This window comes from Schistocerca cancellata, chromosome 6 (assembly GCF_023864275.1).
Source record: "Schistocerca cancellata isolate TAMUIC-IGC-003103 chromosome 6, iqSchCanc2.1, whole genome shotgun sequence".
NCBI lineage: Eukaryota > Metazoa > Arthropoda > Insecta > Orthoptera > Acrididae > Schistocerca > Schistocerca cancellata.
Window position 1 is genome coordinate 334,301,111 of NC_064631.1, and position 117,115 is coordinate 334,418,225.

At 41.4% G+C, this 117,115-nt stretch overlaps 1 protein-coding gene across 2 annotated transcripts; it reads right to left on the minus strand.

The window, feature by feature from the left end:
* Nucleotides 1–62,296: 62,296 nt before the first annotated feature.
* On the minus strand, nucleotides 62,297–113,990 carry LOC126191033 (microtubule-associated protein RP/EB family member 1). 2 transcript variants are annotated; one of them, XM_049931739.1, is made up of 7 exons: nucleotides 113,849–113,990; nucleotides 112,811–112,974; nucleotides 112,600–112,706; nucleotides 79,360–79,609; nucleotides 72,678–72,778; nucleotides 69,070–69,222; nucleotides 62,297–63,189 (listed from the first exon to the last, which is right to left on the minus strand). In XM_049931739.1, exons 2-7 carry the CDS (start codon nucleotides 112,968–112,970, stop codon nucleotides 63,121–63,123), a joined length of 840 nt encoding a protein of 279 aa, XP_049787696.1. In that variant the 5' UTR covers nucleotides 112,971–112,974; nucleotides 113,849–113,990; the 3' UTR covers nucleotides 62,297–63,120. The 2 variants fall into 2 exon arrangements, with proteins under 2 accessions (XP_049787696.1, XP_049787695.1); XM_049931738.1 differs by lacking the exon at nucleotides 79,360–79,609 and adding an exon at nucleotides 86,947–87,214.
* Between the last annotated feature and the right edge of the window lie 3,125 nt (nucleotides 113,991–117,115).

The window sequence follows — 117,115 nt, forward strand, 5'->3', positions numbered from 1 at the left end:
CCTGTATTCTGTTCTTGTCAAATTATACTGTTATAGAGTTTAGTACTCATCTTGACAGAGCAGATAACCAAGCGTTGCAGCAAATCACTGATATCGAGGTCATATTCCTTCTTGTGGAGGTAGCCGTAAGTGGTCTTGTCATTATACGCAGTCTTACTTGTTTTATGGGGGCTATGATTCCCCATTGTATATTCACTGTGATGAATTGGGTTGTTATATCGTGTCAAGACTGAAGCATTAGGTAATATATCATAATATGTGAATTGGCAGCATGCTCTGCTCTAGTCTCAATGTAAAAATGATTTGGCAGGGTGCTCCACTCTAGTCATCAAGGATCTTGAATCGATCATAGTTAGGTTTTATTTTTGCCGAAAGTAGTCTTTGAACTTAATTTGTTCACCAGTTTTCCATACGAACCTGTTTGCAGTGGTATTCATGATGGCAATGGAAAAAAAATTATACCCGTTGGAACTTCCTGCTCGGTTGTTCCAAAAGTGCCATTGCTGGCCTTTGTGATGATGTTTGGTTTGAGGGGCGCTCAACGGCGTGGTTATCAGCGCCCGTACAATTTTCCCAATCTTTGCACAGTCCAATTTCGCCACTTTCCTGGATGATGATGAAATGATGAGGACAACACAAACACCCAGTCATCTCGAGGCAGGTGAAAATCTCTGACCCCGCCGGGAATCGAACCCGGGACTCCGCGCTCGGGAAGCGAGAACGCCACCGCGAGACCACGAGAGGCGGACTGCTGGCCTTTGTGACTGGTCCTCGGGTTTCGTTGATAGTGTCAACAGCAGCCAATGCGGTCTTCATGGATAGCTAGGTCTTATTTTTGCCTAGCCGACCAACATATAGTTAAGTCTGATTCAGACCTAAACTATTGAAGGATACAATATAATATGAATATTTCTAATAATTTTTTACTTACTACTGAATATTTTATATCCTTCGTGAAAAATGATGTGGATGATACGATACGGGTGTGATGATATGATGAAAAATTTCTGTTTATAATGATATGATACATAATATGATATGATATATAATTTCTATTTGTGATGATATGATGAATAATTTCTGCTTATAATGATATGACACATAATTTCTGTTTGTGATGATATGATGAATAATTTCTGCTTATAATGATATGATACCTAATATGATAGGATACATAATTTCTATTTATGATGATATGATACATAGTTTTCTACTTATTATGGAATAATTTATACCTTTTGCGAAATGTGATATGAATGGGGAGGGTTTTTTATAAATTTTGAAAGGGGTGGGTAGTGTAGGTACACAAGGTTAACACTACACACACATCACACCTTTCACACTACCCTCGCAGACAAGTGTGACTGATTCTTCACCATTTGCCGTTCCATAGGAGTTGCTAAAATCTTTCTTCAGGGACTTAAAAGGTGAAAGTGAAAATGTCCGTTCTGCAGGAGACATTTAATATCATACCTCCTCTGGCTTCTCACTCAAGTACTGGCGAACAGGGGATCCTGGTGAAAGGGGGTTGGAAGGGTTTCCTGTCTTTGGGGCTATCTTCTTTCTCTTTTTCGATCTCAGCAACCATTTCTACTTTTTCCTTTCTTACCTCTCTTTTGAATACCAATCTATCTTTCCCTCTGTCCATATGCATACACTTCTATCGCTGAAGTCCTTCTCGATTTTCATGGTTTTCTATAACCTTCAACTTATTTTACATAAGCTGGCTGAAGAATCAGGCTACACGAATACCTATATGCATACACACAGTGAAACACAAAGACACAAATAGAAAGAGTTCAGTTTAAGGTAATGTAAGAACCATCATGTGTTGGAGGGGGAAAATTGTGCACATAGTGATAGGTATACACAACGGAGAAGGAGAACATGTTACAGCGTATATTTAAATGGACAGAATTGGTGTCAGTCTAACAACTGTTCTGATGGATTGTAGGATAATGGAAATGTGTTTGGATCTGAGGTTAGTCCAATGACTTTATGAGAGTGGGACAATGGAGGACTCAAAAAAGGGTTAAAGGAAATATTGTGAAGTGAGTGTGAGGGGTAAAGTAGGATATTAATATTTTTCCAGGTAGTTTTGAATCATAGTGTACATAAATATGTATACTAGGGCAATGGACTATGAAGCCTACTCAGGAAGGATAAGGAGGGCGCACCCAGAACTGATTGGATGGAAAAGGGCTGGTAGGCAGACCCAAGGAAGGCTGACCTATACTGTGCGGGCAGGGGAACCAAGAAGGGGATTGACCTGTACCATAGTATATTAGGAATTTGTTTAAAGGGGCATACCTCCCAGAACAAAAGAATGTAGTGCATTCATAGTGCACACCATTGGGTAAGGTATAGGTACTGTGCCTAAAGGTAAAGGGCAGTATCGTGACAAAAGTCACACATCTTGTAGAGATTATGCTGATAAGTTTGAACTCTCATTCCTACTCGCATTGTTATGTTTGTGTGAAGTTACATGTGTTGAGAAGAACACATTTATTTGCCCAGAGTTCCTCCAGATTGTAATAAGTAATGAATAAATCCATACTTACAGAAAGTAGTATGTGAAGTAAGAGCAAATAACAGCATACACTTGGGTAATGCACACTTGGAATTTACAATTAGAAAGGGAACAGAAAGATCCTTGTCCTTACAAAGTTTAAATTAATCAAACGGTCCATGATGTATTAAGTACACAATTGTTAAAAGGAAAACTGTTGGAATCATAATGTTATAGAAATACAATATTGATGTACATCGTGTGTACGGGACAGACGTGTATCGGATGGATGATCAGCACAAGCAGGTAGTCACCAAGCCCACCTAAGAAGTTACACATCCTGCCCTCTGTGAGATATAAAACATTAATGGTGTGAACATTTGAAGGTTGTTGAAAGAAAAGAAGAGACTTTTATTCATTCATTCTCTCATTTACTGCCGTAAAGTCAGGACAGTTGGCTTGGTAAACTTGGAGAGATTTATAGACTGTATGTATAGAAAGATGATTGTATTAGCTTCTGTTGGACTGGAAGGTGTTGAGCTTATGGGAAATGTTTAGTGTATGAAAACTGTTATGTGTTACGAAATATAGTGAGATTGAATTCAAAGTATTCTTGAGTGTACCGAGTTATTTAAAAGTATAGAAAATTACTCCAGAGTACCATCTGTTCTTCTGAGAAGAAGTTGGGCAGAATATTGCAGCCGATTAACCAGAAAGAAGATCGGCAAAGTAACTCCAAGTAAGTTCGAGAGCCAAGGGGGAGTGTGAGTCTTGCACACCAGTACCACACTGCTAACCTTAATCACCGGAAACCGCCAGAACTCTGTTGTATAAGGTTAACTTAACTACTGGGGATAGTGCATTTCTCAGGGGAAGGAAATTTCTTACTCGCAACAAAAAAAAGAATGCCAAGTTTATATGGGCCATTACCTGCCACAGTGCATTTCTATGACTGAAACAGTAACTTAAAACTGCTCTGTGCTTAGGGACTTGTGCGATGGCCAAGTGTGTCATGCTTGTGATATTAGTGTTGTACGTCTGCATCAGCACTGTGTTACCTCACAAAGATGCACTGAACAACCAACGGCATTTACCCCTCAAACATTAATGGCAGCACAACACAATTACACTAAAATATAGAAGGAGGTCTTGGTGATCTTTTATAATGTAAAAAATTTCATTTCTATTTTTATGAAACCATGTTTCACTATTAACAGTATGTAAGCTGGCAATATGCATTTCTAGCTCCTGTTCAGAGCTCCCCTAGAAAATGGCTCAACGCCTATAACAATGGGCTTTGTTCCTTGGTAATTATAACTACATCTGTTATCACAGTGCCACAAAATATGCAAATATGGATGTGTACCCCTCCTTCCCCTGGGATCCAACATAGTTTTCAATCACCATGAAGCCATATGTCTTGCAATTATTAATAATTTTGTGTCACATCCCAGATGAGGTCCTGCTGACTTCATGCAAAGTAGCTTTAGTCATAATGCTCCTCTCAGTATGTTATCTTAAATGCAACAGGCGTGAGTGGCTAGAGCACTTACTGAAAGAAACAATTTCAACTGACAGAATATTCTTCTTATTATGACGCTAGCTACATGCCACAGATGGTGTGTCATACTAGCGACAGAGGGACCAGAACACAAGTCATAATTTCACCCACACTTTGGTCCTGAATCCTTCAGATACTCCATTCTTTACGCTGGGGGGTGACTGGAATGTAGGCACTGGCCTGTAGGCATCAGTGTGAAAATATGTCTACTGATCCTATAGCTTTACTACTGCCTAACCACACCTCTATCCAAAGTGATTGTTTTCAAGCATCCAACAAGAAAATTACACAGTCTTCACTGTCAAGTGTTTCGCAATGCTCTGCATTATTTTCGACACTTGTCCATATTTCATTAGTTTAGACAGTTTAGTTAGTGCTAGTTTGTAATATGTCGATTAGGCAGAGTGACAAGGGCCTGAAGGGAAGGGGAAACACATACCAGCTAGACACACAGAGTAGATGCTTGGTGTCTGAGCTGACACAATTGTCTGGAGGTTGGAGCCAGATGCTGAGAAAGACAACGTAGTGAATCATCTGCTCCCCCATCCTCTGCCAGCTTCTATTGTGGGAACTACAGGGACCAACTGTACAAGGATCCAACAACACCATATCTCGGACTGCATCAAAAGCAGACATTTGTAGAAATAAGGACACTTTTTGAAGATGAAACGATACAAGTACTGGACTTGAGATATTTGCAAGTATCAGAGAAAATGCAACTTGCCTCAACAAAAGAATACCTTCTGAGAAAAACTTTCTTGGACAGCATGTGTGGTGCTTTTACCACAGAAAATGAGGACAGTATGTAACAGTTACAAAAGCTGTTGGAAAATAATTTGCTTGGCAAGGTGAAGAATCGGAGCTGGCCAATTGAATGCACACCCCTTCCCATAGAAATCTTTGCAGATCACTAAGAGAGAGATAGTTCTAGTGAGACACTTCCATGCTAAATTTTGGAGTAGAGACTTTAATGCTAGCCTTGATTAAACACACGTGTCAGCATCATTGCTGCTGCATCCTGAACCAAAATCACAATCACAACAACATTAGCAAGTACAAGCCACACAAGCGCCACTGCCTGAGACTTTTGCCTGTGGGCACCTGCTGCTTTCTGTTATGCATGGGCTGATAATGATACACACTTAAGAATGCTGTCACAATCAGCCTGCCAATTCTTTTTCTCTCTGAGCTCTAGAAACTCTGGTAACTAGTCTGAAAGGCTTTTATCAGTATAGTGGGAATCATTATCAATCAAAATACATTTCTGGGAAATAATTGTTTTGCGGCAAAGTCTATCTACATTCCTGCAGGCTGATATATAATAATCCATCATTCCTTTATTATTCTGCAAATGCTGTGTGCAAGTGGAATTATTTATGATAAATAAATGTAATCACAAAGAAATTAAAGCACCACATAACTGGCACTCAGTGCAGTGAATCCACAAAATCCACCACCAGAAGCTATTAAAAAAATTACCTGTTACACTAATTTTTGAAGTCTTATTTTGCTAGAAACAACTGTTTATTTATGTATTTTGTGTTCTGTGAATCTATATTGTAAACAGATCACAGGATATGGAAAGAGTCAATTTTACAAGCAGGCTGTGGTTAAAACTATGGGATTAAGTAAATACAACTAATCCGTTTTATACTTAAATATTTACATGTTAGACAGAGTCATTCACAAAAATATACAATGTTTAAAATAACTTACAGTGATAAGTACACACACACACACACACACACACACACACACACACACACACACACACAAAAGGACCTGAGGATGAATCTCAATGTTACAAGTATGTGGGTATTATACATTACGATTCAAGAATTCTTCTGTAGTATAGAACTAGCATCTTTCCCCAGCTTCAAGCAGATAACGTTAAGTAAGTACAGCTGGACAACTTGCCTGGCATAGCAGTTATTTTGTTTATAGGCCACTGCTTACAGTTCTGGTTCAAATTCCTAGGACAATGTTAGGTAATTGAATATCATCACTTTTGTAGAATTTAAACAATTTAAGCAGCACATGCCATGGAAGTTCTCAGAAGGCATGAATGTTATCTGTTGCATATTTAACTGGTGTGTGAAATGACAGCTCGTGGCAAAGGTGGGAACTGCAGTCCGCCTGACTGCAGTGCCATTTTGGCACAGGCTGTGGGCACCTGCTGGCCAGACAATTGCAGCACCTGACCACAGTGCAGTTCAGTATGAACTAAGGCTACTTGCCAGCACCCTGACTCCAGTGCCAGTCTGGCATTTGCTACATTTTTCTGTGTGTCCTCACCTACATTTTCCTTCACACATCTTAAACACTGACTTTATACCAAAAAATATGTTGTCACCAGCTTCATATCTGATACATCCTGCATCGCAGGTCATTTAGAAGTTAGCAGCAACTGATCCAGCCACCCGGTATTGGTAACTTCTGCTGATCTCTTGCTGCGTTCAGGCAGCATTATACCTTTATCCTGTGTCCTAAACTTTTCTCATGCATCGCTGTATCTGTAGGTGAAGATCGTAATACCCTCAATAGATAATTCCTTGTGCCACGGTAGTGTTAAAGTAACCATAATATTCTGAATTAATAGCATCTATATGTCTATAAGGTCACATGATGCATAAAGCAAAAGTGCAGAAAACAGTTACTTGCGTAGATATAAGTCTGTTTGCTGTTGTTATATAAGCCTAAGTATCTTTTTTAGTATTCACCCTTGCTATCTATTGGTCAAGCAAGGTGTCCCCCCCCCCCCTCCCCAATGAACCATGGACCTTGCCATTGGTGGGGAGGCTTGCATGCCTCAACGATACAAGTAGCCATACCGTAGGTGAAACCACAATGGAGGGGTATCTGTTGAGAGGCCAGACAAATGTGTGGTTCCTGAAGAGGGGAGCAGCCTTTTCAGTAGTTGCAGGGGCAACAGTCTGGATGATTGACTGATCTGGCCCTGTAACACTAACCAAAATGGCCTTGCTGTTTTGGTACTGTGAACAGCTGAAATCAAGGGGAAACTACAGCCGTAATTTTTCCCGAGGGCATGCAGCTTTACTGTATGATTAAATGATGATGGCGTCCTCTTGGGGAAAATATTCCGGAGGTAAAATAGTCCTAACTAACCAAAACGGCCTTGCTGTTTTGGTATTGTGAACGGCTGAAATCAAAGGGAAACTACAGCCGTAATTTTTCCCGAGGGCATGTCGCTTTACTGTATGATTAAATGACAATGGCGTCCTCTTGGGTAAAATATTCCAGAGGTAAAATAGTCCCCCATTCGGATCTCCAGGTGGGGACTACTCAAGAGGATATCATTATCAGGAGAAAGAAAACTGGTGTCTACGGATCGGAGCATGGAATGTCAGATCCCTTAATCGGGCAGGTAGGTTAGAAAATTTAAAAATGGAAATGGATAGGTTAAGTTAGATATAGTGGGAATTAGTGAAGTTCGATGGCAGGAGGAACAAGACTTTTGGTCAAGTGAATACAGGGTTATAAATACAAAATCAAATAGGGGTAATGCAGGCGTAGGTTTAATAATGAATTAAAAAATAGGAGTGCAGGTAAGCTACTACAAACAGCATAGTGAACGCATTATTGTGGCCAAGATAGACATGAAGCCCATGCCTACTACAGTAGTACAAGTTTATATGCCAACTAGCTCTGCAGATGATGAAGAAATTGATGAAATGTATGACCAGACAAAAGAAATTGTTCAGGTAGTGAAGGGAGATGAAAATTTAATAGTCATGGGTGACTGGAATTTGACAGTAGGAAAAGGAAGAGAAGGAAACGTAGTAGGTGAATATGGATTGGAGCTAAGAAATGAAAGAGGAAGCTGCCTGGTAGAATTTTGCACAGAGAATAACTTAATCATAGCTAACACTTGGTTCAAGAATCATGAAAGAAGGTTGTATACATGGAAGAACCCTGGAGATACTAAAAGGTTTCAGATAGATTATATAATGGTAAGACAGAGATTTAGGAACCAGATTTTAAATTGAAAGACATTTCCAGGGGCAGATGTGGACTCTGACCACAATCTATTGGTTATGAACTATAGATTAAAACTGAAGAAACTGCAAAAAGGTGGGAATTTAAGGAGATGGGACCTGGATAAACTGACTAAACCAGAGGTTGTACAGAATTTCATGGAGAGCATAAGGGAACAATTGACAGGAATGGGGGAAAGAAATACAGTAGAAGAAGAATGGGTAGCTTTGAGGAATGAAATAGTGAAGGCAGCAGAAGATCAAGTAGGTAAAAAGACGAGGGCTAGTAGAAATCCTTGGGTAACAGAAGAGATACTGAATTTAATTGATGAAAGGAGAAAATACAAAAATGCAGCAAGTGAAGCAGGCAAAAAGGAATACAAATGTCTCAAAAAAGAGATCGACAGGAAGTGCAAAATGGCTAAGCAGGGATGGCTAGAGGACAAATGTAAGGATGTAGAGGCTTATCTCACTAGGGGTAAGATAGATCCTGCCTACAGGAAAATCAAAGAGACCTTTGGAGAAAAGAGAACCACTTGCAAGAATATCAAGGGCTCAGATGGAAACCCAGTTCTAAGCAAAGAAGGGAAAGCAGAAGGGTGGAAGGAGTATATAGAGGGTCTATACGAGGGCAATGTTCTTGAGGACATTATTATGGAAATGGAGGAGTAAGTAGATGAAGATGAAATGGGAGATATGATACTGTGTGAAGAGTTTGACAGAGCACTGAAAGATCTGAGTCGAAACAAGGCCCCGGGAGTAGACAACATTCCATTAGAACTACTGACAGCCTTGGGAGAGCCAGTCCTGACAAAACTCTACCATCTGGTGAGCAAGATGTATGAGACAGGTGAAATACCCTCAGACTTCAAGAAGAATATAATAATTCCAATCCCAAAGAAAGCAGATGTGAAAATTACTGAACTATCAGTTTAATAAGTCACGGTTACAAAATACTAACGCGATTTCTTTACAGACGAATGGAAAAACTAGTAGAAGCTGACCTCGGGGAAGATCAGTTTGGATTCTGTAGAAATATTGGAACATGTGAGGCAATACTGACCCTACGACTTACCTTGGAAGCTAGATTAAGGAAAGGCAAACCTACGTTTCTAGCATTTGTACACTTAGAGAAAGCTTTTGACAATGTTGACTGGAGTACTCTCTTTCAGATTCTGAAGGTGGCAGGGGTAAAATACAGAGAGCGAAAGGCTATTTACAATTTGTACAGAAACCAAATGGCAGTTATAAGAGTTGAGTGGCATGAAAGGGAAGCAGTGGTTGGGAAGGGAGTGAGACAGGGTTATAGCCTCTCCCCGATGTTATTCAATCTGTATATTAAGCAAGCAGTGAAGGAAACAAAAGAAAAATTCTGAGTAGGTATTAAAATCCATGGAGAAGAAATAAAAACCTTGAGGTTCACCGATGACACTGTAATTCTGTCAGAGACAACAAAGGACTTGGAAGAGCAGTTGAACGGAATGGACAGTGCCTTGAAAAGAGGGTATAAGATGGACATCAACAAAAGCAAAACAAGGATAATGGAATGTAGTCAAATTAAGTCGGGTGATGCTGAGGGAATTAGATTAGGAAATGATACACTTAAAGTAGTAAAGGAGTTTTGCTATTTGGGGAGCAAAATAACTGATGATGGTCGAAGTAGAGAGGATACAAAATGTAGACTGGCAATGGTAAGGAAAGTGTTTCTGAAGAAGAGAAATTTGTTAACATCGAGTATAGATTTAAGTGTCAGGAAGTCGTTTCTGATAGTATTTGTATGGAGTGTAGCCATGTATGGAAGTGAAACATGGACGATAAATAGTTTAGACAAGAAGAGAACAGAAGCTTTCGAAATGTGGTGCTACAAAAGAATGCTGAAGATTAGATGGGTAGATCACATAACTAATGAGGAGGTATTGAATAGAATTGGGGAGAAGAGGAGTTTGTGGCACAACTTGACTAGAAGAATGGATCGGTTGGTAGGACATGTTCTGAGGCATCAAGGGATCACCAATTTAGTACTGAAGGGCAGCATGGAGGGTAAAAACCGTAGAGGAAGACCAAGAGATGAATACACTAAGCAGATTCAGAAGGATGTAGGCTGCAACAGGTACTGGGAGATGAAGAGGCTTGCACAGGATAGAGTAGCATGGAGCTACATCAGACCAGTCTTAGGACTGAAGACCAGAACAACAACAACAACAACATCTATTGGTCATCCAGTTTTACTCCATTTTTTCTACAGCCGTAGTAGCTGTTCAAAACTGAACAAAACTCATTTTACTGAATTTATGGTAAAGCAGTAAACAGTTCATAATATTCACAAAAACCTTATTTAATGACAACTAAAGTTTGTCTGTTGAATTATCAATAAGTAAAGTAGTATCATCATTAAGAATAGTAAATTTACAATATTCTGTACAAAGAGATATACTGAAGAGCCAAACAAACTGGCACACCTGCCTAATATTGTGTTGGGCCCCCACGAGTACGCAGAAGTGCCATAACATGACATGGCATGGACTCAACTGATGTCTGAAGTAGTGCTGGAGGGAATTGAGACCATGGATCCTGCAGGGCTGTCCATAAATCCGTAAGAGTATGAGGGAGTGGAGATCTCTTCTGAAGAGCACATTGCAAGGCATCCCACATATGCTCAATAATGTTCATGTTTGGGGAGTTTGGTGGCCATCAGAAGTGTTTAAACTCAGAAGAGTGTATCTGGAGCCAATCTGTAGCAATTCTGGATGTGTGGGGTGTTGCATTGTCCTGCTGGAATTCCCCAAGCCCGTCGGAATGCGCAATGGATATGAATGGATGCAGATGATGAGACAGGATGCTTACATACATGTCATCTCATATCATTCCAACTGCACATGCCCCACACCATTACAGAGCCTCTACCAGCTTGAACAGTCCCCTGCTGACATGCAGGGTCCATGGATTCATGAGGCTGTCTCCATACCCACACACACCCATCCGCTTGATACAATTCATGGACTCAACTAATGTCTGAAGTAGTTCTGGAGGGAACTGACACCATGGATCCTGCAGGGCTGTCCATAAATCCGTAAGAGTATGAGGGGGTAGAGATCTCTTCTGAACAGCATATTGCAAGGCATCCCACACATGCTCAATAATGTTCATGTCTGGGGAGTTTGGTGGCCAGAAGAAGTGTTTAAACTCAGAAGAGTGTATCTGGAGCCACACTGTAGAAATTCTGGAAGTGTGAGGTGTTGCATTGTCCTTCTGGAACTCCCCAAGTGCTGACTATAACACCACATTCAAACTCACTTAAATCTTGATAACGTGCCATTGTAGCAGCAGTAACCAATCTAACAACTATGCACAAAGGACATGAATGGATGCAGGTGATCAGACAGGATGCTTACCTACATGTCATCTCATACCATTCCAACTGCACTTGCCCCACACCATTACAGAGCCTCTACCAGCTTGAATAGTCCCCTGCTGACACGCAGGGTCCATGGATTCATGAGGCTGTCTCCATACCCTTACATGTCCATCCACTTGATACAATTCGAAGCATGACTCTTCTGACCAGATAACATGTTTCCAGTCATCAACAGTCCATTGCGGGTGTTGACGGGCTCAGGTGAGGTGTAAAGCTTTGCGTTGTGGAGTCATCAAGGGTACACAAGTGAGCCTTCAGCTCCAAAAGCCCATACTGATGATGTTTCATTGAATGCTTCACATGCTGACACTTGTTGATGGCCCAGCAATGAAACCTGCAGCAGTTTGTGGAAGGGTTGCATTTCTGTCATGTTGAACTATTCTCCTCATTTGTCACTGGTCCCGTTCTTGCAGGATCTTTTTCCAGCTGCAGCAATGTTGGAGATTTGACGTTTTATGGAGTCCTGATATTCACAGTACACTCGTGAAATGGTCACATGGGAAAATCCCAACTTCATCGCTACCTTGGAGGTGCTGGTTCCATTGCTCTTGCGCTGACTATAGCACCACGTTCAAACTCACTTAAATCTTGATAACCTGCCATTGTAGCAGCAATAACTAATCTAACAACTATGCCAGACATGTGTTGTCTCTTATAGGTGTTGCCGACCGCAGCGCCACAATCCTCCTTTTTACATATCTCTGGTTTTCAATAAGCATGCCTGCACCAGTTTCTTTGGCACTTCAGTGTAGAAAGCTAATAAAGAGTAGGGAACCCAGAAACCAGTCAACAAGTGACTGTACCCCATTCTGATGATACTGAGTCTCCTTCTGCACATCCAACTTTCTGCTTTCTGTTAGAGACAAGCCACTTCCCTGCTGCACCACTTATTCCTAGGTACTTGTATTTCTTTAAAATTATTTTGTGACTGACACATACAAAAGCTTATGTTAGGTCAGAAAATATTCCAGCTGCGCTAATTTTTATATTGATTGGAATCCAATACATTGACAGCAAAAGCAAATATAGCATCATCCTTGGAAGCTTTCATGCCCAGTATTTGCATTTTTGAGGATAATTGTTTTGTGAGAATTAGGCCTTGGTCCAAGGCACATTTCTGTGCCTAGCAGTTTGTTTTCCAGTGCTGGAGACATCATCAGAGGCCATAACAAGAGAAAGCAGTTACAGTTTCAAACAAGTTTAGCAAATGGGACTGTTTATATATTTCCAGGAACAGTCATTTTGTATTGTTATCAGACTGTGCCAGCATGTGTTGTGGAGCTTTGTTTAGTTCTGAGCCACACAACTTGTCTAATTTCAATCCTTCTTTTTTCCATTAGAGTTGTTTTCATGTTTTTTAATTTCCATGGGCTCTCTATGTGACCTAGCATAGTAACGATTTGGTTTTGATAAAACCAATGTATGGAAAAGATAGATGTCTTCTTACCATAAAGATGACATGTTAAGATGCAGACAGGCACAATGAAGGACACTTACATGTTAGTTTGGCATTCCAGTTCAAGCTGCTGGAGATGGCAGTCATCTGCATGAGGTGTGCTTGCTTATGTGAATGAATGTAAGTGTGTTCCCACTTTTGACAAAGGCTTTGGCCAAAAGCTAATGTGTAAGTGTCTTCTGCAACTATCTACAACTTAACATGTCATCTTTATGGTAAGTAGGAATCCATCTTTTCCTTATATTGTTGAGATTCCTACCTGGAGTTTCCATTGTTTGATCTTGATAAAACCATTGTATCAGTAGCAAAACATGCACTGGGACTTTTGTATCCTGCCTGGAAGGCGGCGTATGGGTAGGAGCAGGAAAAGATAATTCATGTAGGTACTACAGTGTGAATTTAAATCACCTTTACTCCAGCAAAAAGAATACATAACTTTGCAATGAGGTGTGAAGTGTCCCAGCTGTCTGCTCTTCATCAAATGGGCTGAGTCTACAGTGGTGCTCATAGAGCTGAACAGCGCCTGCTAGAGGGCGCTGTCATTGTTGTCTGTCGTAGTGCCAACTTAACTGGCAACTATGCCGTGGCATCCTAACTATCGATACCAGATCCCTCCCCCCTGAAATGATGCACCATCATTGAGTATGGCATTCGACGGTGGGTGGAGGGACCCAGGGGCGGCACAGCTGAGGGGGCGGACAGTGGAACTGCCGGGCCGCACTGTCCATCCACGACCTCGAATTGCTCCCGAGGGGGTGAGGAAAATACCCCATGGAAAACCTGCCCAGGTCGCGCAACGTCACTGGGTATGCTCGGAGGAGGAGGCAGAACAATGACCTCCATGGGTAGCGGCTGCGTGATGGCAGCCTCAGTGTCCATCGGTTCTGGCACTGCTGAGGAACGCAGCAGAGGTGGCAACGGTGGCCGGAGGTGGGGCCATGGTGGCAGCGAGAGACTCCCGTCTGGTACACGTGACCAGACCGGCAGCGGCGACGACTGCAGGCGCACCTGTGGAGATGTGAGCGGTGGAAGCGCCATCAATGGAGTTGTGGGCTGAGGCAGTGGAAGCCGCGAAGCCTCCAATTCTGCCGGAAAACAGGCAGCGGCAGAAAACCGAGGACGGCACGTTCCGGTGTTGCTTGACAGTGCCGGAGGGGCCAGAAATGACAAATAAGGCGCGGCCAAGCTGGCGAAGAATGCGCCCCTGTTCCAAGCACTGCCTGCCAGAGAAAACGTGATAGAACACCAAATCATGTGGCGCCAAGCAAGAACGAGGCGAAGCAGCAGGAGCGCATGGCGGTGGTTGCAAAAGCTACAGAAGCAACCGATGGGCGTGGCCATTTAGCAATTCTGCTGGGGAATGCGTGTCTCGCGGCTGAGAGCGATAGGAAGCAAGGAAAGTCCAGAACGCGCTCGCGAGAGTGCGTGGCATGCAACTTGCTCATCTGCAACTTAAACGTACGCATAAAGCGTTCAGCCTCGCCGTTTGACTGGGGGTGGAAGGGGGCGGAGGTCAGATGGCGAATGCCATTAGCAGCACAGAATGCTTCAAACTCGGAGCACACGAATTGGGGGCCATTGTCAGAGACAATAACTTCAGGAAAGCCCTCAATACAAAAAATAGATGTCAAAGCCCTAACAGTACTGGCAGATGTAGTAGAAGACATAGGTACAACAAAAGGGATGTTGCTGTATGCATCAATAACTATCAACCAGAGGGTGTCTCAGATAGGACCCACAAAATCAATATGAACGCGCTGCCAAGGTGCAGTAGGAGTCGGCCATGCAAAGCAGCACTGGTGGGGAGCAGATTGACGCTCCCCGCAAGAGCGACAGTTAGTAAGTAAATTCACAATTTGTTTATCAATGCTGACACAAGTGCAGTGACGACGTGCTAATTGCTTCGTCCGCACTGTACCTCAATGACCAGCAGGCAGCAATCAGAGGATTTCCGACTGCAATGAATGACGTACAACCACATGAGACTGATCATTGTCAATTCGTAACAAGATAACACCATGGTGTACAGACAAGTTGTGATGTTGCGCAAAGTAACGCCGAACAAGTGGATCACAAATCTGCGTAGGAGATGGAGGCCATTGAGTATGAAGATACGGCAAAAGAATCTGCAAAGAAGTGTCGGCGGCTGTCGTGGATGCAATGCGAAGAAAATCTACCAAAAACCATCAGCTAATTCCTTATCTAGTGAATCAATAAACATGCGGGACAATTCGGAAGAATCAAACACTTAGTCAGGACCGATAGGTAGGTGAGACAAAGCATCAGCATTGCCACGCTGGGCCGTAGGCTAAAAAAAAATTTCGTAATTGTGGTTAGACAAAAACAAAGACCAACATTGCAACTTTTGTGCTGTATGGGATGGAACTGTCTTTGACGGCTTATGGTCAGTGACCAAATAGAACTTGCAAATGTACAAAAAAATCATGAAACTTAGTCACTCCATAGACAATAGCTAAAGCTTCTTTCTTGATTTGAGAATAGTTTTGCTGGGCATAATTGAGCAACTTAGATGCAAAAGCGATCAGGTGATCGACAGAATTAATGCGATGCAAGAGAACCGCTCCGATGCCATGAGAAGAGGCATCAACACCCAAAACAACTGGCTTGGAGGGAACGAAAAGAATCAAACAGCAATCACTCAACAAAGCAGATTTGAGCTTGTAGAAAGCAGCGTCACATTCCACAGACCAAACAAAAGGAACGTTCTTACGCCGAAGGCGATGCAAAGGCACAGCAATCTGCACTGCATTTGGAATAAACCTAACATAATATGTAATTTTGTCCAACACTGACTTATGTTCTTTCAAGCTCCTGGGTGCTGGCAAGTCTCTAATCGCGATGAGATGTGACGGCGAGGAGTGGATACCCTGTCTGTTAATCATATGTCATAAATACTGAATCTCAGTTTGAAAAAATTTGCACTTGTCTCCTTTACTCTTTAGTCCTGCCTGCAAAAGTACAGTAAATAAGGCACACAAATTCTGCAAATGTTCGTCAGGGGTGAGACCTGATACAACTATATCGTCCAGATAGTTGGAACAACCAGGGACAGTGGCACACAACTGCTGCAAATAAGACTGAAAAATAGCAGGAGCTGAAGCACAACTGAACGGAAGGTGGCGAAACTTGAACAAGCCAAGGTGGGTGTTGATCACAAAATAGCGCTGCAACTGTTCATCAAGCAGAATCTGAAAATATGTGCCTCGCAAGTCAATCGTGGAAAAGAATTTTCCCACACCAAGCTTATCAAAAATGACTTTAGGACTCAATAAGGGAAAAGTAGCTACCACTGTCTGGGGATTTACTGTAGACTTAAAGTCAGTACAAATATGTAGACGACCATTGGGTTTCTTCACACACACTATAGGCAAAGCCCATAGTGAAGCTGAAACAGGTTCAATGACACCACTGTCTTGCAAATGCGTAAGTTCACAAGCTACGGCATCGCGCAGAGCATGCGTTACTGGGTGTGCACGCCGGAAAATAGGCATGGAATTGTCTTTAACTACAACATGCGCTGCAAAGTCTGTGGTGCAACCAAGTCCATCAGAAAACAGTTCTGCAAAATCATCACATAGTGCAGCAACACTGTCTGCATGGTCACTAGTGTTGATGCAAAGTACATTGTCCTGAATTGCGAGGCCAAAAAGTTCAAATGTGTCCATGCCAAAAATGTTCGTAGCATCACTAGAGCAGAGCACATGGAAAGACACTGTACAGGTCGTTGCACCATACGTGGCTTGCAAACTACACACGCTGAGCACTGAGATTTATTGTCCAGTAAATGCAGTCAGTGTGGAATGTGAACGACGAAGTGGGGGCGAACCAAACAAGGCATATGTAGATTTGTTCAGTAAGGAGACTGACGTACCAGTGTCCAGCTGCAAGCGAACAGAACATCCACAAATGTTCAAAGTCACAATCAGTTTCCTCGCATAGTGCTGAATGTGAGAGGAAGTGTGTGGCAAAACTTGGCTCGCACAATGAGCTGTTGAAGCACGTGAAGCAGAACGCTCTGAATAAATGGCATTAACATCCATAGGCTGATGTGAAGCATGATCATGGCAGTTGCCATTGCGATGACGCCCACGTGAGTCACGCGAACGGGAGAGAAGTTGGGAATCAGAATTTCTCTTACTGCACACAGCTTGCACATGTCCTTCCTTATTACAAAAATAACACTGTGCTTGACGGGATGGGCAACTGTCCTGTGGGTGGGCACAAAAACAGTTCAGACATGATTTCAGTTTCTGAGAGGGTGCCTGGTTTCAACCATGTTTATGTGCCTGCAAGCGGCGGGGCATGGCTGGCGCCAGGAGGGAGGGCACGTGTTGTGCCGCGCTAACCGTACACACACCTGGAATCATGTCGAACGCGGAAGTAGCTATGTCTAATGTATCTTGTCTGTCTAGCAAGTATACTACTTCCTGCAGAGATGGGTTTTTAAATCTGAGGATATGTTCGCGGATGGGTTGATCTGCCACATTCTGCACAATAGCGTCTCTAATCATTATATCTGCATATGAGCGTCCACATGAGCAATTAAAGTCAAAATCAGAAGTTACTCCCTGAAGGTCCACTAACCAAGATTTATTCGACTCAGTAGGGCCACACCAGAGGTGAAAGAATTTGTTGCATGCAGCTACCACATTTACACTGTCACGGAAATGGGAGTTCAAAGCATCAATCACTTCGTCATACATTTTAGTTCCTGGGCGGGTGGTGGGAAACAACTTGACGAGCACACGATACAACACAACACCCGCATTGGCAATGAAAAAGGCCAGTCGCTCTGTTCCTGGTATGTTGTATTTTGCGAAGTGTGCCTCAAGCTGGGCGATGTATTCTGGCCAGCATTCGATGTCAGGACTGAAGGCACGAAATGGCGGTGCCGTCGGTGACGGCGTCGGTACAGGCAGTGGCGTCAGAGTAGCTGCAGTTTGTAGTGTGACCAGTCCATTTATGGCAGCAAGCAGCTGCGTCATTTGCTGAGCCTGAAAACGTACAAGATCAGACAGCGAAGCCTGGTCCTGTGTCGAAGCCATGGGTTATACAAATGAAAGTCTTATACTGAGGATAGCACGAAAAGAACACAGAACCGAGCAAAAAAGGAAATGATAGGGGAAACCTTGTCACCACTTTTTGTATCCCACCTGGAAGCGGCACGTGAGTAGGAGCAGGAGAAGATAATACACATCGGTACTACAGTGTGAATTTAAATCATCTTTACTCTAGCAAAAAGAATACATAACTTTTCAATGAGGTGCAAAGTGTCCCAGCCGTCTGCTCTTCATCAAATGGGCTGAGTCTACAGTGATGCTCATAGAGCTGAAAGCGCCTGCTAGAGGGCGCTGTCATCATTGTCTGTCGTAGTGCCAGCTTAACTGGCAGCTATGCCATGGCGTCCTAGCTATCGATACCACAGGGACCATGCACTGGGACCCTCCAAATTCATTTCTCTGAAACCACCAATAAATCCTTCAGGCTCTTCTTAAACTGAGCTTTATTAGAAGTTTAAACTTTTGTGGCTGCTGGCAAGTTATTTAAAATGTTTGTTTCTGAATAATGGACACCTTTCTGAACCTAAGTCATTGACTTTAAATCTCTGTGAAGATTGTTCTTATTTCTAGTACTGATTCCATGAACTGAGTTGTTGTTTTGAAAAATAGATATATTATTTATGACAAGTTTTATTAAGGAATAAATGTAGCAGAAAGCAATGGTTAGTGTCTCTAGTGCCTTGAACAGGTCTCTGCAGGACATTCTTGAGATCTCAGCACAACTAATTCACATTACACATTTTTGGATTTTGGCTTTACTTGCTGAGTTACCCCAAAAAATGATCCCTTATAGCATAATACAATGAAAATAAGCCAAGTATGCTAGCTTTTCTTAATTTTTGTATCACCTACTTCTGACAACATCAGCACTACAGACAAAGATTTGTTTAGGCACCAGTTCTGTGGTGTGCTCCTCCCTGTTGAATTTATTATCAAGCTGTAATCCCAAGAACTGAGCACTCTCAACTTATTCTGGCAGCTTGTCACCATATTTTAGGCATGTACTGAAGGGGAAGTTCTTACAAGTTCTGAAAAACGTGTAGTGTGTCTGTGTGTTTTTGATTCTTTTCCCAAAGTTTAGTGACAAAGAACTAGTTAGGAACCATTAATTAATGGCCATGAAAATGTCATTAATAGACTTTTTGAAATAATACTTGATTTGCTATTTATTGCAATGTTCATATCATCTGCAAACAAAACAGACTTGGTATGTGGTAATGTTACTTATTAATGGTAATAATAATAATTTCATGCAGCTCAATGGCCAAGAACAGGTCTTTCAATTGGATGCTACTTTATCAGTTTGCATGTCCCTAATCTACTCCAGTATCCAACCAGGGAAATGGGAACTACAGTTTAACATGGAATCTGAACCATGAATTGTTCCTGGCAAAACTTTGCATATCACTGAGAGGTTAAGGCTGGATTAAAGGCAGCCTGGAAATTTGTGTGGTCTGGGTCTGGCCAGGATTCGACGCTGCGATCTTTTGGTTTTCAGGTGAAGTGTCCGAATAATGGTTTTCTAGAACTTGATGACAAATGACAAGTAGGAAAGTAATATGTCTGGAGAGGACCATAATCAGCCTAAAGTTTGAACAGTACAATTTCTAAGTCCAGATAAAGCATAGTTAGGTTGGCTGTGCATAATTATGAACACAACAGGCAATGAAAAGGCAAATACCAAGTCCTGGCACCTGTCTCCTGAGAGGCCAAGGTTGGTGAGCAGTGGTTTGTTGCAGACTGGCTAGCTGCTAGTACAGGCAATAGTGTCCAGGATGGTGTCAATGAACCGGCAGAAACCAAATCTGTGAGCCAGAGTTCTCAGACACCAGGCAGAGAGTCAGTGTTGACCAGCTGGCAAGTTATCTTGGATCAGCAACTGGAAGTTGATCCTGGTACAACTGCTGGTACTGATTGGAGGGCTGGTTCAGTGGCAGGCCGAAACTTCCATGCCATGGCCAACAGCACCCTTAATACTGTGTTGGTGGAGGAATATGGCATGGCCTGGTTGCAGGCAAGTGACACTGTTGATGCAAGTCCTGTCCTGATTTCCGTGCCTCTTGTTTGTGAAGTGGACACTGCCTGTTGGTGAAATGGGTAGTGGCTGCCAGAGTTACCCTTGAACGTGTACTGGTGTTGCTGTTGTTATCTGGGACTATTGTGTTTGGTTCTCAAAAACAAACCTCCAGCAGGCCTGTTTTTCAGCAACCCACTGGAACAGCCTCTTATATTGGTGGACTATGTGTCTGGGTACAGAATTCCTCCCCCTGCCATAGGGAAAAGATGGGGGACCATTACCATCTTGACAGCTTGGAGTTCTCTTGAGCAAATGGCATCATTTGTAGGTGATGGCTCAGGACCCCCATCATCAACAGCCAGTGGGATGGGAGCTGCAGTTGCGAATGCTGGCAGTGTACCAACCAGCATTTGCCAACTGGTGAATATGGAGCTGCTGTGGTAGGAGCTGAATCTGCTAGGAACCTGGAGGGGGCACTTCTAAAACTGAAATACTGGTAGAATGGCTAGTGAGGAGCCAGAAGGTGTGGGACCAGAACTGCAGACCTGGCATTCATGTGGGAGCTTACAGCCAGTAAGTTGTCTGAGCCCGCATCCTGTCTAGCTGAATAATTGTGCAGTGTCACTGAGTGATCTCAAGATGATGTGCATTTTGAGTGATGAGTTTGGCCATGGCCCTGCATTAATTTGCATAAGAAATTGTATACTGATGCACTGAAATCAACAGTTATGGTGTGCTTGGCCGTTCATTGTGTGAATGTGAAACAATTTACGTGAGCAGCGGCAACATGTCTGTGGAAAGTAAGGTACTCTACCAATTTAGTCTTAAGTTGAACATGTGAAAAGCCACAACGTTTGACCTCAGGGTCCAAATGCACCAGTAGGCAGTAAACTCTGACACCTAAGGAAGCTAATAAGAAGGCTCGTTGACGGGAATCACTTGAGAGTCCATGTCCGATGAAATGCTGGTCTAAGCTGTCAATGTAGTCGACATAAGGCTCTGCAGTCTCATCAAAAGTGGAAAATGGCATTGACGCTGCCCAGAGCCCTTCGACCCTGAAGGTGTATCAAGGAAGACGGTTAGGTAACTCCGGTGATGTGATGACGCTAGCCGGCTTGTTCAGCATGAGTTCTCGTGTATGGTGTTTGCGTTCCAATAAAAGGAAAACTTGTGTTTGGTGTTGACCGTGAACCTATTGCAAGGAGAATGGAATGTTAGAACATCAGACATGATGATACGAAGACTGGTGGAAAAATCATCTGACGAACATAGTTTACTCTGGTGATCATTAGAATTTGTGTGTTTCTGTACAGCAATCCTCATTGACATTGACTGAAATGAAAGTCTCATCTCTATTGACTGGAACACCCTTACCTAAGATCACTCAGGCTCCAAGTCGACATGAAACAAGAATCACATTATTCTGAGTAATGATTTCTGGAACTTGATGCAAATGACATGTAGGGAAGTAATTTATTTGGAGTGGACCACAATTTGTGTTGAGTTTGAACAGTACAATTTCTAAGTCCAGATGAACCACAGATGGGATGGTTGTCTGTAATTAGAATCAGAAAAGGCAATGAAAAAGTCAATACAAACTTCTGACACCTGAGTCCTGTGAGGCTGAGGTCAGTGAGTGGTGGCTCATTGCAGACAAACTGGGTGATTGTGGAGATGATATGCCCAGGATTGTGTCAGTGAACAAACAGAGGCCGAGTCTGGTTGCTGAAGTCCTCAGAGGCATGGACAATGAGGTGAAACCTCGTTAATCAGCTAGCTGCTTGTCGGGATGGCGAAGGCGAAGTTGCCTTCAACCGCAACTGGAACTTGGTCCTAGTTCAGTGGCCTGAACTGAACTGTGGGGACTGACTCAGTGGTAAGGACCAAACTGCATGGTCATGGCCTAAATACTGTGTCTGTGGAGGAATATAACATGATCTGCTTGCAGTCACATGATGTTGCAAAACGCAACTAGTGCCATTGTTGCTGCACATTCTAATGTTGATATGGACACCACCTGTTGGCATAGTGGGTGACATAGGTCACAGTGATGGCTGCCAGAGTTGTCTATGAACACATGCTGGTGTTCCTGTTGTCATCCAGGATTGTTGTGTTTGGTTCTCAGAAACACAGCGCCAATAGGCCCATCTTCAGCAACCTGCTGGACCCTGCAACAGTCCACTTACCTGTTGTTTGATGTTGCACTCAGTTTTGACAAAACTTGAAATCTTGTATCTTACAGTACTAAAAAATATCCTGGAACCTGATGCTATTAGAAATAGTGACAAATGATGCAAATGATTGACAAGAAACGAATTTTAAAATAAATTCATCCCACTTTATTTGCATTATACTGTAAATGATAGCCAGTTTCAGTTTTACAATTCATAATTTATAAAAGTAAAGGGATATGCATCTCTTCCTTTGCAATTATACACAAAAGAAGAGTCACGCAATCATTAAACACTGTAACAGCATTGGTCAAAGTTCATGATGGTATAATGTACACTGACAGACACGTGAATGTGACAGCGCACACAAAATATGTAGTAATATGATCACATAATTAACAACACTGTCCTGTAAATATTAGTGGTGGAATATTAGCACTTTGAAGTTACATATTTATTATTTCATGTGAGATGTTCAGAATCAAAAATATTTCTTGGTCACAGACATTCTAGATTAAACAACATATTTGTTGCAACTATGCACTTGATAGATATGTTCCCAGTAGAACAGTCTTTATTGGGAGGGAACGTCCATGGTACACAGATACAGTAAAGAAACTTTTAAAGAAACAGAGATCACTGCATAATAGGTGTAAAACAAAGCATAGGGCTATAGACAGAGAAATGCTGAATGAAATGCATTTGGCTGTCACAAGAGCCATACATGACACTTTCAATGAGTACCATAGCAGAATATTGTCAAATTGTCTTCCACAGAACCCAAAGAAATTCTGGTCATATGTAAAGACTGTTAGTGGCACCAAAGTTAGTGTTCAGTCCCTAGCGAATGAGACAGGAATTGAAACTGAGGGTAGCAAAACAAAAGCCGAAAAGCTTAACTCCATTTTCAAATGTTCCTTTATGAAGGAAAACCCAGGAGGATACCCCAATTTAATACTGTACCACTGATGAATGAAATAAGTATTAGTGTCAGTAGTGTCGAGAAACAGCTGAAATCATTAAAACTGAACAAAGCTCCAGGCCCCAATGGAATCCCTGTCAGATTCTATAATGATTTTGTGGCTAAGTTAGTTCCTCTTCCAACTATAACTCTGGCAAAGTGTTATGGGGCTACAAAAGAGATTGCTCGCAAATCATTCATCTGAACCATCCTAGAATAGTGTTCACATGTGTGAGACCTGTATCAAACAGGCTGAAAGGGGATATTGAATGCATACAGAGAAGGGCAGCATGAATGGTCACAGGTTTGTTTAATCCATGGGAGAGTGTCACAGAGATACTGAAGGAACTGAAGTGGCAGACTCTTGAAGACAGATGTAAACTATCCCGAGAAAGTCTATTAGCAAACTTTCAGGAACCAGATTTTAATGATGACTCTACAAATATGTATTACAATCCCCTGTGTGTCACTCACATAGGGATCGTGAGCATAAGATTAGAATAATTACTGCATGCACAAAGGCATTCAAATAATCATAGTTCCTGTGCTCCATACATGAGTGGGACAGGAAAAAGCCCTGATAACTGGTACATTGGGATGTGACCTCTGCCATGCACCTCACAGTGATTTACAGAGTATAGATGTAGATGTAGATGTAGAATGCTGGTGACAGACTTTCATGAACCAACATCAAGATGTTCTGTGCATGCTGGCTGGTCACTGACTTTAAGTTACATAGATGTTTAGAATTTACTTCCCAATTACAACTTTCACTTTATCCAACATGTAGATGTTAGCTGAGCACTTGCCAGACACAGACTCTAATGTGATCTGATATTGAGATGTTAGCATTGTACTGATCAGTTACAGACTGCTGATTTTAGAGTAAGGTGGCTGTTTAAAGACAAGCGACGTGAGTTCTGAAACTACTTGATGCTCTGAAATTCCAGTATGTTAGACTTAACTATGTCACATGGACTTTTAATATTTTACTATTGTTAGGTTTATGAAAAATTTTTCTGGTTAAAAATTCACAAAAGTACATGAAACATTATTATTGTTATTACTACTACTACTGCAACTACTACTACTACTACCACTTGTTCTACTGAAAGCCCCTATGTACAAGTATGGCATTTCTCTTAAACTAAATATTTTATTATAAAAAATATTTGAAATCTTAATTATTGACTGAATTAGTTAGTGAGAGGTGTTGTTAGATTAAGAAAAAATACATCAACAAAATTACACTGAAGGGCCAAAGAAATAGGCACACCTGTCTTAATATCATGTGGGGCCCCCGTGAGCATGCAGAAGTGCCACAACATGATGTGGCATGGACTCAACTAATGTCTGAAGTAGTGCTAGAGGGAAATGGCACCATAAATCCTGCAGGGCCGTCCATAAATCTGTAAGAGTATGAGGGAGTGGAGATCTCTTCTGAACAGCAAGTCCGTTGGAATGCACAATGGAGATGAATGGATGCAGGTGATCATACAGGATGCTTACATATGTGTCACCTGTCAGAGTCATATCTAGATGTATCAGGGGTTCTATATCACTCCAAGCCCACACCATTACAGAGCCTCCACCAGCTTAACCTGTCCCCTGCTGACATGCAGGGTCCATGGATTCATCAGGTTGTCTCCATATCTGTACACATCCATCTGCTCAATACAATTTGAAATGAGACTTGTCTGACCAGGCAACATGTTTCCAGTCATCACCAGTCCAATGTAGGTGTTGACGGGCCCAGGCGAGGCATAAAGCTTTGTGCCATGCAGTAATCAAGGGTACATGAGTGGGCCTTCAGCTGTGAAAGCCCATATCAATTATGTTTTGTTGAATGGTTCACATGCTGACACTTGTTGATGCCCCAGCATTGAAATTTGCTGCAATTTGTGGAAGGGTTGCACTTCTGTCATGTTGAACGATTCACTTCATTTGTCAATGGCCTCCTTCTTGCAAGATCTTTTTCCGGCCGCAGCAATGTCGGAGATTTGATGTTTTACCAGATTCCTGCTATTCACAGTATACTCATGAAATGGTCAAATGGGATAATCTCCCTTCATCACTAGCTTGGAGGAGCTGTGTCCCATTGTTCATGTGCGAATACAAAACCACGTTCAAACTCACTTAAATTTTGATAACCCGTCATTGTAGTAACAGTAACTGACCTAACAACTGTGTCAGAGACTTGTCTTACATAGGTGTTGCCAACCGCAGGACCATATTCTGCCTGTTTACATATCTCTGTATTTGAATACGCATACCTAGACCAGTTTCTTCGGTGCTTCAGTTTATATTTTCAGTCTTGCAGCCACCAAAGCAAAACAAACGACTGAAATTTTGAAAAACTGGTCTTTTAATGCCAGTTATTTTGTAAGTTAATTACTTTCAGATAATTCCAAATATGTTCTCAAAATGATAGTAGTGTCTGCTTTTGAATGAATTGTAACAATACCTCATATGCTGTTGGTTTGCTCAAAATGTTTTACAGTTACATGCGGATGTTGTAACTTCATTTATCTCTAACTTTTAGTTACACTGGCTTCTAATAAAACCAATTGCATTATTGTAATCAGGAATATAAATATAAATAACTGAGGTGTAAGTGTAACTGAGATTTTGCATAATCAACAATTTTACCTATTCCTGTGTGCGTTGAATATTACACGTGCCACTGCGTACATATAGAATGAAATATTGAAAAATTTTAGTTATTCTTGGAAGCAGAAAACATAACAAAAAGATTAAATTCCACCTTGTTACATCCCAACTGGCCTGTTGCATCTGTGGATCATGTGTCTGAATACAGCATCAGGCACACGCTTTACCTCTTGTGACTTGCCGATCATTCAAAGCGCCGCCGCGCAATTACGTGCGTTCTCTACGTGCTGTGCTGTCTGCCAGCCGTGCAGCAGCTGCACCACCTAAGTGGCCAGCTGAGCAGCGGCCGCTAGACTGGGACTCAGTGCTCATTCGAATGCTAACGTGGACACATGTCTTGCTTGTCAACTTACTCTGTGACTTATATGTGTTGTGTCATTCTGAAATACATGTGTTAAACTTACATGTGTTAAACTTGACATTATAACAATTGGCGACGAGGATGGGATTTTTGCTTTTCACTGTTGATCCACAGAGTTCCATGGCTACTGTCGACCAACTATTGCAAAATCTCCTTGAACAGCAAACGCTTCTAACAGCGGCGATTTGCGATTTCGACGCGGCGTCAAATGCGGGGCGTTTATCGTCGTTGGCTATACCTCCTTTTCCTCCTTACAATGAGACAGTGAAAGACTGGTCTGATTATGAAAAACGTCTTCAACAGCACTTCTTGGCATTTCATGTCATGGACGAACAACCATGTAAGTCTCTGTTCCTTTCCTGGATTTCACCTCAAATGTATCGGTTGTTGTCGCAATTGGCTCTTTTGAAGGATCCTGCATCTTTGTCCTTTGCTGAAATGTGCTCACTTCTGTCTGTCTATTTTCAAAAGCAAACGCATGTGGTAGCCTCTCGTGTTGCCTTTTATCGTTGTCAAAAACAGCCACATCAATCCTATCGCGCTTGGGCTGCTGAACTTCACGGCCTCAGTCGAAAGTGTCAATTTGTTACTGACGTTCACAAAGAATCCTATGCCGATTCCGTGGTACGGGATGCTATTATCCGGTTGGCCCCCGACAGAGAAGTTCGGCAACGTGCCCTTCAGTTGGCAAATCCGACTCTAGATGAAGTTCTCTCCATTGCACAGTCTTTTGAGATTTCTTGCGCCGCTGGGGTGCAAATAGAGGCGTGGGGTGATGTCAGGGAAATACAACCTCTGTGCACTGTTGATGACGCATGCGGCGCGTCCCCACCAGCCGACGTGGCCGCAGTGCGCTCCCACGCGCAGCCTCGGCCTAGCCGTAAACAACCCGCTCAGAAACTGCAGCAAAACCCCTGGCAACTTCCTTCATGTCCGCAGTGTTTTACGAAACATTCATGCGAGGATTGTCCCCAACATTGGGCTGTGTGTCATAATTGCAAAAAGAAAGGTCATGTGTCTTCCGTTTGCAAATCCGACCGCATACATGATGTTCATGAACATGACGCGGATTCTGATTCTGTGTTGTCTGTCAATTGTACTTCTTCCCTTTCAGGCGAGTTATTCCTCACTGTCCAAATCCTTGGTCGAGATGTTCACATGCAAGTGGATACCGGTTCTACTGCCACTATAATTAATTCTCAGACGTATCTTCAGCTGGGTTCTCCACTCCTGTCACCTGTCACTCGGCAATTACGGACGTACAATAAACAGAAGATTTCTCTCTTGGGACAGTTTAATGCTGAGGTATCTTACAAATCCATTGTTCGCACTGTTCCCATATTTGTGGTCGACCAGAGCAAAGCAGAAAATCTTTTTGGTTTCGATGCCTTTCGCGTTTTTGGGTTCTCCATAGATGACTCTGTCAATATTGTCTCTGATGCTATTCCTTAAGCTCAACTGGATTCCTTGTCGACGACATTTTCGTCCCTTTTTTCTCCTGGGTTAGGCCATGCAAACGACTTTGAAGCTCATATCACGCTCAAACCCACTGCTCGGCCCAAGTTTTTTCAGGCTCGGCCCATTCCTGTGGCCCTTTGTGATCGGGTAAAACGGGAGTTGGATCGTCTCACTACTTCAGGGGTCTTGCTTCCTGTCACTTCCAGTGAGTGGTCCTCTCCTGTCGTTGTCGTTGCTAAGCCAAATGGTGATATTCGTCTCTGTGGCGATTTCAAAGCCACTGTAAATGCTCAATGCCTCATCGACACTTACCCTGTGCCCCGTCCTGAAGAACTGTTCACTAAACTTGCTGGAGGCCAGTATTTTTCTAAAATTGACTTGTCAGAAGCTTATCATCAACTTCCTCTCGATGCTGCTTCCTGGCCGTTTCTGGTCCTTAACACGCCTTTCGACCTCTATCAATACCAATGCTTGCCATTCTGGGTTGCTAGCGCCCCTGCTCTCTTTCAGCGATTCTTGGAACAATTATTGCTCCCTGTCCCTGGGTGTATCAATTACATGGACGACATTGTTGTCACTGGCTCCACCACTGAAGAACATCTTCAAAATCTCCGCACTCTTTTTCATGTCTTACAGACTGCCGGTCTTAAGTGTAATCTTCAGAAATCACAATTTTTTCAGGCATCTATCACGTACTTGGGGTTTCAACTCTCTCAGGATGGTATTTGTCCGCTTCAGCAAACTGTCGCTGCGATCAATGCCCTTCCTTGCCCTACATCTGTTAAGGAACTGCAGGCCTTCTTGGGGAAAATAGCATACTATCATAAGTTTTTACCGTCTGCGGCTTCGGTGGCTCAGCCGTTGCATCGCCTGTTGCATAAAAACGTGCGTTTTCACTGGTCCGCGTCATGTGAAGCAGCTTTCCAGAAATTGAAGACTATGCTGAAACAGGCCCCGTGCCTGGCTACTTATTGACCTGGCCAACATCTTGTTCTTGCAACAGACGCCTCTCAGTATGGGGTCAGTGCAGTCCTTGCGCATCGTTTTTCTGACGGTTCAGAACAACCCATTGCTTATACCTCCAAAACGCTCACGGATGCCCAACAAAAGTATTCTCAAATTGAGAAGGAAGCTTTGACCATTATTTATGCTCTTCATAAGTTTGGTGTTTTTCTCTATGGCTCAAAATTTCATCTTGTTACGGATCACAAACCACTTGTTTCCTTGTTTCATCCATCAACGTCACTTCCCGACAAGGCTGCACACCACCTCCAGCGTTGGGATCTTTACTTGTCTGGTTTCAATTATGAGATTCATTTCCGGCCAACAGCTCAACATGCAAATGCGATGCTCTGTCTCGCCTCCCATGGGTCCTGATCAGGCATTCGATAGGGACGAACTTTTGTGTTTCCACCTGGATGTTGCCGAGCAGTGGGTTGTGGACGGGTTCCCCATCACTGGGGACAGGCTGGCGGCTGCTACGGGTTCTGACCCTACCCTCTCCCGGGTTTTACGCTGTATTCAGAAGGGTTGGTCAGATCGCCCGCCCGCTAAGACTTCTGATCCGTTGCGGAACTATGACGCTTTGCGCTACCGCCTCACGGCTAGGGATGGTGTTATCCTCCTCTCCACTGACAATGCTTCGCCGCGTGTTGTGGTACCTGCGTCTTTGCGTGCTTCAGTCTTGCGCCTCCATCACCAAGGGCACTGGGGTGTGTCTTGCACAAAATCTCTGGCGTGCCGTCATGTGTACTGGCCTGGCTCCGACTCTGAAATAGCACACATGTTCGCTGCCTGCGGCCCTTGTGCGTCACAGGCCGCTGCCCCGAAGTCATCTTTGTCACCATGGCCTTCGCCTGAGAAGCCCTGGGAGTGCATTCATGCTGACTTTGCGGGACCCTTTTTAGGTACTTATTGGCTCCTCGTAATTGACGCCTGCTCTAACTTTCCTTTCATTGTCCGTTGCACATCGCCTACCACCGCGGCAACTACCAGTGCTCTCGCCCGCATTTTTTCTTTGGAAGGCCTCCCCTCTATTCTTGTTGCTGATAATGGTCCGCAATTGCCTCTTCCAAATTTGCAGATTTTTGTGCTCGTCACAGCGTTATGCATGCCACGGCCCCGCCGTTCCATCCACAATCCAACGGTGAGGCTGAACGACTGGTCCGCACATTTAAAGCTCAGATGCGGAAACTTCTGACTTCTTCTGCTGCTGATGATGTACTTCTCCAGTTTCTGGCATCTTACCATTTCACCCCCATGGGCGACCCCAGCCCGGCTGAGCTTTTACGTGGCTGACAGCCCCGCGCGCTACTTCATCTTCTGCGGCCTTCCACCTCACGGACGCAGGTGCCTTCACTTGGCCGGTTCACCGCTGACGACCTCGTCTGGGTACGGGGATATGGCAGGCAGCTAAAATGGAGCCCGGGCCGCATCTTAAGACACCGGGCAGACGCCTGTATGAAACCAGACGGGCACGGGTGTTGCAGTGCATCATTCGGACCAGCTTCGGCCTCGTGTGCCAGCAATGCCTGTTCCGAATGCCGCTACACCACCTTTGGCTCTACCTGATGCTCAGGATCTTGGCATCTCTCAATACTCACAATGCAGCCCTCTCACCGTCATCGCGAAGCCAGCACAAGAACGGACGCCACCAGGAGACGTGCCCATGCAGGAACCGGATGACCATCCTCTGTCAGAGCAAATCTACTTGCCTCCTCCTCCAACGGACACCGACACATCGCCCATGTCTCCTGTCATATCAACTGGTCTTGCCAGCAGATTCGACCCCTACGTCCCCTGTCATCTCGACCCGTTATCATCGGGGACACTTCCGTCCGTACGGGAAGCCTCCTCCTCGAGACTTTACAGCGAGTCAAACAACGCCTATGGACGTTAGCCATCTCCAGGACACCTCCATCAAGACCAGTGCAAAAATTTCAAAGGGGGGAAAAGTGTTGTGACTCGCCGATCATTCAAAGCACCGCTGTGCAATTATGCGTGTCCTCTACGTGCAGCACTGTCTGCCAGCCATGCAGCAGCTGCGCCACCTAAGCGGCCAGCCGAGCAGCGGCCGTTAGACTGGGACTCAGTGCTCATTTGAATGCTAACGTGTACACATGTCTTGCTTGTCAACTTACTCTGTGACTTATATGTGTTGTGTCGTTCTGAAATATATGTGTTAAACTTGACGTTATAACGTTACCACTATACCATCCATATGGCTACGAATTCTTTCATGACGTATTTCTTGAATAAAAATCTCTCACTGTACATTCCGCGTCAATTCAGGATAAAACTCTAAGCTTTCGACCACTACCTCCATGGTCGTCAAATATGCTGGTCAGGGCTAAAAAAGCCAGATTGCTCAGCAACTGAGACTGTTTCAGATACCATCAAGCCTGACCCAGATGAAAGGTCATTCATATACACAAGAAAAAGTAATGGCACTGAGAGGAATCTTGTGGGACATCACATGTAGTTAGTTCCCAGTTAAATGATGCATGACTGCTTAATAAAGGACTCTTTCATATTGACAGACGTATGTATTTTATCAAAATGACAAGATTTGAACCATTTTGTGAATCCCTGTTACACAGTAATATTCTAATTTACTTAAAATGAAATTGCGATTTACATAGTCAAATGCCTTTGATATCTCACAAAATATACCAGTAGCATGTAATGTATTGTCTAATGAATTAAGAACATTTTTGCTGTATGTGCAAATAACCTGCCCAACTATAGAAACCATCCAGCAATCTGAATTGTGACTCTGACAATGTATTATCTGTTGTCAAGTGGTACAGAAGCCAGTTGTGTGTTATCTATTTTAAAATTTTCCATATTGCTGGTAAAAATGAGATTGGACAGAAATTTCTTTATTGCCTTTCTTATACAAAGGCTTAACTTCAGCATATTTCAGTCATTTGGGGATGTTCCGCTGATAAATGACTGCTTACACAAATAACTTAATGTTTTACTACGGTAAACTCAGAAGAACACACTTTAATTAATTTGTTCAGTATTTTATCATAACCAATAGTATTTTTTATAATTTAACAATTTTATGATGGACAGATGGAGTAGTGTGGGTCATATTCATATTACTGAAGCTATCTGTAATGACTGGTCCAAGATATTCCAAATCAGAGTCTACTTGATAGTAGGAATCACATTACCAAGAACCAGGAGAATCCAGTAGGTGTGCTTGAATTGGTCATTGGAGTATTTAAGTACTAGTCAAATACATCAAGGCAAAATCAGTTTTTAATTGCAATGCAATTGAAATGGACAACTGAATTTCATGGGTCCGTTTCACACCAGTTTCAATGGGCCAGCTGACTAAACAGACTTCCCACCACCTACAAGAGATTTTGTAATACTGACTCTACTGGCTATTGTTTCACAAAGACAGTGTTTACTCTTAGCTGGAAAAACATTATATTATCTGCCAAATCAGTATTTTCCTCAACAAATGATTGACCAATAAGAGTATATAGGCTGAAAGGTGTTTGTTTTAACTAGAACACATGATTCAGAAAACCTAACTGACACAGCACCATAACTCAAGGTGACCATTAGAATGTCACCTTATTTGCTTATGAGGTGGTACTACAAAATTATATACTTATTGCCCACTATATACATTCCCTTCCTCAAAGAAGCAGATGGTTATTGAGTCTGAAGGTCCTTGGACAGCTACCACTCTCCTCAGATATACTAGAATTGATAGTGCAGGAATGCCTTTTTATCTTCATCTTCTCTTCAGGTATTAGGCAGGAATTGCCTGTTATGGTACGCATCTCTGTCGAGATCTTCCTCTGTCTCTTCTCCCATAGCACTTGTGATTTCTCGCCTTTAAGGGAAGTCTCTCACTCTCAATTCTTTGTAGATGTTCATTCCAATTTCTTCTGCCATCTCGAATTTTATCATTGAGGATAAAAATTTGCAGTTCTTCTCTAATATCTTGATTTCTTAGCCTGTCTTCTCTTGTGCAACCTTTAACACCTCTAAGGAATTTCATTTCTTGTGCCTGAACCCAGCTTTTTTGCTTCTTGGTAATCACCCAGGTCTCACTTCCATAGAGCAGTGTGGGAACTGCAACAGTTTTGTAAAATTTAATTTGAGTCTTTCCTGGTTTTGTTTTTTTAAGTTTCCGTTAATTGTTCCACATACCTGGCTGAATTTAATAAGCTTAATTTCAATATCTCTGCTGTAGCCATATGTCATTTCACATCTGAGGTAATTGAAATGGTTTACTTGCTCTAAAATCTTCTGATTTATCACTGTTTTGGTTCTGATTGGCTCTTTCTCCATGAAAGCCTTGTCTTAGTTTTTTCTTTTGAAATTTCCATGTTAAATTTTGCACTTATTTGTTTTAGCAAGTAGATTCCTTTCTGAAGGTCATCTTCCTTATCTGCTAGGATCACAGCATCATAAGCACATAGTAAATTATTTAAAAGAATGTTCCTGTCTAGGTAGATGCCTGTCTGAAATTCTGATTTCGATATATGTATTATTTCATTAGTATTATTTCATTAATGTAGATGTTGAACAAAGCTGGAGAGATACGGCGGCCTTGTCATACCCCTTTGTTAGTTGGTATCTCATTAGTTATTTTATCATTGATATCTAAAGTGATATTTGCATCTTGATATAAACTTTTTATCACATTTACTAGGTGTTAGATATCCACGATTCATCATTATTTACCAAAGTTTCTGTCTACTGACATTGTCAAAAGGTTTTTTAAAGTCAATAAAACCAATGTGTGTTTCTTTGTTATACTTTCTCCGTTTTTCTCTTATTTGCTGTAGAATAAAAACTGCTTCTATTGCGGAGCATACTTTCGTAAAACCCATTTGTTTCTCATGCAGTACTGCTTCTGCTATGTTTTTACGTCATGTATTTAAAATATTAGCATACACGTTGTATGCTGAGTCCAGTAAACTTATTCCTCTGTGTCACTGCATAAGCTTTTATCTCCTTTCTTAAAAACTGGTATCACTCTAACTGTTTTCCAGTCTTTGGGAATACTCTTCTTCTCCCAACATTCATTGAAGAGATGTAGCAGTCGTTGGTGTAGCATCATTCCTCCATATTTTAATAATTCAACATTAATGCCATCTTTTCATGTTGCTTTTCTGTTCTTAAGTGATATTAATACAGACGTTAATTCATCAGACTGTATTTCATCCAATCCTTTCTCATTTAGTCGTTCAGTTTCAGTTTCTTGTGCTGTATGATCATATCACAATTCGCTGTAACGATTTATCCATTGTTCTTCTTCAATACTATTTATTTGTATCTTCTCTCTTTCTGTTGTGTTTAAGGTTTTAAAAACCCTATATACCATTTGTTGTCTTGTGTTGATATTATGTTCGATATTAGAAATAAACCTATCCCAATGTTCCTGATGTGCTTACCTTACTACGCATTTAGTATTATTTCTTTTCACCTTGTAGTACTGTTTGTTCTCAATAGTGGAGTTGCGTAAGTATTTAATGTATGCATCTTGTTTTTCTTTGACAACTTTCATTATATCATCATTCCTTGCCCTTTAAAATTGTCTAAATCAGCAATGGGATGGAGCAGGACTATTGCCTCTTCCAAAAATAAGACAGCATGTGGGTATTGCAAGTATGGTCTTAATTTAAAACTGCAGAAACTAGACTTATGCCCCTTTATCTCTTAGGTGTACGTATTAAAAGAAGTAACAAGAAGAGACTGAAATCACATGCAGAAACTTGTAACCATAATACTTATCTTATCTATGCTGAGTTACTCGCTCCATCTTTGACACCACCTCACCACAGTAAATATCTTTTCCAGGTCTGTAGTAGTAGAAAGTAGGAGGTGCATATTTTGAGAGTACTGGTATGTTCTAATGCCAAGTATCAATTATATGCAACTGTTTCACTAACACTCACAGTTACACACTGACTGTACTTTCACAAGCAGTAATAAATATGCTCTTATTTGACTGGTTCCCATGCAGCTTGATAGGAAGACAAAATTTTGAGTCCAGCCTTTTTGTGTTTCCAAGTGTGTTACTTGAGAGCTAATTGTGGCTGTTTTTACTTGTCTAATGAACTGCCAATGTCAGACAGGGTTATAACACTTCCAGTATTCCTGTCCTCACAATCAATGAATGGGCGAACTTGAACGGTCTCTTATAATTTGGAAAATCCAGGATGAAATAATGATAGTTTATGAAAAGGATAGATTACTAGTCACCATGTAGCAGAGATACTGAATTGCAGATATGCACAACAAAAAGACTGTCAAACAAGGAAGCTTTCAACCAAAAAGGCCTCATCAGATTTATTTATTTTATTTATTTTTCTCTTGTTCCAGTGATCCATGTTGTGACAGTATCACAGGATATGGAACGTGTCAATTTTACAAGCTTTTGGCCAGAATTTATGGTAATACATAAAACAAAACAAAAACAGTAAACAGTAACTTAGGTCCCACTACAAAAAAAATACATTTTAGATATAGATAGATATTACAGAACAACAAACAGTGAACAGTAACTTAGGTCCCACTGCAAAAATACATTTTAGAGAGAGATAAAGATTACAAAATAATAAGTGTTACAAAGAAATAAATATTGCAAAATATATGTTTACCATAAAAATATTCGGTATTACAAATACAAATTTGGGCATACATTTGCAATTTACAATACAAGAGATGTTAAACACTGTAGTTCAGGAACTCTTCTAATGTATAAAATGATCCTAGCAATAGGAACTGCCTTAAGGTTTTTTTAAACAGGAGATCATCATCTATCAAACACTTAATTCTTGAAGGGAGGGCATTAAAAATCTTACAGCCACTGAAATGGACTCCTTTCTGCACCATGCTTAGATTTGGCTGTTCATAGTGGATATCATGTTTCCTTCTAGTATTGTGACTGTGATATGCACTATTCAGCTTAAAGATGGATTTTTCTTTCCTTATGAAGCACATCAATGAGAATATATATTGTGCAGTGGATGTAAGTATTTCAAGCTTCTTAAAAAGATTCCTGCATGTGGCTCTAGGATGGACTCCACACATGATCCTTATGGCTCTTTTTTGTACACACAGTACTTTTTTAGCCAGTGGCTGATTTCCCCAAAATATAATTCCAAATGCCATAATTGCATGAAAGTAACCAAAATATGCTGACTTCATGGTTTCCATATTTCTATAAGAAGAAACAATGCGCAATGCATATGTTGCTGAACTTAGTCTTTTGCACAGATCCACGATGTGGTTGGACCAATTCAGTTTGCTATCAATATGCAAGCCTAGGTATTTTGAGGAATCTACCCTGTTTATTGTCTGCTCACCTACCTTTACAAATATTTCCTCATCTTTGGATGTTTTGTGGAACTGAATGTAGTTTGTTTTACAGTAATTTAAAATAAGACCATTAATGTTGAACCAGTTCACCGTTTCATTTAAAACCTTATTTGCCGTTACCTCAAGCTTATCTTCTGAATTATCAATAAGTAGTGTAGTGTCATCCACGAAAATGGTGAATCTACAATATTCTGTAGAGAGAGGAAGATCATTTATAAATATAATAAAAAGTAGGGGGCCCAGAACTGAGCCCTGCGGCACTCCACATGTGATGGTACCCCATTTTGAAGATATTGGGACACCATCTTGACTATCTACTACAACTTTTTGTTTTCTGTTTGACAGATATGAGTCGAGCCATTTCCCTGCTGCACCACTTATACCGAGATGTGCAGCTTTTTGTAAAAGAATTTGGTGATTTACACAGTCAAATGCTTTTGTTAGGTCACAAAATATGCCAATCACTTTCAGTTTTTTGTTGATAGATTCCAAGAGTTTGCCAGTAAATGCAAATATTGCATCTTCTGTTGACAAACCTTTCTGAAATCCAAACTGACTTTTGCTGAAGCTATTGTGTTCAACTGAGATGCTTAACTATCCTGGCATGCATTAGTTTCTCTAAAACTTTTGAAAAGCTTGTCAGTAGTGATATTGGCCTATAGTTTGCAGTATCCGTCTTATCCCCCTTCTTATACAGCGGTTTTACAACTGCATACTTAAGCCTCTCAGGAACTATTCCTTGCTTAAGTGATGCATCAAAAATGTGGCAAAGAACTTTACTTACATGGCTGGAGCAGCATTTTAATAATTTGTTAGAAATGTTTTCAATTCCAGCAGAATTTTTACTTTTCAGGGATTTAATAACTCTTTCAATTTCTTGAACAGTGACTGTTTTTACCTTCATGTGTTGCACTAAACCAGGTACTCTAGCTTTCAAAAGATTGATGGCTTGCTTCATGGACCCTTGTAAACCTATTTTTTCTGTTACTGTTAAAAAATTGTAGTTGAATGTGTCTGCAACTGTTTTTGGATCGCTAACAAGATTACCCTCACTTTTGATTTGGATATTTTCACTACAAACTGCATTTTTCTCCGTTTCCTTCTTTACAAATTTCCAGATAGTTTTTACTTTATTGCTCGAGTTGTCAATTTCTGCCTTCAAGAACGTGTTCTTTGCTGCCTGAATTGTCTTATTCAGAACTTTATTGTAGATTTTATAGTGTGTAATCCTACTGTTATCATTTGAACTCCTGGCTGCAGCATATAGTTCTCTTCTTGTTTTACAAGAGATTTTGATGCCTTTAGTAATCCAAGGCTTGTTTCCAGATTTGCACAGGTTTTCTCTCACTGATTTTTTAGGAAATGCTTCTTCAAAAGGGCTTGTAACTTCATTGATAAATATATTAAATTTTGAATTAACATCAACTGTAGCATATACATGAGACCAGTCCACAAGCCGTAATTGCTGATTAAAGGTTTCAGTGGTGTGTCTGTTTATAATCCTAAATGTTTTCCAAATGAAATTTTCTTTTCTTTGTACATTCATTTGGTTTAGAGTGAGGAATTGCCCTTCATGATCAGAGAGACCATTTATAATATTTTTCATGGTTAAATTATTGCAAATATCCTTATCTACAAATACATTATCTATTAAAGTGCTAGAGCTGGCAGTTACTCTAGTTGGAGTGTTCACAAGTGGTACTAAATTGTAACAGTACATTAAATGTTCAAAATCTGTCTTGTTTCTATTTTATGTTAAAAGGTCCACATTGAAGTCACCCATAACAATGATAGATTTAGTTTTCCTACATAGGTGGGCCAGAAGTGATTCAGTTTGTCTTAGAAATACATTTAGATTTCCAGCAGGTGCCCTGTAAACAGCCAGAACAATAACAGTTGCACTATCTGCTGTTAACTCAATGCCACACACCTCAAAATGTTGTTCATCACAGTATTTGCTTAAATCTAGGGATTTATACACTATATTATTTTTTATAAATATTGCAACACCACCTTTTTCCATAACAGATCTACAGTAATGAGTAGCTAAACTAAAGTTCTCAATCTGTATCATGTGGATCCCATTCATAACGTGATGTTCTGAGAAACACAGTATATCAGGCTCACTTTCACACTCGTCTTTTAAATTTATTAGCAACTGGTCTATTTTATTATTGAGGCTACATATATTTTGGTGGAATAAACACAAAGTTTGATTTTTCCTCACCTCTGCATTTGCGTGATGTTTGCTAGGAGTGGCTTTTTTCAGTACATTAGTTGATAGTATTGCTTGGGGTGTGGAAAACTCGAATTGAACACACGAGAGAGATGCTTCACGCAACTTTGAATCCTCATCTCTCGTGTTACTCACCATAAAAAACGCTGAGTTTGTTTTCTGTTGCGTGTAGGACGGGCAATAGTTACCGCTGAATATGTTGTTTTAGCTGTTGGTTCCGCCACTGACGATTCTGCTGCTTTTGAGGATGCTTCTTTTTCTTTTGCTGAGACTGGTCCCATACTGGTACATGGAATTTTTCTGTTCGCTCTCTCTCTGTTCGCAATGATTTCTTTTATCATTTTACATACAACGTTTTTTCCTTCATAATTTAGATGCATTCCGTGTTTGGTATGCTGGCATCTGTCCAATTTGCCTATATCAAGGACGCTACATTTTCCAAACAAAGAACACATCTGTTTTATTTTAATGTTAGTTTTACGAATTTCTTTATTTACACACGAGTGATACATTAGATCATATCTGTGTGGTAATGTTGCAACTATCGTATTTTTTTGTTTACTGTGTTCCAGGAATTTCTTTAGTTCAGTGAGACAGTTATTCGCTTCGTTTTTCGCAACATCATTAGCACCCGCTATACACACGACATAGTCATTTTTTCCCGACATTTTGTCTTGTAAATCAACACCAATAATGTTTTTTGCTGTTGCTCCTGGCTTCACAAAACCTGTTGCGTCGTATTTCGTGTTTTCTTTGAATAGTTTCGGCATTTTTCTGCCGTGACTGTCCGTTAAAAATAATACATTACTTTCGTCTTTGCACTGTTGTACGTTTTGATTGATAGTGTCTATCTCATTACTACGTGCAATAGATGCCCCATTATTATGTACAATAGAGGGCATGCTCAATATCGCACCTTTATTGTTTGCGTTAATGCTGAACTCAGAACCTGTATCACCATTCTGATTACAAAGTTTGTTCAAAAGTTCATGTTCCCTTACCGATGTTAGGCCTAAATCCGCCTTTTCACTCACGGAAAGAACTTGAAATTTGTTTTTAACAGCCAACTGCTTCGTGTTTTTACTCCCTGGTGATGCTTTCGTATTCACACCTCTGTTTTTATATGGTATATTTGTCCACTCGTTAGAGATTTTTTGCGGAAGAGAACTGGCCGTTTGTTTGACTAATGACTCACTTATTTCTTTTCGAAGTTCTGACATCTCACTACTCAATACACTGACGATTTGCTGAAGGCTAGACATACACTCATTTAACTTAATAATTTCGTCCTTACAATTCACACACACACTGTACTTTTACCGATATTATTTTCGTTTTTCGCAGGAACACTACTCACTTGTACACACAACATGGTGACTGAATCAGACAATGTACACACCCACGCCCATGCAAAAGCAACTCACACATATGACCACAGTCCCTAGTTGCCGAGGCTGTGTAGTGCTGGAATAGGTACAGGGAAGGGGATGGTACATAAAAGACGACGACTAATACAGTTCGTTACTCGTAGGGTGATTTAGTCATAAGTGGGTGAGGATAATGACTAACAAAGTTCACTAGTCATTATCCTTTACAGACCTATCCCCTTCCCTTTTTCCATTCCAGGACTACACAGCCCTCTATTTCATCGACACACACACAATCTTTACTTCTCTCCTTTTCCACTGTCTCCCCCCCCCCCCCCTCCATCTAACCTCCTGACTGCACCTAGCTGCTCTATCCTCCTTCCACCTCATCCCTGTATACTCCCACAAGCAGCACTTTACCATCCCCCACTCCAACCCTGCTAGGCCTCCTCCTCCCCACCTCCTAATCCCAACCATCCAGATTGCTTTCCCATCATGCACTTCTGCGTGTGTGTGTTTTTTTTTGTCTGATTGTGATAGGCCTTTTTGGCTGAAAGCTTACTCATTTGACAGTCTTTATGTTGTGCCTATCTGTGATTCAGCATCTCCACTATATAGTGAGTAGTATTCTACCCTTTTCATAATATTGCTATTATAATTTGGAGCATTTTTTGCCAGGAGCACCAGAATTTGCATTTCGATGCAACTTTTAGCCATCTAGATACTGGAAGTGTTATAACTGTAACAGAAATTGGAAGTTGATTGGAAAGAGAAAAAGTCAAGACCATCTCTCAAGTAGTACACTTGAAGAAAAAAAAAAAAAAAAAAAGGGTGGCTGAAGCTAAAATTAGGTCTTCTTGTCAAGTTACATGGGAACCTGAATTGTAGCTTGGCCATTAGACTAGAAGTATAGTTGTCTTCTATACTCTAGCAATCCCTGTAGCCGTAATCAAAAAGCAATGAAGAGAAAAGAAGATAATGGGAATGAAAATTCATAAAGTGAATTGACAAATGAACAAGAAAAAATTGGGGAGGAGTGTTTAAGGTAGGGTATGGTCACAACACACAATGAATCAATGACAAAAGGATGACAGGTGACTTAAGTGAACAGTGATTTTACCATTTTCAAGGACTGTGATTAATTAACCAAATCCATATTAAATTGGTTTATTCTGCACCCTTGGATCTTCCATTAATGCATTTTCTGGTAAAATAAACTGATACTCATTAGCTACGGTATTTCAGAAAGATGACCTTCATCTGTTTCTTTCCTTGCACTGTGCTCATCAAACAAATTTAATTCGGATTATCTTTTCTCATGACCAGAGATACATTTGATTTAAATTCTTCAAAAAACAATAATTAAAATTTAATTGTGGCAAGGATTACAACATTATCTATTTCTTTCTATGAAGCCTGACCATCAGACATATTTATGATGCAAAGACTTTCACAAATATGCATTTCGTCTCATATTTCACTTTCCATAACCAAAAGACAAGTTCATCTGCAAATACATTTGTGAAACCAATGCAGCACCCTACTGCCCAGAGCAAGACAATTTTCAAACACATTTGTAAGTGCTTTTTGTACACACACCATCAGGCTTGGTTGTGAAGTAACACCCAAGTGCAAATTAATTTCTGTAACTGTCTACTTAACATGCAATGGCAGGAATTTTTTAATTTTTACCAATGTGTGATGCATAAAAGAACTGATATGAACTACATGTTTCATTGGAGCTTCATCAAATAACTCACGGAAAAGCTTAACTGATCTGATATTTTATTTACTTCTTATTCCTCTAATGTCTGTGGCTTTGTCGCAGTGGTAAAACCGGTTCCCATCAGATCATTGAAACTAAGCAGTGTCGGGCTGTGCTAGCACTTGGATGGGTGACCATCTGGTCTGCCAAGTGCTGTTGGCAAGTGGAATGCACTCAGTCCTTGAGAGACAAATTGAGGAGCTGTTTGACTGAGAAGTAGTGGCTTAGGTCTCATAAACTGTGGCTGGCCAGTACTGTTGGGCCTTCAAGGCCTGTTGAGACTTGAGCTGGTTGATTGAGAAGTAGCAGCTCAAGTCTCGTAAACAGCGGCTGGTCAGTACTGTTGGGCCTTCCAAGGCCTGTTCAGATGGAATTTATTTTTGTTTTATTTTTGTAATTAGAAGTGTTAGTAATTAATATAAACCAATGTAATGGAAGGAATGTCAGGCAAATCTAAACTGTGTCATCATACAGTGAACAATTCAAGTGAGAAATTATTTGCATCTATCTTGTCAGTTGCTGGATTGAGGAAACTGAAGTGTACCTTGAGTGAATGACTGTGGCCCATAAAAAGGAGCCTGCAAAAGAAAGCCTTTTCTTGGATTAGGCAGACCTGAATCCTTCAAAGAGTTGTCTGTGGTCTCTCGATTATCAAGAATCAGAATTTTACTGTCTCATAACATTCATGTTAAACCACTGAATTAGTGTACAGGGCACTCATCACGCTTATAACTATAATAGACTGTTCATGAAATACAACTTTTACTAGAACTATAAAATATCTGAAAACATATACTGTTAACTTTTATCCTGCTCAAATGGTCAGATCATCATTAAAAAATTAATCAATAGAACAATAGCATTTTTGTACCAGAGTGCTATATGGCTTTCGTTTTACTGAATCAGTTTCAATCTTTTGTAAATTTGTCTTTTTTAACTTATTGTATATTTTCATCCCCATATGTTATGGGGTTTGGGAGAAAAGACAGTGTCCATATGTAGAAAGCATGAAACATTCTTTGTTTCTGGTTTCATAACCACGTTGGAAGTTATTTGTGGAAAGAATTATTTCATCTAAATACAGACAGGGAACACTTAGTATGTTTAGGTCCCTTAATAGTGGCCGAGAAGATTCTCTTGGCTTTGCACTACACACGTTCCTTATAATTTTTTTCTGTAAAGTTAATACTCTTGTTAAATTACTAACATTTCCCCAAAAGATAATGCTGTATCTCACTATTGCTTCAAAGTAGCTATGGTACACTACTTTTTTCATGTATATGGCAGTGACATTGGCTAAGACTGACATAGCAAATTCCAGGTTGTCCAGATTATTTTTTTGATTGTATGTGAGGATCATGACAGATTTCTGTCCAACTGCATTCCTAAGAATTTAACACTTCTGCTTTGTTTAGTTCCAGACTCCTGTGCATAATCTGAATATCATTTATTTTGGATTGTTTTGCCTCAAACTGTTGTGACTTGCCAATCTTTCAAAGTGCTGCCGCGCAGTTACACGCGTCCTCTACATGTGGCACTGTCTGCCAGCCATGCAGCAGCCGCGCCACCTGAGTGGCCAGCCAGCCAGCGGCCGCTAGACTTGGACTCAGTGCTGATTTGAATGTTATCGTGTACACATGTCTTACTTTGTCTATCTGCACTGTGACTTACATGTGTCGTGTCATTTCTGAAATATATGTGTTCAACTTGACGTTAAAACACAAACTGCATGAACTGTGTTTATCAAATATTTCGTTTTAGGCAACTTAGATGGAACCGTACATCTAGATTTTCTAGAGTTTTTAAGTCATCAGTGTGCATAAATATAATAATTCAGAAGAGTAGGTACATTGCTGTATGAGGAAAGAGAATAAGCAGTTAATGTCAATGGCTTCAATTTAACAGAATTATGCAGAAGTTTGGAGCAATTAAATAAATTGAATTGTAGAACAAGGGCAAAAATAATACACATAAATGGAAAATCAACAAAGAGCAAAGAAGATAATGACAACAGAAATTCATAAAGTGAATTGACAAATGAACAAGAAAACAAAATTTGGGGAGGAGTGTTTAAGTAGAGCATGATTTGCAATGCACAATGAATCAATGCCAACGGGATCACTGGTAATTTAAGTACAGAGCACCTTCAATCAAGGACATTAAATTACCAAATTAAACTGGTTTAGTGTGCACCCTTGAATCTTCCAATAGCACACATCTGGTAGAATAAATTCTTACTTTTAGGTATGAAATATCTAGAAATATAACCTTCATCTGTTTCTTTCCTTATATTACACTACAATCACCAAATGAACTTAATTTTGATTATCTTTTCTGATGATCAGAGATACAATTAACTTAAATTCTGCAGAAGACAATGTTTAATTTTAATTTTGCCAAGATTGCAACATTATCTATTTCTTTCTATGAAGCCTGAACATCAGGCATATTTATGATGCAAAGACTTTCACAAATACACCTTTGGTCTCATTTTTTCACTTTCCAAACTAAAAGACAAGTTTATCCACAAATATATTCGTGAAACCAATGTAGCACTGTACTGTCCTGTAGTATGGCAATTTCTTACACACACACACACACACACACAAAAAAAAAACTCTCTGTCAAGCTGACATCACTCAGGAATCTTGTAAATCATTTCAAGAAATGTATAACTCTTGAAAGCTTATGCCGTATTCTGCTGCATCCATTTTCAATAGGCTACCACAGGAATTAAAAAGGTTTAGCAATTATCCTTGCACATTCAACTCTTAACTGAACAATTTCACTCCTTCAATTCTGTTAAGCCAAATCCTGTTTTATATTGTTGATAACAGTTCTCACAGCTTGTCACATGCATAGGATTCATCAACATTACATTTTATTTTATTTATGTTAATTTCATGTGGTGATCATGGAGACTTGCTTCTCAGTTTGGTCCAATAGAACTAGACATGTAAAATATAAAAAAAATAAAATAAATATAATTAAAAGTGCAATGTGCTGAAAGGTAACACACAAACCCACCAGAACATGATTTTGCTGGCTGTTGATTATCGTGAGAGATGCAGAATGGACATACATAGTCATGATTTTCCCACTGTTCCTATTGTATGTTTACGATGAAGGAATTGCCAAGAGAACTCCTGTTGAAGTTTGGAGCTTATTGTTGGTCTACATTCAATAAAATGACAGCATCTAATATTCTAATATTCATTCAGAACAATCATTCTCTTATTTCAATGTGCAATTTTGTGAGAAACAGGTTAGTTTGAGAGTTTTTGGATGCTACAATGCACACGAAATACCTTATGCTATAGTTTTCAATATATTATCATCCTTATTAAGGATACTATATTTTCGTTAGTCACCAGTACAAGTTTTTTTGGAGGAAGCTACCACTGTCTTTTGCATAATCTATGAGCAATTTGTAGCAAATTGGCATTTGTGATTTAGTTACTGTAGCAGATTTTCTAACATATTGTGTTAAATCTAATTTTCCCTTAAGGAAGAGTAGCCTTATATATTATTTGCCTTTGTGTTAAATTAACTCTGTTTTGGTGTTGGCTAATATCTATAATTAACATCAAAACAGTTTAGGAAACTAGTAATTTTAACTACAGGTTTTCATGTTATCTTAATAGAAATCTTGTTTTGTGATCTGCTTCAGTTCTCATAGGGAATTAGCAACTTTTTAGCCCAATAGATTAAAAGATAATCAGCAGGCTTAATTTAAAGTTAACCGTTCACTGTCTTGTAATATTTTATTTTATTTTATTTACATGTCTAGTTCCATAGGACCAAATTGAGGAGCAAATCTCCAAGGCCATGGAATGTGTCAGTACATGAGATTACAACATAAAAGTAATAATAGATAAAATAAAATGTTTATGAAAAGTCAAGCCATAAGTTAAAGTAAATGCAATCAACAATTTAACATAGGAATCAGCTTAACTTATCAAGGAACTCATCGACAGAATAGAACTGACTCATGAGGAAACTCTTCAGTTTCAATTTGAAAGTGCTAAGATTTTTTAATTCTTGTGATGGATTATTCAAAAAGGATGCAGGAGTATACTGTACACCTTTCTGCACAAGAGTTAAGGAAGTGTGATCCAAATGCAGATTGGATTTCTGCTAGTATTAACTGGGTGAAAGCTGCTAATTCTTGGGAATAAGCTGATATTGTTAACAAGAAAAGACAGTAAAGAATATATACGAGGGCCGTTCAGAAAGTAACCTCCGGTTGATTTAAAAAAATACACCAAGTTAAATAAAAATATTTTAATATATACATCTTACAACTACATCTTTGCACTATTTTTCTACATAGTCTCCATAGCGATTGAGGCACTTATCATGTCTCTTCACAAGCTTTGAAATTCCTTCTGCATAAAAATCACCCGCTTGTGCCTGGAGCCAGCCTGTGACCGCATCTTTGAGCTCTTCGTCGTCATCAAACCGCTGTGACCCGAGCCATTTCTTCAAATGCATGAAGAGGTGATAATCACTTGGCACCAGGTCTGGGCTGTAAGGTGGATGGTTGATAACGTCCCACTTGAAGGACTCAAGAAGGGTCGTTGTTCTGCGAGCAGAGTGAGGACGGGCGTTATCGTGCAAAAAAACGATACCGGAAGTCAGCATACCACGGCCTTTGTTCTGTATAGCCCGTCGTAACTTTTTTATTGTTTCACAGTACACGTCTTGATTAATGGTCGTACCACGTTCCATGAATTCAACCAACAACACCCCTTTGGCATCCCAAAACACCGTTGCCATCAGTTTTCTGGCAGAAAAATCTTGCGAGGCTTTTCTTGGTTTGGTAGGCGAATTTGAATGTGCCCACATCTTTGATTGTTCTTTTGTCTCAGGGTTCACGTACTTAATCCAGGTTTCGTCACCGGTCACGATTCTGTTTAACAATGGTTCTCCTTCGTCCTCATAACGTGACAGAAAGTCTAATGCAGAGGCCATTCTTTGAGTTTTGTGGTGGTCGGTAAGAATTTTGGGCACCCATCGTGCACAGAACTTACGGTAACCCAATCTTGCTGTCACTATCTCGTACAAGAGAGTCTTAGAAATCTGTGGAAAACCAGTAGACAACTCCGACATTGAGAAACGTCGATTTTCACGAACTTTTGCATCAACTGTCTGAACGAGTTCGTCAGTCACCAGTCAGTCAGTCACTCCTCTCTTCATCATGAACGTTTTCTCGTCCACTTTTAAATAAACGTACCCATTCACGGACAACTCCTTCACTCATAACTCTTGGTCCGTACACGGCACAAAGCTCACGATGAATAGCTGCTGCAGAATATCCTTTGGCTGTAAAAAACCTTATGACAGCACGCACTTCACATTTGGCGGGGTTTTCTATTGCAGCACACATTTCAAACTGCCACAAAAACTAAACTAGCGCAGGTACGAAGTTCACTCGACCACGGCTTGATGCCGACTGACCTGTTGAGTGCGTGAACGCACAGATGGCGTCGCTACTCCCCCCACAACCCGCACTGTGACCGATCGGAAGTTACTTTCTGAACCGCCCTCGTATATTGAAAGGCTAATGTCAGAATACCCAGACTAATGAACAGGGGTCGACAAGAGGTTTGTGAACTCACACCACTAACTGCCCATTTCTGAGCCAAAAATGTCCTTTGAGATTAGAAGAGTTACCCCAAAATATAATACTATATGATGTAAGCAAATGAAAATAAGCAAATTATACTAATTTTTGTGTCTAATGATCACTTCAGATACCTTTCAAATTGTAATGTCTTTGAACAAGATCCTGAACATGGGCTTTCCACAGCAAGTTTACTATTTACCTGAACACATAGAAATTTGAACTGTTCAGTTTCACTTATGGTATGCCCATTGTGTGAAATTAAAATGTAGGGTTTTGTTGAACTGTGTGTCAGAAACTGTAAAAACTGAGTCCTGTGATGTAGCATTTGTTTATTTTCTACAAGCCATGAAATGATGTCATGAACTGCACTGTTTGAAACAGAGTCAGTGGTGCACACAACATTCTTTACTTCCAAGCTAGTGTCTTCAGCAAACAGAAATATTTTAGAATTACCTGTAATATTAGAGGGCATATCGTTTATATAAATAAGGAGCAGGAGTGATATAAAATGATCAATTATCCTTACATACCCAGCATTTTCAATAACTTTAACAAACACTGATAGCATAGAAATAGGTCTAAAATTGTTTACATTATCCCGTTCTCCCATTTTATAAAGTGGCTTTACTACTGAGTACTTTAATCATACAGGAAACTGACCATTCTTAAAGGAAAAATTACAAGTATGGCTAAATACAAGGCTAACACATGCAGCACAGTACTTTAATATTCTGCTAGGCACTCCATCATATCCATGAGAGTACTTTGTCTTCAATGATTTAATTATTCACTCAAGCTCCCCCTTGTCAGTATCACTGACGAGCATTTCAGACATCAATCTCGGAACAGCCTTTTCCAGGAGACTTATATGAGTCTCTGTAGAAACTAAGTTTCTGTTTAATTCACCAGCAATGCTCAGAAAATTATTGTTAAATACTGTACTGTGTTACTTATCAGTAACAGAAATATTTTTTTACAAAGAACTGACTTTATATCGTCAACCTTGTGCTGCTGACTGCACTCTTCCTTCATAACTGACCATATGGTTGTAATTTTATCCTGTGAATTAGCTGTTCTATTTGCATACCACATACTCTTTGCCTTCCTAAAAACCTTTTGAAGCACCTTACGATACTGTTTGTAATGGGCTACTGTAGCTTGATTGTGACTACTTCTAACATTTTGATATAATTCCCGCTTTGTTCTACATGATATCCTTCTCCCACTAGACATCCATTCAGGCTGCCTCTTACGGCTAGTATCCTGTTTAGAGCAATCTAATGGAAAGTAACACTCAAAGAGCCTGATAAATGTAGTAAGGGAAGTATTATATTTGTCATCTATGTTACCGGCACTATAAACATCCTGCCACTCTTGTTCCTTAACAAGGTTTAAAAATCTCTCTATTGCCATTGGATTAGCTTTCCTGCATAGTTTGAAATTATATGTAGCATTTGTTTGAATACAAAAGCCTTTAAGTGTCAAATTGTATGCATCATTGTGTGAAAGGCCGTTCATCCTTTTACTAACAGAATTCCCATCTAGTAATGAAGAATGAATAAAAATATTGTCTATGGCTGTGCTGCTGTTCCCCGTGCACCCTGATTGGAAAAAACACAGTCTGCATCAGATCTTCCAGTACCGAATCAGCGAACAACCTTGGAGAGAAGCATACGATACCTTTATTACCAATGAAAAGATGGAAAATTTTTGAACATTTTCAAGCACAACTTTGACATAGTTTTTCCACAAAGGAAAGTGATTTCCAGAAGCACAGACAGATTCAAAAACTGGATTACACCAGGCATTGGAGTATCCTGTAAAAGGAAGCAGGAACTTTTTCTGCACTCGGAAACTGACAGGAGTCCAGAATTTCTTAGCTATTTCAAAAAATATGTGTTAGTTTTGAAACGTGTCTTAAAAGAGCCAAAAATTATGGAAAATGACAAATTTATTATGAAGTCATCCAATAAAACTAAGTCCATGTGGAAAGGTATTCAGGATATTATGGGGAAGAAGACAACTGACAAAAATATTGTGATTTCACACAATGGCAAGTATGTCATTGACCCTAGGGCAGTTGCAAACAGCTTCAGTTCTTAATATGCTGGAAAATTAGTGAAGGAAAAATTTGGTAATCCACTTAAAACAACATTGAATGTACTTTCATCTATTGAAATAAATAGTATATCAATGTTTCTCAGTCCAATAGGCCCAACAGAACTCCTAAATACCATTAATTCACTGAAGAGTAATTATTCAGCTGGTATTGATGATATTGCAGATTATATTATAAAAATGACAGCAAGACACATACTCTCTCCTTTATTGGACGTATGGAATTTATTTTTATCATGTGGTGTCTTCTCACAGCAACTGAAAATGGCAAAAATAATATCCCTATATAAAAAAGGTGATCAGCAATGTATAGGTCACCATAGACCTGTGTCACTACTGTCAGGGGTTTTGAAAATTATTGAAAAAGTGTTCCTTTCACAACTAACTACATTCTTTGACCAGAATAATACTATTTCTGGATTTCAACATGATTTCAGACCACTGCCATCAAGTGAAACAGCCACTTTCCACCTAAAAATCATGTCTTAAATGCAGTGGACAACCAGAGAAAAATCTCAGGTATGTTCTTGGACCTAACAAAGCTTCTGTGCTTTGCCAGCCTCCCCTTCCCATATCTATTGGGGTGCAGCCCATGTCTAGTGAAACCAAACAGTCTGCAACAGCTAAAATGCAGCCCCACTGTTCTCAAACACAGGATGAGTTGATTGACATTTGTAAGCAAACGGAAATCACTTTTGATTACTGTTAAATGATAGGCATTTGCTGTGAATCAGTGTATTGGAAGAGCTCCCAAGAGTTGTGTAAACCTGTGATACCTAGACCACAGGTATTTCAAATATTATCCTCTCCTGTGGATCCTGTTTCCTCTGCAGAAAGTACAAGATCTGTCATTACCTGTCCATTGGACTGCAGGTGACATGTCAATGGTAGATCTAGATATCCTGCACAGGGTGGATGGGGACCAGAGTGGATTCAGGGTGTTGTACCAATCAACCTAACCAACAAGTTTGAAGTGCTGTCTTTGACTGAAACTGAGCCAGTGGGATTCACTCACCTGTTTTGAGGAAACATGTTTTGTTCGATATCACAAAGAAGCAAATGCGTAAGGGTAGGAGTCTATTAATCGCCAGCAAATGATGGTACCGCTAAGGGAAATGTCAGCAAGAGACAGGAAAGGACACTAGGTGTACACACTGTGTATGCCTAGGGGTCTCATTCAGCATGTTGAAGAAGCTGTTCTGGCGGCCATTGATGGAACAGGGTGCAACCAACTACAGATTGTGGCACATGTTGGAACAAATGATGCCTGTTGTCTGGGCTCTGAGATCGTTCTTGGGTCATTCCAGTGACTGACTGAGAAGCTTGAAAAGACCAGCTTTGCATGTGCAGTTTCAACGAAGCTCACAACTTGCAGCACTGTCCCCTGAATTGATCATGGCACTTTGGTTCTGAGCCAAGTGGAAGGACTGAACCAGAGACAGTGAAGGTTCTGTGACAAGCTATGCTTCAGCTTCTTGGGCTTGTGTCATAGAGTTGAGAACTGTAGGGTTCCCCTAAATAGGTCAGGTGAGCGCTACACATCAGAGGCTGCTATTCAAGTAGCTAATTGTGTGTGGTACTCACACAAGGTTTTTTTTTTTTATCATGCGACTCTCAATCCAATCCAGATAACAATAGCTGTAGGAAAACCAGAAGTATCAGTGTAACATTGAAAGAAATGCCTCCCACAAGTGAGAATATTAAAATCCTATTGGTAAACTGCTGAAGCATTCGCAACAAAGTGCCAGAGTTTGAAGCATTCATGAAAAGCAGTGAAGCTCACAAAATACTAGGCACAGAAAGCGGTTTGAATCCTTAAATTGATAGCAGTGAGATTTTGGGGGGAAATTTAAGCGTATATCGAAAGGATAGGCAAATGAGAAATGGAGGTGGTGTATTTGTTGCAATAGATAAGAAACTCAAATCCAACAAAATGGAAATTGAAGCTGCATGTGAGATTGTTTGGGCAAGACTCATTGTCAAGGGTGGGCAAAAATGATCATTGGATCCTTCTATCACCCATTAGACTCATCTCCTGATGTACCCGAAAACTTTAGAGGAAACCTCACTTCAGTTGTATGTAAGTTCCCCAATCACACTGTGATCATTGAAGGAGACCTTAATTGAGAAAATTACAGTTTTGTTAGTGGTGGGCATGATAAGACATCCTGTGTCACTTTACTAAATACCTTCTCTGAAAACTACCTAGAACAGATAGTTAGGAACCCCACTCATGATGTCAGTGTGTAGTTCCTAGTGAATGAAACAGGAACTGAAATTGAGGGTAGCAAAGAAAAAATTGAAATGCTTAACTCCGTTTTCAAATGTTCCTTTACAAAGGAAAACCCAGGAGAATTGCCCCAATTTAATCCTCATATCACTGACAAGATGAATGAAATACGTATTAGTGTTAGTGGCATTGAGAAACAGCTGAAATCTTTAAAACTGAACAAAGCTCCAGGCCCGATGCAAACCCTGTCAGATTCTATACTGAACTTGTGGCTGAGTTCGCCCCTCTTCTAACTATAATCTATCGTAGATTCCTCGAATAAAAAACCGTGCCCAGTTCTCGGAAAAGGGCACAGATCACATCTGTGTACAAGGAAGGTAGTAGAAGTGATCCACAAAACTACCATCCAGTATCCTTGACATCAATTTGTTATAGAGTCTTAGAACGTATTCTGAGCTGAAACATAATCAGAATGACCTTCTCAGTGCATGGATTTCAAAAACATTGATTATGTGAAACCTAGCTCGCACTTTTCTCACATGACATACTGAAAGCTTTGGATCGAGGCAAACAGGTTGATGCAGTATTTCTTGATTTCCAAAAAGAATTATACTCAGTACCATACCTATGCTTAATGTCAAAAGTCGCATAGGGTATCAAATGAAATTTTTGACTGGGCTGCGGACTTTTTCATAGGGAGGACGCAGATGTTTCTTGGATGGAGAGTCGTCATCAGATGTAGAAGTAACTTTGGGTGTGCCCCAGGGAAGTGTGTTGGGACCCTTACTGTTCACATTGTCTGTTAATGACATTGCAGACAATATGAAAAGTAAAATCAGGCTCTTTGCAGATGACACAGTTATCTACAATGAAGTACTATCTGAAAGAAGCTCCATAAATATTCAGTCATATCTTAATCAGATTTCAATGTGGTGCAGAGATTGGCAACTTTCTCTAAACATTAAGAAATGTAAAATTTTGCACTTCACACAACTACAATCATAGTATCCTCGTATACTTTGGTTTATTGGTAGAATACTGGAGAAGTGCAATTGGGCATGAAAAGAGATTGCCTACAAATCACTTGTGCGACTGGTTCTAGCATATTGTTCAAGTGTGTGGGACCCCGTACTAAATAGGACTAACAGAGGATATTGAATGTATAAAGAGAAGGCCAGCATCAATGGTCACAGGTTTGTTTAATCCATGGGAGAGTGTCACAGAGATATGGAAGGAATTGTACTGGAAGACTCTTGAAGATAGACATAAATTATCCCAAGAAAGTCTGTTAACAAAGTTTCAAGAACCAGCCTTAAATGATTACTCTAGGAATATACTACAACCCCATACGTATCGCTCACATAGGGATTGTGAGGATAAGATTGAAATAATTACTGCACGCACAGTCCTCCTTCCCGTGCTCCATGCATGAATGGGACAGGAAGGAACCCTAATAACTGGTACAATGGGACACTCCCTCTGCCATGCACCTCATGGTGGTTTGCAGAGAGTAGATGTAGATGTTTCTCCATCATAGTGGTGAATTAAGATATGATATACAAGCTTTTAAGAAATGAGGAACTTTAAATAGGTGTGTCTATCAGATGAGACAGCAGGACGAGGTATTCCTGGGGAAAATAAAATTACTTTTCAATTGTCCAAGCTGCAGCATATTTAATATAAATTCGGTGTGAATGGGAAGATTATTGCTTTTGAATATATTGATGGACTAGCTAAGCACATGTTTTCTCTTAAATGCTACAATATCCATCTGAATTTACATCATGAGAAAGCATATATTGTTGGTACTGTTCCAGTAATGATAAGAAAAATGAAGGATCTGTGAAAACTTGCACAACATATTCCTGCATGACAAATGAATTTTATGAGACACTTTCCAAATGGTCCACAATATGTCCAAAAGAAGAGGACAATGCACGAGAAGAAAAACTGCCTGTAATTACTCTATTCATACGCTTTTCTGAAGAGTCTAGTTTTACTTGCTGCCTAGTTCTGTCATGTGAAGCAATATTAAGAAAGCTTCTTCTGACAGTTTATTGTTTATTTCCTGATGATTTTTAAAATTCAAATTATTATAAAAGTCATATTTTGCAAAAAAACTTATACACAATATACAGGGTGTACATAATGTCTGGAAACATTTTCAATTATTTAATGCACAAGAACCAAACATTGTACAGATATCATACATACATCATTTTGAAGAGAAACCCTGAAAGTGTTTTTTTTTTTTTTTTTTTTTTTTTTTTTTTTTTTTTTTTTTTTTTTTTTAAGAATACGGGAAGTGACTGCCACAGTTGACAATGTCATGCTGGGATGAGTATGACAAGAATTTGATTACTGTATTGATGACTGCCGGGTCACTCATGGTTTGCATATTGAATGTTTGTAAAAAAAAACTTTCAGAGTTTCTCTTCAAAATGCATTATGCATGACATCTGTACAATGTTTAGTTCTTGTGCAATAAATAATTGGAAATGTTCCTGGACTATATGCGCACCCTGTATATAATGCACAATAACCGCCTGATATGTCACATTTGAAGTAGTTTTCCTTTCAGTAGTGTGACAAAACATCATTGCAGAAAAGTTCAATGTGCAAACTTTTGTTTCAAACTATCTATGAAGTTTCTTGTCTCTACTGAAAATTTTCACTTTTGTTAGATATGTCCTTTCAGCATCTTGTAGTTCAATTGTAGAATCATGAAGATAGTGTTCAACAATCATCAAATTGACATAAAGTGTACTACATGTTCAAAGTGGAATTTTGCCCTTTACCGCGAAAAAGACTTAGTGTGTAAGCACCCAGATCATGATGAAACCCTTTCAGACACTTGGCTACAATTGTGTTCATTAATTTTTACTGTATCTTAACTGCAACGGAAGTATTTTTTCCTGATGGAAGCCTGGGATACACAATTTTGAGTTTTCAACTTTTGCATCATGTGCAAGTGCTGCCAACCGTCGGGCATCACTATGAAAATATCAGCAAATCAATGTAACAGTGTGCAGCAGCTCCTGACCATCAGAATACACAGATGTGGATAGTTCACTATATTCCACTCTATACTTGAATATTGTTATTGTTATTTTGCATGGTAATTATTAAATAATCATTTTATTATTTATTACAATAGAGAAATTTCATAATTAGTTATTTCAACCCATAAAATAATGCCAAGTACAAAGTATGTTTTGAAAATGGGTACATATTTTTGTATAAATATTGCACCGAAAATAAAAACAGAATCACCTCTAAGCATTACCACATAAAGAAAAATTTTCTGTCCACCAGAAAAAATTCAGGTCTGAAAGGATTAAAATGGACTTTTTTCTAGGGACAGCACTCTATGGGTCTAAGCTAAATGACATACAGGTGCCTAAATGGTGGATAAAACTATAAAGAATAATGACAGTAAACCTAGAATGCTCATTAAAAACCAACAAACAAAGATGAAATGTAAAATCAAATTACAGTGACCCTCATATTTTAAGAGGGTGTTTGGCAAGAGTGTCTTGGACACAGTCAAAAACTAAATATCGTCTGCAGCAAAGTGGTGTGGAGTTGCTACTTAAGTGATGAGAAGTGCTGAAAAAGAGTCCTCAATATGTTGTGCAGTTAAAAATTATCTCCTAGCAGCAATAGGAAGTCCAAGGAGTTGAGAGGGGTTTAATCTCCCTGAGCTTGTTCCCACAGAGAGATAACGATTGCTTGTGCCAGAGTAATAGAATGTTCTTTTGTACAGCAATGCCAAAACGGTCCAGATATTATAACAAGCATTTCAGTACAACCACACAAAGCAGGCAGAAGTAATGCCATCTACATTCTTTGTATATGGAAAGGAACATTGGAATGATAGTTGTTTATGCCTCATGTCAGAATTCAACGATAGTGTTCAATGCTATGCAAGATCTTGATGGCTTCACACAATTATCGCTTCGAAGGACAGATACATTGCTTGCTTGGCCATGTAGGATTGTAGAGGCACATCAAGTACCTTGAGGCAGGAAGTAAGCTTGTTTGCAGCAAGATAAATATCTACACAAACAAGATCACAACATCTAGAGCACTACACACTGTCAGCACATTGATCACTGCTGCAGCTTCCCTTAACATGACAGCATAGAGGTGCATGTAACAACACTGAACACAGGAGTAGCAGCACAGGAGTAGCAGCACAGTTCTGTGTACAGTGCACTGAGGAGGGTGGCGCAGTGGTTAGCACACTGGACTTGCATTCAGGAGGCTGTTGGTTCAAACCTGTGTCCGGCCATCCTGATTTAGATTTTCTATGATTTCCCTAAATCACTTCAGGTAAATGCCACGATGGTTCCTTTAAAAGGACACGCCAATTTCCTTCCCCATCCTTCTGTAATACGACGGGACTGATGACCTCGCTGTTTGGTCCCCTCCCCCAAATCAACCAACCAGTCTATGTACATCGCTATGCTGAAAGGAGAATGAATCACTCAAGCTCAGATTATACGGGACACCTTTGGATTCCCAAAACAGTCACTTATAGTTCACACAGCCGGAATCTGAACACAAACTGTCACATTTCTGAGCTGTTAAGGGTGGTTGCCATGCACTGTCTTGAAAGTGTCTGTAATGTTATGAGACTGCAGGTTGCCTTAAGAGTGAGGGTTTCAGACATTACCCTGGCCAGCACATTCTTTAAATCTCTCAGCCAATGAAAACATCTGGACATGAGTTGCTGGGTGACTGACGTATTACCACTTACTAGCCACTATGACTAACGGAGTTGTCACAGAGTCGAAGCAACATGGAATGACTTACCTTTACCTGTCATCCAAGCACAGTTGTTTTGATTCCCAATCAGATTTGGGCTGTTATTGCTGCCAGGAAGGTGGCTCTATGTACTAAGTTTCACATCCCGTACACCCCCAAGTAATCTACAAATACTCCCAAAGTTTCCTACAAATTTAATGATGTATTCTCCCTGCTGAGCTGTGCATGCACAATAACTAAATTTTCATTATTATCTGTCCTTCCTGGTGTTACAATTTTAGTGGGCAACACTGCATATAAAAGGTATTATTTGGTAAACTGACTTCCTTTTTTGTTTTCAACTTAACACTGGCACATTCAGAGCTGCAGCCCTACACTTCTAATATGATTCCAACCAATAAGAACAGAGGCGACTCAGTGCTTGTTTCGCAGTGCATGAAAAGTTGAGCTGGAATTGGAAACAGCACTTCATTAAAGGAATAATGGGCCACACAGCTTTACTGAAGGCAAACATGCATGAGTAAGAAAAGCTATATCTGGATTAGAAACAGTGATGCATGAAGTACTCTCCACCACATATTGTATGTCGGATTGCAGAGCAGATGGAAAACAATGTTTTGTAAAAGAATGGTATTTCTTCTACATTCATATTCTGCAGCAAAAAGCATATCATGGGCCTGAGAACATTTCATAGACATCACAAAAAGGTATAATGCTGTATTTGTTTCTGATATATTATTTTTGAAAGTCGAAACACTATGGGCATGACTTTACATTTGAAGAAGCTTGAAACATTTGAAGTCAGTCACTGCATCAACTAGTGGCTCTTATTGGTTAATAGGCAGATGTGTCTAATAATGTATGTGACTCACGTTCTGGATATGAAAGTGTATGTTAGTGATAAAAAGTTTTGATTGTGTCCCTGCAACTATAGTTTCCTTTGTAGAAGCCTTATGTAATTACTTTTTTACCTACATCTGCTCTAACTTCATGTACACTAGGCGTACGAAAATGCATTTGGACACTTTAGATATTTCAACTATGTTTGAACTTGTTATAAACTAATGCTAACAAGAATGAGTGCAACAGATTGTAGATGCTGTATTATTTGTTCCAGATTTGAAACATAAAATAAAACTGTTTCCTTTTTTTTCCCCTTCTTCTTTAATAGTTCCTGTGGTCAGACCCCGTGCTATCGTCAACTAAACGTGCCTTGAAACTTTAAAAGTGTTGAGGCTTGAAGGCAAATTGGTGTTGAGAGTTGGGGGGAGGGGAGGCCTCAATCGCTGTGATGGCATACACATACAAGACTTAGTTGGAATAAAAAACATACATACGTACAGCTAATATTTTGCCACAAGCTCTCAGAAATGGCTCCATCATTTTACTCTTATTTACTGTATTATTGCTTTCAGTGACAGACTCTAAGATGTTCCACAACTTTTTAACAAATGTAAATTTGTGGACTGAAATGTCTTCAGCTGTTTTGGAGCGTTGCACAGGAACCACATTATAGCATTTGTGTAAGTTTGGCCATCGGGGAGGCAATGTGTGATGTCACTGGACTACCGTAGCAGAATCTTATTGAAAGACCTCTCACAAACACTGAAGAAATTCTGGTCATATGGGAAAGCAGGCCTTCTCAGGAAATCTCAGGGATGAAAGCTTCTCTGGTCATCATCTGAACCAATAAGACAATGCTATGACTCCACTGATATCCTGAGAAAATTTGGTCAATTCTGGTCATGTCAAAAGATTATCAGTGGTGCTAAAGTTAACTATTCACTCATGGCTGACATACAAACTCCAACTGACAGTAGCAAAACACACACAAACTCAAACAGATGGTAGCAAAACAAATGGGAGTGTGGAACTCAGTTTCCAAATTCTCCTTTACAAAGGAAGATAGAGGAGATTTAATTGTTGTGCCACTCAAAGATGAGCAATATATATAGTGTCAGCAGGGTTCACAAGCAGCAGAAATCACCAAAATTGAACAAAGTTCCTGAGTCTGATAGAATCTCTAGCAGTTTATACACAAAATATGCGACAAAGTTACTCGAGTGGTGGGAACTTGTCTCTGTCAACTCAAGAGAAATTTCCATAGTCTTGAGAATCATCTCCAGAAATGTTGAGCTTGACTGCTTTCTCTTGAGTGAGTACACAACTCAATACACTGTTGTAAGAACTATTCCTGGAGGCAGGTCAGCTATAAGGTTTGGCCTATAGCTTTGTGTAAACAGAGATTTAGTTACGGTGCATACTGACTAGTAGTGGCTGCTGTTGCCTCAACATATTTGTTTTGCATGCAAAATTGAGATTTACTGGTATCAACACAATTCATTACACGGCCACAGTTTTGATTGATTTGCCAGATGACTTATCTGAAGTACCTTATTTACAAGAAATTACTTACATCTAAAAACCCAGTTACAGTTGTATTCAACATAAGTACATTTTATTGTCTTCCACTGAATAAAGTTGTTTAGCTCTTTCACTAAATTTGTGTATCATTTGTTAGGCTACTGTTATAATGTTTGTATTCAAAATTATAATTAAAAAAAGAATGTTACAGTTTTGTTATTTGGTTGGTAAAACATTTTATAAAAACATAGTTTATTCAACTCTTAATGGCAGCAATATAACTTTTCCTACATTGAAGATGTTATTTAGTTCATTGTTTCCCTTACATTTTTATCTTCACAAATAGCACATCCAGAAAGGCAGGCAAAACTAATACAGTAATTCCACCATAAAATACAGTGGTGAGTCGCCGCTTGTTTGTTTTTTTCCCTTGGGTGCAAAAACAACAGAGTTCGTAAGTGCCCAAGTCAAATCTTAAAATACCAATAAGTAAAAAAGTTAAAAGCGACTATACGTCAAGCCCAGTTGACAGAAAGAAAGAGTAAAAACAAGGACTTTCCCTAGGAGAAGGGGGTGCACAAAATGGGCTGCAGACACAGCAGAGGTCCCTAACCAAAGATTAAATGTCCTTCACCATACTGCTATGACAGATAAAAAGTAAAACGCGATCAACAACCCACTTGTCGTTCATTAAAACAGCCAATAACTCAGACGGCAAACACACACTTGAATGTCAGTGGGGGGGGGGGGGGGGGGGGGGGGGCATTGGGTCAGGAGCAGGAAATGGCAAACTGTCAAAGTTTGATGACAGTGAGCACAAAGTGGTGGGGAATCACCACGCAGTAAATGGCGATGACAAAAATGAACAGCTTGCTCCAATGTTAACAAGTTTGGGCTGTAGTCTGAGACTTGCATTTTATTGAAGCAATAACAGACACCACATTGTACCATAGATTAAGGTTTCTTCCCATTCCAAGTACAAAGCTTGTTAAGAATAATTCTATAAACTCCCCTGTGTGCGTGTGTGTGTTTAAGTCTAATCTTGTCTCACAGTTGAAGAGCAACACATAAGACACAGAATTATGTTCTTCACTTAATATTTGTTCTTGAATATTTGTCATTACATTTTCATGGTGTAGTTGATGTCTATCTTCAAGCACGTGCCAGTTTTTCAGTGTTCCCTTGACACTCCCATGGATCAAACAAATCTAACAATGCCGCCCTTTGTACGCATCCAATGTCCCTCATGCACTACAGGTCCCACACACCTGCGCAATATTCTAAGACAGGCACACTAGTGTCTTGTAACCATTCTCCCTTGTACAATGACTTTATTTTCCTAGTATACTATCAGTGAAATGAAATGTGCCATCAATAATCATTCCATTTTATATACCCGTGAGTTGCTACACCCAGATATTTGAATGAATTGACTGATTCCTACAGTGATTTGTGCAATTCTACATTTCTGAACATTTAAAGCAAGTTCACAATGTTACCAAGATCTGACTGGATATTCGTGTACTTTTTCCAGAGAGTACTTATTATAAATAACTGTCTTATAAGGTTACTATTCATATTGTCTGCCAAGTCAAATACCCAATATGAACAGCAAGGTTCCCAGCACACTTCCCTGGGTCAGACTTGAAGCTACTTCATCTGTTATCTTCAAAGATACTGAGAAAGATGGCTGGCATGCAGGTGGTTTCTCTGTTCGAGATACATTATCCTAGAGCTCAAAATAATTTCTAAGATTGTACAACAGATTGATGTCAATGATACTGGACAGCAGTTTTGTTGATCACTTCTGCTACCATTCTTGAAGATGAATGTGACCTTCACTCTCTTCCAAGCTATGTTCAAGGAATCTATGATGTATTATGGTTAAAAAGAAGAGCCAACTCAAATAACAGAATTTTAGCAGCATTAATAATAGCTTCCAAAGAATATTTGCACAGCACAAACAAAACCTCTGTTTATGGGGGCACTTAGTATGATAACACTAAATTTTCTGTTTGTTTTTGTAAACAAGTATGTTATGACTGTCTTTGGAAAATGTGTGGTTCTTTGGTGGATACAGGAGTGAGAAACATAAGCTGTTCACGAACAGAGAATTCAGGTAATTTCTTCTACATCCAATATCAAATAGTAAAAATAATACTTAACTTTGTTGCTGGAGTTGCAGCGTCAGTTGCTAACAAAGACCTGAATGTAGAAATATGTACAGATACAACAGTTTTATCAATCTGTTACTCATCAATAGAATATGTATTCAGAAGATATCACACCCTGGTCACTATGAAGTTCTGTAAGTGTCTGTCAAAACAAAAGGGCTCTGTGCATGACTCTTCAATTAAGTACACCCACCACTGGAGCGCCAGAGATAGGATACTTACACGTCACTGGCAGCGGCGTAGTCGTTAGTGGCAGTGTCCTCATGCAGCAGTGACGGCTGTAGGAAACACTGCAGCGTGTGTATTTCAAAGCGCAGCCAACTAGATAACACCAGATTCCCAAATTCAATTTTGAATTTTCAGCTTTTTATCTGTTGGAACAATTCATTTCCTCACAACCTTCAACTCCAAATTGCCTCTGCCCCTGGATATGTTTATTATGTTTCCAGATAATTACAGCTGATGTTAGAATGAGAATTTGACCATTTATTTGGCCTATTTAAATATGCAAAATAAATACTACAGCAACAACAAACTGCAACACTTGTTCTTGTTAACACAGCTGTTCATGTCCTACACAATCTCCAAAGTCAAATATCTTGGCATCTCAATACATATTACAATTGGTATATGTAAAGATTGTGCAAATACACTTAAGGAAGTATTTACATAGGTTACTATAAAGAATGCAACCATACTTGTGGTAACTAATTAATCCTTAATACATACAAAGTATACTATTCCCTGAAAATGACTAACACTGTCATTAGTCATACGTACACTGTTAATCTACAGGGAAGAGCTTTCTTCAAACAACTGGCTGCTCCTGGCAGACAGGTTGAAATAAAAGGACTTGTTAGGTTCAGGAAATGGGGAGAGTTACAGGAAAGTCGCCCAGAACGCCATGTGAGTGAAGACTTACCGTGTGAAATGAGCGATTCCCTTGATCCACAGTTCTGGGTGACTCCCTACTTCCTAAGCCTCACCAGCCCTTTTATTTCATCCCTGTTTGTTTCCCTTCCACCCTTCCGCCAGAAGGAGCCACTAGCTTTGAAAGCTTGCACGTTTCCATAACTTTTGTGTGCATTTTCTCCTGCCACTGCTTGGTATCTAAAACAAATGGTACAGCTCAAATGACATTTTCTTTGCACTGCAGGCCTACCAGATTACACATGTGCTACTCACTGGGAACAGAATGCCACACTTCTGGATTCTGAACACTGCAGAGTTGTGGGATCAGAAGTCTGCAAACATTACAGAGTGTCACAAGATAGACTTTGGGAGAAACATTTTGGAAAGTTCTGAAGTGAGTCACATCGGGCACCAATTTTCCATCCCTAGCACTGAAAACTTAATTTGGTGCCAATTCACTCCACTACAACAATAAGAAAATTTAATGTCACTAACTGTAGAAACTGCCAAGACACCAGCATTAGTTTCTTCCTGTAACAGTTTTGAATAGAATTTGCCATTAAGGTAAACAATGTGACAAGACTTTAAACTCATAGTGAACCTGAAGAAAACGTCTAGTGCAATTTCTGCTACACTGTTATTACTGAATAAATTCACCATTTTTTAGAGTTGTTTTAATGAACGGGTACAACAAGAAGGAAAATAAAAACACACACAATCTATGTGAGAAGTTTTATTAAATGCAAATCATACATTAACTGAAGATTTACTGGGTTTAGAGGATACTAAAGAAAAAACACTAAAACAAATATAAATATTTTCTAGTTAGTCGAGATGAGCAAAGTATATATTGAGGTTTTGAAGTTCACTGCAGTCACCTCAATGGCTCAAAATACACAACAAATAGTATATTATTAATATTCCACTGCAGATCAATTGCACATGATGGCGGCAGCAGTACAACATGAAGCACCTCTCCTGACAGCAGCAAATCATGGTGCAAACAATGCCTACAGTAATGCCTTCAGTAATTCTGAAGACAAGAGAAAGCATCACAAGTGTCCTTCACAATGCAGTAAAGCACTCACACTGTAACAAACTCCTCCAAGAGACTGAGCAGCTACTGCTCACACATTTGAAACATCAACAAGTATTACAATGAACAAAATGCTTGACAAAGTGTGAACACACAAAATACTTAAAAAATATTTTCTTTTTTGTTGAAGTGTGCTGTTCATAAAATACTAATCTTTTGAAGTAAACGTACCATAAACTATATACATTCAACTAGAAATGAGTAAATTACGGTTTCTATACAATGCCTGTGTGACAACTTTAAAATATAAACTGCTTTCACCAATTTTGAAATTCACAAAAAATGGCAATTAAAAAACTTGGGCCCTTAAAAGCTTTGACCTAGTGTGTTATGTTTATTACTGGGATAATTTAAAATTCTGAGTTATACATGTATAAAAAAAGAAGACATTTAGCACAAAAATTACTGAAGCCCTTAATCATCACATTCTTTTTTCTGCAAATTTTTCAATATTCCTCTTCAATTTGGTCATTAGTTAACTGACCATCCACTTCATCTGGGGCTGCAAAGCCTTCCTGAAAAAGCCAACGAAGTATGTTTTAGAATATCCCTCAAAAGAAAATTTATCTACCACACCAAATCAGTAGCGCATACATTTACAATAACTGATATTTTTGGTGTTCCATAAGAAACCTTTCCCTCTGGAAAAGTAGACATATCAAGTTGAAATTTACGTCATATACTAAGACATATGGGCACTTTGCAGTGTGAAACAACTAAGCTTCTAAGTCAATGAAATCAAAAGATATACGGCCATTAATGTCACACATTTTGATATCTTGCCAGTGTAGATGTTGATAACATGCAAAAATCATCTAAATTCTCGATTTTCAGGACAGCTGAGCTATCTATATAGATAGCTAAGTTTGTACTGAACACACTGTGTTTTTGTCCTACTTGCACTTATATGGATTTTTACTGCTTCAGTCACTTTTCTCAAATTCATAAATTTATGATGATGTAGTTGTTGAACTTAACCAATTTCACACATCATGGGAATGAGACACGGTGTAAGTGGCATTCTAGACATTCAACGTAGCCCTTGAGCCATGAACAGGTGCAGAACAGTTGTCAAGAGTGTCAGTAAATGTGCAGATTGTCAAATTCACACAACATTTCATGGGAAAATGAGCCCCAGCCTTTGAAAAAACGAAACCGAGATACAATTCTACTTAATCCTCTGTATTTATTGCACCGTTTTTTTTTTTTGTTTTTTTTTGATAAGGGAAAAATAGAATATTTTTTATTGTCATTAGGATGAAATTAATTTTCAACAGAATGGCACAGAGAACAACTACCGGCATCAAGCTTTCAAAAATTGGAGCAGTTTTCAGGAGTAACACCTCCAAAGCCCTCGAGTGAAACTGTAAAGTACAGTAATGTGACAAACAGCGATTGGCACTATGAGCAATTGATCTCTTCCATGATGAACTAAAATGAGGAACAAATTGGCCTAGTAATTGTTTAGAAAATGTGAAAGATATCCCATTCATTACAGTGTTGATTTATTCAAACTAGTGAGAGCTATTAATGCGAAATCATTTGTTTATAATATTAAACTAAGAATGACAATTTGAGGACAACTATACAAGGACCGTACAAAAAATTTCAGGACTATGTCCGCAAAGTTTTTCTATGCTTATCTTTTACTTACTGAGCATGGTCTGCTTCAAAATACTCTCCTCCACAATTGATATACTGCTCCCAATGCCATTTCCACTTCCAGAAGCAGTCTTTGCACACTTCTTGGTGGGTTGCGTGAAGTGCTGCTGTGAATTTTCTTTTATCTTGTCTACCGTTTCAAATCTTCATCCTTTCAACGAGATTTTCCACTTTGGAAATAAAAAGTCTGCAGGGGCCAGATCTGGAGAGTACAGAAGTTGAGGCACCACAAGAATTTCATTTTTTTTTTCAACAGTCACACACCAACGGGGATGAGTGTGTGGGTTTTATCGTGAAGCAAGAGCCACATTTCAGGCCATTTCCTTATCTCATTTTCTCACAGGTATTGCAACGCATACCGAAAGCACAGTTTGTCCGTGTGTCACAAATTTATGAAGAACTAATCCTTCAAGTCAAAGAAAAATAGCAGCATGGCTTTGACATTTCACCTGACCTGAAAAGCTTTCTTTCATCTTGGAAAACCTTTCCCACCCCATTATGAAGCTTGAACCCTGGTCTCAATATCATAACTGTAGATCCATGTCTCATCATCAGTTATGATTATCTTAAGGAACATCTCCTTCTCCTTTGCATGATCCAAAAGCACTTCACAAATTGCGAGGTGCTTTCCAAGGAGCTATGTCAGTATTTCATGACATCATCCAACTGAAATGTTACATTCTTCTGCAATCTCTCCCACAATTGGCACGCACAATTCTGCTGACATCCTGGTAGAGTGTTGTCGGTAGATGTTGAAGGGCATCCTAAATGAGGCTCATCTAACTTTTGCTGGCAGTTTTTAAACCATGTGAACCACTCATAACACCAAGTACAGCTTAAGCAGTCATCACCATAGGCTTCCTGCATCATTCCGTGTGCCTCTGTACAGGTTTTCTTAAGCAGACAAGTTGTTCCTCCAACACTGCCATCTCGAAATTCGCAAATTGTGCAATACAATGTTCTACTCAATATAACACTGAACAATAACTAGCAGAAACTTCCATCAGTTACATACGAAACACAGACGTGTGCAGTAATGCCAACTACATTTTGCTCCAACACACCACTGGCACGAAATTACGAATGTTCCGGAATTTTCTGAACAGACCTCGTACAAAACAATGATGTTACAAGAGATTTCCACTACTATGTAACATCTTTAGAACTTTTCCACGTTTTGTGGTATTAGAAATAGGAACAGGAAAATTTCATGGAAATGGTAACATGAAAAATAACATTAAATCTGCAATTTTTATGAGATATTGCAACAATTTCAATTTTATTGTAATATAGCGCTGTAAATCTGGGGAGAGAAGTGTTCTAATACTGGTATTCGTAATGGATAGTAATTACTGAATATTCAAACTGCAATTTCACTTCTAATCTTCTCAAGTCTGAGTTTCTTACATTATCTTGAACTTTTCATTTTCAGTGTAACGTAACTTGATGTGACGATGCAAACAACAGCGAATGCGGCAAAAAAACGAAAACCGCGGCAAAAAAAGAAAACCGCGGCAAAAAAAGAAAACCGCGGCAAAAAAAGAAAACCGCGGCAAAAAAAGAAAACCGCGGCAAAAAAAGAAAACCGCGGCAAAAAAAGAAAACCGCGGCAAAAAAAGAAAACCGCGGCAAAAAAAGAAAACCGCGGCAAAAAAAGAAAACCGCGGCAAAAAGAAAACCGCGGCAAAAAGAAAACCGCGGCAAAAAGAAAACCGCGGCAAAAAGAAAACCGCGGCAAAAAGAAAACCGCGGCAAAAAGAAAACCACAGCGAATGCGGCAAAAAGAAAACCACAGCGAATGCGGCAAAAAGAAAACCACAGCGAATGCGGCAAAAAGAAAACCACAGCGAATGCGGCAAAAAGAAAACCACAGCGAATGCGGCAAAAAGAAAACCACAGCAAATGCGGCAAAAAGAAAACCACAGCGAATGTGGCAAAAAGAAAACCACAGCGAATGTGGCAAAAAGAAAACCACAGCGAATGCGGCAAAAAGAAAACCACAGCGAATGTGGCAAAAAGAAAACTACAGCGAATGTGGCAACCCTTCTGCAGAAGATAACTTCATAACATTGTTTAGACATTTTGACAAGTCCGTTTTAGTTGGGGTTGTGAGATGGCAGTGGTGATATTTCACTGTAGTTGCATAGGATACTGACAATGGTCAATTTTTGGGCTTGTACTATCTCATTTACAACACTCCAAGCAATTACCAAATGCTTTAAGTACTCCACTTTGTTTTATACTGTGTGCTGTTCATTTTATTTTCTTACTCTGTAATGAAAAAGATATTAATCCTGATCCATGACAGGGTTCAACTATGTCACCAACTCTAGAAAGGATCAGCAGTCCCAATGCAATCAATATGACTGTCAGTTCTGCTTCCACGGAAGCAATGATCACAGAGACAGGCTACTGCTAGCACTGCGAGAGCGAGCCCCTCCCGCAGTTTGAATTCTCTTGTGTTTATGCTCACTGCTGACTGCTGCATTAAGAATGGAAAGAATAAACATTATCATTCACCATATAGGAGAGGTAGTGTGATGTACCTTTTGCATTTCTTACGTTTATGTTTTCGTTTTCTTTAAAGGCAAAGAGAGAAGGTGAAGCAGTAGCCCAGTGTAGAGCCTGCACCTACCGTCATGTATTCTTGACTTTCAAATGTCAAAATACATAAGATGTTTTTCCCTTTCCTCAGTAAGAGGAAGGACTTGCTCTCTGCTAGTGAACAAAAGTAGACGGATGTTACCGTAGAGCATAATCGGAGGTAGCCACTTTGGATTCTGTGAATAAGTGAAAAGTCTGTATTTTCTATGTGCATCACAGAAAAGAATATAGTATTATTTTATTAACTGAGAAATTGTATGAGTTATTATTCCAAGTAGCCCACCTGTATACTTTGGAAAATTCACGAAGATCCGATTAACTCAACATGGACTTTTTAGGTGGATAAGGCAATTGGTAAGCAAGGTAATTGGTAAGCAAAAATATACAGAGGGGGAAAAAAGTATTTTGTGCATGCAAAAGCAATATAAACTGATAAGAATTCATTTGCAGGCATAGCCCAGCTTATTGTGCTTGTCCGCATGCCGAAAAGATAGTCTCATTAATTCCATATATCTAAAAACATTTTTAAAAATTATATTATAGTATTGAGTCAGAGAGGCCTAAAGAGATGTGTGAGGAAAGTAATGAGGCCAAAAGTTTTTATTTTTTCAAACAATATTATCCTATTCAAAATAGTTCCCTTCAGCAGCTATACACTGGCGGAGTTGTTCCCTCTCTCCGCAGCTGTGCTGAAAAGCTTGAACTGGTAGAGTCTTCAACATGTCATTCACATTCTTTTGAAACTCCTCCAGAGTCCCAAAATGATGTTTTAAGACCTTTTCAATTTTAGGAACAGAAAAAGTCACAAGGGCTCTGATCAGTTCAATACGGAATCTGTTGAAAAACAGGAATGTCTTTTGAGATGAAAAATTCCACGATAGAAGTGGCCGTGTGACATGGGGTGGTGTAATGATGTGGCATCCAGATGCCTAAAATGTTTGGTCTCATTTAATTCATTCTTTTCCTAAGCCTTTCAAGGATATCTCTGTAAAAAACTTGGCTGTTTGTCCTGGAGGAACAACCTCACAAGAGCACACACACATTTGCCGTTTTTGTTGGTTTTTGAAGTTTAATGTCTCCCGGTGTGAGGTTCATCTTAAATGTGGTCTCAGCCTTCCAAAAATTAACTGTACCAGTGAAAAACTTGTGCTCTTGGTAAGGGATGTTCCTTGTACACCTGTTTCAACTTTTCAAAGGTCACATTGTGGATTCCCCAAATTTAGCACAAAACTTGATGGCACAAGATTGTTCAATTCTTCTGTTCCATTTTTGTAACACACAACAGAAACACAGCTTCGCTGATTGCACTCTCAAGAAACACAGGATGTCTGTACAGAACTGAAACTTTGAGCATATGAAAGGTGTAAACACACAGCTCTATGCAAGTACAACAGCACACTGTTGCCTGATCCCTCGCAGTGTTATCAGTTTTATTACTTTTCCTACACAGCTAATAAATAAAAGCAATGAAATGATAGGGCATCCTATGAATTTATCTAATCTCCCGGAGATTGTGAGTACACGGTTAAAATGCAGGTGCAGCACAGAATTAATGTAGTTCTGTGTGTAAGCTTGCTCTGAGGGACTAACATTTGCTGATCTACTACGGCACATATCTCACTTATGTACCCACGTACCACTTAACACCTCTAACATATGGTGAGGGTTATTTTTACCCATTTCAATATATGTATAACAATTCTTGATTGAAATGGCATCTTTTTTTACTCAATGTGCATCAAGTAGATTGTTTTAGCACACATTTTTGTATGCCCTTTACCCCTCCCCTTCCAGATTGATCAATTAGTGAGGTTAAAAGACTACACAGCTAGGTCACCGTCAGCTGCTCTTGCCTTTGATAACCAAGTGTGAAGAAGTCTTTGAGGATGTCTATTCACTACACGCAGGCATGTGATAATTCATTCTACTTCACTGGCCAGGAAAAGGTGAGTGAGATCTAGCAGCTGGATTTAATGACCACAGCATATTATCAGTCTATTCCAACTACACTCCTTCCACCAATGCAAGACTATCTCTAGAGTCAGGTGATAGCATGAACGTCACTATGTTTCATACCATGTCACTTCAGTAATAAAAAGTCATGCTGACAAAATAAGAAACATACAAACCTCTGTTGCATACAATATATCCAGTATTTTTTGAATTATAGGGTTTTGTTCATTATCATTTTCTTGGCACATAACTTCAATCTCTCTAAGTTTGCCAAAGTAAAAATCTCGCTCCTTCTCCAGACCATCTACTGTCAGTTTCATTTCCATCAACTGAAACAGATACACGACCTTAATATTACACAAACTTTTGAGGCAACAGCAACAGAACAGTCAATGACCACTACAGAACTAAAATTATTATACATTTCTTCCATTACACTTAACTCATTTTCTTTATCTAATTTTCCAATGCTTTATGTTTCGTCATCTGAGAACACAGAAATTTATATGCAAAAGCTTAAAGAAAATAAAGAATTCAATACTATTAATACCAATTTCTGAAAAATTAGGGTATGAATGAGTAATCCATACACTGAAAGCACTAATTTGCACATTTCAGTTGTTTTTTGCATGTGCTGAGGAAATGTCTTTCTGGGATCCAAAAAGCAATGCTCATCTCCACAGCTGACAGTGTAATACGAGTTGCAGGTCACTGTTTGTGGCAGGATAAAGGCTGGGAACCAGGAGTACTGTTGAAGCAATTGCTATGTCCGAGACTGAAGATATGCTTATTATTTATTGAAAATGGAACTGATCTAGTTAATATTTCAGAGAAAGAAGTAGAACACAATCTTTTTCACAAAATGAATGTACAAGAACTGCTAAAACATGTGTCGTCTTATACAAACATAAGTGTCTAGGTTAAATGTTGTACATTGAAATACAGAAAATATTTCCTTTGTTATCTATGGGAAGTGATTATTTTATTTATGAACTGCATGAATGGTCATTTCCAGTACACCAAGAAGAATAACTTTACCAAATTCATTGACTTGAATGTAACGAAGAAATATAGTTTGTTGAATTGAAAGACTATTTCAGATGAATAAAAGTTCAAGATATACCAATGGTAAGGTTCACAGGCAACATAGCCCTTTTGCCCAAAATGTCAAGGCTAGGAAGATCTTTTGAAAGGAATCAGCACATTTATCAAGTAATACTGATTAAGAATATGCGAAGACAAAGGCAATAGTAGTGGAAAGAAGAGGAACAACTTATAAACTGACCTGAAGTAAGAGTAGTATGATGCAATAACAAGCAAAAAGCTGTAATCCAATTAAAATTACTTTGCGACTGACATTGCAAGTAGTGGCGGGTGGATTGGGAGGTGAAGCCAGCCACACTAACGAGGCCCTCCATGCATCTACAAAATTAGCTACACAACAAGCATGAGGCACTCTAAAATGAACAAGACTGGCTGGCAGTTGGCCTCTACCACTCAATTTGCTGAAACATCAATTGCAAAGTAATTTTAGTTAGGGTGTAATTTGGTGGAGAATGGTAGGATGTTGCACAGGTGGATATAGAATAGGGATTAGTTAGAACTGAGGACAGGATATTACATGTTTAGAGGATAGTTTCTATCTGTGCATTTCATTTCATATAATGGAGAGCGCTTACATAGACAACAATTCAGTAATGATCAAAACAGCATATAAACAAAGATAGTTAACTGGTTTATCCATTTTCTTGTCGAGATATCTTTGTTAATTCATTTCTACCTGAATTAATTTTCACTCTTGAATTTTACAAATCAGATTTTTATTTGTTCACTGTCATTAATGACACGTATTACATCAAGCTAAACAAAAAAGTAATTAAAATTTTAAGCAATATAGGGTGCAACCTATATGTCACACTAAGCGGATCACACATTTTAAGTGAAATACATGATAGTAAATAAAATAAAGCAGTGTGTCATTTACACTGTGTTAGGGAACAGCATTCATTTTCTATAATACAGTATGAAACTCACTATGCACAAACCAACATCACATTTGCAACACATTGTTCTTGAAGTTTCTTTGCAGTTTCCTGCACTGCAGTGTCTTTTTCTGTGGCACCATAGCTATCAGATGAAACATTTCTTTCCTCTTTGTTCACTCTATGCAACTATATTTTCATCCATTTGGTCAGTTCTCCCCATATTTTTGTTGTATTCTCCAATAACATGTGGTCACGGTACAAGTATTCTTTTCTTGTCTTGAATACCGGCTCACAGAGCTCACTGGATTGATCCCATGGCTGGTCGAAGCAGTTGTTACTACAGAATTATCTAGCCATCTGGTAATAATCATTCCACTTTCCTTGCTGCTCTTTTGATAGAAACCACCTCTCTCATTCCTTTGGGACATTGTCTTAAGAGGGTATAAGTTGGCATTCTTTAGTCAGACAATTCTCACAAATAGTGCCAATTGCACCATTACCTCGTTCTTTTAGGTGAACCAACAATGTTGGTGATGTAAACAGATGTGCAAATAAAAAGTGGATTTTACTTTTATCAATAATTCATTTGAACCAGAGGTGCAGCAAATTTTCCAAATGGTTTCTCGTACACTTCGTTCTTTTGTGGATCAGTTCCTTCATCCACTACATGACCTAGGTTTGTGTTAGGCATCATGCTTCGTACCAAATCTAGTGAGTTTACTTTTCTGAAATTGACAAAATACTTTATCATGTTCTCATCATAATCCAAATCTTGCTTAGCCCGAAAGCAGAGAGAAAAACCTTTTCTTAACGTATCTGGTAATGGATGAAGTTTCCACATGTTATTGTTTACGTTAATTTGTTTATTATCACATGAGTGAATGAATCTCATAATTGTTTCAAATCTGTCTTTTCTCATCATGTTTTTCACCATTTCATTTTTCATGTCCAACCCTGAATCCCAGTAACATCTTCTGCTAGGTACATTTTATTTTGGCATCTGGGGAGTTCTTGGACAAAACTTATTTTGTAGATTCAGTAGTACCGAGTCATTTCATCAGTTCAGAGCAATGAACTAGAGACAAGTATCTGTATTTATTGTGATAACTCTCAATAATAATGCATTGTCAGCACTTTGCAGATCCTCTGAGAAAGAGGGAAACAATATATTGACTTACTGCCTGATATAACATGTGCAACACACAACTGAAAACTGGATCTGGTACCACAATAATGAATGGGATTTTGTGGCTAACCTATGATATGAATTTCAGTACCTTTAATATAATAATTAAGCAAAAGTTTTAAAAATTGTGAGGTATATTGCTTAAGAAAATATTACTTTTTATTCTAAGACAATCTTATACACAAAAAAAGTCTTCAGTAAATGAACAACCAGACACTGTCCTCTTCCTACTTTCTACTTGCAGAAACCCACTTACATATCAACAATATAGCTTCCTAAACAGGGAGACATACAACAGGAGTTTCAAATGCAAGCATTGTTACCAACAAGAGGAAAACAATGGTAGAATATCATGTGATTTGTCACACTAGGCAGAAATGAGTATACATGTTTGCCATCATCATCATCATCATCAGGCACCTGACAGTCTAATACTTAGAATGTTTTACCTTTGTTAACTTCATAAGGGTATAATGAGAAGAATGATGGTTATATCTATCTCAGTATTCCATTTTTAATATTACATTAAATACAGTCATTAATGTGATTAATAAAAATCACAATACTGGTACATTGTAATAATGTATTTCTGATTAAAATACTTTTTAAATACCTGTGTACTCAACTCCTCAATTCGACTGTTATCTTGTTTTTGATTTGGTACTTGTGATGCAGACTGCCTGTTTGGTGCTGGCCTAGGCTGTACTCTTGTTGCTGTACAAAGAAACCAAGAAAAAATGTTTCTGATATAAACTGGACACTGCAGTATTTCACTGTGAGGTAAACAAATTACAAACAAAGCCATGCATACTTTAATACTAAAAATACGCTAAGCATTTGCAAATGCAAAGAGCAGGAGTGAATGTTTAGAATGAAGTATAAACATTTACCTACCATCCATGCAAGTTACACACTAAATGTCAACATGCTTATGATTACCCACTTTAAATCGCCCACTGGAGTGGTTTGGTCAGTATGGACAAGACTTTGCTAAACCACCTTATTCTCCACAGAAGCAGGTTCATACATAGCTGTGAATATTGGTTGTCTATGTCTTTGCATCTGATGGTGGGATATAGCTTCTTACTGCTCTCATGCAACTATGTTTAACAGGGACAGATCATAGGATCAAGCTGGTCATTAAATATCTTACCACAATGCAAACAGTGAGATGTGTGCAGTGCATGGATAAACAATGCTGTGTTGAAAGACACTACCAGCACTCTAATACTTGAAACTTAAGAATTTACTAAGACCTTTACATGTATCAGTGTTTTTGTTCCAACCAGATCAGTCCTGCTAGATACTTCTTTTTGACACACATGTCAAATACAAACACATCTGAGTAGAATTATTAGTATATTACCATCAGTATAGACATTCTTTTAAGGGGAGCAGGAGGTGCCTATGCTGCCCATGTTAAAATCACTAAGTTTGAGGCACATTTATGAATAAACTACCAAATAGAAAAATTTGAATTTTTTTACATATAGAGTGCTTTAGTATTGCAGTTATGACAGAGGGACTTTGGAGTATCTTTCCTAGTTTCCTTCCAATTATTTTTTTTTATTAATGACCCAATTTTTTTTTACAAATAATTGCTTTATAATTAAAATGAAATGAAACTACTGAACATATTGCCAAATGGCTGTGTTACAATGTAAGTTTGACCACTAGGAGTGCTGTAAAAAAATTTCATCTCTCTAGTTTGAGTGGATTTTGAGAAAATGTTCCTTATATTCGAAAAATTCTAATTTACAGAAAATGGCTATCAAAGTTTCGCAATACATTCCTGCACTATAGGATGGATTATCAGGGTCTTCTTCATCCTCCAAAAGCTTCCTCATCTGTCTTCTTTTCTGGCCTGTTGTTCCATCATACTTCATATGCCTTTCTCTTCTTTCTGCTCCTCTTATCCTTTCTCTGTCAAAATTTCTTAGTGCTCGTACAGTGTTCACCTCAGCTGTAAATCCTAATGCCTTCAGAACTTCACACTGTTCCCTTGGTTGTAGGTTGCTATTGCATCATAAATGCCAAAGTGCAGGGTTTTTATGCTTACAAACCCCCTTTTAGGAATCACTTTCCAAATCAAGTTGTTTACGCTCTCATTAGGATTCTGCGTCTTTCCGTGTAGACATTTGTGCAACAATTCTGGCTGCGCTAAGTCATGAAAAATTGGTTTTATTGCATTTATCACAGGTGCTGGCAAACCATGTTTGTGATCATAGTCCTTTTTTTGCATTATATTTGCACCAGGAATCTTTTGGGGACAGGCTGTGTTGAGGGTATTCATTGGAAGAGGCAGTATGAAGGAACAATGCCCACACCGCTTTTCGCATGTCACTAACATTACTAGTATTTTGCCTTATAGCATATCCATAGTATCTCTGTAGACGTTCAATCACCTCATCAGTAAGCCTGCCTCTCCCTCCTATTGTTCTTCCATCACTGATCTTACTGGAACCCAAAGTTAGTTTGAGCCTTCGAAGCCGTGCACCCATACGCTTTTGCCCATGCCCAATGCATTCCAACTTTTCAACTACAAATTCATTTCCATATGGTTTCAGTTCCTCTATGGTCTTGAAACCTTTGGAGTCACCATCCCCAAGGTAGTATTTGTACCTAACGTTGTATCTGGGAACTGAACGTTCAAAAATTTGTTTCACTCCATCCACTTCCATTGCTCCACTTGATCCACTAAAATTGGCCTCACAGGTTCCACTGTGCTCTCCTTTGATTTTATTTTTGCACCTACAATGTTTTGGTAATACTGCAACATCTATCACTTTTGCACTATCACCACAAGTAGCAGTTACAACCGCATTCAGGGATTTATGACCGCTATTTTGCCAGGAACGATCTAATGCCACTACCAAATCCCTAGAACCACCATTCATTTCTACAGATTCCTCCACTGCTTCCTTCATGGTTTTCAAAGCCACATCTTCAACAGAGGATCCTACCAGTTCACAGTAGTACCCAAATTTGCTTGGAGGCAATGGCAAGTTCATAATACCACAAGCAGACCCTTTTCCAATGGATCGAAGACCATACACAAGTCGAACATTCACATCAAACACTAGATCATCCATTTTTACCAAAGAGACTGGCATGTGAATTGTAGAAAGTCACTTGATACTTGCAACATGCACAGATTATCTTCATCTCACAAGCTAAACCAAAGTGCTTTGTAATCTCTAGTCCCACTCCTACACTTTAACACATTTTGCACAGATAATCCAATATTCAGTACTTCGTTAATATCATCACTGTCACTAACATATTCACGAAATCTGTCACTTCCACCAGTCAGCTTCTTGCTAGAAGATGTCACAGGGCTATGGCCGGCCATGTGTTGCCTAGCAGAAGAACGCACTGTTTCAGTAATTGTAGTATCGCAACTTGGTATTAGTGTTAATTTTCTTTTCCCTACGTTCTTCCTCTTCTTATATACACGGTTACTAAAACGTGGCATCGTAACCAGAACAACGCTTTACACAAGAAGTATAATACTACCAACAACAGGCGCAACACTGAAATAATTCGAAACGGTAAACAGCAAAGAGACGATGTTCCGCGCTCTTAGCACTTCATTTGTCACAGAAAACAACGTAGCCAACCCTTGCACTCTCGCTGTATGTGTAACATAAGTCACTGTATACGTAACAGGCCGAGAAAATCCCAAGCTGTTCGCCAGGAAGTCACGAGAGAGTGTTAGATGCATTCAGCGGCTGCCCATTTCCTCTGCAGGCGTGGGGGAAAATGGTAATAACTCCACTTCTAGGGCGAGTAGAACAATAATTCAAAGTTTACATTAAAGAGGAATGTTCCAATTAATTTTCGGCAGGAAAAAAAAAAGATTGTCTCATGTGATAAAAGAAGAAACAGAAGTCGATTTAGAAGAGATTCAGGATCCAGTATTAGAATCAGAATTTAAAAGAGCTTTCGAGGACATAATATCAAATGAGGCAGAAGGTACAAATAACATTCCATCACAGTTCTAAAATAATTGGGGGAATTGGTAACATAACGACTGTTCACGTTGGTATGTAGAATGCTTAATTTTTTTTGGATTTTACCACCTCTGGTTCCCTTTAATGGATGTGATATAATTTTTACGATTAGCACACAAAGTAAAGCTAGCATCAATCCGAAGGTTGATTGGCTCATCAGTGCTTTAGTAAGCACTGGATTTGATCTGCTATGCCTTTACACATCTTTAACTTGGGAACTGTCTCACACTAGCCAGTTAATCTTTTGTTCAAAGTGGAATATGAACCATTCTTATTTATTATCACATACAAAAAGGAGTGCCAGGGTCAGACTAAATCCATACTGGTTTGCATAAAATACATCTACATTTATACTCCACAAGCCACCCAACGGTGTGTGGCGGAGGGACTTGACATTGCACTGTAGACCTTGTACTGAATGAGATCCCTCATTCTGAAATTTAGCAAAGGACAGGTGTAACTAATGTAAGTTAATTAATTATGAAGACATTGCTGGAAAAAAAATCAGTACTCAAAATATAATCTTGGGAATAAATTATAACAATCTAGACCACAAAACACATTTATTAAAAATGAGATCAGTTTCGATTATTACATGGTCATATTCAGATCTACAGCCACAGTGATGGACAATGGCTCTGTGTGTGGAGCAGGAACCACTGAATTATGGTAGTCAACTGCATTCAGCTGCTGCTGCTGCTGCTGCTACTCCACACATAGCCATTGTTAATCAGTGTGACTGTAGGTCTGAAGATCACCTAATGATCAAAACAGGTCACCTTTTAATAAAAATGCCTTGCAATCTAGACTTTTAATTTATTCCAGATAATATACGTTAAGTGCCCAGAAGAGAATACTGATGTGGACTTTCTGTGTGACCAGATCTGTATCTTATAATCAAATGATTATCCTTATCTTTGGCACACTGAAGAAAAAAAGAATGTAAAATCTGTAACTATCAACATAAGAGGAATGGGCCCATGTAAAATATACATGCTTTTGAACTATCTACATCAATAACTTCAGACTGTGCCCAGAGTTTAATGAAATTCCGAAAATGCAAAACACCAAACATTAACAATATAGGAACAGCCATGCAAATGTAGTGGCCAAATAAGATTAAAATATTCAATAATAACTCCAAAATAACTGATCTCCCCCCCTCCCCAATATGTGAGTAGTGCCTTTGTCTGTCCTGATCTCCAAGCAGAAAAAATTCCCTCCCAAGAATACAATATTGTCGATTTCAGAGGCAGTATCCACCATCATACAAGCTCTCCAACATGTCAGGCCAGTTTAATAAAGATTTATCATCATATCGGGTTCAGTAAATGTACTACTGACTTAACTCTCTGGTAATAAGAGAGAACAACGAAGTTCATTTTATGAATACAATTAACAGTGTGTTTCCACCAGATTGGTATGGAACTGTGATGAACTTGATCCGGATACCAGCACATAAAGCCAGCTAACAAAACATTGCAGACCACCTTGCAAGAAGGACATAGCTCTCAATAGGCAGTTATCACCAATTTCAACATTTATAACAATTTCACTGTACTATAAATACTAACAAAGAGATAGAGGGGCTGGCCAGTACTTACCTCAGCTCAGTACAGCCGATAGATACACATAAAACAAAACCGAAAATTTACGTTCCTAGCTTTCAGAACAAATGTTCCTTCATCGGGGAGGAGAGAGGGGAAAGAAAGGGAATAAGGGAAAGGAGATTCAGTTACTAACAACCCAGGTTATGAAGCAACAGGGAAAGGTAAATAGTGAGGGTAGCAAGGATGGAGGCATGGTTGTCAGAGGGAAGCCGAAGATATTCTACTGTAAGTACTGTGCCAGCTTCAAACCAAAGAGGATGCATACAGAAGTAAGCTGGCACAGTACTTACAGTAGAATATCTTTGGCTTCCCCCTGACAACCATGCCTCCATCCTTGCTACCCTCCCTATTTTCCTTTCCCTGTTGCTTCATAACCTGGGTTGTGAGTAACTGAATCTCCTTTCCCTTATTCCCTTTCTTTCCCCTCTCTCCTCCCCGACGAAGGAACATTTGTTCCAAAAGCTAGGAACGTAAATTTTCAGTTCTGTTTTATGTGTATCTATTGGCTGTACTGAGTTGAGGTAAGTACTGGCCAGCCCCTCTATCTCTTTGTTAGTATTTGTTTCACATCTTTATATGAGATTTTCCATTAATCATTTAGATCACTGTACTATAAGTGAGATCATATGCTACAAGGAAATAAGAATGGGAATATGCACAATGCGAGATGTCACCAATACTATAATCTTCAACTAGCTCCCCAAGATCACAGTATTTAAGAGGACTGACAGTAGGTGTTAAGTAACATTCATCCTAAGGATGTGCTTCCATCCCGGAAACTTTGAAATCATTATGTCAGACTCCTCAAACTTGTTCCTGGGACCCAATATTAGAAAGTGATTTAAACAGCTTTTTCATGTTGATAGTATCATGAGCAGCAAGTAATTCTGTTTATGTACCAACCAAAATTGAAACACCAAATTTCCACTAACATCATAACTATTCTAACACCAGAAAATACAATGACATACAGAACCAACTTTCTTTTGAGACAGTAGCCTGCACAAAAACTTTCTATACCCACAAAGTGATTCTGTACCTTAGCATGGACTATGTCAGGCAACAATACTATATTTTATACACTTAACCTTCCAAAAACCAATTTATAACCAGGAAATATCATAATATCACTTTAGAACATTCTACTGTTTACTTTCCCATCCACCCCTCAAATAGAATTTTATTTTTTGCCTGGCACAATGAATTTATATCTTATCTGCTACTACGGCCCTGTAAGTATTTGAAAAATGCAACATGGGCATCTGACTGATCTAAAAGTTGATATTATTTAATGCCTGGAAAAAAGTGCACTAGAAAAAAAAGGATCATGTGTATAAAATTTTAAGGACCAATTTGCTCATTCTCCAACAAATTACAAACCACCGACATGTCACACAAAGTTCAAAGAATATACCATAATCCAAAATGCTTCAGTCTATTAGCTACTCTGTTTTAACAATTTAGTCTTCATAATATTAAATGCTTAAGATCATATTCAGTACATCTTTAACACTGTATATTCAGGGTGAGAATAACGTACTACTGTTTTGGTCCACTTTATCTTCCTCTGCTCCTACAGTATATTATTTCTAAGTATCTTATAAACAAACAAGGAAATGTTCTGGGGGACACTGCTGAACATACATTCCAATGGAGTTACTCTAATATTTACCAACTTTAGTTGCTGTGCGTGTTGAAGGTGCGACTGCAGCCACCTGAACCTGAGGAGCCTTTTTCGTTGTTGACACACCTATACCCCGTGGAGCATTACTACCTCCACTGCCCATTGCTTCACCTCCCCTGGCACTAAAGGCATCATATTCTTGCCCCGCATAATTTGCATCAAAAAACTTTTTAAACCACTGAAGAAACTCAAAATTATCTTGAAAACGGCCCTTAATAAGTTTATCAATAGGAACAATCTGTAAAAAGAAAGAAAAAAGTTCTGTGGAACTAAAAGCACACAACTAAACCACAAGCACATTTCAAAAACAATATAAACAAAAGTACCTCTGAACTTAAAAGGTAGCTTAAGGGGAAAAAAAATAAAAAACAGAAGTTCGAAACCAATGCTGTATACTATGTATGAAACAAATATTTTCACAAATATTTTCATAATTCTTATAATATCGCGTTGAAAAAATAATCATGAGGGGTTCAGAATTAAAATTGTAGAGCACATTTCTTATTCAGTTTGTTTTACTGACTTTTTTAAAACACACACACACACACACACACACACACACACACACACACACACACACACACACACACAGAGAGAGAGAGAGAGAGAGAGAGAGAGAGAGAGAGAGAGCGCGCTGGTAAATTATTGAATGCATCAATCTGTTACTCTTTATAACTTGTACACTTCAAAAGCTACATGGCACACACTACATATAAAACCATCAGCAACATTCAACAAACTCAACCAACAAGGTACAATTACAATAATTCTTTTTGTCACAGGGAAGATTATGGCAGACTGAACAGTACCCATAAAAGACAATGAATATACGATATGCTGTTAAAATGTACCTATGGTTTCTTTTACTATATGCTCATTGCCCCAAACAACACATAACTTTGCTTAGCTTCATAACATTGTCTTCTTCAAGAAATTAAATTAAATTCAGTCTTTCAAAGAAATTCAATACATGGTCATACATTTAACAAAATATATCCGATTAAATAATAACAATTTACTTTCTCACAGATTTGTTATATGGAATTTTGAAAATTTGTAAACAATGAAATGGTATAAACAATTCTTAAGTGATCTATACTTAAACTCAAATATACTAGCAAATTAAAACTGTGTGCTAGACAGGGATTCAAATCTGAAAACTTCAAGTTTGGAAGGTAGGACATGAGAACTGGCAGAAGTAAAGCTGTGTGGACAGGTAAGCCTTGCTAGGGTAACTTAGTTGGTTGAGTACTTGCCTGCAAAAGGCATAGGTGTCAGGCTCAAGTCCTGGTCTAGCACTGTTTTAATTTGCCAGGAAGTTTCATATCAGCTACAGCATGAAAATTCATCCTGGGTACATTTAAATTACTTAGTTTGAATGTAAAATAGACAGACTGACACTCACAATTTCTTTCAGTTATTAACAAAAAAATAATATAATCAATTTATAATTTCCAACTACTGTATTTCTTGTCTCAGTTATGATCAAAAGTCTGTAGGTATGTCTGTTGTGTCATAATACAATACTTTTCATGATTGGAACAGTTCCAAGGCATTCATTCAGATTGACTTGCACTCACGACACAATGCCTAAAGTAAATGAAGTCATAATCTTCGACGTTTTTGAATTAATGATACAGCCCAACAGGACCATTCCACTCAACATCCAATACAATGAATTTCAACACCACGTTAACCTCACAGTTTGCCTCCTTCCTTCAAATATATTGATTTTTGTGAAATATATTAGCCAAGGAAGGTAAATCCTTTCGTTTTATCTTAATGCAGTCTACCCTACTGTAAACTTTTCACAAAAAAGGGAAACTGATCATAGTCTAATCTGAATTCTCGTACAACATTATTCTAAACTAACTACAACATTTCGGTTTCTCAATTTATACTAAGGGCACAAGAAGAGCCACTATTTGAATACATATCTTCGATTTCTTGACCTGCTCCAAGCTGTACAGTATCTTTTCTGAGTACGGGACAAATTGGGTCCCAGCAATTATAAGGCGGTGATCAAAAACTCATTTGAAGGCCGTACAATCAGAATCTGAATGCCAACCAAGTAACATCATCATGAGCACTGAGACAATCATCCCAGCAATGCACCTTGTTGAAGATACCCTTCTGGTAAAAAATGGTACCCTGCTGCACATCCTTGTCCAACAGGAATCTCTGACCTTCGACACCTTTGTTAAGGGCCTGAAGGTGTGATAATTGCATGGGGACAATTCAGGGCTATAAGGTGGATGCTTTAGTATCTCTCACAGGAGTTTACCTCCCTGATCAATGGCACACCATTCCACAACAAGTGATTTTTGATAGACATGCTGCCCCATACACTCTTTATTGTTTGATGGATATCTACCAGTGGTTGTTCTTTGATAGCCAAGAAAAGTGACAGTATGCTGGTGCCATTTGGACTCACTTGAGAACAACATCGCCATAGTACACACTGCCACATTTATCACATGAATGTCAAAGACACTAATGCCAGATATAATGGGTATTGGTCCAAAAAATCTATTTTCAAATTTTTTTTTTATCTACACAGTTTAATCTATGTAGTGTGTGAATTTTATCATGATAGCAGCTTTAGAAATACCTTTAACTTGTTAAACTGATTAACTCTGGACTGGCGGCCACTCCCACCTTTTCAGACATTTGGGAAACTGCTTGTTTCAGTGGAATTTTTGTCAGTGTGAAGGTTCTTTTCTTTTGATATCCCTGCCTGACATCTATATCTCTGCCTGAAAACTTTCTAGCATGTGGTTTATTCACACTTTGACAATACTAACACATATTAGTAGGTGGAAGACTGAATTCACAAACTTCACGTGGAAGTCAAGATTTATGCATGATGGGTGGTGGAAAAACTGTGTTTAGGAAACGGAGTTTTCATGGAAATCTGTTTACCAACAAAAAAGAGGAAGCAGCTCGAAATGAAGAACACAAGCTCTCAGCTTCAGCATCGAAACTTGGGACAGGAGAATTATACAGGTGCATGAATGATGATATGGATTCCACTGGATTCAGACTTATTGATTTAGAGCTTCTCTGCCAGGCTATAAAGTTTTCGTGTTCATGTGTTAGCTGTAAGAACACGGAATGCACGATTGTTGTTTAAGAAACAAAATAGCTTGTGTGGGAATAGCTTGTGGTTTTAAATTAATTTATAATTCATATGGCTATGAATTTTCATCCCCCCCCCCCAAAAAAAAAAAAAAAAAAAAACACTGGTACCTATGAAAGCAATTTTAGGTCATCATATGCTCTGAGATGCCTTGTACAGGGCAAGGAAGGAGGTAGGTTATTTATTGTGTGGTTTTCTAAACATGCCTCTACCTTGTGCAAGGTTTGACAAAATAAAGAAATGTCTCATGCTGTATGTGATACTGCCTAAGTTTCTATGAAGAAAGCAGTGCAGGAACTGATAGAAATTAACCAAAAAGAAATAGATCCTGGGGTAGATATCCATGTCAGTGAATCTCCTACAAATGTTACTGACCTTTGTGGGTGTGTAGATGGGACCTTGATGAAAAGTGGTCACATGTCTGTATTGGTATTGACTCAGGTAAAGTTTTAGATGTAGAAATTATGTCTAAAAATCGCCACCAGTGTGCAACAAGGAAAATGTCCAACTATGAAGACAGTGAGGAACTGTGGCAAGAAAAGCATCCAGTAGCATGCTCTAAAAATTATAGTGGCTCAAGTGGGGGCTGCTGCAGTTGTGAGGATGTTCTTCCAGATATGAGGACCAGTATGGTGTTAGATATACTAAATACCTTTATGATGGGGACTCCTCTTTGTTCAAAGATGTAATAGATAAAAATCCGTAAAACATAACAATAGAGAAGTTGGAATGTGTTGGCCACATCCAAAAGAGGCTTCGTCACTGAAAGAGAAGAAAGGTAAAGTACATGAGGGATGGAAAACCACTAGGAGGAAAAGGCAGGCTTGCTTTGAAAGAAATTTGTTCTCTTCAGTTGTTTTATGGGCGAGCTATTGGGAGAGGAGGTGGAGGTTAAAGGGGGGATGTGGAGGTGAAAGGGGGGGGCGGGGTTAATTGGGGTGATGGTGAAGGGGTGGGGGCGAATGGGGGAGGAGATGAAGGGGACAGAGGAATCGGCGGGGGGGGGGCGAGAGGGGAATCGGCGGGGGGGGGGGCTAGAGAGGAATCGGCGGGGGGGGGGCTAGAGAGGAATCGGCGGGGGGGGGGGGGCTAGAGAGGAATCGGCGGGGGGGGGGGGGGGCTAGAGAGGAATCGGCGGGTGGGGGGGCGAGAGAGGAATCGGCGGGTGGGGGGCGAGAGAGGAATCGGCGGGTGGGGGGGGGCGAGAGAGGAATCGGCGGGGGGGGGGGGGCGAGAGAGGAATCGGCGGGGGGGGGGGGCGAGAGAGGAATCGGCGGGGGGGGGGGGGCGAGAGAGGAATCGGCGGGGGGGGGGGCGAGAGAGGAATCGGCGGGGGGGGGGGCGAGAGAGGAATCGGCGGGGGGGGGGGCGAGAGAGGAATCGGCGGGGGGGGGGGCGAGAGAGGAATCGGCGGGGGGGGGGCGAGAGAGGAATCGGCGGGGGGGGGGCGAGAGAGGAATCGGCGGGGGGGGGGCGAGAGAGGAATCGGCGGGGGGGGGGCGAGAGAGGAATCGGCGGGGGGGGGGGGGCGAGAGAGGAATCGGCGGGGGGGGGGGGCGAGAGAGGAATCGGCGGGGGGGGGCGAGAGAGGAATCGGCGGGGGGGGGGGGCGAGAGAGGAATCGGCGGGGGGGGGCGAGAGAGGAATCGGCGGGGGGGGCGAGAGAGGAATCGGCGGGGGGGGGGGGCGAGAGAGGAATCGGCGGGGGGGGGGGGCGAGAGAGGAATCGGCGGGGGGGGGGCGAGAGAGGAATCGGCCGGGGGGGGGGCGAGAGAGGAATCGGCGGGGGGGGGGGGAGAGAGGAATCGGCGGGGGGGGGGCGAGAGAGGAATCGGCGGGGGGGGGCGAGAGAGGAATCGGCGGGGGGGGGGGCGAGAGAGGAATCGGCGGGGGGGGGGGGGGCGAGAGAGGAATCGGCGGGGGGGGGGGCGAGAGAGGAATCGGCGGGGGGGGGGCGAGAGAGGAATCGGCGGGGGGGGGGCGAGAGAGGAATCGGCGGGGGGGGGGCGAGAGAGGAATCGGCGGGGGGGGGGGCGAGAGAGGAATCGGCGGGGGGGGGCGAGAGAGGAATCGGCGGGGGGGGGGGGGGCGAGAGAGGAATCGGCGGTGGGGCGAGGTGGTGCACACACACACACACACACACACACACACACACACACACACACACACACACCATATCTTTAATGTCTCCTCACAGAAAAAAGGTCAAACTGAGTGAGATCTAGAATGAGATTTTCACTCTGCAGCGGAGTGTGCGCTGATATGAAACATCCTGGCAGATTAAAACTGTGTGCCCGAGCGAGACTCGAACTCGGGACCTTTGCCTTTCGCGGGCAAGTCTTGCTCTGTGTATATAGTTCTCTTACAGGCAGCACTCAATGTTGTTGTGGGCAGTGGCCAACATTAGGCAAATGAGTATACATTGTTACATACACACCAACATGAAAAAAAATGTCACCGACACTAGCACAGCTTCTACACAAGGCCGAGAAATAGTCTGTTTGCCCTGATAGTTCTATAGTTAACGGAGATTCTTTTAGTTTGACTTCCAGACTCTGAATGACTTACAAAATTGATTAGATCAGTTAAACTAGGTTTGAAATTGGGCTCTAATCTTATGAGGTTACACAGCACTATTGATAAACCTATTTAGGGAAATTAGTATGAGAGAGCTGGGATTGGAGTGGTTGTGGTTTTGTGTGTGTGTGTGTGTGTGTGTGTGTGTGTGTGTGTGTGTGTGTGTGGGGGGGGGGGGGGGGAGGGGGGGGGGAGGTGATGATACAAAGACAACTTCTAAATGTACAGTATGTAGCCATATTTAAAAATTTGCAATGTGAATGTAAAATTACTTGTGCCACATCATTATGAATTATCAGTACAAAATGATCCATGGTACATGAAACTAAATAACTACCATTTCCCTGTACTCAAATATGAGCCTCTTCCAAGATGTATTATTCTATTCAATTAACAATAGACAGAGCTCATTCTTGTTAAATTTTTGTACAATAATTTAATATTTCTTTCAGTGAACTGCAATGATCATATGACATGATTGGCCAGGAGACTCCATGTGGGATTGAGTGCAAATTCTTTTATTAACGCCACTTTGGTGACTTTTGTGTCGATTATTATGAGGAGTGATGAATATTTCAGAAGTTACAGAGGAATGCTCAATACGAGTCATCCACTTTGACCAGTGACATAGAGAAACATGCGACAAATGGCTTAAGAAGTATGGTGACTCTAATGTAATGTTATTGGCGATTTTTTCAAATGGGTTAAGCCACAGATCAGTCTGTCACCATAACCAGGTTTTTGTACTATCACATTCAGTGTCTTCAACTCACAACCAAACTGTAGTAACCTTCCAATCTATACTATATCTTCACAGAAATCCTTCACCACCACCAGTTTTTTGCTTCATATTTGTTCGCTAAGTCAAATAACAAAACTGTGAATATATGCATGAAAAAGTGACGTGACAGCAGCCATTAATATTATGTCACTAGCCAAAGCAGACAGTTCTTATCTGACATTCCTCTTGACCCTATTTCAGCTATTAGAGCACAAGATCTTAACCATATGATGAAATCAAGTACACTAATGGTTGACAACAATACTACAAAAGGTATAGAGTGCTACTCGCCATAAAAGTGTTGAGTCACAGACAGGCACAATGTAAAGACTGCTAAACATCCAAGTTTTCTTCACACAAAAAAGTCCTCCTTCCGTAACACACACACACGCACATTCTACAACTCGGTGCCACCTCCGTGTGGTGAGCAGCAATCTATCCTCCTCATTATTCCATTGTCTGATAAGTTTATGCATTTTAGTCAACAAGTGTCAATAATGACGACTAGGGCAGCCTACATGGATGTTTTTAGCCTATCACAAGGCTGCTTTGTAGCCACCCACATTTATTACATATGAAATACAGAGCAGTCAGAAGTGCAGGAACAACATGCATCTTAACCATGCAACAAAAATTTTTTAACTCTATGACAATGTATTAGGTAAGCCATAAAAATTTATAATTACATATATTTGGTATAAACATCCTTATATTTGGTATAAAAAATACTGTGGTGTTTGAACAATGTCTTAAATTGTGAAAAAATAACCGTCCTCAAACAGGCGAGGCACTATCTGAAGATACCCATGCAACCACAATAAAGAAACCAATAACATGTCTTCATATTCAGCACTTATTTCTTCAAGAAGCAGTGCTTTTAGTGAGCCATAGTGAATATCATAATATAAAAATTCAAAACAATGTTGTCCAATACTTCCTGTGTAAGAATCTACACTAAGACTGTAGATGCACAAGTGTGAATTTAATACTTCGATTCCATAAAGCACATACTAACTACACCAGCAGCAAGCTATATCAAATCAGGCATAAGGTACTTAAGAGCCGGTGCAAAATTTACCCAGCTGTTTGATAGGGGGAGCAGGGGATGGCCTAGTTTGCATATTGATTTTTGGATTTGGTTGGCGCAATGTTCCAGTTACTGCCGTGACAGGTAACTGATGCAAGCTGCCTGTCCGGCTTCCACTGCCTAGTGGCAGGCCACCACGTGCCTCCAGAGCATCATACTCCCGCCCATCATAATTTGCATCAAAGAATTTCTTGAACCATTGGAGGAACTCAAAATTGTCCTGAAATCTTCCTTTTATTAATTTATCTACTGGAATTACCTGAAAGAAAAATTTAACTGCACAAAGTATACATTTATAACTATATAATACCAGCTCAGAATTACACTGACAACAGGAAACTAACAATCCCATACAGAATGGAAACAAAACTAATGAATACCAACGAAGCAGCACAAATATTTTTATCCTTCATTTGTAAGAAAGATTTTGCCCGAGACAGTCAGATTACAGTAAGTGCAACTCACGTTCTGAAAGAATACTTTTGTAGCCTAAGACTAACAAAAAAGAAAAAGATAATTTTAAACAACGCCTAAGAAATCCATGTCATCCTACTCCCATTGTATATGCAATGAATAAATACTTTCATTTGCTTCCTTTTATAAATTTTTCAAGCAATTTACAATCTCTTCTTTTGATATTCCATTTCTTGTATCTTTCCTTCATAATTACACATCAAAAATTAGTCTTCATTAACTCACTTATGTTTGCTTTCTTCCTTGTGCCTTTCTGAAATTTCATATTTTGTCAGATCTATATAATAATTTGTTTGTCCAGTTCCTTTGAACATGCAGAACTTATCCAAATGTATGCATAAATCAATGAAATCTTAAGACACAAAACAAAGAAACAGTGAACACTGTTAAAATATAAAACATTTTGGATAGCAAATCTGTAAGTAAATGTGTGTTATGCATAGTAACATATACAACAACCTTTGGTAAAATTAAAAGCACAGAATGTTACATTAAGAGTGCAATGGGAACGCCACTGTTAAATGCAGAGAAGAGAGCAGATAGGTGGAAACAGTACACTGAGGGCCTCTATTGAGTGGGAGGACTTATCTGATGACATGATAAAAGAAGAAACAGGAGTCAACATGGAAGAGATGGGGGCTCTAGTAATTAGAACCAGAATTTAGAAGAATTAAAATCAAATAAGGCAGAAGGGATGGATAATATTCGATTGGAATTTCTAAAATCATTGGTAGTGGTTGTGGTGAGGGAGCAATAAAACCATTATTCACATTGGCGTGTAGAATGTACGAGACTGGCAATAAACCATCAAATTTTTAAAAAAATCATACACCCAATTCCCAAGACTGCAAGAGCAGACAAGTGCAAGAATTATTCAACAATTTGCCTAACAGGTCATGCATCTAAGTTGCTGACAAGAATAACATTCAGGAAAATGTGAGATAGAACTGAGGATCTGTTAATGATTATCAGTTTGGCTTTAGAGGCGATTCTCATGTTGCAGTTGATAATGGAAACTACACTAAAGAATATTCAAGACATGTTCGTATGGTCTGTCAACCTGGAAGAAGCATTCAACAATATAAAATGATGCAAGATGTTAAAAATACTGAGAGAAATAGGGGTAAGCTGTACGGAATGACAGGTAATAGACAATATGTGAACCAATGACAGAAAGAAAAGAAAGGTTTAAGAGTCTAATTAAAAATCAAGGTGAAAGGATATATTAAGATTTGCTGATAACATTGCTATTCTCAGTGAGAGAGGTGATGGATGGAATGAATTGTGTAATAAGTACAGAATATGGACTGAGAGTAAATTTAAGAAAGAAGTAGCAGAAATGAGAACAGCGAAAAACTTAACACCAGGATTGATGATCATGAAGTAGATGATGATGATGACGACAACTTCTGGCACTTAGGCAGCAAAATAACCCATGGCGGATGGAGCAAGGAGGATATAAAAAGCAAACTAGTAATTGGAAAAAGGGATTTCCTGGCCAAGGGAAGTCTACTAATATCCAACAGGTCTTAAACCGAAGAAGAAAGTTCTGAGAATGTATGTTTGGAGCACAATATTGTTTGGCAGTGAGACATGGACAGTGGCAAAACAGGGACAGAAGAGAAAAGAAGTATCTGAGATGTGGTACTACAGAGGAATGTTGAAAATTATAAGGAATGGGGAGATTCACTGCAGAATAGATAAGTAAAGGACTCTGTGGTAAACACTGACAAGAAGGGTCAGGACGACAGTACATCTGTAACGAGATCAGGGAATAACTTCCACTGTATTAGAGCGAGCTATAGAGGGTAAAAACTGTAGAGGATGACAGAGATTGGGGCACATCTAAATAACTGATGATGTAGGTTGCAAGTACTACTCTGAGATGAAAAAGTTGACAAAGGAGAGGAATTCATTGCAGGTCACATCAAACCAGTCAGAACACAGATGATGGCTAAAAAACCTTTGTTGGATCCATAGTAAGATGAAACTAAAATCTGATGACTTAACTATTCAATTTTTTCACCGTCAGATAAATTACAAAAATTCATTGATAAAAGTCCAAGGATGGTTATTGTAGTATAGACAGCCTAAGAAGATTCCCGACAGCTCACAGCTTTGTAGCCGGCTTCTAATTACCATGTGGTAATGGTTGCATGCAAAAACAGTAACCATCTACAGAGCTGTGACACTGAGGCATTGCAATGGATGTTTACAAAATTACATTATGTTATTGTATGAGGTAGGCCTGCAAAGGTTCTGCACCCAGCCCATTGCAACTGTCAGGGATTAACTTACACCTACTCAACTAGACTATCTTTGAAAGATCACTCACTCACACTCACACACACACACACACACACACACACACACACACACACACACACTCACACACACCATACCTTAACTGTAATTTTCTTCATAAGTAACTTTAATCACAATGTAAATTTAGAAAACTACTACATTACGGAGAAAAACCTCAATGAGCAGTTTTATATACCATGCATTAACTGCGGAAAAGACCACAATGGATGGGTGCCTTAAACCTTTACTTTACATACCAATGTTCATTAGCAACCCAACAATGGAAATGCCAGCTTAGAGTATCAACAATATTAGGAAAAGGATAGACTGCTACTTACTGTAGTAAAGTCACTGAGTTTCAGATGGGCATAACGCAAAGACTGTTACACATTCTAGTTTTCGGCCAGTCTTCTCCAGCAAACACGTGCAGTCAGGCAAGCAAGCAAGCACAACTTGCCCACACATGACTACTATCATCAGAAGCTCTGACTTCAATGTGGCTGTCATGTGACTAGTAATCTAGAGTGGGGCGGGGAAGGGGGGAGGGACAGCAGAAGGTGAGGGAATGTGAAAAGGGAGGAGGTGATAGGACGAGGGGCAGAAACCATTAGGTGTATGATGTGGGGAAAATAGGTTACTGTAGGTTGAGGCTGGGATAATTTCAGGAATGGGGAGTGTGTTGTAAGTTTGACTTACATTTGCAAATTCAGAAAAGCTGCTGGTGGTGGAGTGCAGGATCCAGATGGCCCTGTTTGTGAAGCAGCAACTGAAATCAAGCATGTTGTGTTCAGCTGCATGTTGTGCCATAGGGTGGTCTACTTTACCCTTGGCCACAGCTAGGCGGTGGTTGTTCATCCTGTGGACAGCTGGTTGGTAGTCATACCCATCTAAGAAGCTGTGCAATGGTTGCAACAAGGCTGGTATATAACATGGCTGCTTTCACAGGTCGCCCAGGCTTTGATGGGGTAAGTTAAACCTGTGAAAGGATTGGAAAAGGAAGTGCTGAACAGGTGGACTGAGCAGGTCATGCACCTGGACCTATGCCTGAGATTGGTTGGTTGGTTGGTTGGTTTAAAAGAGGGGGGAAGGGACCAAACTACGAGGTCATCGGTCCCTTGTTCTGAAGGAAACAATGCCACAAGGGTGAGAATAAAATAATAAGACTTACAACACAAAACCAAATGTAAGGAAAAACCACAACAAGTGAAGGGCAACAAACACTCAAATGGACAGAAGGAGACAAGAAAACCTTAAAGGAGACAAGAAAACCTTAGACACAAGAAACAACTAGAACAGGTTAAAACAACAAAGCAAGTTACCAAGGCTGGTTGACCATGAGGATAAAAAGGAAAAGCCAGCCACTCTGTAACACATTAAAAACTCCACCCTGAAAGCACTAGTGTGGATGACACACAGGGTCAAAGGACATGCTAAAACTTAGAGCAAATGATAGAACTCATCCTCACAAATAAAACATAAAAATAAAGCTGCTGTTGAGGCATTGTTGCCCAACGCCGAAGGTAGGGTTCTGGGAAAGTTAAAAGTCCACCGCTGAGCAGCTAAAAGTGGGCAGTCCAGCAAGAGGTGGATGACAGTCATATTCACGAGCCACAGCAATACCGAGGTGGGTACTTGCGACGGAGGAGGTAACCATGCGTCAGTCACGTATGGCCAACACGGATCTGACAGAATCACTGAGTCCGTGCAAGAGGTGCGCACGGAAGTCTTCCACACATTCGTAGTTTCCTTAATAGCACGCAGCCTGGTGTGCGTACTGGGGTTATGCCACTCCACCTCCCAATGCCACAAAACCTTGCGGCATAATACTGAATGCAGATCAGTTTCAGATAAGCTGATCTCCATAAGCGGTTTCCGCATAGCCCATTTGGCCAGCCTGGCAGCAAGTTCGTTGCCTGGGATTCCGACGGGAGCTGGAGTCCGGAAACACCACTGAACAATTGGAGTGTTCTAGGGTATAGATGGACTCCTGGATGGTCACTACCTAAGGATGATGAGGGTAGCACTGGTCGATACCTTGTAGGCTGCTCAAGGAATCAGTACACAGGAGAAATGACTCGCCTGGGCACGAGTGGATGAGTTAAAGACCATGAGATATGGCAGCCAGCTCTGCAGTGAAAACACTGCAGCAATTTGGTAAGGAGTGCTGTTCTATATGTCCTCCATGAACATAGGCAAAGCCATCTTGACCATCAGCCATCGATGTAAACCACTTCATGGCACCAGCACATGTCGAGAATCTACAGGAATTGACAGCAGAGAGTCGCAGGCTTAACGGAGTCCTTACGACCATGTGAAAGGTCCAGGCGAAGCCGCAGCCTAGGTGTACACCATGGAGGTGTTCGTGAATGAACCTCAAGTACAGGTGGTAAAGGCGAGGACTCTAGTTTGGAGGGAAGGGATCGCACAAAAACTGCAAATTGGAGCCCTGACCTGGGCTGCAGATGAGGGAGATGAACCGCTGTGGGTGGGAAAAGGAGACGATAATTCAGACGAGCAGAACTACAAATGAGTGCAATGTAACTGGAAAGCGATTGCGCACACCTAACCTTCAATGGAGGGACTCCGGTCTCCACCAGGACGCTGGTCACCGGACTTTTCCTAAAAGATCCTGCCACTAGGCGAACGCCACAGTAGTGCACTGGGTCAAGTGAACGCAATGCTGAGGGTGCTGCCGAACCATAAACCACACTCCCTTAGTCAAGGTGGGATTGAACAAGGGCTCTGTAGACCTGCAGCAGCGTAGAGTGATCTGCACCTCAGTTGGTGTTGCTCAGGCAGCGGAGGGCACTGATGATGTGCTGTCAGCACTTCTGCTTAAGCTGACTAAAGTGAGGAAGCCAAACCAATTGGGCTTCAAAAACCAGTCCTAAAAATCAGTATGTCACCCCTATGGTCAACGAATCGTCATTAAGGTAATGTGGTTCCCGATGAATGGTATGACGCAGACAGAAGTGCATAACACACGACTTTGCAGACGAAAACTGGAAACCGTGGGCTACAGCCCATGACTGCACCTTGTAGTGGCTCCCTTTAGGTGCTGCACAGCAACACCAGTACTGGTGGAGCAGTACGAAATGCAGAAGTCTTCAGCATACAGAGAAGGTGAGACGGATGGCCCTTCAACTGCTGTGCACCATTAATGGCCACTAAAAATAGAGAGATACTTAATACAGAGCCCTGCGGGGCCCCATTCTCCTGAATATGGAACTATGGAAGGCACCAACTTTGACATGGTAAGTACGAAGTGACAGGAAATTGTTGATAAAAATCGGAGGGAGGGCCTCCGAGATCCAACTCGTATAATGTGCCAAGGATATGTCGTCGTCAGGACATGTCAAATGCTTTTTGTAAATCAAAAAAGACGGCAACTAGGTGTTGGTGTCTGGAAAAGGTTGTTCGGATGGCAGACTCTTGGTACACAAGATTATCAGTGGTAGATTGTCCTTGGCGTAAGCCGCCCTGACATGGACCCAGTAGGCCACGTGACTCCACGACCCGACCCAACCCAACTGCCGACACACCATATGTTCCAGCAGCTAACAGAACGTTGGTGAGGCTGATGGGCCAACAGCTATCCACATCAAGCTGGTTTTTACCAGTTTTAAGTACTGGAATGATAGCGCTGTCAAGCCATTTCTCTGGAAAGATGCCATCGCATCAGATCCGATTGAAGACGAGGAGATGTCGCTTATAGTCAGACAAGAGATGTTTAATCATCTGACCGTGGATCCGATCTGGCCCAGGAGCTGTGTCGGTGCAATGTGCAACGGCACTGAAGAGCACCCACTCTGTAAATGGGGCATTAAAAGGTTCACTGTAGTGTGTAGTGAATGAGAGGGCTTTTCTTTCCACCCGCCGTTTGAGGGTGCGAAAGGCTGGGGGGTAGTTCTCCAATGCAGAAGCTCTAACATAGTGCTCAGGAATCACGTTTGCGTCCATAGATAACATGCCATTGATGTCAATGCCAGGGACACCTGTTGGGGTATGGAACCCAAAAACATGTCTGATCTCTGTCCAAACTTGGGAAGGTGACATATGGCACCCAATGGTGGAGACATACCTCTCCCAACACTCCTGCTTCCATCTTTTGATACGCTGGTGAACGTGGGCACAGAGCCGCTTTAAAGCTATGAAGTGCTCCAGGGAAGGGTGCCACTTATGCCACTGTAGAGCTCACCGACACTCCTTAATTGCCTCAGTGACTTCCGGTGAACACCATGGGACTGCCTTTTGCAGAGGGATTGCATTTTCCACTGCAGTAACGATTGTTGTAGTCACCTGCCCAACCATCACATCAACATTACCATGTGGGGGAGAGTCAATGGTGAAATATGTGGTGGCCCCGGGATTTAAGAGGCAGAGGTCAAACTAACAGTTAAGTTTCGACATCTCTGCCTCAGCCAGCAAGCACAGTTTCACCCCACAAGGGGTTATGACCATTAAAATCCCCTTAAAGTAGGAAAGGTTTAGGGAGTTGATCAATCAGAGCATCTTATACATTCAGGGGTACTGCACCATCTGGAGGAAGATGTACATTGTAGACAGTTATTTCCTGCGTTATTCTGACAGCCACAGCTTCAAGATGGGTTTGAAGGGGCACAGTTTCACTACAGACTGAGTTTAGGACATAAACGCAAACTCCACCTGACACTCAATTATAGTCACTACGGTTCCTGTAATATCCCTTATGGCTGCAGAGGGCATGGGTCTACATTGCCGGGAACTAGGTTTCCTGGAGGGCAATGCAGAGAGCAGGTGTAAAGCTTAACAGTTGCCATAGTTCAGCCAGGCGGTGGAAAAAAACTGCTGCAATTCCATGGAACATTCAATGAGGCAGTTTATGCCTCAGGGTCACCTGCTGCCACTGACTTATTGCCTCAGCAGTCTATATCCATTGTGTCTGAGGGTCTGGCGAGATCTAGGTCCTCAGCGGACACCAGACTCTTATCCCCAGATGCAGAGCTTGTAGGTAGCGGTGTTGTGGGTGCCACTGCAATTTCCTTGGCCTTAGGGATCTTCTTTCTAGACTTTTCTCGCTGCTCCTTAGGTTTCTCTGCCTGGGAGGGCTTCACTGATTCAGTCTCCAGGACTGAGGATGATCGTGAAGCCCTATGACCAACTGCTTTTGGGCACTTCAGCCACTGGCGGGCATAATCTTTCCCATTAGCAGAAACCTGGGAAGGGGGTGACCCCTGGGACCCCTTCCTGGCCACAGGAGCCGAAGAAGACTTACGGTTCTCCGATGGTTGTGGGAGCAGTGCTCCCAAGGTAAGTGATGCGGCAGCATAAGGGGAGTAATGCCCCCCACCATCAAATGGGCAGGTGTAGCCTTCTTGCTCTGAGAGCCGAGTATTCCACGAATTTCCTCTCTTTTTGTAAAAACCTGCAGTCTGGCAAGCAAGGTGAACGGTTGGTTGGTTGATTGATTGGGGTTGAAGGGACCAAATAGCAAGGTCATCAGTCCTTTGTCTCAAATGTGGCCCATTCAGACAGTTTGACATGTCAGGAGAGTCTGAACAATAAAACTGGAAAGTCTAAAAAACGTAAAAGTGCAGTAGTGTCGTCAGTGGTAAAAACAAAATGCGGGAAGTCAGCAAGAGAGCAACCCCAATGCTATGTTAGAGGCAGTAAAGGACCACCTCTGAAGCAGTAGAAGCAAGACCACCTGCTATTTAAAGGTGTTCAACCGCTAGAATGTAGAAGTCAGTTTGGGAAAAGGAGACTAACCAATTATAAAAAGTGATAAAAACAGAGTAAATGGGAAAGAAAAGAGGATCTTGGCCAGGGAGGGGAGTCTGGAATCTCCCAACACAGCTTACAGTGGGAGATACCCCAACCCTCACCGGCCTGCCCCAACGCCAGAGTGAGATTAAAAACCTTAAAACTGAGAATGAAAACCACTTTCATGGAGGAAACTGAGAACCAGTTCAACCATCCGGGAATCATCAGCCAACATTAAAGGTAAAGTGCAGGGAAGTCTGTATTTAGTATGCAGAGCCAAAAGAAGGGGGCATTCCACCAAAATGTGGGCTACTAACTGGAAGGCTCCATAACCACAAAGTGGGGGTGGCTCATTACGCAAAAGAGAAACAAGGGTTAGCCTGGTATGGCTGATGCAGAGACGACACAGTGTGGTTGAGGCTTTTCGGGAGAGGCGGAATGAAGAACACCACAGGACCGTGTCACCTTAATCGCACGAAGTTTATTAGACAGTGAGGTAGTCTTCCAATAGTTGGCCCATGATTGTGCAAAGTGGGATTTTATTTTATGTGAAGCCGTAAATCTGCAGCAGGAGGGGTTGCAGAGAATGGGGGTGGGAGGGGGGGTGGGGGGGTAAGTAACTCCTCCTCCAGCCAAACAATTAGCAAGCTCATTAACAACCTGGGATACCCCACATGGCCAGGGACCCAAAAAAAAAAAGTCAACAGAACAAGCAGCACAGTGAAGATCAGCGACATGGTCATGGATGGCCGAGACCAAGGGATGGCGCAAAAAACACCAGTCAATACCCAGTAGGCCACTCATTGAGTCCGTACATAACAAAACGCAGTTGTGTTGGGACTGTTTAATAAAGGTAAGGGCCTGGGAGATTGCCATCAATTCCACAGTAAATACTCCACATGCAGGTGGCAGGAGATGATTTTCTGTGCCAACAGAGGATGTGAAGGCATATCCTTCACGATCAGCAGATTTAGAGCCATCAGTGTAAAAAAAACAGCATCCCAAAACTCCCATAAAATTTGGCGGAAGAAACAATGGAACACCATTGGGGGAATGGAATCTTTCGGACCTCGGCGGAGATCCATCTGAATTCAAGGCCGAGGAGTAAACCAAGGGAGAGTGTTGGGGAGGGAGCATGGGAGACAGGACAAAGAAGGAAGCTGAAAATCATGGCAAAGAGACAAGGCGGCGCCCAACCGGTAAACCCATCCGAGGGTGGGAATCAAGTGGGTGACGTTCATGGTCTGTGAACAGGTTAGAATAGGAAGGATGAGTGGGAGAGGAACAGACAGCAATTGCATAAGAAACCAGAAGCTAGGACTGCCGAACAGAAAGGAGGGGGGAGTCCAGCTTCAACCAGGAGAGACAACAGGGCCAGTAGGGAAAGCACCAGTGGCCAAACGGATACCACGATGGTGGACCGGATCCAGCAGTTGCAGTGTGGAAGGAGCAGACGACCATAAACTTGACAACCACAGTCCAAGCGAGATAGCACTAAAGCCTGATAAAGGCGGAAAAGGATGGAGTGGTCCGCACCCCGAGAAGTGTGGGCAAGGGAGCAAAGGACATTGAGTTTACGGAAACACCCTACCTTCAGAAGTCTGATATGAGGCAGCCAAGTGAGCTTGTTGTTGAAAAGAAGACCCAGGAAACAAAACTGTGGGACCACAGCTAATCATTGTGCATCGAGATAGAGCTCCTGATTGGGGTGGATCGTAGTACAGCAACTGAAGTGGACCACCCACGATTTTAAAGGAGAGAACTGACACCCATTTAAGAGGGTCCATTCAGAGGCACACCGTATAGCTCCCTGGAGCTGCCACTCTGCAGAGGCCATCGAAGAGGAACTAACCCAAATGCGGAAATCATCCACATACAGAGCAGGGGCGACCAAAGGACCGACAGAGGCCACAAGTCCATCCATAGCAATGAGGAAAAGAAGTACACTCAATACCGAACCCTGTGGGATGCCATTCAGCTGGGTCCATGGAGAACTAAAAAACAGTACCAACCCAAACCCTGAATGACCGATGGAACAGGAACTGGCGGATAAACATCGGGAGTGGGCCCTGAAGACCCCACCGATGAAATTTAAGTAAGACGTGATGGCGCCAAGCCGTGTCATACGCCTTGCGAAGGTCGAAAAATACTGCAATCAAATGGTGGCGCTGGGAAAATGCCTGCCGAACTGCGGATTCCAATCGAAGTAAATGATCGGAGACCGTCCCTCCCGGAAGCCACACTGGTAAGGGTTGGTTGGTTTGTGAGATTGAAGGGACCAGACTGCGATGGTCATCGGTCCCTTTTTCCAGAACTGCAAATACCCACACAGAATAAAAACGAAAAATGGAGACGAGAACAGATGACACAGGACAAGAAAGACGTAGACAGAGATCAGACAAAACGAATTAAAATCGCACAGAGTGTGACAGTGGTTGGGCAACCATAGAGATACAAAAGGAAAAGCCAATCACCGAGAAACACACTAAAACTCAGTCTAAAACCTTAGGCCAAAGGCCAGACAAAAAACCATAACTAACACTCGGATTACATGATAAAAACCCCCTGCTCAAATAAAACACAAAACTAAGCCTGCCATGGCAGTGTCATTTGTTAAAAGGGCAGGGAGCGTGTCAGGCAGTGCGAACGTCTGCCTGAGCACAGCTAAAAGGGGGCACTCCAACAAAATGTGGACCACCACCAAAACGGATCCACAGCGACATAGATGTGGGTCCTTACGGCGCAATAAGTGGCCGTGCGTCAACCGTGTATGCCCAATGTGCAGCCGGCAGAGGACAACACACTCCTTGCGAGAGACCCGCATGAATGACCGCCACACAGTCGTCGTCTCCTTGATAGGAGGGAGTTTGTTTGGTGTGGTCAGGTTGTGCCACTCAGTGTCCCAAAGTTGGAAAACTTTGCGGCGTAAGATCGCTCGCAAATCAGTCTCCGGGAGGCCAATTTCCAGAGATGGTTTACTGGTGGCCTGTTTGGCCAGGCTGTCTACATGTTCATTGCCGAATATCCCAACATGGCCTGGGGTCCACACAAAGACCACAGAGCGGCCGCAATGGGCAAGAGTATGGAGGGACTCCTGGACAGCCATCACCAGACGAGAGCAAGGGAAGCACTGGTCGATAGCTCGTAAACTGCTCAGGGAGTCGCTACAGATAACGAAGGACTCACCTGAGCAGGAGCGGATATACTCTAGGGCACGAAAGATGGCAGCCAGCTCAGCAGTGAAAACACTGCAGCCAGCCGGCAATGAATATTGTTCGTAATGGTCCCCTAGAGTCAGAGCATAACCGATACGACCAGCAACCATCGAACCGTCAGTGTAAACAATGCCAGAGCCCTGATACGTGGCAAGGATGGAAAGAAAGCAGTGGCGGAGGGCCTCTGGAGGGACTGAGTCCTTCGGGCCCTGTGCCAATTCGAGCTGAAGGCAAGGGCGAGGCACACACCACGGGGGCGTACGCAGAGGGGCCCGGAAAGGAGGTGGAAGAGGAAAACCTCAAGCCCGGAGAGAAGCTCTCCGACGCGGACCGTGATCATACAACCCGACCGGGGCCGACATTCTGGGAGATGGACGACTGACCGAGGGAACAGGAGACGATAATTAGGATGCCCGGGAAAGCTACAAACGTGTACAGCATAAGCAGCCAGTAAACGTTTGCACCGTAACTGCAGTGGAGGGACACCTGCCTCCACAAGTAAGCTGTTCACAGGGCTGGTCCAGAAAGCACCAGTGGCAAGTCGTATCCCGCTGTGAAAGATTGGGTCCAGCACCCACAATGCAGAAGGGGATGCTGAACCATAAGCCAGGCTCCCATAATCCAGACGGGACTGGATTAACGCCTGGTAGAGCCGTAAGAGGGTAGAGCGGTCTGCGTCCCAGCTGGTGTGGCTCAAGCATCGCAGAGCATTAAGACACTGCCAACACATCTGTTTAAGCTGCCGAATATGTGGGAGCCAAGTCAACCGGGCATCATAAACCACACCCAAAAACCGATGTGTGTCCACCACAGCAAGAAGTTTGCCGGCAAGGTAAAGCCGCAGCTCAGGGACAACTGTTCGTCTCCGGCAGAAATGTCTAACACAGGTCTTGGCAGCTGAAAACTGGAAGCCATGCGCTACAGCCCAAAACTGTGCCTTGCGGATAGCGCCCTGCAGCTGATGTTCAGCAGCTGCAATGCCAATGGAGCTATAGTAGAGGCAGAAGTCGTCAGCATACAAGGAAGCTGAGACAGACGTTCCCACCGCTGCAGCAAGCCCGTTAATTGCAATTAAAAACAGGCAAACACTGAGGACTGATCCCTGTGGTACCCCGTTTCCTGAACTCGGGAGGAACTATGGGAGGCGCGACTTGCGCGCGGAAAGTACGATGCGACAGAAAATATCGTAGGAAAATCGGCAGTGGACCCCGAAGACCTCAATCATGAAGCGTAGAGAGGATGTGATGGTGCCATGTCATATCGTACACCTTCCGCATGTCGAAAAAGATGGCGACAACGTGCTGACGGCGGGCAAAGGCCGTATGGATGGCTGACTCCAGGCTCACCAGATTGTCGGCGGCAGATCGGCCTTCACAGAACCCACCCTGAGACGGAGCCAAAAGGCCCCGAGACTCAAGTACCCAACTCAACCGCCGGCTCACCATGCGCTCTTTAATGGAGCGGAAGGCCAGCGGGTAATTCACAGAAGCAGAACTGAGAGCAAAACAGTCTGCTAAGTGGTTTGCAATGAGCTTGGGGTCAGAGCAAACTGTTCCATTCAGTGACAATGCAGGGATGCTGACAGGGGTCCGATAGCCATAGAGGCATCTAATCTTGGCCCAGACCTGCGATGGAGAGATATGGAGGCCAATGGTGGAGACATACCGTTCCCAGCACTCCTGCTTGTGTTGGCGTATCATGCGGCGGGCCCGAGCATGGAGCCGTTTAAAGGCAATAAGGTATTCTAAAGATGGATGCCGCTTGTGACACTGGAGCGCCCGCCTGCGATCTTTAATCGCCTCGGCGATCGCAGGCAACCACCAAGGCACACTCCTCCGCCGAGGGGACCCAGAAGAACAGGGAATGGCAGATTCTGCGGCAGTAACTATGTAAGTGCTGACCAAGTGAACCACCGCATCAATGGCTTCATTAGAAAGAGGCGCAATAGTGGCCATGGAGGAGAACAAGTCCCAGTCAGCCTTCTTCATAGCCCATCTGCAATGGCACCCAGAAGAGTACGCTGTGGCAGTGACAGAAAGATCGGAAAATGGTCACTACCACACAGGTCGTCATGCACACTAAATCGGACAGACGGTAAGGGGCTAGGGCTGCAGATCGAAAGGTCAATGGCTGAGTACGTGCCAAGCGCCACACTGAAATGTGTGAAGGCACCATCATTTAAAATGGAAAGGTCGAGCTGTGTCAATACATGTTCCACAGTGGCGCCTCGACCTGTTGCCACTGACCCACCCCACCGAGGGTTATGGGCGTTTAAGTCGCCCAGTAACAGGAAAGGTGGCGGCAATTGGGCTATCAGCGCAGCCAGGACATGCTGTGGGACATCACCATCCGGTGGAAGATAAAGACTGCAGATAGTAAACAGCCTGTGGCATCCACACCCGGACAGCGACAGCCTCTAAAGGTGTTTGTAGGGGGACAGACTCGCTGTGAAGGGAGTGAAGGACGTAGATGCACACACCACCAGATACCCTTTCATAACTGGCCCGGTTCCTATAATAACCCTGATAGCCACAGAGGGCTGGGGTTCGCATTGCCAGAAACCAAGTTACTTGAAGAGCAATGCAGAGGAAAGGGTGAAAGCTGATAAGTTGTCGGAGCTCAGCAAGATGGTGGAAGAAACCACTGCAGTTCCACTGGAGAATGATACTGTCCATGGCTGAGAAAGGCGTGAAGGGACCGGGGACGCAGATTATGCCACTGGGTCACTTGCTGCCACTGGTTCAGTACCCGGGCGAGCGACATCCATTGCGTCCGAGGGTCCGGTGAGATCCAGGTCTTCAGCAGATGCCAGACACTCAACCTCATCCTCAGATGCTGAGCTTGTAGGAAGCAGTGGGACGGGTGCCACTGCAATGTCTGGATTCTTGGGAACCTTTTTCTTCTTCTGCGTCTCGCATTGTGTCTTCGGTGGTTCAGGCTGGGTGGGCTTCAATGGGTCAGGCTCAGGGACAGATGACCCTGAGGCCCTACAACCAGCAACCAGTGGTGGTTTCAGCCACGTACGGGTGTCCGCTTTTCCGCTGGTCGGAACTTGCGAAGGGAGGTCCCCAAGGGACCCCTTCCTGGCGAGAGGAGCTGAAGAAGTCTTACGCTTCTCCAGCTGGGAAGGGGGAACTGATGTCCCCGATGGTTGTGGGGGAGGAGGGGGGGGGTTGTTGCTCCTGAAGTAGATGGAGCAGCAGCAACAGGGAGTGAAGTGCCCCCCACCATCAATGGGGCAGGCGTGGTCCTTCGACTCTGAGAGCTGACTGAAAGTGTTGCAGCTGATTGAACTGTTGCAGGAGTGACAGTGGCGGCATAAGAAGAGGTCATGGGCACGGGATGAAGCCGTTCAAATTTCCACTTAGCCTCTGTGTAGGTCAGTCGGTCCAGGGTCTCGATTTCCATTATTTTCCATTGCTTCTGCACAATCGGACAGTCCGGCGAGCAAGGGGAATGGTGCTCTCCACGGCTGACACAGAGGGGAGGCGGAGAACATTGAGCATCAGGATGGGATGGATGACCACAATCGCGACACATCAGGCTGGAAGCACAGCGTGAAGACATATGGCCAAGCTTCCAACACTTTAAGCACCGTATCGGGGGGAGGGATATATGGCTTTACATGACAACAGTAGACCATCACCTTGACCTTCTCAGGTAATGTGTCACCCTCTAAGGCACCAGTGGCAACTTGATGATCCCACGGACCCCGGCAGACGCGCCGGACGAAATGGACACCTCATCGCCCTAAGTTTGCGCGCAGCTCGTCATCTGACTGTAAAAGGAGATCCCTGTGGAAAATAATGCCCTGGACCATATTTAAACTTTTATGGGGTGTGATAGTAACTGAAACATCCCCCAGCTTCTTACAAGTGAGCAACGCCCGTGACTGCGCAGAGGATGCTGTTTTTATGCATTTTGGACAAGCCCTCCACCTCCTCGAACTTGGCCTCTAAATGCTCTACAAAGAACTGAGGCTTCACAGATACAAAGGATTCACCATCAGCTCTGGTACAGACGAGATACCGGGGCGAATATGTTTCACTGTCATTCATAGCCTTTCATTCCTCCCATGGTGTGGCCAGGGAGGGGAATGATTTGGAGTCGTACACATTAGCTTTAAAATGAGCCCTCGAACACTTAGAGACTGCTGGTCGCTGGCCACCAGCAAGAGATGATTTGCCACACTTCATTGCTTGTCATCCACCCTGATGCCACCTACTCCGACCAAGGGCCCTCCCCATAGGTGCCACCCAGCCACAGCAAGGGCCACCTGGCAGGATGGCCATTGCCGGGAGTCCTGATGCCCCAGGGAGATGGGCATCTACTCCTTGGCATACATGGGGAGTAAACGGCGCAGGCATCAGTAGAGCGATCCCTGTGTTGTCAGGGGGCTACAACCAATAGGGTACATGGCGGCCCCACCAAACGGACTGGCTACCATGCCGGATGTTAGGTGACATGTGATCCATGATCGCCGTCAGTGCAGAAAGTGGCACTGCACAGCACATGGCGGAAAGTGCACACAGGAACGTATCCATGCCCAAGAGATGGAGAGCGGGCAGGACTGCAATGCAACGACAAATAAGCTGGCGAAAGGTCTGACCGCAAGATGGACACAATACATCAAGTAAGGCACCCTTCCCCAATCGGCTCGCTCTTCGGAATAATTTTGAGATATGGAGGTCAAACCCGAAAGGGGACCATCACATAAGACCAAAACTTTTGAGACTCCTTTTAGTCGCCTCTTACGACAGGCAGGAATACCGCGGGCCTATTCTTACCCCCAGACCCACAGGGGGTGGGGGGGCACCGGTAAGGGGACAACAGATCCCGAGATTCGAGGACCCAAATTGAGCTGACTGGCTACCATCCATTCAAGTAACTTGCAAACAACATTTGTCAGACTGATTAGCCGATAGCTTTTGACAAACAGAGGGTTCTTACCAGGCTTAAGGACAGGAACCACGATGCTATCCCTCCCTGAGAAGGGAAGTCACACTGGAGTCAAATACGGCTAAACACCCGGAGAAGATGCTGCCGTTGTGGAGCTCTGAGATATTGAAGCAGTTGGTTATGAATGGAGTCTGGGCCAGAGGCCGTATCATGAGAAGAAGAAAGTGCGGGAAGAAGTTCCCATTCAGTAAAAGGTTCGTTGTAAGATTCTGACTGACAAGGGGTAAAACATAAGGCGGAAGCTTCGGCCCACTGTTTCTGGTGAAGGAAAGCAGCCATATAAAAGGCTGATGCTGATGCAAAATGGGTTGAAATATGTTCCGTGAGAATCATCGGGTCCGTGCAAAGGCCATCCAGGAGGTGAAGGTCTGGGAGGGTGTACTGCCGATGGCAACCTTTGAGTGAGCGAAGTGTAGCGCATACCCGTGACTTAGGGACAGTAGAACCCAGGAAAGAAACAAAGCGTTCCCAACACATCCGTTTGCTCTGATTAAGTAACAGGCTTTAGCGCAAAGGCGTTTAAAGGTAATAAGGTTGGCAACGGATGGGTGCCTCTTTAAGGTGTTGCAAAGCTCGACAGCAATCATGGATGGCAATGGCCGTACTCCACCACGGGACTTGCCGGTGGTGAAATGGTCCAGATGAGTGCGGTACAGCAAGGCTAGCAACGTGAACAATCACGTCAGTCACGTCACATAGAACGTCATCAATACAACCCGACAAAGAGAGAGAAAACACGACCTGTGCAGTGTATAGAGGCCAATCGGCACGTAGGAAAGACCAATGATGTAACCTGTCCATCAGTGAGCGGAAAGGGAGCGAGAGAATAAACGGGAAATGGTCACTATCACAAAGGTCGTCGTGTGGCGACCAGTGTAATGAAGGGAGGAGGGAGGGAGAAGAAAGAGAAAGATCAACGGCAGAAAAGGTACCATGACCGGCACTAAAATGAGTTGGAGAGCCATCATTAAGAAGACACAAGTCGTGGTCTGCACGAAACTGGTTTATGAGAAGACCTCGTCTAGATGGAAATGCACTGCTCAACAAGGGAAGATGAACATTAAAATCCCCGAGAACGAGGAAGGGAGGAGGAAGTTGCTGAAGAAGAGCAGTTAAGGCAGCAGGTGTAAGAGTCCTGTCAGGAGGGAGATAAAGATTGCAAACCGTGACCTCAGAATCCAGGTGGACCCTAACAGCAACCACTTCCAATGTAGTTTGAAAAGGAATCCACGTGCTACCAACGTCTGTATAGACCAACGTACAAACACCACCAGAGGCCCGCAGGGGGCCAACCCTATTTCGACAGAAAGCACGGAACCCACGGAGGGTTGGTGAGTGATCAGTGAAATGAGATTCCTGTAGAAACACGCAAGCTGCAGAGTAAGACGAAATAATGGATTTCAACTCCAGAAGGTGACTGTTATATTCATTACAATTCCACTGGATAACTACAGAACGATGATTCAAATGGGAGTTGAACAGGCTAAAGCCAGTCATGCCGCCAGGTCACTACTGGTCACCGACAAGCAGGGGGCGACATCCATGAACAACAGGTCAGAATCAGGTTGCTAAGCCAGGGATGGGACCTCTGGTGAAACCACAGGCTCCTTGTCTCAGGACTTATGTTTCTTCTTCTTTTGAGATCGAGGAGGGCTGTGCGGCATAAAGAAGCCAGCTGCAGCAAGATCGGAGGGGGAAAAAAAAAGGTCGGGTGACCTGGGGGCCCACAGACCACGGTTTTCGCAGTCGTCGCATGGCAGCAGACCTTTGGCCTGGAAGGTGCCAGGAAGGGGTATGCCGGGAGGGGCACCCTTGAATGGCAGACGCCAAAGAAGTGGGACACTTTGCCGGGTGGGGAGAGGGAGCGGCACCTGGAGGAGAGGGTGTGGGAACCGCAGGGGAGGAGGGGGGGAGGAGAAGGGTTCGGGACTGGGGTAAGGAAGGGGTGAAGGTTAACTGAAGCATAACTAGACGTCATGGACACAGGGGGTGAAGGCATGCATACTTCTTACGAGCCTCATTGTAGGTTAGACGATCAAGGGACTTATACTCCTATATCTTCTTTTCTTTCTTATATATTTGGCAATCTGGTGAACATGGAGAATGATTGCCATGATAATTAACACACACACACACACACACACACACACACACACACACACACACACACACACACACACACACACACACAGGAGGGGGAACACAGGAGCTCCCCTCATGGAGTTGACATCCGCAGTCACCACAGAGAGGGGCCTACGAAAAGTGGGAAGACATGTTTCCAAAACACAAGCACTTAAAACACCTCATAGGTGGTGGGACGCATGGCTTCACGTCACATCGATAAACCATAATTTTTACTTCCTCAGGGAGGGTATCCCCTTCAAAGGGCAGAATAAAGGCACCAGTATTATAGCAGTTGTCCTTCTGAACATGCCGAACAAAGTGAATACCCCCGCCATCCGAGATTGTCCCGAAGTTCCTCATAAGTTTGAAGGATGATGTCCCTGTGAAAAATCACACCTTGAACCATATTTAGAGACTGATGGGGAGGGGGGTGGGGGGTAATGGACACAGGAATTGCACCAAGATGGTTACAGGGACGAAGGGCCGCAGACTGGGCAGCTGAAGTAGTTTTTATCAACAACGAACATGACCGCATCTTGCTCAGAGTGTCCACTTCGCCAAACTTGTCTTCAATGTGATCCACAAAAAATAAAAGTTTGGTAATGGTGAAAGTATCCCCATCAGCCCTGGTGCAAACCAGGTCGCGGGGGAAAGGTTTCGCGCCTAGCCAACGGGCCTGACCCTCCTCCCAGGGGGTAGCCACGGAAGGGAAGGCTTAAGGGGCAGGAGAAGCAGCACTAAAACAATCAGTTCCACACGGAGAGATGGCCGCAGAAGAACGGCCAGGACCTGTATGCGTTTCACTTGCACAGTGCCGCCCTGATACCACCCACTCCAATCAGGGGCTCTCCCCACGGGCGCCACCCAGCCACAGCAAGGGCCATCTGGCACGGCAGCCATTGCCTGAAGTTCCAATGCTCCAGGACAAGTAACCACTCCTAGGCTTACATGAGGTGGTCACAGTTCAGGTATCAGAAGTGTGATCCCTGGGTGTACAGGGGCCTCAACCAGAAGGGTACATAGCGACCCCACCACACGGGCTGGCTACCGTGCCGGCTATGCACCCTAGCATCAGACAACAACGTGAAAGAAAAGGTGGAATGAAATAGGAGGGCACACATCGGAGACACTAGGTAAGGTGCTCTCCCCCAAATGGCTCACACTACAGAATAGAAATTTAGTAATGAGGTCAAACCCCAGAGGGGGGCCAGGGAATGCCAGAAGGATGAGGTGATTATGCAACAAAGCCAAATTGCAAAACCAACATAACCAGGAGGATAGTGGGGCCAATATAAACAAGGACACAGAGAGAGAGAGAGAGAGAGAGAGAGAGAGAGAGAGCAAGAAGAGGAAAGGAGGGGAAGGGCAAGAACACGCAGCCCTGGATAGAAGGAAGGCTGCAATAGCTCGGGGCCCCGTGCTCGCCATGCACGAACTCACAAAAGAACCGTGAGCCCCCTGCAGGGAAGGTGAATGATGCTCTCCATAGTTGACACAGATGGGAGGCAGGGCACATGGATTATTGGGATGTGATAGATGTACACAATCTCGACATGTGACACTGGAAGTACAGCGTGAATACATATGGCTGAACTTCCAGCACTTAAAGCACTGCTTCAGGGGAGGGATATATGGCTTGACATCACAGCGGTAGACCATCACCTTGACGTTCTCGTGTAAGGTGTCACCCTCGAAGGCCAAGATGAAGGCACTGGTAGCAACCTGATTATCCCTCTGACCCCAATGGACGTGCCACACAAAATGAACACCTTGCTGATATAAATTGGTGTGCAGCTTGTCGTCAGACTCAAATGAAGGTCCCCGTGGAAGGTAATACCCTGGACCATATTTAAGCTCTTATGTGGCATAATGGTAACAGAAAAATCCCCCAACTTGTTATAAGCGAGTAAAGTCCGTGACTGGGCAGAGGATGCTTTTTTTTATCAAGACTGACCCAGATTGCATTTTGGACAAGCCCTACACCTCCCCAAACTTATCCTCTAAATGATCTACAAAAAACTGTGGTTTCATCTTGTACATATGAGGTACTGGGGTAAATAAGGTTCACTGCCTTCCTTAGCCTGGTGTGGCCAGGGGGGGGGGGGGGGGGGGGGGGGGATGATTTACAGTTGTACTTTCTTGCATTGTACTGAGACTTTGAACGCGTAGAGACTGCTACTGTTTGATCACCGGCAAGTGATGACGTGGTATGCTTCATCGTGCGTCATCCACCCTGATGCCACCCATTCCGACCAACGGCCCTCACCACAGGCGCCAACAAGCCGCAGCAAAGGCCACCTGGCCGAATGGCCATTGCTGGGAGTCCTGATGCCCCAGGATTACGGGCATCTACTACTTGGCATAAGTGGGTAGTGAACGGCACAAGGATCAGCACAGTGGTCCCTATGTTGTCAGGGGGCTACAACAAACAGGGTGCATGGTGGCCCCACAACAACGGACTGGCTACCATGCTGGATATGAGGTGCAAACAAGTCCATGGTCATCGTTGGCACTAAAAGCGACACTGCATAGTACATGGTGGAAAACGCACCCAGGAAGGCGTGCTCGCCCAAGAGATGGAGAATGAGCTGGACTGCAGAGCGACGACAAAGTGGACTAAAGATCTCAAGGCATGATGGACACAATGCACCCTTCCTCAATTGGTTCACTCTTCAGGAAAATTTTGAAAAATGGAGGTCAAACCCTACAGGGGACCATCACATAAAGGCCAAAACATGTGAGACTCCTTTTAGTTACCTCTTACGACAGTCAGGAACACCTCAGACATATTCTAATCCCTGGACATGCAGGAGGGAGGCCTGGGATTAGGAGGCTGGGTAGGCAACAGAACACCACTTTCCGAGGTGTGGGAAGGATGTTTGATAGTATATCCATCATTTCAGGGCATCATGATTGATAATCAGAACCCTAACAAAGAACGAGGTTCAGTTGTTCAAGTCCAGAATCGTGTTGGGAGACAAAGAAGGCACTCTTTTGTAGTTGGCTCTTCAGGGTAGCGGGACGATTAGGGTTGTGTGGGGACATGACATGAGTAATTGTTTGCGGACTAGGTCTGGGGGATAGTGCGTATTTGTGAAGGCCTCGGTGAGACCTTCTGCATATTAAGAAAGGGAGTTCTTGTCACTGCAGAGAAGTCATTCCCACATGGCAAGACTGTGTGGGAGGGATTTTTTGATGAGGAAGGGATGGCATCTGTCAAAATGCAGGTACTGTTGGTGGCTGGTGGGTTTTAATGTGAACAGAAATGTGGATGCAGCCATTAAGATCTAGGAATAGTGACACACTGGGCTGCCCAGAATCAGGTGAATCAGATGGGAAAGAACATGTTGAGGTTGTGAAGGAATGAGGATATGGTGTCTTGGCCTCGAGCCCAGATCATGAATATATCATCAATGAACCTGAACCAGGCCTGGAGTTTGGGCTGGCTATGAAGTCTTCCTCTACACAGTCCATAAACAGGCAGAGGTGAGTGCTATGGAGGTACCCAGGGTTGTGCTGCGGATTTGTTTGTATACCTCCTCTTCGAAGGAGATGTAGTTATCCCTGTTTAAAGCCTTAGGATCCACCCAGAATCTGTCCCCTAAATCCATTTCCCTCATCACTCCAGAACACCTCACACACACACACACACACACACACACACACACACACACACACACACACACACCTTTTACATGCACCCCCAAAATTCACAAACCCAACAATCCTGGATGACTCACTTTAGCTGGTTAGTGTGCTCCCAATGAAGGATTTCAGTCTTCATTGACAAACACCATCTAACTATCTGTAATCTAGCCTCCCATGTAAAAGATACCAACTGCTTCCTTCACCAACTCTCCACCATCCCCACCCCTTTACCTCCTGGTTCCCTACAGGTCACTTCACACCACCTCCCTATACACTAACATCTCTCATGCCCATGGTCTTGCCCCAACTAAACACTACCTTTCCCAATGTCCTTCAGACAGAATCATTACCTCATTCATGTAACTAACTTCATCCTCACACAGAACTACTACTCCTTTGAAGGTACAGTATACAAACAAATCCATAGCACAGCCATGGGCACCCGCGTGGCATCATCCTATGCTAATCTGTTTATGGGCCACCTAGAAGAAACCATACTAGCTTCCCAAAACCCCAAACCCCTGGTCTGGTTCAGGTTCATAATGATATCTTCATGCTATGGACTTCAGGACAAAACATCACAATCTCAACACCTCTTCCAACTGCTACATCCAGTCCTCAATTCACCATAACACCTTCCTAGACATAAACCTTCTCCACCTGGATGGCTGCATCCACACCTCTGTCAACATTAAACCCAACAACCACTAACAGTATGTGCATTTTGGCAGCTGCCATCTCTTCCACATCCAAAAGTCTCACCCATATGCCTTGTCACCCAGGGACAGTGTATCTGCAGTGACAAGAACTCCCTTTCCCAGTAAGCTAAAGGCCTCACTAAGGCCTTCACAGACCAGCACTATCCCCCACATCTAGTCCGCAAACAGACTTCCTGTACAACCCCCCCCCCCCCCCCCCCCGAGGCCGGCTAGAAAAAGAGTACCCTCTCTGCCACCCAATACCACACCAAACTGGAACAACTGAACCACATCTTTAATCAGAGTTTCGATTAACCATTACTCTGCCCTGAAATGAGGGACATCCTACTCAAGATCCTTACCACTACTCCTGAAGTGGTGCTCCATTGCCCACACAACATCCACAACAAAGTAGTCTATCCCTATGCCATTTCCAATCCCAACCTCTTGCCACAGGGGGCATATCTATGCCTTTGCCTTTATCACCGGCTCCCTTTTCATATTCCCTCACCATCTTTGTGTGCTGCCCTCTGCCAATATACCCACCTGTTTTTTCCCCCTTTCGTGCATCCCGTCCTCCACCCCACTTCCTGAAGCTGCAACTCTCAGAGTCTAATCCCTGCATGCCCCACAATACAGCACTCTTCTCTCACCACCTGTACCCTGCTATCCCTCCCCTTTCCCTGTCTCACTCCAGATTGCTATTCCTGTGACAGGTGACAGTCACAATCTTTTCGGAGCTTCCACTGGTTGCGCTCATGTGTGCACATTTGCTGAATAAGGCTTTCGCCAAAAGCTATAATGTGTAATAGTCTTCTCGTTGTACCTGTTGGCAGCTGAACGGATAATTTTTACAGCGAGTAGCAATCTATCCTTTTCCTAATATCTTTTGTCAGCAAACACCTGCTATAAAAATATTGTTTGTGAATTTAATATCTGACTGCACTGGATTCTGCACAAGTAAAGTTTTAACAAAGTATAAACAAAGAAATTTGCACCTAGCTATTCCTAACTGTACAATGAAAGTTTTTATTGAAGCCTTGATAATTGTTACATGTGGACTGTGTCGCCCCCCTCCCCTCATCACAAGCTGCAGCATCTACCAGCTACACCAATCAAGTGGAAAATTGCATCCCCCTCAATCATCAACACTGCATATCAGTATGGTATGAAAAATTACAGTAGCATGTAAATAATCAAGGAGTGAAGGCAACAATTCACAAAATTGCAGAAATACACTCTCTCTCTCTCTCTCTCTCTCTCCTCCTCCAAATAGGATTCTTAGTACAAAAGCTAGTGAAGTATCTTTTTTTGTGCATCTCAATTCCAACAGTCTGGATTAAAACACTGTATATAAACTGTCTATCATAACATATCACTGTATCCTTGCATAAGAGTGTCCAAATCCCTACCATATCATCCTGATTTGAATTTTCTAAATTTCAAAGGAACAGAATAATTTTTTTAGCAAGTTCATACCCTATTCCCTTCTCCAGCCCTGTCCAACTCTACTAAAAAATACCTACATGTGAATGGAAATTAAATTTGCTTTTTGTTAATCTTTGTCATTCTTTTTGTTAATCTTTATCATTCACAAACTGGATCTATCACAACATAACATATTCCACATTATGTGACTAAATAAGCAACATCACTGTACAATTTAGAATTAACACTTTACATAGTGATGTGTAAAGAAACAGATGTCATGGCTTCATATACAAATAATATAACTTAATAATTTGCTTACGAACTGCAAGGACTGAATGCAAGACAGTGATCGTGAACCCAACCTGACACCTCAGCTATAGTGAGAGTGATTTGCAGTGGAGCCAGAAGCCCAAATTAGATGGATACACGATAATTTGGACCCGAGTTAGCGAAGACAGAGAATTTGAAATATTACGTTAGGCTAACAGACTGATCTTTAGCATAGCCTAACGATGCTGTATGTGCCCTGTTTACTGCAAATGTCATAAAAATTGAAACTGCAACATAAATTCAGTGTACCTTTACAACATAATGGACAAGCCTCCAATGACTATTTCAATGCATCTTACGAATATAAATCTTACACAAACTACAGAGAAAACAATGGGGTTCCAGTATGTCACTTTTACCCCTAGAAAATCCATGTGAAGAATAACATTAACTATAACACCACACTAATGTCAGGTTAGCTTATAGCATAGGAACAGTTCGGTCTTAAAAAATTAGTCCCAAATCCTTTTATAAAATTAACATTAGGCAGTGTAACCTTTCCGCAGAAGAGCAAAAGTTTGACTTTTTCAATATCCTCCTGCGACCTGCTTTTCATAGGTGGGTGAGGCTGTTTCATTGAACATGGATGAGGCTACAACAAACTACTTTGCACCTAGTTTGAAGCATACCACAACTTCTTTCTTACTTCAGAAACATTCAAGCACCACGAAACAATTTTTGTGTTATGTCTCAATTTTTGAAGATTTCAAACAACTTACCTTATCAACTCCCATCTTTTTAAAGGCAGCCTGCAAAATTTTGAAGTTCTGGATATATTCATGTTCTAGATTCGTCTTGAATTTTATTCTTTTCATAATAACACTTCCTGTAGGAAACGAAAAATTATTTTAGCAATGTCTACTTGTTATCCTTAATCACATGGCAAGTTCATTTAAATGGAAGTCAGTAACACTTATCAAACAACAATACCTGGAAATAGCATATCCATGAACTGACAATAGGCAGCGCCGGTACATAATTCCTCAATTTTCGTAAAACTCGACGCCAAGCAGTCATTTACCCAAGCCAACATATCATGTCGACTTAAGTTGTCTGCTGTTACGTTAGTCGAGTACACATTGACAGCCATCTCTCTCTGAAATGCACAATTAATAGGACGATCATAGACACCACAGACAATATAAAAATACGATGAGTTTTATCGGTATTTAGCGGAGTACCTTCCCGTAACTTCAAATTATTGTTACACGACATGTAAATAACTTTTGCACATTGAACGATCTGAGAAGAAAGGTAGACTAACAACACAATCCTCACAAAAACATGCAAAACTGCAAAAATGATGAAGCTTTATCAGAGGAAAGAAAACATTTTACATAGGAAATCAAATCCGTTGCAACAAAGTGTACCGTGGAATCCATTATAAATAACCATTTCTGCAGGTGTTGATGTGGTCTATGGAAAACTGTTCAGATTATGTACACTAAAAAATTGCATATTTGTTTAAACGGAGAGATATAAACCAAACGAGGGCATGCGACGAACTAAACGGATCTTGTGGTACTAGTCGAAATGAGAACACGAAGCACGGCAGGAAATCACAAAACTATTTTTTCCATATTCGTTACTACCCATCCCATACCAACCAGAATATTAAATAGGTAATTACGGAAGTGTACCCAAGGAGCTGTCAATAACCTACAGTCGAAAACTAAATTACTAATAGTAAACAAAAATTACGGTAAGGCTCTGTGTCTACTGTTTCAGACCAACGCATCGCTCTCAAATAATCACTCAAAAAAAGCAATAACAACCGGCTTCCGCAATCTGTAAACCACATTGGATTCGAAAGAACGAGTAACTGTCATATTCCTCGATCGCTGTTATCTACTGTCTTTCTTTCGCAAACACACAAAAATGAACCAATAGCTACTGGGAGTAAAAAACAACGAAAAAACCGAGAGGGTCTCTAGCCATTACAATGACAATTTTATAAATTCAACCCACCTAACGTCTAATTACAGTTGCTTTCACCAACACCACGATGCCTGCCTCTTACAAGTTCTCTGACAACGTACTTGCAGCAGCACAGAGCACCTCTACTAGTAGATCCCTTTGGTCTATATGGTGGCGCTAGTTTAGTAGCAACATAATGATTCTCCCATCATTTGTGTCAATGGCCAGCGGCCGATGTAAATACAATATTACTAATTTTCAAAAATTTAAATTGCAAATTTGCCTTTTTAGGCGGAATATCAAGATATCGATAAAACATGGGAGTCATTCTCCGACACATCAATAATACGGTCGAATCTCAATGACACAGTTTTATAGATCAAATGGCAATAAATTGATCTCACTTCTTTGAGGGACTGCTACATTGAAATTGGTAACAGTGATAATGAGGCCACTGCAGCAATAATCATTCTCAACGAACCAAGGGGAACTAAAACAAGAGGTAGCAAAACTTATACGTATGTTCTACATTTACATCTACACTCTTAAACCTAGTGAGACACACTTAGTAAATGATAACACTTCAGCCACCCTGGGGTGTTAAATACCCCAATTTTAATTTCAATGGTATGTTTTCTGATAAGTACTTATAACTTTACCCCAGCTACTTATTATTTGCCTGTAGGTTATTTCTGTTGTGTGTGTATAAAATTATTAGACTGTAAGTAATAATCTATGTATTATTATATAATAAATCCTTTAGTGTACTATTTTGCACAATACGTACATGGTAAATTTTGGATTTTTTCGTAATTTTTTGTAATTGATTTAGGGCAATAATAAATTAATAAAAGTATGTAATACACAGTATATTTACATAAAAAATACAAACTTCAAAGGTGTAAACAATAGTGTGGCTTATCCTGGACAATAATTCCCATATTTTCATTTCTCGCACTTATAGCTAAGTTTGACAGGATGTTCGTCACACGTATGCCTTTTGCAGGAAATACATCTAGTCTTTGTTTTTCTGTCTCTATTTCTGGCGCAGAAGTTACATCGTCTCTGAAGAGCTGCTTCATCATCTTGTGGACGAATCACTGCTTCATTATTTTGCACACCTAGTATTTCACAGACTGAGTTCAGATACTTCGCCTGAGTGTAGGAACTTCCAATTTTGCTTGGATATATGGTTTTATCATTGACACTGACAACTCCATTAAGAAGTTACGTCTCTTCACCTTTGTATTTCGTGGCTGCAAATTGATGAACTACTCATTTGTATTGATGAAATGAATTCATCTAACCAAATTGACATAATCTGCCTCTCTGAACATCAAGTGACCACTGGCATAGATATGTTAGATCTTTCAGGATTTAAGCTAGCTTCCTACTTCTGCAGAGTAGATATGGATGGAGGAGGAGTTGCCACATTTATTAAAAACTGCCATAAATTCAAGAACATTGACATTAATAAATTCTGTTTAGACCAGCATCTAGAAGCATGTGCAACAGAAGTAGAGTTCCATAACAGATCCTACATAATAGTAACTATTTACTGAGCACTACAGGAAATTAAAATCTATTCATAAATCATCTAGAAGCTCTTTTGGGTTATTTAACAGGAAGAAATAAAGAAATTTTGATTGCTGGTGACTTTAATACAGATTTTCTAATGCAATCTTCCAGTAAACATTTACTGCAGTTAGTAATGTTGTCTTTCAATCTAACTCATACTGTAAACTTTCAAACTAGGATCACTAAATCGTCAAGGACAGCCATTGATAACATTTTATAGACAAATCAAAGGAACAAAATCATATCATAAAAGCTGTAATAAATGGACTATCAGACCATGACATGCTGCTCCTTGTTTTAGATGTAAATTCTGAGCAGATTATCAAGACTGCTAAGTCTGAGTACATGAGAGTAGTCAGTCAACCAAAAATTGAGTGTTTTAGAAAACTGCTCAAAGATAAGAATTGGAAAGATGTTTATAGTGCCCATGACATGAATGAAAAATGTAATACATTAATGAACAATGTCAGTACCATGTTTGAAAACTGTTTTCCTCTAAACGTTACTCAAATTAAACAGAAGTCTATAATAAAACCATGGGTTACACAAGGAATAAAGATTTCCTGTAAGACAAAAAGGAAAATGTATCTGTCGACCAAGAATAGCTCCAATACTGATGATTTAGCTAACTACAAGGATTACTGTAAAATATTATAAAAAGTAATTCAGACATCTAAACAAATGCACTACGAGAAGAAGATAGCAATGCCAGGGAACAAAATAAAAACAATAAGGGGTATAGTGAAAGAGGGGACTGGTAGAAACAGAAAGGAACAGGAGCAAATAACATTAAGGGTAGATGACACATTAGTAACCGATGGGCATAGTGTGGCAAATATATTTAACAAGTACTTTATATCCGTTACTGATAGAATGGGTTTGTCAGGATCAGTAAATAATGCCCTTGGATATCTGAAACTAGCCTTTACAAATAGCTTCAGGTACATGAATATGTCACTCACTTCACCAAAAGAAATAACTTCCGTAATAAAATCTTTGAAAACAAAGCATTCTAGTGGTTACGATGAAATATCAACAAAGTTAATTAAGGCATTTTATTGTGAGTTTAGTACAATTCTAAGTTACTTGTGTAACCAGTCAATTATAACTTGGACATTTCCTGACTGGCTAAAATATGCAGATGTTAAGCCTCTATTCAAGAAAGGGGATAAAGAGATACCATCAGACTACAGACCGATTTCACTTTTGCCAGCATTCTCAAAAATTTTAGAAAAAGTAATGTACAGGCAGCTTCTCAACCATCTGACCGCAAATAACATTATCAAGAAGACAGTTTGGATTTCTGAAGGGTTCTGATATCGAGAAGGCTATTTACATCTACAGTGAAAATGTACTTAATTCATTAAATAACTAATTACAAGCAGCAGGTATTTTCTGTGATTTGTCAAAGGCATTTGATTGTGTGAACCACAACATCCTTTTGAATAAATTGAATTCTATTGTGTCACGTGCAGTGCTGCAAAATGGTGCAAGTACTACCTCACTAACAGGAAACAAAGGGTGTCAGTGCAAGGGACTAGTGAATTAAGTCATCAGTCATCATCAGAATGGGAAGAAATTACATGCGGTGTCCCACAAGTATCCATCTTAGGGCCATTGCTTTTTCTTGTGTACATTAATGATCTCTCATCAGTTACACTGCCAGAAAAAGAGTTCGTTTTGTTTGCAGATGCCACAAGTATTGCAATAAATAGTATGTTGAGTGTAGTTCTAGAAAGA

Excerpts from the sequence above, each read along its gene's own strand:
- LOC126191033 (XM_049931738.1), bottom strand. The coding sequence starts at position 112,970 with ATGGCTGTCAATGTGTACTCGACTAACGTAACAGCAGACAACTTAAGT. Across the intron at positions 87,215-112,599 it reads AAAAGATGGGAGTTGATAAG|GTAATTCCAGTAGATAAATT; the intron begins GTAAGTTGTTTG and ends TTTTTCTTTCAG. Across the intron at positions 72,779-86,946 it reads TCCCCCTATCAAACAGCTGG|CAACAAGAGTACAGCCTAGG; the intron begins GTAAATTTTGCA and ends TTCTTTGTACAG.